General features: G+C 43.8%; 2 protein-coding genes, 2 long non-coding RNA genes and 1 pseudogene across 10 annotated transcripts; 2 read left to right on the forward strand and 3 right to left on the reverse strand.

Moving 5' to 3' along the window:
* Nucleotides 1–656: 656 nt before the first annotated feature.
* On the forward strand, nucleotides 657–59796 carry LOC115203092 (unconventional myosin-Ie). 2 transcript variants are annotated; one of them, XM_029767454.1, is made up of 29 exons: nucleotides 657–992; nucleotides 22487–22630; nucleotides 23837–23926; nucleotides 24442–24536; nucleotides 28092–28179; nucleotides 32929–33018; nucleotides 33889–34020; nucleotides 37392–37526; nucleotides 39779–39911; nucleotides 41192–41388; nucleotides 41496–41576; nucleotides 42335–42421; nucleotides 42544–42630; nucleotides 43518–43685; nucleotides 44263–44348; nucleotides 45681–45762; nucleotides 46174–46280; nucleotides 46947–47045; nucleotides 50752–50896; nucleotides 53451–53565; nucleotides 53742–53911; nucleotides 54008–54153; nucleotides 55692–55838; nucleotides 56064–56221; nucleotides 56335–56424; nucleotides 56519–56732; nucleotides 56948–56983; nucleotides 58262–58431; nucleotides 58560–59796. In XM_029767454.1, exons 1-29 carry the CDS (start codon nucleotides 990–992, stop codon nucleotides 58634–58636), a joined length of 3372 nt encoding a protein of 1123 aa, XP_029623314.1. In that variant the 5' UTR covers nucleotides 657–989; the 3' UTR covers nucleotides 58637–59796. The 2 variants fall into 2 exon arrangements, with proteins under 2 accessions (XP_029623314.1, XP_029623315.1); XM_029767455.1 differs by lacking the exon at nucleotides 56948–56983.
* LOC115203094 (uncharacterized) lies at nucleotides 8278–9372 on the forward strand. The gene is made up of 2 exons (XR_003880114.1): nucleotides 8278–8450; nucleotides 8554–9372. It is a non-coding gene; the product is annotated as an uncharacterized LOC115203094 (long non-coding RNA).
* A 485-nt stretch (nucleotides 59797–60281) lies between the features above and the next one.
* Nucleotides 60282–61406, reverse strand: LOC115204729 (G2/mitotic-specific cyclin-B2-like; annotated as a pseudogene).
* Nucleotides 61407–61459: 53 nt separating this feature from the next.
* LOC115203093 (uncharacterized) lies at nucleotides 61460–63482 on the reverse strand. The gene is made up of 2 exons (XR_003880113.1): nucleotides 62308–63482; nucleotides 61460–61953 (listed from the first exon to the last, which is right to left on the reverse strand). It is a non-coding gene; the product is annotated as an uncharacterized LOC115203093 (long non-coding RNA).
* Nucleotides 63483–65591: 2109 nt separating this feature from the next.
* On the reverse strand, nucleotides 65592–112440 carry LOC115203095 (E3 ubiquitin-protein ligase Arkadia). Of its 6 annotated transcripts, XM_029767462.1 has the most exons (16): nucleotides 112031–112439; nucleotides 101808–102790; nucleotides 89108–89234; nucleotides 79529–79686; nucleotides 73173–73367; nucleotides 72695–73041; nucleotides 71109–71364; nucleotides 70282–70377; nucleotides 70017–70164; nucleotides 69741–69866; nucleotides 69410–69527; nucleotides 68853–68933; nucleotides 68565–68660; nucleotides 68164–68256; nucleotides 67551–67654; nucleotides 65592–67143 (listed from the first exon to the last, which is right to left on the reverse strand). In XM_029767462.1, exons 2-16 carry the CDS (start codon nucleotides 102703–102705, stop codon nucleotides 67023–67025), a joined length of 2964 nt encoding a protein of 987 aa, XP_029623322.1. In that variant the 5' UTR covers nucleotides 102706–102790; nucleotides 112031–112439; the 3' UTR covers nucleotides 65592–67022. The 6 variants fall into 6 exon arrangements, with proteins under 6 accessions (XP_029623322.1, XP_029623317.1, XP_029623318.1 ...); XM_029767457.1 differs by having other exon boundaries at nucleotides 70017–70377; nucleotides 112031–112440; XM_029767458.1 differs by having other exon boundaries at nucleotides 70017–70377; nucleotides 112300–112439.
* Between the last annotated feature and the right edge of the window lie 718 nt (nucleotides 112441–113158).

Below are 113158 nucleotides of genomic sequence, written 5' to 3' on the forward strand. Positions count from 1 at the left end.
CCAATGGTGACTTTAAAACAGTTACAGAGTTAATGGCTGTGATAGGAGAAAACTGAGGATGGCTCAACAACATTGTAGTTACTTCACAATACTAACCTAATAGACAGTGACAAGAAGGAAGCTTGTTATATTCCAAAACATGCATCCTGTTTGCAACAAGGCTCTAAAGTAATACTGCAAAAAATTTGGCCAAGCAAATAACTTTTTGTCCTCAATTGTACCACTCTCCACATTTTCAAGCATAGTGGTGGCTACATGATGTTATGAGTATGCTTTTAATCGTTAAAGAATGGGGAGTTTTTCAGGATTAAAAATAAACAGAATGGCAATATCAAAGGAACATGAAACATTTTCTGCTCAATTTAGAAGGAAAGAAAAACTTGTAAAAGCTATCCCATGAGTGATCTAAATGTATCATACCGTGTATAATGCTTGTACAATATGGTCCTCTTTCAGAATAAATTCTTATTAAATTCAAAACTCTTCTTTGTCTGATTTGATTGCGCTATAATTTTTAGCCACAGCAAATGCGTTCTCCAACGTACCCAAAATTATCTGGTGTGATTCCCTCTGGAGTGACGATTCCAGACCCCTCTCCTATTGGCTGAGGGCTAAAGACGAATTTTCCATTTATGGATTGTTTGGTAAGGCTGTTCAGTCAGCTACCAGCCTCGAAGTTTAACTTCACCGCTCAAACATACAACAGCAGCATTCGGGAGCCCGAGTTCAATTCCTATGTCGATTTATGTTTAGACTATAGCTACAGAATGGACAGAGGAAGCTGGTCCTGAGGAGAATCTGTGCGTTCTTGCTTGGAAGGCGTCTGCGATCCTATTGTTTATTTTGACTTTGTCTTGTTTGTTTTCTTAGCTGGCCAACTGCAAAAACAACAACGTTTTACATTTTTTAGTAATAGACGACTACTGAGATAGCCCCTGTTCAATACGGAATACAAGGATACATTGTAACTGTCTGGGGAAGGAGAGAGAATGGTAAGATAACTTAGCTTTTACAGACCATTTTTTTCTGGATAACATGTTATATGGATATGAAGGAACACGATAATGTCTCTTCTTGAAAGGGACGTGGAAGTTATTTATAGATTTTTAAATATATGGAGGTCTGATGGATTCGTGACACTATGACGTTAAATATCATGTCAACATTTTTATAAATCGCAAAATCAGCATATTCCTATTTCACAGATTAAATGTTAAATGCAAGGGGACAGTGTATATCATTTGTCTAAATTGTAAAATAAGGTTGAAATTGCATCCTGTAAATTGTCACCAGAATATTTTAAGAAATGTTTAACTAGTCGTTCAACAAGGTAATCTCGTCATGAGTCATAGTCTACTGAGGTGCTGCAAGGATCATTTTTACAGGCTAATGTGAAGTTGCCTATTTTTGCAACCAAAAGCCTTTATGGTATTTATTGTCATAGAGAATAATAACATAGCGAGATGTATGAGTGCCTATTTCACGGAGTTATATATTTAAGTAGACAGGAATTGAAATCATGAGGTTTTGTTTTACTACAGTGTAAAGTTAAATTCAAAGAACAACGTGGTCTAAATGCCGAAGTCTTCTAGTCTCAATCCGATCTAGCAGGTTGTATGGAATGTTGATAAGAATGCAACAACAATCCAATCCACTATTTTCCCTCTCCTATTTGAGTAGTAACCTACCTACCATATGTTTGTGAGAAAAGTTCTCTCTCACACTCTCTCTTGCCCTCCCTCTCTAACTGAGCAGAATTGTGTGTAATATATATATATATATATATATATATATATATATATATATATATATATATATATATATATATATATATATATATATATATATATATATATATATATTAGTAAAACATTAAACCAATAAAATGTTTTGGACAACAGTGTGTATCTGATACCAAAGCCTTAGTGAGACATGCTAAAGATGAAAATTGGATCTCTTGAGATCTAGAGGGCCCTGTGGAAACAGTCTGCCCTGTTTGTTGTTAAACTTGTTTGTTTACTCTCTCTGATACAGCTGGGTCACACTGCTCACAACTAAGCCAATATTGCATAATGGGAAAAAAACTTTTCATTTTTAATTGTTGTCTACAAAAGTATACATCTGGGGGGGGGGGGGGGGTGTTGTGAAAGAAAAGTGGCCTTAAGATACAGTCCCTATAGCAACCACCTATACTGACGGACAGTCACATGCAGCTCCCACTTCCTAGGTACAGTGTTGGCACGGCCCTACTTTGAATAAAACAGGTTGGTCATGGAAGAGGAAACAGAGAGCAGCCTGTGTGTTATCCACATGGAGACCGGTTTCTCCTGCTTACTGAATGTCATCCCAGCAGTTTAAGCGTACCGGTGAGAGTTATGGAGAAAGTTGTCCCTGTTGCGTGGCCTCTTCCTTTGTGTTTAGATCACAGTTCATGAGGCCATTGCCATTGTGGCAGATATCCCACTGTGAAAGTACTGTTTATTGAATCCAACAAGTCAACTGCAGTATTTTGATTTAATTAAAGGTGAAATCTTCTTTTTTTTAATCATTTGTTCTGCTTGAATTGCCCAAATCCACTGAATGACTTTGCTTGACTTGTAATGTCATGTACTGTACACTGAGTGTACAAAACATTAGGAACACCTGCTCTTTCCATGACATAGACTAACCATTCGAATCCAGGTGAAAGCTATGATCCCTTATTGATGTCACTTGTTAAATCCACTTAAATCAGTTTATATGAAGGTGAGAAGACAGGTTAAAGAAGGATTTTTAAGCCTTGAGACAACTTAGACATGGATTGTGTATGTGTGCAATTCAGAGAGTGAATGGGAAAGACAAAAGATTTAAGTGCCTTTGAACGGAGTATGTCAGTAGGTGCCAGGCGCACCGGTTTGAGTGTGTCAAGAACTGCAACGCTGCTGGGTTCTTCACAATCAACAGTTTCCCGTGTGTATCAAGAATGGTCCACCACCAAAAGGACATCCAGCCAACTCGACACAACTGTGGGAAATATTGGAGTCAATATGGGCCAGCATCCCTGTGGAATGCTTTCGACACCTTGTGAAGTCCATGCCCCGGTAAATTGAGGCTGTTCTGAGGGCAAAACGGGACGGGGGGAGGGGTACAGAACTCAGTTACGTGGTACTGAGGGTTTTTTCCTTGTGGGAAACCAGATCTACAGGCTCCATACACTGAGCACTGGGAGCAGAGCAGACTGCATAACAGGGTTGACCTGCTCTAGAGAGACAACACGTGGGATATGTACATAGGGCAGGGTTGGTAATGACAGTATATACACAGTGTACAAAACATTAGGAAGGTGTTAGGAAGGTCCATATTGCACGTGTTGTCTCTAGAACAGGTCAACCCTGTTATGCAGTCTGCTCTGCTCCCAGTGCTCAGTGTATGGAGCCTGCAGATCTGGTTTCCCACAAGGAACAAACCCTCAGTACCACGTAACTGAGCTCTGTACCTTGGCTAACAGTCGAGCTGAAAACGTAAAGTTATACAGTGCATTCGGGAAAGTATTCAGACCCATTGACTTTTTCCACATTTTGTTACGTTACAGGCTTATTCTAAAATTGATTAAATTGTTTTCTTTCCCTCAACAATCTACACACAATACCCCACAATGACAAAGCAAAAACAGGTTTTTAGAACATTTTGAAAATGTATACAAAAAAAAATAGATCACATTTACATAAGTATTCAGACCCTTTACTCAGGACTTTGTTGAAGCATCACTGGCAACGATTACAGATTCGAGTCTTCTTGGGTATGACGCTACAAGCTTGGCACACCTGTTTTTGGGGAGTTCCTCACATTCTTTTCTGCAGATCCTCTCAAGCTCTGTCAGGTTGGATGGGGAGTGTCGCTGCACAGCCTTTATCAGGTCTCTCCAGAGATGTTCAAGTCCGAGCTCTGGCTGGGCCACTCGAGGACATTGAGACCTTTAGCCACTCCTGTGTTGTTTTGGCTGTGTGCTTAGGGTTGTTGTCCTGTTGGAAGGTGAACCTCCGCCCCAGTCTGAGGTCCTTAGCGCTCTGGAGCAGGTTTTCATCAAGGATCTCTCTGTACTTTGATCCATTCATCTTTCCCTCGATCCTGACTAGTTTCCCAGGCCCTGTCGCTGAGAAACATCCCCACAGCATGATGCTGCCACCACCATGCTTCACCATTGGGATGGTGCCAGGTTTCCTCCAGACGTGACGCTTGGCATTAAGGCCAAAGAGTTCAATCTTGGTTTCATCAGACAAGAGAATCTTATTTCTCATGGTCTGAGAGTCTTTAGGTGCCTTTTGGCAAACTCCAGGTGGCCTTCATGTGCTTTTTACTGAGGAGTGGTTTCCGTCTGGCCACTCTACCATAAAGGCCTGGTTGGTGGAGTGCTGCAGAGATGGTTGTCCTTCTGGAAGGTTCTCCCATCTCCACAGAGGAACTCTGGAGCTCTGTCAAATTGACCATCGAGTTCTTGGTCACCTCCCTGACCAAGGCCCTTCTCCCCCGATTGCTCAGTTTGGCCGGGCGGTCAGCTCTAGGAAGAGACTTGGTGGTTCCAAACATCTTCCATTTAAGAATGATATAGGCCACTGTGTTCTTGGGGACATCCAATGCTGCAGACATTTTTTGGTACCCTTCCCCAGATCTTTGCCTCAACACAATCCTATTTCGGAGCTCTAAGGACAATTCCTTCGACCTCATGGCTTGGTTTTTGCTCAGACATGCACTGTCAACTGTGGGACCTTTATATAGACAGGAGTGTGCCTTTTTATAAATCATGTCCAATCAATTGAATTTACCACAGGTGGACTCCAATCAAGTTGTAGAAACATCTCAAGGAAGATCAATGGAAACAGGATGCACCTGAGGTCAACTTCGAGTCTCATAGCAAATGGTCTGAATACTTATGTAAATGAGGTATTTCTGTTTTTTAATAAATTTGCCAAAATGTCTAAATCTGTTTTCGCTTTGTCTTTATGGGGTGTTGTGTGTAGATTGATGAGAAAAAAATGGAATCCATTTTAGTATAAAGGCTGTAATGTAACAAAGTGGAAAAAGTCAAGGGGTCTGAATACTTTCCGAATGCACTGTATTAGAACAATGTTACAATTACAGGAGTTCCAAAATAACTATTTTACGTGATCTTCCATTGGGGTAAATCCATATGAATTCAATCACTTTTTGACAGTATCCCTTTTGATTTAAACAAAACTTTCCATACATGTTTGCCCATGGAAGAAGTGGTCAGAAAGTTACTTTTTGTACCTGAATGACAAAACATTCGGGTGATAGAGGTGCTCAGATTTGACCCATTTTCCATACCCCACCATACCATGTGACATCCATGTCTTCATCACTGGAAAAGATAAACGGTTTAGTTTGATATAATTTAAAACGTACGAACGGGGTTGTCAAACTATTTGATAATTTCTTAGACCCTACATCATCTGATATTTTTTGTGTTGTGCCCGATCATGGAAATCATGGAAATATCAATCTTATCCCTTAAGACAATTGCAATTTAACTGGTACACCGTTGAAATTTGAATTGAAATGTTTACTTCTAATTACTACCACAAAGAGGACCGCCGATCCATGCACCATCCAATGTCAACTTAAATGGTAATCTCTATTCTATGATTTCAAATTTCAATAGGTTTCCTATGGAGGATTGATAGTACAATTTAAAACAGATGTTACCATTTTAAGTCAACGTAGTCTGATTTGTGGACCTCCGACCATCTTTGTGATACCATTTGAAAGTCATTTTTTTTTTCATTGTTTTCCCATTTTAGTATGTTTATTAGCCAAAACATGACACCCACCCTGTATTCAAGAGCATGTTGTGTGTCTCAACCGATGGCGGGCACAACCCATAAAAAATGAAATTATTAAACAGTTTGACAACCCTGTTTGCAAGCTTTTAAATGATATACATTTCAACTGTATAATTTCCAGTGATGAAGACATGGATATCTAATAGTATGGTGGGGTATGCAAAAAATATCAACTTTGAGCACCTTTATCTTTTGAAGCACTCTTTCTCTTTCTGACCATTTCTATAATGGGAAAATATGTATGGAAGGTTAAGTTCAAATCAAAAGAGGTCCTGTCAAAATTGATTGAATTCAAATGGTTTACCCATTGTCCTCCTGTATGAGGTACCATAAAATGCATGCATTTACATTGCTTGATGACTGGACGACCCCCTCTCTGTAGGCTCATGATGGTTTTAAAAACATTATCTTCATCCTTCTGTAGTAGATTCCAACGAATAAACCCAAATATGAGGATAGATAGATTTAGCATGCTGTGCACACATCTAGATGAGCCAGCATTCGACAACTTTTAGCCTTGAGGCACAATCTGACTCACTAAAGAGGTAATATGCTGCGGTGAACCCAAGTCCCCTAGATCTGCTGAAGTTGGAGATATTCTTATTTACACTAGCGCTTGTGGGCGGTTCCCTGGCATGGGTGCTGAATTGCATGCTGAATGACCAGAAGGAAATGGACTGGTTTCCTTCTGGTGAGGTAGCTTTAATGACAGTAGAACATATGTGCTCTATATACAGATCCCTTCATCAGCGACAGGTTTATTGAGCATAATATTCAGTAAGCAGAGAATGGAAAGGTTGAATTCAAAACAATATGAAACTGTTGGACACAACTGAATGTATCCTTTCATTGAACCAGGTGGAATACATTTAATACATCTTGCATCTTAACATTTTGCAGCACTGGAACAATTGGACATGAAAGGAGCAATTGTTTTTCCAGGTTTGCTCCAAAAGTAGGTAGCTGTTTTGCGTACAACGTCATCTGGATGTGTCAGAAGCTGGCTCGTCATAAAGACTTTCTGTCAAATAATAAACCTTCCCCAGATATTCTCCTCTCTTTAGTCTGATGTCAGAGATAAAGAATGAATGTAATGCACCAATGTGAAACACACTGCAGTTACTCAGTGCAAAACTCTACCTTTTTTAAAGGCTTTTTGGGGCCACATTGAGGGAACTGTAATATTTGGCTTGTGTGGAGAGAAGCAGTCTGTCACTCTGACTGTCTGGAGCACCAGACGGTAGCATCACTCACAGGCCCCACTCTGCCAGATGCTGAATACTAGGTCAGTATGACAGCACATGGTTTTTATCAGCTTTTCCTGCAGGGAGGTGAATGCTCATTAACATCGCTCCATTTCAAAGCCTGTGCTCCATTTTCCCACCCTGCAATACTGAAAAGATTTTTGCAGGAATTCGAGCCCCTCTTCTGGGGAACTTGTTCAATTTGTTCACAGAGATCCAGTTAACCTACACTCTCCTCTTTATCAATCCCACGCATATTGGTCTTTGTTACAAAGCTCCATCTTCATGTTCGTGGCGTTCCGTAAGCCATCACACAGGTTCTAAGTTCCGACTCACTGACTTTCAGAACAGATGGCAGAATCAGACTGGATCAAGAATCAGATTTATTAATATATGTTAAACGCTTGTCTTAGCCTTACTATTCTGACAATGTTCTCACAGAAGCTCCTCTGAATGATATTTACTCATTGGTTGTAACCCCTTGTGGTTTGTTTGTGCAAAATGAAAAGTTAAAAGGAACGAATTAAAAACATAAAACTGACTAAAATGAGCATTTCTTTAATTGAGCTTTTTATTGAAAGTTTAACATTTTCATTAGTTTTATAAAGAGCTGCTGTTGACCTGTCTTCAAACAGATATGCTGTCTGATGTGATGCCACATCCTGCCATGTCTTTTAAAGTGCGTCACATTAGAGGATACCGCTTCATGGTGACCATTCATGATGCCATTAACACAGCAACTTCCTCTGTTTGGCACTTACTTAGTATTCCTCAGTAGTTGATCATGGTGGCAGTTTGTTCTCCAAACCAAAACCCCATTGTTCTTCACTGACAAGTAAATGTTACCTTTGTGCAAACTAATACCACCTGCTAACTGGCCATTGACACCTGTTTATAATGTCAATCTATTGGTTTTGGAGCAAGCAAAAATATAGAGTATTCTCCTTTTAGATCCAATTGTATACACATTTTCTGCCTCACCTTTTTGTAGTGAACGTTTCCATAAATCATTATTTTATTTTCTGCTTTCCTCAGTCGGTTCAGTGATGGCAGTGGGCCAGTAACTGGAAGGTTGCTGGATCGAATCCCCGAGCTGACAAGGTAAAAATCTGTCGTTCTGCCCCTGAGCAAGGCAATTAACCCACTGTTTCATGGGCGCCGAAGACGTGGATGTCGATTTAAGGCAGCCCCCCGCACTTCTCTGATTCACAGGGGTTGGGTTAAATGTGGAATACGCATTTTAGTTGAACACATTGTTGGAGAACTGACTAGGTATTTCCCTTTCCCTAATGCAGGCCTTTGATATTCTTTGAAATTTGAAACACATCCCTCAGCAACCTGGGCCAGCTGTGAATGTGGTGGTCAGGTGAGGAACAGCCAGCTGCATTTTCCCCTCTGTAAAGTGATCTGAGTCTGTGTGTCCCGGCCAGCTCACTGTCAGCTCCCCTCTTCTCTTTTGGCTCGCCCAGGTTTCCTGCTGCCCAGCTCTTGGTACAGCACACCATTTGTGAGCCTGGCTCTCGCACCACTACCCACAGGACTGGGAGCCCAGCAGGCTACCCTCACTGGGGCTGCAGCCCAATGGAGAGCACAGTCTGTTCTCACAAGGAATGTCTCCCATTACCCCAGTGAGGGATGGGGAGGATTGTGCCAGGCAGCTCTTTGGTCCCACGCAGAGGAGGCCACTTGATCAGACTTCTAGGCTGATGTGATATCTTCTCTCTCACAGACAATACCCACCTGTTCTAGTCTGGGCCACAAATAAACAGCTACTATGTTTTATAGGTGTCATGTGTAGTAAATGGAAACTCATGTTTTTCCTTGAAGTATGTAGGTTTGACATATATTTTAGGCAATTTCATGCTGTGAGACAAAGATTTCACAACATTTGTCACTAATTTTCATATTTTCCAAAAGTAGTTACCGCGATATCAGCCCCATTGAGCACAGCTGGAGTCTTCTGTCTGCCTCTGGATATTTTCTGTCTTGTCTGTGGATCTGAGCTGAATTGACAGGGTTCTGTTTGCTCACTAGCATACAGACAAACATGCCCTGAATTCCATGGGGGATGCCTGCGTTCCAGTAAAAGGATAGCTCATCTCCCAGGTCTATCCATCTCTTTCCTGGGTGCACATATTAACCATCAGTTGCATGTTAATGTCACTTTAGGGTTACAGGTGCATAACTAATAATTCTTATTAAAAAATGGGTGGTTCGAGCCCTGAATGCTGATTGGCTGACAGATGTGGTATATTAGGCCGTATACTACAGGTATTACAAAAAAATAATTTACTGCGTTGGTAACCAGTTTCTAATAGCAGTAAGGTACCTCGGAGGTATGTGGTATTTGGCCAACTAACCACGGCTAAGGTCTGTATCCAGGCACTCCGAGTTCCTTAGTGGGTAAGAACAGCCCTTAGCCATGGTATATTGGCCATATACCACACCCCCTCGGGCCTTATTGCTTAATAATAAACAAGTAGCACCATAGTGAGAGACAAGTAGATGCTCTAGATGTCCTAATTTGCATGATCTGTTTTCCCTTATTTTGTGGTTGGTTGCTTTACCTTTGTAATTTTCAACAGATATCCACTGTCTACAGTCTCCCACACTAAGGAGGTGGAACTCTGTTCAGCGAGCTTTGACCTAACAAAATAGTAAACTAAGTCCTATCAGAAACTTCTATTTGCATGTGTTTTCTCACCCGTTAGGACAGCTGTGGAAATGGAAAAATGTCACGCTCTGTCAGAGCTGAGTTCCCTTTATCTGTTCAGCTTGTTTCCTTCCCACTGTCGCATTATGTCAAAGGATCATAGGCCTCTGATTCAGTGTTTGGGCTCCAGCAGTGCCCCATGGAGACGTTATCAACCCCCTCAGTCTGTCACTGTGCCCTAGGTCACCATTGTTTTCACCCTGCATCACTTCTCAGATTAAGTCTAATGGCTCATTATGTCTTTCCTATAATCATAAATTGTATACTATTGTGCCACACAGTTTCCCACTGTATTGTGCCAGTAATACCCATCATCTCATTAGCTACAGTACCAGTCAAAAATGTGGACACGCCTACTCATTCCAGAGTTTTTCTTTATTTTTGCTATTTTCTACATTGTAGAATAATAGTGAAGACATCAAAACCTATGAAATAACACATGGAATCATGTAGTAACCAAAAAAGTGTTAAACAATTCAAAATATTTTATATTTGAGATTTTGGCCTTGATGACAGCTTTGCACACTCTTGGCATTCTCTCAACGAACTTCATGAGGTAATCACCTGGAATGCATTTAAATTAACAGGTGTGCCTTGTTAATTTGTGGAATTTCTTTCCTTCTTAATGCGTTTTGAGCCAATCAGTTGTGTTGTGACATGGTAGGGGGTAATATACAGAAGATAGCCATATTTGGTAAAATACCAAGTCCATATTATGGCAAGAACGACAGAGAAACGACAGTCCATCTTTGACTGACCTTCATGTCTTAAAGTAATCTGGGAAATTTCAAGAACTTTTAAAGTTTCTTCAAGTGCAGTTGCAAAAACCATCAAGTGCTTTGATGAAACTGGCTCTCATGAGGACCACCACAGTAAAGGAAGACCCAGAGTTACCTCTGCTGCAGAGTTCATTAGTGTTACCAGCCTCAGAAATTGTAGTCCAAATAAATGCTTCAGAGTTAACAGACACATCTCAACATCCACTGTTCAGAGGAGACATGGTTGAATTGCTATAAAGAAACCACTACTAAAGGACACTAATAATAATAATAATAATAATAATAATAATAAGAGACTTGCTTAGGCCAAGAAACACGAGCAATGGACATTAGACCGGTGGAAATCTGTCCTTTGGACTGATGAGTCCAAATGTGATAATTTTGGTTACAACCGCCGTGTCTTTGTGAGACACAGAGTAGGTGAACGGATTATCTCGGCATGTGTGGTTCCCACCGTGAAGCATGGAGGAGGAGTTGTGATGGTGTGGGGGTGCTTTGCTGGTGACACTGTCTGTGATTTATTTAGAATTAACCAGCGTGGCTACCACAGCATTCTGCAGCGATACGCCATCCCATCTGGTTTGCACTTAGTCCCACTATAATTTCTTTTTCAACAGGACAATGACCCAAAACACATCTCCAGGCTGTTTTAAGGGCTATTTGACCAAGGAGAGTGATGGAGTGCTGCATCAGATGACCTGGCCTCCACAATCACCTGATCTCAACCCAATTGAGATCGTTTGGGATGAGTTGGACCACAGAGTGAAGGAAAAGCAGCCAACAAGTGCTCAGCATATTTGGGAACTCCGTTGGAAAAGCAATCCTCATGAAGCTGGTTGAGAGAATGCCAAGAGTGTGCAAAGCTGTCATCAAGGCAAAGGGGGGCTACTTTGAAGAATCTAAAATATATTTTGATTTGTTTAACACTTTTTTTGGTTACTACATGATTCCATATGTGTTTTCATATTTTTGATGTCTTCACAATTATTTTACAACGTAGAAAATAGTACAAATAAAGAAACCCTTTTAATGAGTAGATGTGTCCAAACTTTTGACTGGTACTGTATGTGTGTGCATGTATTTATGTATGTATGTCTTAACTGTCCATATCACTGAACCAAACATCAACTGTAACCCTCAATGAAAATATCTAAAGGGTGTGATTTAATATCAGAGAATCAAGAGATCGTCAGCTGGAAATAATTGAAACTGTACTATATTGTTCCCTTCAAAGCTGGAGAGGACTACAGACAGCCTACTGGAACATCTATCATTTTTATTCTTTTCACATATTTACTGCACAAACCCTTTGAAAGAACATTTTATGAGAAATGTGTCTAAAGGATTGCAGCGAAATCTGGTATGTGATTTTGTCACAGTGAAGCTGATTGTGATTCATTAAGATTTGTCTTTGTGGAATGTAAATGTTTGTTATTGGATTCATTGTGTATATTCAGAACAGTAAGTCATGAAGCTGTATTTGGGATCACTATTCTGTGTGTCTGTGTCTGTAGCAGTGACTGAGTTTGAGCTCTTTTCCATTTCTTTTTTAGACCTGGTCAGCTGCTTGGGCTGTTCAGACACAAAGTAAGTCGATGACGAAACAAAGTATTCCAAAATTAAGTATTTTATATTAGCTCTCTCTGGGCATGTGGTGTGGAAACACAGTGATAGACAGCAGCCTCATACCCAGTTCCAGACAGACTGTAAATGGATGGGTGTGTAAAGTAAAGGTCTGTGCCGGTGTTCTGTTGGGTGAGCCAGGTTATTAGGCCATACTTGGGGAGAGTGGAATGCTTTCTGGGGCGAGGCCGTTGTTGATGACTTCCTGAGTGTTTAACGTCAGCTCAGATGGGAGTTGTGCTGCTCTTGGTCGTCAGCCAGCACCCACTTCCCGGAGCGGCTGGGAGTAAGATGCTCTAGCCAGCATCGTTAGTCTGCCTGTTTTCTATGCCATCAGGAGTACACACAGCCCTTCATCTCTCTGACGCTACCTTCCTGGGAGCCATGCTAGATGTTATCATTTAGGATAAATGATCACCCAATCTGCCTCTACTGTTCCCAGGACATCCCTGTTTTTTTTCATGCACCCAGTTGAATTTGAGTTTGACTATGGTGAATAATCCCTTTTTAATTTTTTAGATGGCAGAAAGAGGTTGAGTTCTTGCTAGTATTTAATAAAGCTCCCACATGTCTGGCTTTGATTAACTTCTCAGTTATGCTTCCCTTTTGTGGGCTGCTAATATCTCTTAAAAGCTGTTGTGTATCTGTATGAATCTGTCAAACTTTGTTTAAGCAGGGCAGTTTTATGGCAGGCTGTAATTTATGCACTCTAGTAGTGGACTTACTGTACATTTGGCACCTAGTGTGGCTTGCTCTCTGTATACGTACACAGCAGCAGCAGCAGCAGGGCCCAAAAAACAAATATTGACTTGTATAGAAGTCACTTTGTCTTAGTTCACCTCTGTCGGACAGCTTATCACACAGCTGAAGTTATTGACACAGGCGGTTTATGTGTCTTTGTGTCCTCTTACTGAAATGAATGCGTTCTCTGCTGTTGCCTTGTTGGACTGATCACTACGTCAGGTAGAGGTCGACCGAATTAATCGGCATGGCCGATTGTCAAGTTTTCATAACAATCGGTAATCGCCATTTTTGGACGCTGATTATGGCCGATTACATTGCAATCCACGAGGAGCCTGCGTGGCAGGCTGACCACCTGTTTCGCGAGTGCAGCAAGGAGCCAAGGTAAGTTGCTAGCTAGCATTAAACTTATCTTATAAAAAAACAATCAATCTTCACTAGTTAACTACACATGGTTGATGATATTACTAGTTTATCTAGCTTGTCCTGCGTTGCATATAATCAATGCGGTGCCTGTTAATTTATCATCGAATCACAGCCTACTTCGCCAAACGGGTGATGATTTAACAAAAGCATATTTGCGAAAAAAGCACAATCGTTGCACGAATGTACCTAACCATAAACATCAATTCCTTTCTTAAAATCAATACACAGAAGTATATTGTTTAATACCTGCATATTTAGTTAATATTGCCTGCTAACAGGAATTTCTTTTAACTAGGGAAATTGTGTCACTTCTCTTACGTTCAGTGCAAGCAGAGTCAGGGTATATGCAACAGTTTGGGTTCTCTGGCTCGTTGCGATTTAATTTTCCAGAATTCTACATAGTTATGACATAACATTGAATGTTGTGAAATATAACAGCAATATTTAGACTTAGGGATGCAACCTGTTCTATAAATACGTAACGGTTCCGTATTTCACTGAAAGAATAAACGTTTTGTTTTCGAAAATGATAGTTTCGGATTTGACCATATTAATGACCTAAGGCTCTTATTTCTGTGTGTTTATTATATTATAATTAAGTCTATGATTTAATATTTGATAGAGCAGTCTGACTGAGCAGTGGTAGGCAGCAGCAGGCTCGTAAGCATTCATTCAAACTTTACTGTGTTTGCCAGCAGCTCTTAGCAATGCTTGAAGCACAGCGCTGTTTATGACTTCAAGCCTATCAACTCCTGAGATTAGGCTGGCAATACTAAAGTGTCTATTAGAACATAAAATAGTCAAAGGTATATGAAATGCAAATGGTATAGAGAGAGATAGTCGACGCGTCATAATTCCTATAACAACTACAACCTAAAACTTCTTAACTGGGAATATTGAACCACCAGCTTTCATATGTTCTGAGCAAGGATCTTACACGTTAGCTTTTTTACATGGCACATATTGCACTTTTACTTTCTTCTCCAACACTATGTTTTTGCATTATTTAAACCAAATTGAGCATGTTTCATTATTTATTTGAGACTAAATAGATTTTATTTATGTATTTATATTAAGTTAAAATAAGTTCATTCAGTATTGTTGTAATTGTCATTATTACTATCTATCTAAATCGGCCGATTTTAATCGGTATCGGCTTTTTTGGGTCCTCCAATAATCGGTATCGGCGTTGAAAAATCATAATCGGTCAGCCTCTATTGTCAGGCATCTATTTGCCTCCTGAAAGGACTGGTTCATAAGCGGAGGAATGAACTTGGTGGAGCCAAAGGAGGAAAATGAACCATACATCCAATATATATTAACTGGGCCCTTATTCTATTTATACCATGAACAAGCACAAGGCATGCTTTTCTACACACCCAGCCAGCCACACCCCTTATGACGAGGTTCTCTTTCACATTTCTTTCTGACGTGTCACACCACCGCCTGTATCCCTCCTGTTCTGTCTCTGTCAAAGATATCTCTCTCACTCTCCGTTGCGGTGATAAAAATCCAGGCGCTGAAAGCACTCAAAGTGTCTTAGAGAATATACATCTGCCTATCTTTGCTCCAGCCACACCATTTAACAGTGTTTGACCTTCACAGACCTATCCCACAGTAACTTGCGGCATCTGGGCTCATTTCAGCCGTATTATGCCACAGCAGTACTGGGCCCAGGACCCAGACAGTTTTGGTACACATAGTAAAAACAACTACTGCTGCATTGATGTGTTTTCCAGTGAGTGGCCCTCCCTCTTCCCCTTCTCCCATTCAGGAGTTCTCCTGTCTAGGCCTGGGAGGTCCTTTGTCATATCTGTTTCAATGGGCCAATTAGTCCAGACCATAACCCATCACTGCTTCTGGGCTGAAGCCTCACTAATTCAGAGGAGGGTTTTTCTGTTTATAAGTCAATTGACTCTCCTCCTGGCAACAGTCTTATCACAAGAGGAGATACCTCCTGCATCAGGAAGAAGTTTGGTGACTCAGACCCTGAGGGTGGAGTCTTTACCATGTCATGAAAGACTTCTAAAGGTCTATCTTCAAGATACCCAGTGGATATTTAAGGGTGTATTGTATTTATGAGAAGTGGTTGGCTCCTGACTAGCAGGTGATTTCACAGCTGAGAAGCAGTATTTGGTATAATCCTTCAGTCATAGGGGTTTTCTTTGAGAAAACATAATTTTAGAGTGGTAATTTATGCTCTAAAAACACGTTGCTAACTGGCAGTGTTGTAGCTTGATGTTTTATTCCAATACTGACTCCTAGAGAGTGCTACCCATATCCCTTATGAATGAGAATGAATGTCAGAACACCGAGATGTGTCCCACAGTAAAGGGATATTGAATGACCATATAGCAGGGGTCCCCAATTACATTCAGCCGCGGGCCGATTTATCCTTGAGTGGATGGTCGGGGGGGCCGGAACACCGCAAGAATTCCAAACAGATAGTATTTGACAAAAACAGAAAGATTTCAAACCTTGATTACATTGGGATAAAATCATATATGCCTCTCTATTTATGCGTAGGAAAACTTAAAATGACTTCCAGCTGATTTCCTGGTAATTAAAAAAAAAAAAGTACAGTCTTATGTCCAACAACAAATGTTTTTTTGGGGGGGGACAAATAAAATCACTCAGGGGCCGAATTTGGCCCACGGGGTGCGTATTGGGGAACTCTGTAGTATGGTATTACTTGTTGGGAATGGGAGGGTATCCCTGCAGGTGTCACACCTCACACAATGGCATTTTCTTATCAGCCATGTTTACAGGAGCTAATTGAGGTCTACCTGATTTTAGAGAGTGAATGTTGTTGCCACAGCAATGTTAAGCAGTGCCTTGGGACCCACTTAGGAGATCTAGTTCAGGGAAATCTGTGTGGCAAGCATCTACCCGGTAATGTATGGAAAGCTGAAAAAGAAGGACGGAAGGTTCTCTTTGACAGAGAGCAAACCGCCATACAAAAACTGAGACCAAGAAGATATTGTCTTTGCAAAAATATATAATTTCTATTTTAGGTGCTGAACATTTGCAAAAATTCTCTTCCTATAGGAGGGCTCCTAGCTGGAAGCTGTGTGACTGAAACCTGAGACTGGTCTGGACAAATAGCAGCCACTGTGTGGCACAGAAAATCATTGGTATGAATGAGAGCCTACAGCGTTCAAGCTGCAAGAAAAATAGTGTGGCTGTTCTTAAAAGAGTAGGCCTACCCACGGCGACATCTAGCTTTTTTTTTGTCTTTCTAAGTTCCACCATATACCATAGCATGTGATATTACATTTAATTATTATTTTTGTGTGGCTAGAAGTGGATCTTATCATAAACATTGTCATGTATTTAAGGGGGACTTATAAACCGTAGATGTATTCTCATGAAATATGACATTTCACATGAGTTTCCATGGATTCAGTACATAGGAGGAATCTCTCTTTTGAAACCTCTCCTCCTGTCTCAGCTTACATCTCTCCTTATCTCTCTGTTCTCCCTGGGGAGGACACAGGCACCCAGCTACCTAGTCCAACCTAGCCCTGTCCAACCTAGCCCTGTCCAACCTAGCCCTGTCCAACCTAGCCCTGTCCAACCTAGCCCTGCCCTACCTAGCCCTGCCCTACCCTACCTAGCCCTGCCCTACCCTACCTAGCCCTGCCCTGCCCTACCTAGCCCTGCCCTACCTAGCCCTGCCCTACCTAGTCCTGCCCTACCTAGCCCTGCCCTACCTAGCCCTGCCTGCCCTACCTAGCCCTGCCTGCCCTACCTAGCCCTGCCCTACCTAGCCCTGCCCTACCCTACCTAGCCCTGCCCTACCTACCCTGCCCTACCTAGCCCTGCCCTGCAGGCTACAGCTCTCTCCAGTTCACACTACCTTCAGCTACTATCTAGAGTTGATTTAGTACAATTGTGTAACAAACTCTTTGAAAATAGGGCCTCTTTTCACTTGTCTTATGTAAAAGCTTATTCAATGTGTACGTCAGCCCTGGCCCAGATAAACAGGATAAGAACTTAGACAGATAAGGAGTAGTGGTGGTTTTCTCTGCATTATTGATGTTGGTATATCTTTTCTAAGCAGGTGAGTTCAGGGTAAGCTGCACAGCAGAATGAGAGAAGCACTGCAGCCTGGATTCTCATGTCTACCACCTACACCTAATAGATATAGACCGAACTGCATGTTTACAGGTGTTAATGTCTCTCAGACAAACACTGAATTGACTAATCGGTGTAAGTCATATTTTCATGCCCATGAGCTTTGGTAGCGGGGACTGTTTCCACTGGCATTGGGCTCTGGGTATTTTTATTAATGGGGAGTTACAGGTGCCAGGCTAAGAGACTCAGACAGGGTCAGAAAAGTTTTTACTTATTGATGTGAGACAACTATTAGTCCAAGTCTGGGTAGTGTTCTTAGGCTTGGCATGGATGTCTCCTCTACTGGCATGGTGCTGAGCAGTGGTGAAGCAGGCTCCCCGTTGGCTGTACCCTGGGTCTTGCTGCCATGATGACCATGGTCCAATCTGGGTCCAGATCCAGCTGAGGAAGAGGCTGCTGTCTAGGGTGCACTGTGACCCTAATGAATATCCCATCCCATGGAGAAGCTGTGCATGGCAACAGTCCCACACTGCTGCTTATTGTTACTTCTCTTTTCTCATCTTGAAATACCCAGGATGATGATTCACTGTTCAGACTACTGTCTCTAATATTAGAGACACCACAGTATTCTCAATCATCATCCAGGGTTTTTCAACCTCTCTCTTTGATTGCTTTGTTTTCTCCTCTTGACTTGTGGAAGGTTTACTCTCTGTCAGCACTCTGTTCCTGGCACTGCTCTGAAATGAGTGGTTTTTAAAAGTGCAGATTCAGCAGTTAATCCAGAGAAGTGATAGAGTCCAGGTGGAAGCACTGCTTAGTGTTGGGCTTGATTTAGTTCTATTTAGTTTATGTCTGTTAAAGGGGCAATCCACAGTTGAAATAATAACAATGCGCCCCTGTTTCGGTAAAAACTTGAGAGATGGCTGAAGAAACCACTCTGAAATATAATGTTGACATCCATGATATCAACATTATAGTTTTAACCATGTTTTGAGGCTATACAGTGTTTGTTTACATTTACTTTGTTTACAAACATTGAAGTAAAACGAGCTGATATCTTGGGTTCTGAAGGGGTACGACAGTTGAACTAAGCTCATGAGGCATTTATAAGTTATAGTCTTCAAGAATCAATTAGTACGCACCAAAGATGGATGTTACAACTACAAAGGTCATAGCTGATGTATGGCTGTGTGACCTGGCTGTGACCCGGGGTCATGGGGACAGGAAGTACTAACTGATATCATGCCTTCCAGTGCTAGATATAGTGTGGTTGGTGTGGAGGATCGCAGAGTATTTTCTTCAAGGTTTGGGGTGGTGGGAGGGGTTGGAATTTTTTTATCAACAAAATGCATGATGGCATTTCATACTGTAAGACTTAGTATATGTGCATCTGTCCAAAGCTTCTCAAATCTGTTTAAATTAAATCAAAAATCATTTCTAAAATCCTAATCCTTCTTTGGGAAGGGAAACCTGACTGCTTTCAGAAATCAGGTCAACTGAACTGCTACATGGTAGCACATGTATGCACTTATCCAACACTGAGTAAAACCTTTTGCATGAACAAAATACATTTGTAGCCTGATCCTGGCCACATCCCAAGCAATATCCACCAAGATTGTTACTGGAAAGAGATCCAGTTCTGTAGTAGAGTGCAGCACCCAGAAAGTGGTCTTCTTAACCCATGGTGGGCTCTGTCAAATCCAAGGTTAGAAAAGAAGGACAGAGTAAAAGTGGGGAATGGGGGGGAAGTGCCGCCTGTTGTACTGAATCAAACCCAGCCATTTCCCGAACTCAGCTCTGCTCAGCACTCTCCATATATGGTAATGGTATTTGCATGAAAAAAAGCCTGACATTATGAATCTGGGGCTGATGCAGAAATTCCTCAACTGCTGTCGGGTTAACCTTAAGGAAAAGGTCTGGTCCCAAACCTGGGAGACTTTAAGGAGTTGATTGTTATTTCAGAGAGAGAATGAGATCAAGTAATGAATCGGGTTAATCCTAGATCTCTTTGGACAGAGGTCCCAATCATACTTCCTGGGATCAAGGTTGTTTTGACATCTGTGAAACACATAATATGTGACTGGAACTGTACAGAAGCAAAGATCATTAGTTATGACTGATGCTCTGTAGTATGCTGTTACTAAGGGCGGTCTTTGTGTAGAAGGTGGTTGTTAAGATGTGCTCAAAGTGAAGTCATATTATTGGTAGCTCCCAGTCCCATCTGTCCCCCAAAGGGACAGTATGCTCTCCGACCTCCAGCACTGACTGACTCACCTCAACTTTTCCACTAACCTGGGGAATCACTTACCAGAGAGAACAGCATCCTGCTCTAGGCTAGATCTCAGTCAAAACACATAGGTAGGTTTCAACCAGAGCCATACATTAGCAGTTTATGGCACAGCATCCAACAAGCAGTCAATGATTGGCTTTATAACCACTGTCATCAATAAGCTATTATACATTCTTATCAATATTTATTAACAATTTTATTGGTGTTTTAGCAAATTATTGTAAACATCTCAAAGTACTCAATGTTCTCCTCTATCCCCCATGGAAAATACTCTGAACTTTTGGCTCCTGTGTTTCTGGCTTACATCCTCTCCCTCTTCAAATAGAACATTATCATTCCCAACAAAGCAGCAACAGGATAAATATAGCACTCTAAATAGCCTAGTGTGGTACTTCATTTTCATCTGTGGACGTCGGGTTGTGTCCTACAGCATACATGGTGTAGGATTTGCCTGGGGTTGTGCTATAGATCTGGACTGTTTTATGCATATTCGTGGTGGGCTCAACTGCGACATCTGTAGTAGATTCCAAGCATAATGCAGTTAATGTCATTGCTACTGCGTTAGAGCATAACAATGAGATGAAGCTGATGTGTTGGATTTCAGATGAAATATAACAGAGAAGCTCAGTATAATATGACATTATTACATGTTATTGATCAACTAGTCCTTTCTTTCTGAATATATATGATCGCTGCCTGGAAGACTGGACTGTTTATCTTGTGTAAAGGGCTCTGTGATCCTCTGACTTGGCTCATGCTTTATCGTTGATTGTGATGTAGTCAAACATGGAAATGCAGTATAACAAATCAGCTGTCTGTGACCTAGGTGAAGAAATCTTTCTAAGCCAAACCTTCATATCATAATCGCTACACACAGCCTACATCGTTGTCACCATATTAGCTAACGTCATAGTCAACATAGCTACTAGAACTAACATGTTAATAAACCTGCTACAATCATGCTGTACAGTCAGCAAGCAGTTTAGCAGTTACACCGGTGGGCCTTGTGGTAATAAATTCATAAAACCAAAAGTTTACCTTGACTTGGAAGCAGGGCCTAAAATTAACACCTGCCACGTCCCAATGCGGGTAGATTTAGGCATTGGCGGGTAAGATGTCTATTTCACCTATTAAAAAATGATTTAATCTATTTTAGAATAAGGCTGTAACATAATGTGGGGTAGGGGTCTGAATACTTTCCAAATGCACTGTATATCTTCAAATTCCTGAGACACCAATTTCCCAGTGTCCCATCAATATTCTCTTCATTCACACATCTCCATCGAGGTGTTTATGAGCTCCCAGTGTATGGAATCACATGTAATGCACCCTGTTTAGCGCACCAATGAGAAGAGAAAGCAGCCTTTTCTTCTTCTGTTTTAAAAAAAAGTAGTAAAACATGATAATGGGAACCGTCTGGAAAATGAATGGAGCAGTAATTTATGTCTTGGCTCCTGAGGAAAATGCACATAGAAATAGTCTGAGAAGCTATTAACATTACTCACTATGTTCCATGCTAAGAGTGAGTCTGTAAAGAGAGGTTGTGGTATTTATTTTGTTGGTGTAAGAAAATTGAGCCACCCCTGAGAACGTTGAGGGTTCATTTGAGCAGTCTCTCTGCTTGACTTTGTACAAGTCAATTACTGAAAGTTACCATGGCTTTCCATTGGTGTATTAAATCTACTGTGCGTTACTTTATTTTACTGTAATTTCACCATGGTTTTGCTCTGTGTTGCTTTGGTAGAGAAAGTACATGTTAGTGCAACTGTACTTTTTGTCTTCAACCACAAATTGCCATTTAACAAGTGATTGTCACATTGTACCATTCAGTCTGTTGTAGCCTATGGAATCTGAAATATGGAAGTATTACTGCCATCTAATCTATGCACCAGCCCTTTCCAATCTGAACCACTTCAAAAGTTGAAACATAGCATTCCAGAACCAGGAAGAAAAAACAGGCGTAGAAATACAAATCGTTCAGCCGTATGTAAAGCTGCCCTTCAGTTCAAAGGTAAACTAAAACAGAATAGGAGCGATTTTAAAATGCTCTTTCTCAGTGGAATCAGCAGGCAAACAATGCGTTAAATGGCATTGAGATGTGTCCAGTGTTGACTAATGTTCTGGTCTGTGGCTTTGATTGGTTCTCCATCCAGGAGAATAAGACTCACTCCTCACAGCACATTGTAATCCTTTCCTCAGTAGCCAGATGACATTGACTCACAGCACATGATGAATACCCTAAGCTTTCTGGAGACCCGCTCTCAGCAACAAAAAAACAACTGGAACGGAGGAAGAGAGGGGGAGGGAGGTAAAGGGAAAGGTCTGACAGCAGTCAGAACACAACATCAAAGAGCCAAAAACACACTGAAAGCACTTTTGGGAATCTTGACCTTGCACCTATTAGAAGTGTAATTTTTTTTATTTATAATAATCTAAACTCTGCATGGGTGAAAATGAGTTACTCAGGGGAAAGCCCAAGTTCATTTCAGTTGTTGGACAGTTTTCTGCTAAAAGTTTTGGCTGCCTACTCCAGTACTCTCACCAAATGTGATGATTTCAGTCCTAGGTAAAGGTAAGCTTCTGCTAATTAAGTTTCTATGAGATTATAGGGCCATGATTTTTGTCCTGGTCAGGTCACGCGGTCAGGAAAACTCCTAGCCTAGATATTATTCTGTCCTTTATAGTTTGATGTGGCTGCAAGCAGTCTGAAGGCATCAGTCTGAAGGCACTAACAGATGTGTATTGTGTTCCAGGGGAGCCGGGGCCACTACCGGTACCACTGGCAGAGCCACAATGTCAAGCAGAGTGGAGTGGACGACATGGTGCTCCTCTCCAAGATCAACGAGGACGCCATTGTGGACAACCTCAAGAAGAGATACATGGACGACTACATCTTTGTATCCTTCACATTCACACACCGGTGAAGAATGGCTAAGCCCTGCCATAGACACACTCCCACTGTTCCCAGAATAGCTGAGTGACCATTCACAGTGCTGTAATAACTCAGATTAATGATCTAGTGTTTGAGGCTCCAGACACTGGGCTACTCCCACCATGTATCGCCAGTGGCGAGGGGGAGACGGGCCTCTTTGCGCCCCTATCTGGACCCCTGACTTCAGCTTCCTTCTCCTCCAGGCTGGAATGGATCTTAATCAGGTTTACTCTGTTTTAATCTCACCATGCAGCAATGTGGAAAGAGGTTGGGGGGGAAGGGTTGCTGAGAAATGCACAGTGAATGTGAGCAGTGCAGCTACTTTCCTACAACAGTAATGGTTTTGTGTGGCTGTGCTGAGAGCATTCAGGGCCAGATCTGTAAATGCCCCAGGCCCGTAGGCCTATACAATCCCTAAGAAGAGTATTCAGCTTCACTCTTACAGACCTCAAGAATATATTGAGGTTTAAAGTTTTGTTCTTGTGCCCATATAATGTATCCAAGTAGTGTTGAAATGTTTGGGTCTCTGAATGACCCTTTTTATGGAAGATGTTGAAAGTTCTCGAAGGAGCTCATTAATTAAAACCTCATCTGTGTCCTGGCAGTCTTTAGGATTATAGAGTTGAGCGGATGTTAGCCGTTTTAGATTGAAAACTCTGAGTCAATCCTCTGATTGTGGTCAGAAAATAACATCAACACAGAGTGTTTCAGCCAGTGACGTACTGGGGCTGGGGTCACTGCAGGGCGCCCTCAATACTAGCTTTATGTGCCGGGAGCTGCTTTGGGCTACAGGGCCAAAACCTCACATCACTACACTGCTGGGCTGTTCACTCTGATGTGTGAACACTGTCTTTACAGGGCTTGGGTCCAATCACCACACACTCCAGTGCTACCACACAGATGCACATCGCAATGATGTCATGGGCTCAATTACTCACAGTTAGTCCCTCTTGGAGAAAAATGACCTATGTCAAGATTTATAAATATGTTCTGAAACTGCATTGTCTTAAAGAGTAAAATGAGTGGAGGGTTGTCATTGGTGCTCAATGCAGATGACTAGTGAGCTCTGGGAATTCTTAGTTGTTTTTTTTCCTTTGACTATGTGAGTCACTGGGACCTGAACGGTTGACATTACTGGTACATATGTTAGTATGACCCTTAACCTCTACAGACTTACATTGGCCCTGTTCTCATCTCTGTTAACCCGTTCAAGCAGATGCCATACTTTGGGGACAAGGAAGTGGAGATGTATCAGGGCGCGGTGAGCAGCCTTTTCTCTTTAGACAGGAGTATGAAAAATCAATGTATTCAACTTGTATCCTAATTGTTTGCACAACATCACCTCATACTTGGAAAAGTTAAGATAAGTCATGTTTTTAAGATGTTATCAGTAGAAAGAACAATGTTTTAAATGAACTGGGTTAGGTGTGGTTCAGATATCTTTTCCAGCAGCACCCCTCAGTTGGAGCAGATTTAGAAACTTGCCTTACCCATTGAAAAGGCCTGGCAATACCTTCAGTACAGCCTGTTCAAGTCGGTATTATTTAAAGTGTTCTTGGCTGGCCTACTGAAAGCTGCCTTGGCTGCCAAATCAGACGTTAACTATGCTTGATAAAAACAGTTAGCCCTCTAACTTTATTACTTCATTACGTGAATTACTCTTACTTCTTTACAGTCTTGCCTTTACAGTCAGTTTTCCACTTAGGACCACAAAAATGGACCCACCCAGTTTTTTAACGAGATATTCTTATATCATGATCTCTGTTGAACTCCCAGGCCCAGTATGAGAACCCTCCTCACATCTACGCCCTGGCAGACAACATGTACAGAAACATGATGATCGACAGGGAGAACCAGTGTGTCATCATCAGGTGAGTCAGCCTGCCTGCTTTTCTCGTTATTATGTCTCAGGCACCTCCCCTCCCTTTTTCAGAAAGGGTGACAACTGACAACCATAACAACAGAGCTGGTATGTGGGAAATGCCTGTGAATGCGGCAGAAGTCGGGAGGCAGAAGTCGGGAGGCAGAAGTCGGGAGGCAGAAGTCGGGAGGAAGGGAGGGATAGGAGGAGACTGCATGGTGACAGGTGGAATGTGATGATAATAGATGGGAAGGGAACCAACAGGATACACCACCTGACTGGGAGGAATGCTGCTGACTGACAGTGCCCTGCTCAGTCTGGGTTTTTCAACCAGTCTTAATCCACCCTCCTCATATCACAGCCTGCTGGGAAAGGCACACTGGGAAATACACCTTCTAAATATATGGCCTCAAGACTCTTTTCTTGTGGCAGCTGGTTGATTTTTAGAAACGTTTCTCAGGATGTAGAATGAAAACAAAACACAGCATCTATTTATGCATTAGCTTCCTGCTTTTATAAAACAGGAATTGCACCTGCATAGTACTTTGTTGCCCATGCATAAGTCCTCTCTTACGATACAGGAAGGGGAGGGACTGTTCCTCTGCTGTTATAGATTGAGAGCGGATGAGTAGTGACAATTAACACATTTGGGAGTATGCTGTATATTACACTCGGATACGGATTATTCGCCTCAGACAGAGAAAATGTTATGGACTCTTTGGCCATGCCCCAAATACAGCTTCCTTTCCTCTTTAGACCACTCAGCTGAAAATACTTGACATTTGAAAGCAATATGATTGAACCAAACCAAAGTCGGTCTTACCAAGCAGTGGTCAAGAAGGAAATGTAAAATGGCCTAACTGGCCATTAAAATGTGTTTGGTCACAGCCTGGATTCCTGGAAGCTAGTGGTAGTCCAGAGATCCTTCCCTAGTGTTGTGAAGCCTATAGTGGGTAACATGACTGTACAATGGGTTCCCATGGGAGGAGGCCTCCCAAGGGAAAAGTGTTGGGGCTTTATGTTGTGGGCCAGTCACCTGAGGCCCGGGGCCTGGACGGTTACTGTAGTGCTTACCTCATGGCGAATGGCCCCTGGTTCAGCACTTTCCTCCCGTTGTTTAGACAGCTGCCAGTACAGATTCCCACATAAAAGGAATGGAAGTGGATTTGTGATGCACCAGATCAGCAAACAAAGCCCTTCATGAAATTGCTGTCCAGGCAGTGTGGTCAGCACTGTACTGTGTTGGACCTTTTTCTTTCCCACTTATTAAAGAAGTCATTCAACATGACATGAGTCATCTGACGTGGTCAAGTGGTGTTGACTGGGATTTCTGTCAATGTCTTGACTTCACAGATTTTTCTGCACTCAAATTTTTGGGAGAGGAAAGCTAAGTTACAAAGGGCAATAAAGATGTAGAGTATTATTATAAAATAGTTAATACATTTTTTTTTTATCTATCTCCCTGAGTGGTTAAAACACAAATGATGCCATATGAAATATAGAAGTGCTTGCGCTTCTACAAACACTGACGCTGCAATATTTCAAATCCCATAGCACCATTTGTGTTGTGCAAAGTTTTTACCGTCCTTTTTTACCAAGGCTCTGGCCAGTAAGTTTACAGTTTTATCCCGCAAAGTGTGGCCTGAAATGTAGTGTCTAATGACACACTATATTCTACCCTCTGCTCATATAACAGTTTTCTTCTGCTTATTAGTTCTGTAGGGAAGTGTCTTTTCTCCCCCATTGATATGAAAGGCTTGGTAATGGGTCATTGTTTCCATGAAACAATGACATGGGAAATGGAGAATCCATCTAAGTTTTTTGTCACTGTTAATGGAAGGACCCTTCAGTTGCAGGAAATTATGCTATCTAACAAGTCGAAATGAAGCCAGACTTCAGTCACACCTCGTGTGTGTGTGTGTGTGTGTGTGTGTGTGTGTGTGTGTGTGTGTGTGTCATACAGTAGTGGCTTGGGAACACAATGTGCCTAATCATACAAATCTGCCGTAACTGGTATCCATCGTTCCAGATTATACTCGGCATGCATTCTGTTTCACTCATAGCTGATGTCTGTAATGATCACTTCAGGTGCTTTCTTTGTCAAGCTGAGCTGAGTGACATCAGTGAGCCCAGTGATTCAGCGCTGAATGTAGTACTTTACAGTCTGTAACGACATGACTCTCCTTCTGTCCTTGTTTGGCCAATAAATGGGAGAGGCAGTCAACAATGTGTTAAGCATCTACGTGCTGTGTAATTACAACAATGGGCGCACCCCTCAGGAGGGTAAAAATAGGATGTGATTCAAACTCCAGCCCCTAGCCTGCTCCAGCTGAAAAGAACATGCTCATAAGTCCACGTGTGCAGATGGGTTCTCTTAAGGGTGAAGGTCCTACAAATGCTTATTGGCAAAGATTAGAGGGAACATTGGATCACATTTGGTCGCTAGTCAGTGTACTGACTGTATTTTGAGTGCATTGTAGGGACCACTATAGCTAGAACTGTTATCGTTGTTTTGAATAGCTGTGTAACAAGCTAGACTGAATACTATAGAGGAGCAGAGTCCAGTATCGGCCTTAGTGAGATGAATAAGCATATAGAGTTGCTTTGATGACTTCTTATGGCTTCCTCTAACGGTCTGCAGCTGGGTCGTCTCAGAAGGGCATTACCGACATGACTCCCCTTCAAAAAATGAAATAAAAAAACAGACTCCTCTGTCATCCACTGCCAAACCACATATGTCTAAATAAGTATGACCCTGGTGAAGTGAGAGGACAGGAGGAAAAATACAAGGAGAGGTTGAGGAAAGAGAAGGAAGAAAAGAAACTGGGCAAATGTGACAAAACAGGATTAGTGTTAATAGCCCCTTCTAGGGTGGGAGGTTTACTGCTGAGATGAGTCTGATTTTGGTTGGCATAAACCACGGAGAAGGAGAGCTGAGTGAACATAGGAAGTGGAGTCTCAGTGGACAGGAAGTCAAGAGATGGTGTTTCACCTGGTCATTCTGGATGTTTGAAAAAAGTTGCTTTGAAGTAAAGGGTTTGGCTCAGTTGGGAAAATTCGAGGAAGAGCATTTTGACTGGCTCAACTTCTGTTCCTACATCGCACATTGAAGAGAAAAGAGCCGTGTGTCAAATTGAGAAATACCCTCCTTCAATAGTAGGCCACCTTCATGCTAATTGGGGATAAGAAGAGACAATAAAGCATCATTTTGGTAAACCCCTACTGACCCTCTTAAAACCAGGCTTAGAGGAGATTTTCATGGAGTGTTATTTAACATGCAACTGTCTGGTATCATAAATCTACAACTGCTTTTTCAGCTTCGCAGTTCAGTTAAATTTCCACAGAGAAAGTGTATACTCTCATTTACTTGTTATTTCCAGAACTGTGTGTTGCCAAGTGTGCTAAGAGGGACATCCTCTTGAATAGCAAGGCAGGCAGAGTAATTACAGCATCTGGTTACTGACAGCCTTTAACTAACAACGTGGGCATCCTTGAATTGTACATTGTGTTTCAGAGGACTGCCCTGTTATATGGACCATTCTGACCTCTCTACTCTGTGTTTCAGTGGAGAGAGTGGTGCAGGGAAGACTGTAGCAGCCAAATACATAATGGGCTACATCTCCAGAGTATCTGGAGGAGGACCCAAAGTGCAGGTGAGTCCAGAGAAGCTACTTCCATTTTACACCGTGAAACACAGCTCAACTACAGTTGTGAAAATGTAATTAATCTCAGACGATCACACATATCCACTGTCATTTACAATGTACCTTATGAGGTCAGTCCATCCTAATGACCGCTTGCTGTTTCCTGTCTAAACCTCCCTTTTCCGCACCACCCAAACCGTCTCCTGCCATCCCTCCCTCCTATCTCCCATTATCATTATCAGCCCATCCAACCCCCAAATACCCTCGTTCCCAACCCCCCAGCAGCCATCTGTCCCCCACACTACTCAGCAGATGTCCTGTCCACAAGCCACCCCGCTCCACCAGCCTCCCTGGTATTAATGGACCACTCAAAAGGGCTTTGAATTTCCAGTCTGTGTGAATATAAGCTGGATCACAAGATGTCATTTTTCTGTCTGATTAGTATAGTGCTTTTTCCACCCTGGAATTATTGTACTTTAGTCAAGGTTTCAAGTTCAAAGCTAATATTAGCTATCACGCACTCAGTCATGTGGAAAAGGGTATATGACTATTTACTCTACATTTTCCATGTACAGTCCATTCCGAAAATGTATTCAGAGAAAATGTTGTTACGTTACAGCCTTTTTCTGAAATAGATTAAATTGTCAGTTTTTTTCTCATCAATCTACATACAATACCCCATAATGACAAAGCAAAAACAGGTTTCTTGATTTTTTTTTTTCCCAAATGTATTACAAATAAAAAAACGGATTACATTTGCATAAGTATTCAGAACCTTTCCTCAGTACTTTGTTGAAGCACCTTTGACAGCGAGTATGACGCTACAAGCTTGGTACACCTGTTTTCGCTTGGGAGTTTCTCCCATTCTTCTCTGCAGATCCTCTAAAGCTCTGTCAAGTTGGAAGGGGAGCGTCGCTGCATGGCTATTTTCAGGTCTCTCCAGAGATGTTCGATCGGGCTCAGGCTGAGCCACTCAAGGACATTCAGAGACTTGTCCCGAAGGCACTGCTGCATTGTCTTGGCTGTGTACTTAGGGTCGTTGTCCTGTTGGAAGGTGAACCTTCGCCTTCAGTCTGAGGTCCTGAGCGCTCTGGAGCAGGTTTTCATCAAGGATCTCTCAGCACTTTGCTCCGTTAATCTTTCCCTCGACCCTGACTAGTCTCCCAGTCCCGGCTGCTGAAAAACATCTCCACAGCATGATGTTGCCACCACCATGCTTCACCGTAGGGATTGTAGTGGCCAGGTGATGAGCGATGCCTGGTTTCCTCCAGAAGTGACGCTTGGCATTCAGGCCAAAGAGTTCAATCTTGGTTTCATCAGACCAGAGAATCTTGTTTCTCATGGTCTGAGAGTCCTTTAGGTGCCTTTTACCAAACTCCAAGTGGGCTGTCGTGCTTTTTACTGAGGAGTGGCTTCCGTCTGGCCACTCTACCATAAAAGCCTGATTGGTGGAGTGCTGCAGAGATGGTTGTCCTTCTGTAAGGTTCTCCCATCTCCACAGAGGCGCTCTGGAGCTCTGTCAGATTGACCATCGAGTTCTTGGTCACCTCCCTGACCAAGGCCCTTCTCCCCTGGTAGCTCAGTTTGGCAGGGCGGCCAGCTCTGGGAAGAGTCTTGGTGGGTCCAAACTTCTTTCATTTAAGAATGATGGAGGTCACGGTGTTCTTGGAGCTTCAATGCTGCAGAATTTTTTTTAGGTAACCTTCCCCAGATCTGTCGCGTCTCGGAGCTCTACAGGCAATTATTTTGTGACCCCATGGCTTGGTTTTTGCTCTGACATGCACTGTCAACTGTGGGACCTTATATAGACAGGTGTGTCTTTCCAAATCATGTCCAATCATTTGAATTTACCACAGGTGGACTCCAAGTTGTAGAAACATCTCAAGGATGATCAGTGAAAACAGGATGCACTTGAACTCAATTTCGAGTCTCATAACAAAGGATCTGAATACTTATGTAAATAAGGTATTTCTGTTTTTTAATTTTGTAAATATTTCTAAAAACGTGTTTTCTCTTTGTCATTATGGGGTATTGTGTGTAGATTGATGGGGGGGATGATTTAAACCAGTTTAGAATAACGTAACAAAATGGGGAAAAAGTAAAGGGTTGTGAATACTTTTTGAATGTCCTGTACATGGTTCTGCATTGTTACTGGCTATGAGTCTTCTGTGCCTTGCATCTTTTAAATCATTTTAAGATGTATTGAAAAGTGTGCTTGTAACTTTTGTTGAAGAGTGTATTTAAAATAAATATGTGCGGTCTATGTAGTATATTACAGAAATTGCCCTTGGAATTTCTATTGTTTTATTGAATAATGTCTCCATTGTGTTGGAAACCCCCTACCTCTCTCAATACCCTTCCTGCCTAATTTGGTTTTGTCAATCCCTCTGTCCACATGTCTCATTCACATGGTCTCCCCAAGTCCTGTGTGCATGTGGTATGTATGTGTGTGTGTGTGTGGTGTAATGTTTTGTGAGTGACTGTCACTTCACTCCCCGTCTACTCAGACAGACAGACTGAACACTAGAGTTGTTGTATGTGATTATCATCACCCTGTATCGCTTTCTGACTGAAGAATGCATATCAGATTACCATGCCCCTGAATCATATGCATGCAAATCGATGTGAGTGACAGATATAGCATGTGTTTTTAAACTGGGAATTGTATGTGTTTTGAAGTCTCTCAGGTGGCTCTCACAGAGCATTTTGATTAGTTACATACAGCTGAAGTCGGAAGTTTACATACACTTTAGTCAAATACATTTAAACTCTGTTTTTCACAAATCCTGACATTTAATCCTAGTAAAATTTCCCTGTCTTAGGTCAGTTAGGATCACCACTTTATTTTAAGAATGTGAAATGTCAGAATAATAGTAGAGAGAATTATTTATTTCAGCTTTTATTTCTTTCATCACATTCCCTGTGGGTCAGAAGTTTACATACACTCAATTAGTGTTTGGTAGCTTTGCCTTTAAATTGTTTAACTTGGGTCAAACGTTTCAGGTAGCCTTCCACAAGCTTCCCACATTAAGTTGGGTGAATTTTGGCCCATTCCTTCTGACAGAGCTGGTGTAACTGAGTCAGGTTTGTATGCCTCCTTGCTCGCACATGCTTTTTCCGTTCTGCCCACAAATTTACTATGGGATTGAGGTCAGGGCTTTGTGATGGCCACTCCAATACCTTGACTTTGTTGTCCTTAAGCCATTTTGCCACAACTTTGGAAATATGCTTGGGGTTATTGTCCATTTGGAAGACCCATTTGCGACCAAGCTTTAACTTCCTGACTGATGTCTTGAGATGTTGCGTCAATATATTCACATAATTTTCCTTCCTCATGGTGCCATCTATTTTGTGAAGTGCACCAGTCCCGCCTGCAGCAAAGCACCCCCACAACATGGTGCTGCCACCCCCGTGCTTCACGGCTGGGATGGTGTTATTCGGCTTGCAAGCCTCCCCCTTTTTCCTCCAAACATAACAATGGTCATTATGGCCAAACAGTTCTATTTTTGTTTCATCAGACCAGAGGACATTTCTCCAAAAAGTACGATCTTTGTCCCCATGTGCAGTTGCAAACCAAAGTCTGGCTTTTCTTATGGCGGTTTTGGAGCAGTGGCTTCTTCCTTGCTGAGCGGCCTTTCAGGTTATGTCGATATAGGACTCATTTTACTGTGGATATAGATACTTTTGTACCCGTTTCCTCAAGCATCTTCACAAGATCCTTTGCTGTTCTGGGATTTATTTGCACTTTTTGCACCAAAGTACATTCATCTCTAGGAGACAGAACATGTCTCCTTCCTGAGCGGTTTGATGGCTGCATGGTCCCATGGTGTTTATACTTGCGTATTATTGTTTGTACAGATGAACGTGGTACCTTCAGGCGTTTGAAAATTGCTCCCAAGGATGAACCAGACTTGTGGAGGTCTACCATTTTGTGGAGGTCTTGGCTGATTTCTTTTGATTTTCCCATGAGGTCAAGCAAAGAGGCACTGAGTTTGAAGGCAGGCCTTGAAATACATCCACAGGTACACCTCCAATTGACTCAAATAATGTCAATTAGCCTATCAGAACCTTCTAAAGCCATGACATCCTTTTCTGGAATTTTCCAAGCTGTTTAAAGGCACAGTCAACTTAATGTATGTAAACTTCTGACCCACTGGAATTGTGATACAGTGAAATAATCTGTCTGTAAACAATTGTTGGAAAAATTACTTGTCATGCACAAAGTAGATGTCCTAACCAACTTGCCAAAACTATAGTTTGTTAACAAGACATTTGTGGAGTGGTTGAAAAATGAGTTTTAATGACCCCAACCAAAGTGTATGTAAACTTCCGACTTCAACTGTATGTACGGTTTAACTGAGCCCTGGGGTTAAGTACAAAAAGCTGTTACACTCGAACCGCCATGCCACTAAAGTTGTTTTTCTTCATAGAGGACAATAGTTCAGGGACGCCAAAGGATTCAAAGAAATGCTACCATTCCACATTGAATAATAGAGAGGTTAATAGTTCGGTCTCCACGACGCTGTGCTGATTTAAAACTCATGGGCTCCTGATATGCAGATGTCTCATGGGAAAGATAATGTGCTCCAGACGCTATGAGAGCGGAGCGACGTTGGAAAGTTCCAGAGACAGTGCATGTTGAACTGCCAGCAGGGATGTGGATCACTGCAGAGTGTAGTAGTGTCTCCCTACCCACCGTCTCTATACCCTACCTGTCAGTCACTAAAATGAGCCTACTGTCTGTCTGCTCCCTCACAGCACGTCAAAGACATCATCCTCCAGTCCAACCCCCTCCTGGAGGCCTTTGGGAACGCCAAGACAGTGAGGAACAACAACTCCAGCAGATTTGTAAGGGTCCCACATCTTTCCAAATCTCTCTTTTTGTTATTAGCGGAATGGGGGCGCCTAACATCATATGGTTGGCACTGTGTTCTGCCCTGGAATGATTTGAAGGTGCTTTGCGGATCGTTTCCGGAACCAAAGCAAACAAGGACATCCAGTGCAAATAGAGAAGAGAAAAAATGGAGATTAGTGAATTACAGTGTGCTCCTCCTTTTATAAGCTGTGTTACTGCCTTCTCCCGTCTCCCCTTGGCTGGGGCTGCTAGCCTCGTGTGGCCTGGTTAACCAGGGCTGTGGGGACACACTGTCCAGAAAGAGTGGGGCACTCCACTGCCAGTAAAGATGCACATAGAAAAAAAATACTATACTTTAAAGACAGCTTGGAAAGAGGTTTTAAAGGCAGACTTTAGTGCCCTCTAAAGCCAGTTTACCCACTTACAGCATTCACAACAGAGCCTAGTGTTAAGTATTGTATTCATGTTGACAGACAAGGCAGTATTGTCTCTGTTCTTAGTTTTCCTGGTTTAGTTTGGGGAAAGTAAATTAGGTTTGACTCATGGTCTGAGAAATGGTTGAGGAAATCTCCCTGTATGAATAGTGTCTCAGTGTCTCAGTGTCTCAGTGCACTCTGGGGCTTCAGACCGGCTGGGAATGGGATAGACATTACAGAGGACAGACCTGTCTGGAGGAAAGAAGGAGAGGGCGGGAGAGAGAGAGAAAGGGTTCAAGCCTTAGTACACACACACACCACTGGGCTGCAGGTGTGCACCCGAAGTACAACTCATGTGATGGTTGTTATTTCCTGCTCGGATAAGTCTGGGTTTTAGCTTTTGCAAGGCCTGCGCTGATACTAAAGCGCCACACTCTCCTCCTTCAGGGTAAATACTTTGAGATCCAGTTCAGCTCCGGCGGCGAGCCAGATGGAGGGAAAATCTCCAACTTCCTGTTGGAGAAATCGCGCGTCGTCATGAGGAATCCTGGAGAGAGGAGCTTCCATATATTCTATCAGGTGAGGGACTCCAGTAACAGGGTGTGTTTTTATCATTTTCCTGTTTAATAAGAGTGTTTATGCACATTTTAGAACTGGGGAAATGTGTACAGGAATTGTCTCGCAGTGTCCATGAGTGAAATTCAGCTTTCAGGTAACAAGTACACTCCGGTAAGACGAGGGAGGGCGGTCTGTGCATATTTGTAAACAACAGCTGGTGCACGAAATCTAAGGAAGTCTCTAGATTTTGCTCGCCTGAAGTAGAATATATTGTGAAAAATTGCAGGGCACACTACTTGCCTAGAGAGTTTTCAGCTATACTTTTTGTGGCTGTTTATTTACCACCACAGACAGATAATGGCATTAAGACCGCACACAGTCAGCTGTATAAGGAAATAAGCAAACAGGAAACCACTCACCCAGAGGCAGCACTCCTAGTGGCCGGAGACTTTAATGCAGGGAAACTTAAATCAGTTTTACCAAATTTCCATCAGCATGTTAAATGTGCAACCAGAGGGGAAAACATTCTAGATCACCTGTACTCCACACACAGAGACGCGTACAAAGCTGTCCCTCACCCTCCATTTGGTAAATCCGACCACAACTCTATCCTCCTGATTCCCGCTTACAAGCAAATATTTAAGCAGGAAGCACCAGTGACTCGGTCTATAAAAAAGTGGTCAGATGAAGCAGATGCTAAACTACAGGACTGTTTTGCTATCACAGACTGGAACATGTTCCGGGATTCTTACGATGGCATTGAGGAGCACACCACATCAGTCACCAGTTTTATCAATAATTGCATCGAGGACGTCGTCTCCACAGTGACTGTACGTACATACCCCAACCAGAAGCCATGGAATACAGGCAACATTCGCACTGAGCTAAAGGGTAGAGCTGCCGCTTTCAAGGTGCGGGACTTTAACCCGGAAGCTTATAAGAAATCCTGCTGTGCCCTTCGACGAACCATCAAACAGGCAAAGCGGCAATACAGGGCTAAGATTGAATCATACTACACCGGCTCCGATGCTTGTCTTATGTGGCAAGGCTTGAAAACTATTACGGACTACAAAGGGAAGCACAGCCGCGAGCTGCCCAGTGACACGATCCTACCAGATGAGCTAAATCACTTCTATGCTGGCTTCGAGGCAAGCAACACTGAGGCATGCATGAGAGCATCAGCTGTTCTGGACGACTGTGTGATCACGCTCTGCGTAGCCGACGTAAGACCTTTCAACAGGTCAACATACACAAGGCTGCGGGGCCAGACGGATTACCAGGATGTGTGCTCCAGGCATGTGCTGACCAACTGGCAGGTGTCTTCACTGACATTTTCAACATGTCCCTGATTGAGTCTGTAATACCAACATGTTTCAAGCAGACCACCATAGTCCCTGTGCCCAAGAACACAAAGGCAACCTGCCTAAATGACTACAGACCCGTAGCACTCACGTCCGTGGCCATGAAGTGCTTTGAAAGGTTGGTAATGGCTCACATCAACGCCATTATCCCAGAAACCCTAGACTCACCCCAATTTGCATACCGCCCAAACAGATCCACAGATGATCCAATCTCTATTGCACTCCACACTGCCCTTTCCCACCTGGACAAAAGGAACACTTGTGTTAGAATGCTATTCATTGACTACAGCTCAGCGTTCAACACCATAGTACCCTCAAAGCTCATCACTAAGCTAAGGATCCTGGGACTAAACACCTCCCTCTGCAACTGGATCCTGGACTTCCTGACTGGGCCGCCCCCTGGTGGTGAGGTTAGGTAGCAACACATCTGCCACGCTGATCCTCAACACTGGAGCTCCCCAGGGGTGCGTGCTCAGTCCCCTCCTGTACTCCCTGTTCACCCACGACTGCATGGCCAGGCATGACTCCAACACCATCCTTAATTTTTCAGACAACACAACAGTTGTAGGCCTGATCACCGACAACGACGAGACAACCTATAGGGAGGAGGTCAGAGACCTGGCTGGGTGGTGCCAGAAGAACAACCTATCCCTCAACGTAACCAAGACTAAGGAGATGATTGTGGACTACAGGAAAAGGAGGACCGAGCACGCCCCCATTCTCATCGACAGGGCTGTAGTGGAGCAAGTTGAGAGCTTCAAGTTCCTTGGTGTCCACATCAACAACAAACTAGAATGGTCCAAACGCACCAAGACAGTCGTGAAGAGGGCACAACAAAGCCTATTCCCCCTCTGGAAACTAAAAAGATTTGGCATGGGTCCTGAGATCCTCAAAAGGTTCTACAGCTACAACATCGAGAGCATCCTGACTGGTTGCATCACTGCCTGGTACGGAAATTGCTTGACCTCTGACCGCAAGGCACTACAGAGAGTAGTGCGTACGGCCCAGTACATCACTGGGGCAAAACTGCCTGCCATCCAGGACCTCTACACCAGGCGGTGTCAGAGGAAGGCCCTAAAAATTGTCAAAGACCCCAGCCCACCCCAGTCATAGACTGTTCTCTCTGCTACCGCATGGCCAAGTCTAGGACAAAAAGGCTTCTCAACAGTTTTTACCCCGAAGCCATAAGACTCCTGAACAGGTAATCAAATGGCTACCCGGACTATTTGCATTGTGTGCCCAACCCCTCTTTTTACGCTGCTGCTACTCTCTGTTTATCATATATGCATAGTCACTTTAACTATACATTCATGTACATACTACCTCAATTGGGCCGACCAACCAGTGCTCCTGCACATTGGCTAACCGGGCTATCTGCATTGGGTCCCACCCGCCAACCCCTCTTTTACGCTACTGCTACTCTCTGTTCATCATATATGCATAGTCACTTTAATCATAACTACATGTACATGCTACCTCAATCAGCTTGACTAACTGGTGTCTGTATGTAGCCTCGCTACTTTTATAGCCTCACTACTGTATATAGCCTGTCTTTTTACTGTTTTATTTCTTTACCTACCTATTGTTCACCTAATACCTTTTTTGCACTCTTGGTTAGAGCCTGTAAGTAAGGTCTACACCTGTTGTATTCAGTGCACGTGACAAATACACTTTGATTTGATGTGCTATTTGGCTCCTGAAAGCTGGTCGAGTTGTTCTCACTGTGTACCACTTGAGGTCTCTGGAAGAGAGGTGGCGGTCAAACTCCCATAATGCAACTTTCTTGACACGTGAAAGGAGAATAAAGCATATAACTCTAAATTGGGTGTAAAATGTGTGGTGCTATCACTTAATGAACATGTGCGTATGGTGCTGCCTGTCTAAAAGACTTCTGTCACGTAGAAATGTGAGGAAAGACAATGTGAGTTTACAGGTTGAAAGCTCCTGTAGACCTTTGAGTCTAGAATTACTGTATACAGGTTGTTACTTGACAGAAATGTAATCATCTAACACTGTCTTCTGTTTGTGCAGTTGATAGAGGGAGCCACTGGTGAACAGAAGAGCAGCCTTGGAATCACAAGCCTAGATTACTACAATTACCTCAATCAGTCTGGATCCTACAAAGTGGATGACATCAACGACAAAAGTGATTTTCAGGAAACTATGGTACGTTTACTTGGTGTCTTTCCATTGTTATTGTCCTCTCTCTCTCTCCCTCTGCCTTTCTTTCTCTTCTTCTCAGCCTCTCTTCCATTCTCCTCTGTTGTTTTCATTCTGTACCCTGTACGGCACCTGTTTTTGTTTTACCAGTGAAACCACAACAGGAGTAATTAGAGGACATGGTTTAGGTACCACAGCACACATTTTAATACTTACAGTGTCTTGCAAAAGTATTAGCCCTCCTTGCCACTTTTCCTATTTTGTTCCATTACAAACTGTAATTTAAATAGATTTTTATTTGGATTTCATGTAATGGACATACACAAAATAGTCCAAATTGGTGAAGTGAAATTTAAAAAAAAACTTGTTTCTAAAGAAAAAATGAAAGGAAAAAAAAGAGAAATGTATTCACCCCCTTTGCTATGAAGCCCCTAAACAAGATCTGGTGCAACCAATTACCTTCAGAAGTCACATAATTAGTTAGATTGCACACAGGTGGACTTTATTTAAGTGTCACATGATCTCAGTATATATACACCTGTTCTGAAAGGCCCCAGAGTCTGCAACGCCACTAAGCAAGGGGCACCACCACTAAGCAAGGGGCACCACCACTAAGCAAGGGGCACCACCACTAAGCAAGGGGCACCACCACTAAGCAAGGGGCACCACCACTAAGCAAGGGGCACCACCACTAAGCAAGGGGCACCACCACTAAGCAAGGGGCACCACCACTAAGCAAGGGGCACCACCACTAAGCAAGGGGCACCACCACTAAGCAAGGGGCACCACCACTAAGCAAGGGGCACCACCACTAAGCAAGGGGCACCACCACTAAGCAAGGGGCACCACCACTAAGCAAGGGGCACCACCACTAAGCAAGGGGCACCACCACTAAGCAAGGGGCACCACCACTAAGCAAGGGGCACCACCACTAAGCAAGGGGCACCACCACTAAGCAAGGGGCACCACCACTAAGCAAGGGGCACCACCACTAAGCAAGGGGCACCACCACTAAGCAAGGGGCACCATGAAGACCAAGGAGCTCTCCAAACAGGTCAGAGACAAAGTTGTGGAGAAGTACCGATCAAGGTTGGGTTATAAAAAATATCCAGAACTTTGAACATCCCACAGAGCACCATTAAATCCATTATTAAAAAATTGAAAGAATATGGAACCACAACAAACCTGCCAAGAGAGTGCCGCCCACCAAAACTCACGGACCAGGCAAGGAGGGCATTAATCAGAGAGGCAACAAAGAGACCTAAGATAACCCCGAAGGAGCTGCAAAGCTCCACAGTGGAGATTGGAGTATCTGTCCATAGGATCACTTTAAGCCGTACACTCCACAGAGCTGGGCTTTACGGAAGAGTGTCAAGAAAAAATCCATTGCTTAAAGAAAAAAATAAGCAAACACGTTTCGTGTTCGCCACAAAGCACGTGGGAGAATCTCCAAACATATGGAAGAAAGTACTCGGGTCAGATGAGACTAAAATGAGGCTTTTTGGCCATCAAGGAAAACGTTATGTCTGGTGCAAACCCAACACCTCTCATCACCCCGAGAATACCATCCCCACAGTGAAGCATGGTGGTGGCAGCATCATGCCGGGGGGGGGGATGTTTTTCATCGGCAGCTGACTGGGAAACTGGTCAGAATTGAAGGAATGATGGATGGTGCTAAATACAGGGAAATTCTTGAGGGAAACCTGTTTCAGTCTTCCAGAGATTTGAGACTGGGACGGAGGTTCACCTTCCAGCAGGACAATGACACTAAGCATACTGATAAAGCAACTCTCGAGTGGTTTAAGGGGAAACATTTAAATGTCTTGGAATGGCCTAGTCAAAGCCCAGACCTCCATCCAATTGAGAATCTGTGGTATGACTTAAAGATTGCTGTATACCAGCAGAACTCATCCAACTTGAAGGAGCTGGAGCAGTTTTTCCTTGAAGAATCGGCAAAAATCTCAGTGGCTAGATGTGCCAAGCTTATGGAGACATAAGTGACTTGCAGCTGTAATTGCTGCAAAAGGTGGCTCTACAAAGTATTGACTTTGGGGGGGTGAATAGTTATGCATCTTCAAAGTGGTAGGCATGTTGTGTAAATCAAATGATACAAACCCCCAAAAAATCTATTTTAATTCCAGGTTGTAAGGCAACAAAATAGGAGAAATGCCAAAGGGGTGAATACTTTTGCAAGCCACTGTAAACCTGCATTTCAACCCTGGGTTCATGTCTCCTGTTCGGTCTCTGTCCTCTACCAGCATGCCATGGAGGTGATTGGCATCTCAGGGGAGGACCGTGGCCTGGTGCTGCAGATCGTAGCCGGAGTCCTGCACCTTGGGAACATCAACTTCAGGGAAGCAGGGAACTACGCCGCAGTTGAGAGCGAGGAGTGTACGTACCAACCCATGTAACTTTGTTTATGTAGAGGGCTAGGTAGAGCTTGTTGCTTGCACCAATCCAGTTCTTTCACATCTGAGGGGAGTCAACAGGGTGTGGGAAGGGAGAAAGGGGTCAGACTCTCTCTGTGTCTCCAACCTCCAGACTGGCATGTCCCCCTAGCGTTCCTCTCCAGTGTCTTGGGCTGCCCTTTATGGGACGGGTTAGGCTAGGAAGCACATTTCTCAGCACGCTGCGCTGACTGTTTTCACTCCCTAAAGCTTCATTGTGTTAATGCAGGGCTGCAGCCAAGCTCCAGGCCACGCTGAATTACCAGAGAAAATAAAAAACTATTTTCAATGTCTGAGCAAATTACATCACAGACTAAAATTACTCAGAGAAATGCAGCCTCTTCCTGCCCCACTCCTACTCTCCCCCCACCCCTCTCTTCCCCTTCCTCCCTTCTTCTCTACTTCCTTGCCTGCCTCACAGCCACCCATCCAGGCTGAATTATGCTATGTAGCACCTCTGGTTAGCCAGGGTACAAAGCAGCGTTGTGTAGTCTCTGCGTTTCCTCTCCCCCCCTCTCCCCCCTATCTCACGTCCTGTCTGACTGCAATGTGTTTCACATATCAAGACCCCCGTTGCCCCATATAAAACCACACCAACACAAGTCGACAAACAGCTGCTCACACTCAGCCAAACAAATCCCTGCCTCAAATCCACTAGAAAAAACCCTCCCTTGTACTGTACATATAAACCTCTAACCATCCATCAGACCGGTATGGATCATTATTTTGGGTAAAGATGAACTGGCTGCTCGTCATTGATACTATCTATATCCTCTTTGAGGGAGAGTGCATTGGCAGGCTACAGTAGGAGATGCAGCATGGTCCTGAGGATAGACTTGGCCTGTGCTGTGGTATGGAGTACAGTCGGTCACACCCTCATTTCCCAAACGGGGGCTATTTGATCCGTCTGATGCATTCTCAGACACCGTCAGACCCAGAGACTGAGAGCAGTTTCCTTCTGGGGGAAGTGACTCAGTGTAATGAGGCAGGGAGGGGCTCTCAGGAGAGTCCTAATGGCCCTCCACATGCTCAGGCCTCTGCTAGGAGAACCCAGTTGTTGTGGCTATGGCAGGGAGGAGGGAGCATTTTTGTTGTTGAACCCTTTGTTTCATTGTATCCAACATATTCAGAATGTACTGGTGTTTTGTTTCATGAGGAGGGTGTGTGCCACACATCTGTAGAATGTCTCTTTCTTCATTCTCTCTTGTCTCTCTCTCTCTGCAGTCCTGGCCTTCCCTGCGTTTCTGCTGGGGATTGACCAGAAGCGGCTGAAGGAGAAGTTGACCAGCAGGAAGATGGACAGCAAGTGGGGCAGTTCCATGGAGTCCATCGATGTGACACTGAATGTGGAGCAGGCGTGTTACACACGGGACGCCCTGTCCAAGGCCCTGCACTCACGTGTTTTTGACTTCCTAGTAGAGGTATGAATGGACACTCCTTCTCCATGACCTGTTGACCTTTAGAATAATACCCGGTCCTCTCCCCTCTTAAATGGCTAAATGTAACAAAGCATTTTTTTCTGTTTCAGTCCATCAACAAAGCCATCGTGAAGGTTCATCAAGAGTTTAATATTGGCGTGTTGGATATCTATGGATTTGAAATATTCCAAGTAAGTTTTCTGTAGATTTGCCCTTTTATGTTTTGTGATTTACATATAGAAATCATAGCATAAGGTGATACATGGTCACTACATCTCAATAATCATAGTAAAGTTTGGGTAGTTAAACAGCTTAAAGATACAGGATCAGACTGATTTTGTAAAGTGTCCGGATTATGTCCCATCTCTTGATTGGGACAGCATTCTTTAATGGACTTTTCTAATCTGATTAGCTGTTTGTTTAGGTTGCATTATTGGGGGTCTCACTGATGCCCCCTGAAAAGGACTGGCCTTGATTAAATAATGAAACAGGACAGCTTCAGTGTCGTAGCGTGGCTACAGTCTCAAACCATGATGTACCTGTCCTCTGATACCTAACATGAGCTAATGTTAAGCTGTATGTTTAGATGGCATACAATTGTTATCTAAACAGTGGTTGGGTCCGTCCACAGTTCTTGTGTTTATAGACAGGCCTATTACTAACGAAGCACAGAGAAAATAAACCTCAGTGCTCAGAGGGCCTGAGAAGGGAAATATTGGGTTTCTTTAGATCAAACATTTGTCTCAGGTCCCAGGTCTATTGTGGTGTGAAGTATTGCATGGATGTTTTCCTCTATCCACGCCAGGCTGACTGGTAGATAACCTCACCTCATAAACAGGGCCCATTCAGGAAGCCCAGAGGAGTTCCCCAGCTCTCTGTGTCTGTACGGATGACTTCACTCTCATAGCCTCTCTGGTTTATCACTAATGCATCATCTCTTTCTGTGTAGAAAAATGGCTTTGAGCAGTTCTGCATCAACTTTGTAAATGAGAAACTGCAACAGATCTTCATTGAGCTCACGCTGAAAGCTGAGCAGGTAATGTTTTGGGCTTTTCAATCATTGTTCTCACACCTTTTCACCAGCAGAAGCTACTTGTCTCATGTTTAAGTGGAGAATCATCATCTGACCAATCACTCTCCTCCCCCCACTCTCTCTAGGAGGAGTATATACAAGAAGGCATCCGGTGGACTCCTATCGAATACTTTAACAACAAGATTGTCTGCGATCTCATTGAGAGCAAACTGGTAAGCAGAGTCCCCAGTGCCCACTATTAATTTAATGCACACCTTGAAGTCACACATAAATGGGATAACAGGAAACATTTGTGAAACTGCTTTAGATAGATCTGTAGTTTGTTATGCCTGTCGTCTAAATGCTCCAAATAAGAGCGAACACTCTGCCAATTGAGTTACAGTAGGGCCACTGAAGCCTCCCCACTCTTCCCATGACCGGCAGTCTAACATCCTCAAACGTGCCGACATGCCTCTTAATTTGATTTATCCGTCCCGCTGAGAGGCTTAATCCATGAAATCCACAACAAGGGCGACATTTAAACAAGCTGAGATCTGAGGCAGCCAAGCAGGGAGTCTGTGTCCAGTCTCTGACTCCTCTGTTTTAGACCAAGCCCAGTTGGCTACATCTGTGACTGTGGTAACTTTACCAGAGCTGCATTTCCACTAGTGACAAAAACCTGTGTTCTCTGTTTGTGACTTTGCCACAACTAAAGAGCCAGACACTGCAATGACTGTCACCAGTGAAGGCCACTGGCCACCGTGTCCATGGACACCGTGTGGAGCCAGATAGGGCAGCAGCTGTGTGTGTTGTGATGACATCATTCAGTGTGGGTGTGTGATGTTCTGGGATGCAACGCGGTAGCTAATTGTGAATTGGATCTGCTGTTATGCTTTGAGCTGGTGGAGTACACAACGAATACTGTAACCCGTGTTTATCACTTTAGTCTATCCCTGACATTGATGTATTTATGTGGAATTCAGAAAGAGTGTCTAGTGTGTGGAGAAAGTTGGCATTGTCAGTTATAATCAAGATGGTCATGGGGGATATGTTCATGTTTTAGATCTGATGTCGTGGCTGAGGTTATTCTCTGTGTTCATCTCTTTGGTTCTCCTCCCAGAACCCCCCTGGCATCATGAGTATCCTGGATGACGTGTGTGCCACCATGCACGCGGTGGGCGAGGGGGCAGACCAGACCATGCTGCAGAAGCTGAGGGTGGCCATCAACTCCCATGAACACTTCAACAGCTGGAACCAAGGCTTCATCATCCACCACTACGCTGGCAAGGTCTGCAACACTGCAGTATACCTTTTCTCTTCTCCTCTCCTTATCCCTCTCTCCTCTCATCTCTCCCCTATCTTTCTCTCATTCTGTCTTTCATACTGTTGTGCTCTTCTTCTCATGTCATCTCTTTCTCTTTTTCCAGTCCTTTTCTCACTCCTTCTCCATTTCTCTCACCCTTTCATTCTCATGGTGAATGATGTGTTTGGGTCTCAGTCTGGTACACATGCCACAAGTCCTAATGAACCATGTCATAATGGCTTGGAGGGGTCCTGCATCATCATGGCTTAGAACATTCCTACAGTACCACCCCAGACTATAGTGGCTATACCAATGATCTATACACACTCTATGTATATGAAGCTGTAGTTGGGAAGCAAGCTTAAAAATGTAACATTGGTGGTCTTGCAGAGAACCTGTCATCAATCGATTCTCTTTTGTCAATTAATTCTTTGTTGTTGTTCTTAACATTCTCTGTTAATTTTGATAGGGCACCTGGATTGAGCTGACGGTACTAACTGCTATCTGAATGGGTTAACTTTGTGCTGTGATTGTCACTAACCCTCTAACATCTCTCCTCCAGGTGTCCTACGACGCAGAGGGCTTCTGTGAGAGGAACCGTGACGTCCTCTTCAGTGACCTCATCGAGTTGATGCAAAGCAGCGAAATGTAAGTCACTTATGCAAGCATTAGAGAGCATATGCAGCTAGCTGTTCTTTCTGAGACCGGGCTGAGCATTTTGTTTAGAAGTCCACAAAGAGAGATCTTCTATTATGATGTATATGAATTGATGCATCTGAGACTTGCAGATTACTAGTGCAGCTGGAAAAGGCAGTTCAATAGGAGTGTGCAGGGCTGGAGGTGCTCTCCCCTCTCTTGGGGGTTTGCTCAGGACTTCTAAGGTCTGGCGAGTGTCTCACTGTCTCCCTAGGGAGCTACATTGAGGAGTAGACTCCCCTGACCGTCTTGTGCGCTCCTGGGCCTCCTTTGAGCCGCCAGTGGCCATCTGTGCAAACAGCCACCACAGCCTCTAAAGCCCTTTTGTGTGTAGCCTGCAGGGTGGGCCATGCGAAGACCCCAAAACCCCATTCAGATCCCAACCCCCACTCCCCACACACACACACTTATAGACACACAGACACAAATGTGTGGAGGGAAAGGAGCCTCATTCCTTAGCGCAGCAGGTCTGCTCAGAGAAGAAAGAAAATATCATTATAGTCAGCTGGACATTGTTAGCGTGCTGCTGGTCCATCTGCACACACAAAGTCCACTGATCCTCCCTTATGTCCACATGGCCTAGATTAAAAAGTTTAAGACCAGACAAATACTCATGCAGGGAAAGATGGTAGCTCTCATGTGTAAACGTTTGCACATTCTGTGTCCTGACAGTCCCTGTATTTGTTTTACATGACTAATATGTTTGTCAACAACAAATAAATAATTCCTTAAGCAGTAGATTTCTTGAACTTGAACCTTTGTTAGTTGTTATTTACAACGGGTTTATTTGAGGACTGCAAAATAAGCACTTTGAGCACTTCAAGTGATAAACAGAAAGGTTGAGATCAGAACTATTGAGAGGTTCTGGAATCCTGGCAACTATGTGCTACATTCTGACCAGCACACATCCATCATGGGTTTAGAGACCATGTTGTGAGTGAGGACATTCTGACTGTAGCATGATTAAAAGGAATGAGTATAAAGAAAATACCATATTTGCTGGTATAACTTTCCAGTCACAGTGCAATAAAAATGCACATTTCGAGGAAGTGAAAGTCACAGTTTGGCAGGAGAGCAGCTAAAAACCACAGTTATTCAAACTTCAGCTCAGTTCCCTGAAGCTAAACAACAATGTGAGCTGAGCCACTGGCAGCCAGCTCAGAGATTCCACAGACCTGAGTTTGCTGCTTCTAAGAAAACTCAGCTCAAGTGGAGAACAGTCTTAGCCTGGTCTTCTATATACGTTGTCTATCAGTCCTTATTACACCTGGTTCTCCTCTACAGAGCTTTCATCAGGGCCCTGTTTCCAGATAACCTCAACGCCGAAAAGAAAGGCCGGCCGACGACAGCGGGCAGTAAAATCAAGGTGTGTTGAGCTGCTGTGAGACGTGTGTTTGTACGCCGTACATCAGTGACATGGGTGTATCTATGGGCCACGCGCCTACCTGACCTTATCACTCTCTGTCAGGTGCAAATCCAGAGCATGCAGATGAAAAGCTCATTCACTCCAGTGTTGTTTTAGTGTCGTCTCTGTGTTCCAGTGATGACAGTTTTAATCAGGGACGTGGTGCCATGTCCTCTAACACCCATCAGTATCTCTCAAGCACAAAGATACCACCTTGTAGTCAGTCGCGTCAGTGCTGTGTCCCTGAACACTACAGCTTGGAGTACAAACAGTTATTCAGCAACAACATGTCGATACAGTTTATATGTTTTAACCACAAACTATTCTTCATCCTCTCCCTCCTCCTCTTCTTCCTCCTACTTCTCCGTTCAGAAACAAGCGAATGACCTGGTCCAGACGCTGATGAAGTGCACCCCTCACTACATCCGCTGCATCAAACCCAACGAGACCAAGAAGCCCAAGGACTGGGAGGAGAGCCGGTGAGTGTCTGAACACTGAAATGTCAGGGAACTGCAAAACACAGTCTTTGAGATGTGTGTGAAATAATTTACAGTCTGTTCTGGAGATTGTCAATTGATATTGAGCAGGATATCACATTACTCAACTCAATGTTGTTAGGTCTGCTTGGTGAATCACTCACTGGTATTGTATTTCCCTGTTCTGGCCTCTTTAAGACTGTGTGATGGAGGAAGTCTCTGAGACACTCTTACTCTGACTCCCTCTGTTTTTCCTTCCCGCTCTTTCTTCCCTGGCTGGGTACGAGATGTACTGATGCAGGGTGCTGTGTTGTTGGGGCCTAATGGTCTTCCTGTTGTGAGCAGCAGTGAGCTGGGCTCAGGCTCAGGTCGGGCCGGCCTAATTAGCACCAGAACTGCTGTTTTCACAGGAAGCCTGGGTGCATTCTTTAGTTCCTTACAGTATCCTTAGTGTTGGAACATATCAATTATGTTATAGCCCCACCGTTAGGTTCAACATAAATCTAAATAGATCAATTCTATTTTATCTTAGAAATGGAGGTAGATGCTGATAGATGAACGTCTTCACTGCTATATCTTTGTGGTGAAGGGTTGGTTGAAGCATCTGACCAACCTTCTTCATACATCCCAGCCAGACTGACCCTGTATTCCCCTCTCTTCTTTCTTCAGGGTAAAGCACCAAGTGGAGTACCTGGGCCTGAAGGAGAACATCAGGGTGAGGCGTGCTGGCTATGCCTACCGCAGAGTCTTCAGGAAGTTCCTCAACAGGTAAGGCCCTTCCTTATGGGGAGAGTGGCATAAAGGAATGAATGAATTCTACACTTTAAGTGTAAATCTAATTTTAATGGTCACATACACGTGTTTAGCAGATGTTACTGCAGGTGTAGCGAAATGCTTGTGCTTCTAGTTTCGACAGTGCAGCAATATCTAGAAAGTAATATCTAACAATTCCATAACATATACCCAATACACACAAATCTAAGTAAAGGAATGAAACTAAGAATATATATACTCAACAAAAAAAGAAACGTCCCTTTGTCAGGACCCTGTCTTTCAAAGATTATTTGTAAAAATCCAAATAACTTCACAGATCTTCATTGTAAAGGGTTTAAACACTGTTTCGCATGCTTGTTCAATGAACCATAAACAATTAATGAACATGCACCTGTGGAACGGTCGCTAAGACACTAACAGCTTACAGACGGTAGGCAATTAAGGTCACAGTAATGAAAACTTAGGACACTAAAGAGGCCGTTCTACTGACTCTGAAAAACACCAAAAGAAAGATGACCAGGGTCCCTGCTCATCTGCGTGAACTTGCCTTAGGCATGCTGCAAGGAGGCATGAGGACTGCAGATGTACTGTGAGACGCCTAAGACAGCGCTACAGGGAGACAGGATGGACAGCTGACTGTCCTCGCAGTGGCAGACCACGTGTAACAACACCTGCACAGGATCGGTACATCTGAACATCACACCTGCGGGACAGGTACAGGATGGCAACAACAACTGCCTGAGTTACACCAGGAACGCACAATCACTCCATCAGTGCTCAGTCTGTCCGCAAAAGGCTGAGAGAGGCTGGACTGAGGGCTTGTAGGCCTGTTGTAAGTCAAGTCCTCACCAGAAATCACTGGCAACAACGTCGCCTATGGGCACAAACCCACCGTCGCTGGACCAGGCAGGACTGTCATTAAGTACTCTCGACTGATGAGTTGCGGTTTTGTCTCACCAGGGGTGATGGTCGGATTCGCGTTTATCGTCGAAGGAATGAGCGTTACACCGAGGCCTGTGCTCTGGAGCGGGATCGATTTGGAGGTGGAGGGTCCGTCATGGTCTGGGTCGGTGTGTCACAGCATCATCGGACTGAGCTTGTTGTCATTGCAAGCAATCTCAACGCTGTGCGTTACAGGGAAGACCTCCTCCTCCCTCATGTGGTACCCTTCCTGCAGACTCATCCTGACATGACCCTCCAGCATGACAATGCCACTGCTCGTTCTGTGCGTGATTTTCTGCAAGACAGGAATGTCAGTGTTCTGCCATGGCCAGCGAAGAGCCCGGATCTCACGTCTGGGACCTGTTGGATCGGAGGGTGAGGGCTAAGGCTAGGCCCCCCCCCCCCCCCAGAAATGTCCAGGAACTTGCAGGTGCCTTGGTGGAGTGGGGTAACATCTCACAGCAAGAACTGGCAAATCTGGTGCAGCCCATGAGAAGGAGATGCACTGCAGTAATTAATGCAGCTGGTGGCAACACCAGATACTGACTGTAACTTTAGATTTTGACCCCCCCCCCCCCCTTTGTTCAGGGACACATTATTCAATTTCTGTTAGTCACATGTCTGTGGAACTTGTTCAGTTTATGTCTCGGTTGTTGAATCTTATGTTCATACAAATATTTACACATGTTAAGTTTGTTGAAAATAAACGCAGTTGACAGTGAGGGGACATTTCTTTTTCTGCTGAGTTTAAATGTACAGTTGAAGTCGGAAGTCTACATGCACTTAGGTTGGAGTCATTTAAAACTCGTTTTTCAACCACTCCACAAATTTCTTGTTAACAAACTATAGTTTTGGCAAGTCGGTTAGGACATCTACTTTGTGCATGACAAGTAATTTTTCCAACAATTGTTTATAGACAGATTATTTCACTTATAATTCACTGTATCACAATTCCAGTGGGTTAGAAGTTTACATACACTAAGTTGACTGTGCCTTTAAACAGCTTGGAAAATTCCAGAAATTGTCATGGCTTTAGAAGCTTCTGATAGGCTAATTGACATAATTTGAGTCAATTGGAGGTGTACCTGTGGATGTATTTTAAGGCCTACCTTCAAACTCAGTGCCTCTTTGTTTGACATCATGGGAAAATCAAAAGAAATTAGCCAAGACTTCAGAAAAAAAATTGTAGATCTCCAGAAGTATGGTTCATCCTTGAGAGCCATTTCCAAATGCCTGAAGGTACCATGTTCATCTGTACAAACAATTGTACACAAATATAAACACCATGGGACCACGCAGCCGTCATACCGCTCAGGAAGAAGACGCATTCTGTCTCCTAAAGATGAACGTACTTTGGTGCGAAAAGTGCAAATCAATCCCAAAACAGCAGCAAAGGACCTTGTGAAGATGCTGGAGGAAACGGGTACAAAAGTATCTATATCCACAGTAAAATGAGTCCTATATCGACATAACCTGAAAGGCCGCTCAGCAAGGAAGAAGCCACTGCTCCAAAACCGCCATAAAAAAAGCCAGACTACAGTTTGCAACTGCACATGAGGACAAAGATCGTACTATTTGGAGAAATGTCCTCTGGTCTGATGAAACAAAAATAGAACTGTTTGGCCATAATGACCATTGTTATGTTTGAAGGAAAAAGGGGGAGGCGTGCAAGCCGAAGAACACCATCCCAACCGTGAAGCACAGGGGTGGCAGCATCATGTTGTGCGAGTGGTTTGATGCAGGAGGGACTGGTGCACTTCTCAAAATAGATGGCATCATGAGGAAGGAAAATGATGTGGATATTTTGAAGCAACATCTCAAGACATCAGCCAGGAAGTTAAAGCTTGGTCGCAAATGGGTCTTCCAAATGGACAATGACCCCAAGCATACTTTGTGGCAAAATGGCTTAAGGACAATAAAGTCAAGGTATTGGAGTACAAACCTGACTCGGTTACACCAGCTCTGTGAGGAGGAATCGTCTGACCCACTGGGAATGTGATGAAAGAAATAAACGCTGAAATAAATCATTCTCTCTACTATTATTCTGACATTTCACATTCTGAAAATAAAGTGGTGATCCTAACTGACCTAAGGCAGGGAATTTTTACTATGATTAAATGTCAGGGATCGTGAAAAACTGAGTTTAAATGTCTTTGGCTAAGGTGTATGTAAACTTCCGACTTCAACTGTATGAGTCTTTTTCGTGTGACACTATCTGCCCTGCCCTCCCAGAATAAGGACAGAGGTTGGTTTTGTCCCTATCCCAGTCAGCAGCATAGTGTAGGGCGGTCTCTCTCTCATCTCTCTCAGGAAAAGGACACAGGGTCGGCATTTGCAGGCAATCGGGAAGTGCTCACTTTGCTAATGTTAGTGTTGGCAGGTTCGAAGGAACAGGCTGTGGGGTGTGCTGAGCCTGCTGATGAGAACCACTGCTATAGAACACAGGGAGAACTCAGGGCTTCTGTTGTCGGATTTATACACATACTGTGTAAGAGTCATCGTGAAAAAGCACTGCTGAGTTTAGAGTTTGGTTACTGTATTGTTAGACTTGTGGTGAATGTATTTTCTTAATGCGCCCCAGACCTCTTTCTTCTCCCTTGCATCATATAGGACAAGGATAGCAATAGTATACGCTTAATCTCTCGCAAATGCTGCAACAACAACGTCCACATTTTCTAAATGAGGGTTTAGTTGTGGATTTTTCTCTCAATCTTTCTCTTCATCTAATTATCTCTCTCTCCCTCATTATGTTCCTCAGGTATGCCATCCTGACTAAGGAGTCGTGGCCTACATGGCGTGGAGATGAGAAACAGGGTGTTCTTCATCTCCTACGTGCAGTCAACATGGACCAGGACCAGTTCCAGCTTGGATGCACAAAGGTCTTCATCAAAGCACCTGAGTCTGTAAGACCACCCCTCTCTGACCTGCCTACATATAGTTAGACCATTCCTCTCTCTGACCTGCCTACATACAGTTAGATTACTCCTCTCTCTGACCTGCCTACATACAGTTAAACCACTCCTCTCTGACCTGCCTACATATAGTTAGACCACCCCTCTCTGACCTGCCTACATACAGTTAGATTACTCCTCTCTCTGACCTGCCTACATATAGTTAGACCACCCCTCTCTGACCTGCCTACATATAGTTAAACCACTCCTCTCTCTGACCTGCCTACATACAGTTAAACCACTCCTCTCTCTGACCTGCCTACATATAGTTAAACCACTCCTCTCTCTGACCTGCCTACATGCAGTTAAACCACTCCTCTCTCTGACCTGCCTACATATAGTTAGACCACCCCTCTCTCTGACCTGCCTACATACAGTTAAACCACTCCTCTCTCTGACCTGCCTACATGCAGTTAGATTACTCCTCTCTCTGACCTGCCTACATGCAGTTAGATTACTCCTCTCTCTGACCTGCCTACATATAGTTAAACCACTCCTCTCTCTGACCTGCCTACATGCAGTTAGATTACTCCTCTCTCTGACCTGCCTACATATAGTTAAACCACTCCTCTCTCTGACCTGCCTACATAGTTAAACCGCTCCTCTCTGACCTGCCAACATACAGGGAATATGTACAGTGAATATGTACTGTAAACTGGCCTCTTCCAGTAAGTATACCCATTCAAGTAACCCATTCCATGAAACTGTACCACCAACCTGCCTTCGTCCAATGAAAATACCACCTACCTAACTTTCTTCTAATAGGTTAGAACAGGTGTAGAATTAGACCTCTCATAGGCTACAGGCTGCCATGGTGTTGTTGACATGTGCGTTGGCATGCAATAATTCTGTTGTCAGGGAGAGAAATCCAAGACTCAAGAGTTTTTAGACTGAACACCATAAAAGGTAGTAGTATGCAGGAACATGTCAGTATATCTGTGATTGGGGAGCAGGAAGGAGCGGGTTAGACACAGCTCTTGTGTCCACGTCAGAGCTGTTGAGTCAACACTACACTGGAACTCATACACAAGTGCGAGTCTGTGGTCAAGGGGGTGGTGGGACATTGGAGGGTGTTTTTTCCACCGTAACTGCACTTTTTCCCACTGCTACAATGAAAGCTGTGATTGTGGCTAGCCCTTGAGATCACTTATTGACATCTGTACACACATGCGTGAAGATACATTACATTACATTACATTACATTACATTACATTACATAGTCCTGAATCAGGCCTTGTGTGATTTCAGCAGCAGACTGCCAAGTTCCCCCTCCCCCCTCATTGCCCTACTGAGGTGTGCTTATGAAACACAAATATCACACAGGGGCGGACCCTGCGATTACCCAGCTGCCAGGCTTCTCAAAACAAACCTCCCTCTGATAAGACGCTGACACAAAGTCATTAGTTCATGGCAAAAGCATTTTTTTTTCTCTTCATACAATTAGATGACATAGTTTGAGTCCAGGCCAAGAGTAGAATCACTCTCTCTTCAGAGTAGACTGTCTCACAAGGTGCTAATGGATAACCCTGTGAGACACTGTCAGAGGTGTCACACTGTCAGGTGCTGCTCAGAGTTAAAGGTCTGGATGGCTTAAACACACTCCCAGCCCAGGTTAAACACCGGCTCCACATTCTCTTTAACAGTCATCTCCTTCCTTTCATAGTCATTTTTATCCTCACTATTGTTTTTTTCCCTTTTTTTGTTTTACATGTATAAAGCAGTCTTTATTTTTATAAATCAATCATACTTTATATTCTATTATGAACATACTACTCATACTTGTTTTTATTACTCTTTTCTTATACAATTTGTGATTGTTATTGTTATTTTACTGCATTGTTGAGCGTTAACAAGCAGGCATTTCATTGGATCGTGTGCATGTGACCAATAAACTTCGATTTGATTTGACATTCGGATCTAGTTTGAATTTGTTTAGTAACTATAGGGTAAATTGATAGGACAAGACCGAGCCTGTGTGGCCTGTGCCAGGGGTGTGGCAGTGCCAGGGCTGCATTGGGCGCGTGTGAGTGGGCATGATGTTTAGTCTGGGACAGGGCAGGGGGAGATTTGATGCTGGGTGTCTGGGGAGCCATCAGGAAATGAGAGGGAGGGAGCAGAGCCAGGGTGGGCTTAGGACTTGATGGCCCACCCACCCATAGTACTGTTACTACTGTATATGGGTCTGGACATTGGAGAAAATAGTGTATTAGGCAAGGCTCCTTTCAATGGATGGCTTATCTATCCATAACCCATTTAGTCAGTGTTTTCGCTTTGGAGAGAACATTATAGTGTTATGCTATTATATACTCATAGGAATCTGAAAAAACCTGACAACTTGGAATTGTTTGTCTATTCAGATTTCTTCAAGTATTAACAGTATGTCTGTTCAGTCATCCCTGTCATTGTATTTGGGTGTGTCTACTAATATATGAGGTATGCCCAGTATGTTTTGCTGTCACAGGTTGTTCAGGTATAAATGTTTTCATATCTGTGCCTCTTTCTACAGCTCTTCCTGTTGGAGGAGACGAGGGACCGTAAGTTTGACAGCCACGCCAGGGCCATCCAGAAAGCCTGGCGCAAGTATGTGGCCCGCAAGAAGTACGTTCAGATGAGGGAGGAAGGTGAGTGACGATCACTTTTTGAAAAAAACGAACTAGTCTAATCATCATGACTAATATTCAAACTTAGATTTTAAACAGTGTCAAGGTTCTGGTCTAATGCTTCTAAAAATGAACTGAATTGAGACTGCATGTATGCATTCTTGTCTGACTGCCTGTCCCTGTGTGTCCATCCCCAGCCTCTGACCTGCTGGTGAACAGGAAGGAGAGGAGGAGACACAGCCTCAACAGGAACTTTGTGGGGGACTACCTCGGTATGGACGACAGGCCTGAGCTACGACAGTTCCTGGCCAAGAGGGAAAAGATTGACTTCGCTGACAAAGTCACAAAATACGACCGTCGCTTCAAAGTAGGTGTCTTGAACAGCAGAATTCTCTGTTTGTTTGTTTCTGATATTGTTAGTCCAATGACCATTTGTCTCCTCTCTGTCCCTATGTGTTTCCAGGGCATTAAGAGAGACTTGATCCTGACCCCGAAGTGTATGTACCTGATTGGGAGAGAAAAAGTGAAGCAGGGCCCTGAGAAAGGTCAGGTGACCGAGGTGCTGAAGAGGCGGATTGATGTGGAGAAGATCCTGGCTGTGTCTCTCAGGTAAGACCCAGATATTATGACCCAGGTCCTAGGCGCCAGGAGGGGCTGGCAGGGTCTGCTTAGCCCCATACTGACTGTTTAGTGTTTATTCCCCTTAGGCAGTAAGAACACACAGGACCAGCAGACTCAAGGCCTCGCAAAGTCAGCTAGTTAAAGTGTAACTGTTTTCACCAGCGGTCACAAATAGATAGTTGCACAATGTACTGTACATAGAGACTATTGGTCTTGTCAGTGACGTCATCCAAACGGTTGTACATTCATGGTATCCGGGTTTCGGTATTTTCAAGTACAAACGATACTATTCACTGGGTCTCAGTAGGAAAGTTGATAAACAGCTCAGGAATCAGCCCCCCATTACACATGAGATTGTTCTGTCAGCTCACAGAAACCCACCATGTTAAGCTACAGCTAGCTGCAGAAATGTAAAAGCTACAAAGTCTGGATGTACGATCACTCAAGTCCCCATGTTCCTTTACATGTCACACATGGGGTATTACAAACATGGAAGAGATTCAAACCTCTTGTATATGTCTGCTCTTGTGGGTGTGTAAAGGCTATATGAATACATGTTCTCAACACAACTACAAAGTACGCTTCAGAGTAATTATTTTATTCTACCTTTATTTTACCAGGCAGGTCAATTAAGAGCAAATTCTTATTTACAATGACGGCCATTTTGTTTTGTTGAAGTCACCAGTGAAGACAAATAATACTGACAGCATCAGCCCAGAGGTCAGGTCAATTATTACGACCCACATTACTCTGTGACCCACTAAGCTCGACATTTGCATATAACCAGCGAGGGGGGAAAAAGGAAAAAAAACTTGACTGGTCAAAGCCGTGTTGAACACTCAACTAGATTATGAGTGTAACTATGGGACTTGTATGATCATATAGCTTGTTGAATGTTGCACATGAATTGGATGGGGCTTTGTTTTTGGTGGGGACATTATAGAAGACTTTGTAGAGGCTTTTGAGTCTGTGTGAGTGATTGTGGGGTTGTGGGTAATATGAACCAGGTGGTGCTTGGAGGGAAAGCAGGCATTGTAAAAAGCTCATTGGGGGGAAACAGTGCATCGCTGTGTGAGTTGCAGGAACAGGTTTCCCTCTCTCCTTAGTTACCTGCTGCTTTGTCTCTCGCTGGTTATATGCAAATTTCAAGCTTAGTGGGTCATGAAGTAATGCGGGTCATAATAATTTAGCTAACCTGACCTCTGGGCTGATGCTGTCAGTATTATTTGTCTTTGCTGGTGACTTCAACAAAACAAATGGCTGGCATTGTAAATAATTTGTTCTTAATTGACCTGCCTGGTAAAATAAAATAATTCATCTGGGCCTTTTACATGCAAATGTACTATATTTACCTGACGATAGAATCTGTGTTATGACGATAGAATTGAATGTCGAATTCACAATCACTCTCCTCCAACATATCAGTTCAAACTTCAAATCAAACTTTATTCATATCTGTCACATTACAGTGCATGTCACAAAGTTTCTCCCCAGTCCCAACTGATTGGTCTGTCCCTGTCCCTCAGCACGATGCAGGACGACCTGCTGATCCTGCATGAGCAGGAGTATGACAGCCTGCTGGAGTGCACCTTTAAGACCGAGTTCATCAGCCTGCTGGCCCGCAGGTTCGAGGAGAGGACCCAGAGGAAGCTGCCGCTCAAGTTTGGCACCACGTACGTGCTGTAAACACAAACATGCATTTAAACAGACAGTGTTATATATCGGTGGAGCGAATGTAGACAAAGCTTTGGTCAACATGATTTACAATACTCTAGGGTAGTTCTGGAAATACTACATTTGATTTGGTACTGAGATAACGGATTACATTTCTCTGGCAGTTTCCAGTGGATGGTTTGAGTCAGTGGTTGTAAGGGAGATCTCTCTGCTCTGTCTCTCAGACTGGAGCTGAAGCTGAAGAAGGAGAACTGGGGTTTCCTGAGTGGAGGCGGCTCCAGGCAGGTGATGTTTGTCCAGGGCCAGGGGGACGTGGCTGTCACAAAGCCCTCCAGTAAGACGCTGCAGGTCAGCATTGGAGCCGGGCTGTCCAAGAACACACGTGAGTATTACAGGAGTAGTGTGTACCATCCCTCCACATCAGGATTCAATAGACATGGTGTTTTCTTAGTGTTGTCTGAAACATGCTGTTTACTGACTTAGTCCCCTTTGTAGGTCCCACCAAGAAAAGCTTCACTCAGAGTCGCTCCAACGTGTCCAGAACCCATCAGAACACTCCCACACGGGCTGCCCCTGGGCCTCCAGGTAGAATAATCATTAGCTGGTGTAGGCCTTCACCCCTGTACATAATAAAGCAGTTAGCAACACTTGATGACAACCATCTTCCTCTTTGTCACAGTTGCCCATCAGAATGGTGGTCCGAAAAACACCAACCACATAGCCAATCAGAGGAACGCCTCACAGTATTCCAATCAGAGGCTTCCGTCAACAGGCAATGGGTCCCGCCCCTTCCTGCCCAACAACGTCATTCTGAAGGAGAGAGGCAGCAGCCATCCTAAGCCCAACCAGCCAAACCTGGATTGTCTGAAGGTCCCTGACCAGGGGGCGGCAGGGTGAGTACTGGCAGCAATAACCCTGATTACCTCCCAATACAGAGCCCTTAGAACTGATAACTATAATGACTTACTATACAGGTACGTTTGCTCTTACATAAACATGTAAATACTGAGGATGAGTATGCTGTGAAACATGGTGCAGTGCTGTTTGTGTGTGAGCCCACGCACACACACGTGTCCTGCTGTAACTTGGATGATGTATTCCTTTTTAGTAACGGAGGCGCCCGGACAGCTTCGAATGGAGGAATGTGAGTCTGAGTGTTTGCGGTGTGTTGGGTGATGGTTCAGGCCTTAGCCAAGCCAGGCGCAGCTCACTGGCATGATGTGTATCTCTCCTGTAGCTAGATGCTCTCCTTCTTGCTTGTAGACATCTCTCTAACAGCTGATGTTGAATCAGAAGAAGGCAAAACCTATCATCTGATTGGACGAAACTACAGAACAAAGTCTGAGCCCAGTAACATGCTATCAATCATTCTGTTGTTGAAGAGTAATTTTGCTCCAGAATTATACCTTCAAAGGCATGATATGGATTCCTGATATGGAATCTATTCTCATATAATATCGCTAGATCCCACTGCTTGCAAATTACTGGGCTTACTTTTTTCTCCCAGAATTGGGTCTGGTGTCAGCTAACACGGAAAACCTTGATTGGGTACGTCTCAATGGTTTTGAGATATCCTGGATACAAATCTTGGGGAAGCAAGATATAACTTTTTTTATTAGTGATTAATTTGGTGTGATAGTTTGCTTATTGGTTGACTTCGTGAAGGGGTTGTGTGTGTATTTTTCATCTCTAGCCTTCTCAAGTTAATTAATTGTATTTACAAACTACTTTCCAGTGTTTTACACCCCATAATACCATGTGGTGATTTCCAATGAGACTTACCCCCACACCATGGGGTTACCAGTGTGTTATGCTAATGTAAGCTCTAATGTTGTGTTTCCACAATAACAAGTCTTTAGTATGACACTAAAGACTTGTGGTGCGCATAATCAACCACCTCTGCGAGAAGGTGTTAAAGTTCACTGTTAGCCATTGTTATGTACCAGCTGAAAAGTACCCAGGGCCTTGCCTTGGCTCCAATGCAGAGCAGGTCCACCGGAGCCATGGGTGCCGGCCTGCGTAGATGGAAACAGAAAAGTCTGAGCCTTCTGGGTAAAACACTGGGATAAATCCTAATTAGAATGGCATCAATAGTGTTGTACTGAGACAAATCTATGGGATGGCTCGCCATCTTGTGGTAAAACTGTGCATATCAACTTCTATTTAGTCAGGTGTCTTTGAAAGAAACAATGGAGTAAGCACAAACCAATACTAACTACCACACAAACTCACATGGTATGTTCTTTCATCCCAATATCAATAACTTCACATCCTTTGCTAAAGCCACACAATAATCAAAGCTTTCCTAATGACTGACTAGTGTTCGTGGGCCAGTAGAATGGTGTCACACTAATGAAGGATAGGAGACTATTTTCTTTGATAACTAAGGCTCGCTCCTGTTGTCTTTCTCTTTATTCCTCAGTGTCCAAAGACAGTCGGTCAGTAGACCACCCCCAGGAGGGGGGCGACCCAAACCTGCCCCCAAACCCAAGCCCCAGGTGCCCCAGTGCAAAGCCCTTTATGCCTATGATGCTCAGGACACAGATGAGCTCAGCTTCAATGCAGACGACGTCATCGACATCATCAAGGAAGGTAATATACAGGAGGCAGAAATCATACCGTCATTGCACAAAGGGAAAATTATTGGATTTTGTTTGGTGCGGGGTGCACAAACGTAACACTTTAGTCCCACTGTAAACTAAGTCTTCTTTCTTGATCAGATGCTTCTGGCTGGTGGACGGGGAGGCTACGGGCAAAGCAAGGCCTGTTCCCCAACAACTACGTCAGCAAGATCTAGGAGCTGCATGAAGAACAGCTGACTGTCAATCACCAGAAGAGAAGTACACACCTCTACAGACCGGAGGGTGGAGATGGAGCTACCAAACAAAAGAGATTTTGTGAGACCGAGAAGAGAGAAACTGACATTTTCTCCACTCCTGCATTGTAGCGTTATTCTGGACAGACAAGAGGAGCGTCAGGCTTGCAATGAAGTTCTATTTTTATGGGGATCTGAGGACAATACTTTTTTGTCCAGGGGCAAATCGCTACTCAATCCCTGTGAGCACTGAACAAAACTATTTATTGTATTTATATAGCCTTCTACATTCTCCCTTCCCTTTTTCACTTCGCTATGGTTTTATGGTGATATTTTGGATGCATAATATGTGGAACCAGGTTGCAATTACATTTTTCATATCTCATTTTGGAAATGAAAGGGTTTTAACATGAATTCGGGGTTGTTTCCAAGAAGCCACTGTCTCTGTTTCAGTTCAATATAGTTTTCAATGGGGATTTGTGCTGCTAAAATGAATTTAGATGGTATTGGCTATAGAAATCTATATGTAGACAAATTTTTACTTTATGGACATTTATATAGTTCATTGCACTGTGATTTTATAAACTTCGGCAATGCATTTCCCTAGAAAAAGTGATCGAATGTGTTTGATAACCAATTCTTATTGGTCAACTAAACGGATGCAATCACTTTCGGGAAAAGGAAATGCAGTGTGACAAAGGTAAATGTCTTCAGGAATCCCCCCGCTCTTATTTCCAAAGTCCAAGTGATAACTCTAGGACCACACTGTACTGTACTCTGTGTATTGTCTGGTTTATAAGCACTTTATCAGTAGCTACAGGTACTAACTTGGACAGACTGGTAACTACTGCCACAGCTAGTAATCCTTGATGTTTTGAAAGATTGCCAAACTAGTGATGGGCCAAGTTACTGGAAGATTATTTGTTTACATAGATCTAAAACGCCTGTATGCGCATCTGACATTTAGGAATTAAGTCAATATTCTTTGTTACAATTTAAAAATTAAGTGTGTCACTGCAGGATTTAATTTTTATTCAAAGTGCTCTGCTTTCCATTCCATGTAGCTTTAAGTGCACAGTATGGGTCATTACAGTGAATGGCGTTTGTTCTTTCAGGTGAAAGTAAAAATTCCACTGACCACACGCTTATGGCACTGAATGATCTTTTCCTGGTTTCCACAGCTTTTGAATATCGCTTACTTTATGCATCTAATCATTTAGGTCTGGACTCAATCCCGATTGAGCTGACATGATGCATTTACCAATCACATCTTCAGCACTGGATTGAACTGTGGCAGTTGTGCAATAAACAGTCAAGCATGTACTAATGTAGTTAATGCGCTAACTGGCCTCTCCTGTTCTGCCCTAGCTGGTCAGAACACTCCTTTCCCTACTAATTACCATTGCTGTGTCAGCAAGACTGTACATGCAAACAGATCTGGGACTATGCTACATTACAAGCTGTTCATACTAATGAACTTCATTATGCTGTACTAAACTTAAGAGTTGATGTTAAGTAGCAGGCCCATATTGGAACAAACTATTAGTTATGTTCTAGTCATACTTCTGTAGGTTGGTTGAATAAGACTTGGTACTTTGACTACAGGTGGCGTTTAACCCTCGATACTTTAAGATTGAAACCGGCTGTGGCTTTTAATGACCATTTAACAGCAACTAAAACAGAAAATAATTGCTACACAGCCATGTTTAAAAACATCTTGATTATTGGTCAACAAAGTTTATTTGCATGTACTTAAGGCCATCTCACAATGGATTTTCTTAAAGATAAAGTGCAGCAGACTGTCTGCATTCATGTCATGACATTAGTGTTTAGGTTCTGGGAGCAGAGCAGCAGCCATGTAATTTACAAATGTAGACTTCAGCTGCTTGCACACTTGTTCTTGACAGCCTGGAACACAATTACTCAATGTTTCTTCCAAGCTCTGACATGTAGCAATTTACCCAAACATAAGATTAGATCACTACAGCAGGGTCAAGCCAGAGGACCACTTACCTGAAGGCTTGTTCGCCCTTCATTGACAATATTTTTGGCGATGTGCTCCATGATCGGCTTGAGGTGGTTCTCATAGGTAGAGTAATGCTCCTGTGTTGTCTGCACAGGGAGTGGAAACAATGACCATATGTTGCTAGCACCAAATCAGTTAAACAAACCAGGTTGAGTTTTGTAATTTATTTCTGATACACTGAGTGGACCATCCCAATAATTGCCACAAAACCGTACATTACCCAGTTGAGCTCATCAAGCAGCAACAGCAATCTCAGAAGGGTGGTAGTGCACTGTCATAGTCAAGGAGGGTCAGTCCCATGAGGTACTTGGCTAATGTGTGCTTCTCAACAGCCTGAAAAGACAACCACTGGTATTACTAACCTTCTGGTAACCTGTCAATGGTTGGCTTTTCCACCTAACAAATAATTGCAGTTAATGTTGATGGGGTGATTTGAATAACGACACCCATAAAGAAATTTGTATGAAAACATGCATGTCATTGAGTAGCCTACATTGCCAGCCTTGGAGGCTCTCCTGAGGAAGTGTAGGGGTAGAGGCCATCCAAGCTCAAAGTTCAGACTTCGCAGAATCAGCTGCTCCATCTCCCGAATATGGGCCTTGGTAATGCATTGTCTGTGATGTAAACGAAATCCCTAGTCTCCGGGGAATACATCTCTTCATACTTGGATGCCAACATGGCAGTCACACCAACCAGCTGGAGCTTCTTGCGGCCAATAGTTTGCACCTAGATAGTAGAGTAGTTAAAAAAAAAAAAAGAAAACACCCCATGGATCCGGATTTTTTTTTACAAGGCTTACCTTGAGAAAACGATCCAGGACCGCCACCATCAGAGTCTCCTGCAATAGCTGGAACCTGGAGTGCACCTGAATCAGCCAGTCAAATCAGGCGAGCAGGCGTCCATTGATCTCATAGCCATTCATGTATTTGGGCCAGACAGACTGCTGGGTCTGTTAAGACATTTCAAGATTAACTTAGAGACCAGTACAAAATATTTAACGAGTCATCACCATGTTAGCCTAGAGAAAGCACAAGTTACCTCAAGGCACTGCAGATATCCATATATATTCAGAGCACAGTTGTGGCAAGTCTGACTCCCATTAGTCAATGTCTGCTACTGAGAACGCCTGGCACAATGCCTCTTTCATGGACACGTTAGCATACACTGCAGGCTGAGGAACTTGAGGCGCTGGGGAACGTTTAGGCCAAACAGTTGCTGGCTGGTCTTGTTGGTTTATAGATTGTTCCTGCCAAGGTCTCAACCAAACAGTCTTCTGTAGAGTATAGAGAAGTATGTTTAATTTTTTTAATTTCATCTTTAACCAGGTAGGCCAGTTGAGAACACGTTCTCATTTACAACTGCGACCTGGCCAAGATAAAGCAAAGCAGTGTGACAAAGTGTTACACATGGGATAAACGAACGTACAGTCAACACAATAGAAAGAGTATATACTATGTGTACAAATAGCGTGAGGTAAGGCAATAAATAGGCTATAGTAGCGAAGTAATTACATTTCAGCAAAATAACAGTGGAGTCATAGATGTGCAAGTAGAAATACTAGTGCGCAAGAGAGTATCTAGTGAAATCACAGACAATGGACCAAACAACGCCGGGTAAGACAACATACCTTGAACGGCACCGCTTTGCTGGCATTGGGAAAGTTGGACAGCTCCCCCAAACACAGCCCTTCTTGCTGCAGCTACGTTTGCTTGATCCCCATTAAATGTTGAATGATCCCCCCCTCCTCAAAAAAGGGAACACAAAACATCTAATTAACTGAAAGGTCGGCAGTTTTTGCCATGTTAGCTAGCAAGCGAAGGCTAACGTCGTCAGCTAATGACAAATTATTTAGCCATGCGCAATTACTGTTATCTTAGCTAGCTAAATGTTTTGGCCGGTTAAGTAACTTTATTTTAGGCAAAGCATACGCTCGTTTGCCAGCGTGTATTTCCTAGTTGCTTAACGTTACCTACTGACTTAAATAGCACATTGGCTAGCTAACTATAGTAACGTTAGCTGTGAGTAACATGCAGACAAACACATTAGCTAGTCCAAATTGTAAAAACTTAACGCAGAGCGAACTTCTAATAACATCTTCACGCTTGGTTAAAAACAAGGCTATAATCGGCAAAAATATGCTTTTAGTGCCTGCAGGCTTTTGCTGCAGGTTTGCTGTTTACACAAGGCCCAAGTAAAGAAGTGTTAAAGTACCCTTCCACAGTCATTCAAATACCGCTCTGTTGATTCTAATTGGATACCGCATCATAGAATGCATCTCTGTCATTGGTTACCTAAGAGGAATCACGAATGACGTCACACAGTCACAATCAGAACGGATATCTATGATAAGAACCAAACAAAAATTACACATATTTTTGATTGAATTTAACTATCTTATTAAAACATTATCCCTAGTGAACAACAACAATAATAACATTTTCATGAATCATTATAATGATATTTTTTCAGTGATTACAATTGCACGAGAATTGTTATTTTTTGTATTATTTCACAGATATTTTTGGGATGTTTTAGTATTTTCTTGGTCATACCTGCGTTCTGTTTTGTATGCTGTAGCAATGTAAGTTGTTGATCTGTATTATGAATAAAAATAAATAAATAGAAATCTATGATACGAACCCCCACCCGATTAGAAAACGATCACCCCAATCAAAAGGTTTCCACTAGTTACCACAGCTACAAGGTCACAATTGGCTATACAGTCAAAATGTATGAATACAATTAATGATTAGGTTTAGGCATACGGTTAGCAGTGTGTTTAAAGTTAGGGTTAAGGTTATGTTTCAAATGACATTTTAAGAAGATCAATTGTAGAAATAGGCGGGTTTTGTGACTTTGTGGCTGGGGTAGCTAGCTAGTGACGACCCAATCAAAGAGAAATTGACACTACTCATCCAAAAACGACACTTTCCTTTTAAAATACAAAAAGCAATGCATATTGTCATTTGAAGAAAAGAGAGAAAATAGTTGCATTAATGTTTGCAACACACACCATACCATTTACACAACCTTTGGCCCCAAGTGTCCTAGAGCGTTGGGTCAGTAACTGAAAGGTTGCTAGATCGAATCCCCGAGCTGACAAGGTACAAATCTGTCGTTCTGCCCCTGAACAAGGCAGTTAACCCACTGTTCCGAGGCCGTCATTGTAAATAAGAATTTGTTCTTAACTGCCTTGCCTAGTTAAATAAAGGAAAAAATTAAAAAAATGTCTGCAGCATGGATTTATTGCTCAGCAGAGGACACGTCAATATTGTTGATAAATCCACTTGGCCAAAATAACGTTCTATGAATTGACCAAAATGCTCATCTTTGCTACTCTAATTAAGAAACATTACACATGGTCTTCCCTGATTGATGAGTAGTAATAAGGGGAATATTCATAAAATCTACATAAAATGCATAAAATAAGTTGTATTCTTGCTGCAGACTCTTTGGATACATGGATGGATACTTCAGTTAATCTTTACTTGATGATTCGCCATAAGGCTTATAAACAGATTATAAACCGTTTCTATTTATTTTACTGTCATGGCACAAACCATTTTTTTTTGGGGGGGGGGGGGTTGAATAGGCATTTTTAGTACTGCTATATTACATCCACAGTACCTTCAGAAAGTATTCATACCGCTTGACTAATTCAACATTTTGTTGTGTTACAGACTGATTTCCAAATGGATAAAATGTTTTTCTCTCACCCATCTAGTGAAAACATGTTTTTATCATTTTTTGCTAGTTTACTGTAAACAAAATACATAAATATCTAATTTACAGAAGTATTCACACCCTATCAATACATGTTACAATCACTTTTGGCAGCCTTTAAGGCAGCAATTACAGAGTATTTCTGGGTAAGTGTCTAAAAGCTTTGCACAACTGGATTGTTCAATATTTGCTCATGATTTTTTTCTAAATTCTTCCAGCTCTGTCAAATTGGTTGTTGACCAATGCTAGACAACCATTTTCAAATCTTGCCATAGATTTTCAAGCAGAATTAAGTCAAAACTGACTCGGCCACTCAGAAACATGTACTGTCTTCTTTGTAAGCAACTGTGTTTTAGGTTATTGTCCTGCTGAAAGGTGAATTAATCCGTGTCTGGTGGAAAGCAGACTGAACCATGTTTTCCTCTAGGATTTTGCCTGTGCTTAGCTCCATTCCGTTTCTTTTTTATCCTGAAAAACTCCCCAGTCCTTAATGATTACAAGCATACCCATAACATGATGCAGCCACCACTATTCTTGAAACTATGGAGAGTGGTATTCAGTAATGTGTTGTATTGGATTTGCCCCAAACATAACACTTTGTATTCAGGACAAGTAGTTCATTACTTTGTCACATCTTTTGCAATATTAATTTAGTGCCTTGTTGCAAACAGGATGCATGTTTTGGAATATTTTTATTCTGTACAGACTTCTTTTCACTCGGTCAACCTCCCTGGTCTTTGTGGTTGAAATTCACTGCTCAACTAAGGGACCTTACAGATAATGGTATGTGTAGTACAGAGATGCGGTAGTCATTCAAAAATCACAATAACACTAGAATTGCACAGAGTCCATGCAACTTAAGCACATTTTTACTCCTGAAATGTAGGCTTTCCATAACAAAAGGGTTGAATACTTAGACTCAAGACATTTCAGCTTTTAATTTTTAATTCATTAGTAAAAAAAAAAATGTAAAACTTAATTCATTCCACTTTAACATTATGGGGTATTGTGTGGAGGCCAATGAGAAACATTTTAAATTCAAGCTATAGCACATTTGGAAAAAGTCTAGGGGTGTGATTACCAAGTGTTAACATTTTTTGTCAGTAGTAGATCCCTCAATGTGCAGTTGTGAAATATGGACAAACATGCATAGGTGAACGGTAAGGCACAAATAAAACAGACACAGGAAAGAGTTCTAACTTTATTAATATTATTTTAAAACTAATATAAATCCCATGGAATATCATCCTGGTGCCATTAAGTCTATGAATGCATGGATACCTGCCATAAGTACTGCATTCCAACACTCCATTCAAAAAAAAAAATTTCTCCAAAACTCAGCAATCAGAGTGGAAATACATGGCCTCAGCGCACTCTCTTCACAACACTCCTGTCTGTTCTCTCCTGTGCAAGTATATGCAAGTTAGCAAGTTGAGAATAATATTAGTGTTATCTTTTCAATGGCAGCAAAGAGAGATTGCTGCTGCACTGCTAAAGAGAGAGGGAGAGAGAGAAAGTGTGGGTAAGAACAATGATCTGGGACGTAAGAATAATCAGCTACTTTTTTATTATTCTGAGCTGAGCGCTGTGTATTTCCCTCTCTGAAAAAAGAAACGGAGGATAAACGAAAAGCAAGGATAAACCAACGCCATTCCCAGTTTCCAAACAACAGATATCCCCAGGTTGTAGGCTCATGTGAAACTGGTTGCATCTGTGGGCCTGAGATCCCCTTATAGAACCCAGTTTTCCATCTGGGGCCTGTCTGAGTGAGAAATCCAAACAGAACACAGACTGTATCCTCAGCAGACCTCAACAATCATTCCATTGAAAAAGAACAGTCAAGAACAGATGTGACATTCATTTTCTTTTTCTCTAAAATACATTAGATGACGTGTGAATGGTGTTTAGTCAAATCAAGGTGGTGCAGGAGAGGTGTAAGACACGCATGTGCATTTTCTGGGAGGTGAGGTGAAGTTTGAGTTTATTCCCACTCTAGAAATACTGTGTGAACATGAATACAGCAGCTGATCAGTTTAACATGATATTTTCCTAATTAAGGAATGTCTTGATTTACCTTCTTAGAAATAAAACGTCTTCCACTAGCAAACCACATTGTCTAAACAGAAACTAATCAATACAATGATCGGTAAAATGAGTCCTGCAATGTTTTTAAATGGAGGTTAACATTCTACTCCAGTAAAGCAAGGCATTAGGTATATAGAAATGCTTCTTTACTAGAGCAGCTATCCTCACCTGCAAGTTGTTAGGCCATGAGAAGCCCACAATATATGTGCAAAGAAATGCATTGCGAGGAGCCATGCAAAAAATAAAACAAATAAAAATAAAATATGACACGAGGAAACAATCAAAAGCTACATAAAAGCTTTATAAATACAATAACATTTTAAATCCTTAATGGAGATGTCAATTCGAGCAGTATTGTACTGTGTGATAGCTGGCACTCTAGGCTCAAAGCTTTTTTAGCCTGATGTTTTTATTTTCTCATAGTGGATCTGCGCAGGTAATTCATGCCCTCTTTGGTTGACTGCAGTACTGAAGAAAAATTCAAACAAAACAACAAATAAAGAAAATTCCAACAGAGTCGTTAGAAAAACAGCATCAACTCTCAACGGCAGACAACTGCGCCTCGATGTCCACTCTGCAGATGGGGCACTTCTTATTGGTGAGGAGCCATTGGTCCACACACAGTTGATGGAAAAGATGCATACAAGGTAGGCGTCTGTGGAAGAGAGAATATATTGTTAGACATAGACTTTGAATTCCATCTTCGTAATGAAAAGATCCTGTAAAGTTGGAATGAAATGACAATGAATAAAATGTTTAATTTGGTTTGCTGAAAGATGGAAAATTATCATTTATACATTACAGTTCTTACATTACACCAACAGAGGGCAGAAACTCTTAAACTCACTTGATCACATGAGCACATATGTTGAGCTCCAGAAATGTCCTCTGAGACCAGTCATTTTCAGGCACTCAAAGGATTGGCTTATCTGCTGATTACTATACTTTTGGGTGTTGAGAAAATCTCCAAGGCATATCAAGAGAAAATGTGGAAAAAGAAGTGGTAGTTCTCACACAAAAACAGCCCCGCATTAAAACACACACGCTACAGTATAACTGTACCTGACGTCCTCCCCTTCCTCCAGTATTGACAGACAGATGGTGCATTTCTCCTCTGTGTCTTCGTCCGCCCCCTCATCTTCTTCTTGCTTACCATGCAGCTTTCTCTGTTAATGGAAACATTGGAAAACACCATTATAGATACACAGCACCACAGTTTCCACAAAGACAACTTTTATTCATATTATAAAGACGTATTACAAACAGGGAAGGCTGAGACCATTTTATGAGGGTTACCGTCAAACACAATAAATTCAGGGTTCACAGGGTGTAAACATTACAGGTACAAACCAACTTGCGAATTAACTATCCTTTATGACTGATAGAGGGCTTACTGTATACAGTACAAGCATTATGAGGGTGAACACATATCCCTACGAGGACAGAGAGAATGGTCATTTTGTCCTGGCTACAAAACATGTCATGTCATCCCTATGGATCAAGGTAATATGGATTTTAAAATATATATTTAAATAAATATTTTTAAAAAACAACAAAAAAAATCTATAAAATGTTTCTACTGCCGAATCCCCGTGCCCCCAACACTACTTCCATTAACAACTATAAATGAGCAGAGACATGTTTCCAAATTGAATTTGTTCATTTTTTTTCTCACCGAGTCTGAGGTTGCGTGCATATTTTTCCCAATAGTTGCCCATGCTTCAGGGGTTAACTGTTCGTCAATGTCTCGCTCAGTCTCCAACACCTTCTGTATTGGGCAGCAGGTTATTAGGTTACTTATTTAAATACATTTGGAAAACTAGGTGGAATCTTTCCCTACAATGTTTTCTAAGGCTGCAACTTTGGTTGAAAGGGACACCTTCTAGTTTCTACAGCATCTGGCTTAACGATAGCAATACATTCATATTTTTAAAGGAACACAAAATAACCACTGTGAGTGTGCACTCTGTACCAGAATAAAATCTTGTGCAGACATGCACAAAATGCATCACAGCAAACTACATTAAACAGGATGTGTTCTGAAACACACACACAGTTTTATAGGAGTGCTCTCACCTTTTTGTACTTGTGTGGGTAAGTGCACCTCTCTATAGTTCCCTGAGAGGCCCCTCGGTTCACAGTCCCCAATCTCTCCTCTAAATGCAGCAGATCCTGAGGAAATAGGGCAGGAAAACAACCCAACATGAGACTGAGCCAACTCAGTTCCACACAGCTCATAAGCCACAGCACTCTCTCAGCTCCTTCATAACTAATTACCAGGGCCAGGAGAGTTGCCTCACCACCTGGCGTGTGCAGGAAAAACTCCAGGCCCTAGTTAGTATATCTTTACTAATCGAGTGTTACCTCATAAGTTCGTCCAAATCCAGTCATTCTGGATGAGATGTAGCGAATGTGCGGGTAGGTTACTTCAGACATGCCAGTGTGCTGTGAGGGAGGCAAAACAATTCCATGGAAATATGTTCACTTCAGTGGAGTACAGTCATTTGTTTCTGTGGGCTACAGTTCATGAAGCACATATAGGGATATATAGCATTATCAACTAAATCTGCTGACACTGCTTGACTTGGGTATAAATTCCGGTTAGCATTACCGAAAACTGCATTTTTGATAACCACAGAAGTATCACAATTTCATATCTTCTGACATTGTGCATTAACTTTTAACATCATTTCAAAGGGGCATCCATTGATTTCAGGCTGCTGGTTATGTTGAATATGCACTTGAAATGCCTTACGGGCCACCATTAATTGCCAATGCATTATTCATGTGGCCCAACAAACCATCCTTGAAATAACAGATGTTATAAATAGAGGGCTAGCATCATTAATCTAAGCCATACTTCAAAATTATTCTAATGTAGGCACGTGTGCTTAGAGTGAGGGTGCCAGTCATGCACCCACCATGAAGGGGATGGGGAAGTGGTGCAGTCTTGGGGGAGGGTGGTAATGGGGCAGGTGAGGGTGCAGGTGTCCTGAAGGATATGGCGCCACGGTCACTCCAGCCTCGATACCCAGCTCCCTACAGAAGAAAACCAGACCAACAACAGTCCTCATCAACTCATAGACATTGACATCACAGGTGCCATTTTAACAGTGAAGGTGAGGGCATACATGACTGACTATATCCTTTGCGCACAGCAGGCCACACATACGTCGGTATTATTATTATTTTTTAATACTCTTGGCCCTACACGCAAGGCACTGGCCCTCCACTGCTCTAAATGGTACTAACCATGCAGTCCTCTGCTCAGATTGGCGTGGGTGGGACGACATGGTCTGGGGCACGTGGATGTGGTGGCCATGGCCGTAGTTGGGGTGCATTCTGTGGGGGTGTGGAGGGGGGCGCTCATGTGCTCGTCTGGAGAAGAAAGAGAGGTGTATCAGAAACATGAGATGGAAAATACCATAATATTTTCCCTGTAATCAGACAATTGGAAGCTACTGTCTGTGCTTCCAATTATGTTGCTGCCATCAGACGGGTTGGACCGGGGCCAGAGGCTACACTCACGTGGGGTGTTGCATCATCCTGCGTCTCTGGACCTCCATCCTCTGCAGCATCTCGTGCTGGTGCAGCCTCTGCACGGAGGTCCCCAGCGCAGGCATGTGGTGCTGCAGGGCCTGGTGTTCCGCAGGCAGGTGTTGGGGAGCACTGGAGCCTGTGTGGTGGTGGGCAGGCAGAGGGGCAGGGGGGGGTGGGGGCACGGCGTGGCCAGGGGGGTGAGAAGGCAGGGGCGTGTGGAAGGGATGGACGGGGTGGGGGATGACGTACTCACCCTGTGGAGCGGGCTGAGGAGGGGGAGGAGGGTTACCATGGGAATGGGGGCAGGTGTTAGAGGGCTGGTGGTGCAGGGAGCGTGCCAGGGGGGCGTCTGGGAGACAGAGAGACAGAGAGAGTGAGAATGGTGGGAAAAAGTTGAGAAGTAGTTAGTAACACCTTACCAGACAACCTTTAAGTCTCCTTCCTTATGATGACACCTGATCATCATCATCAGTTATGACTCTCCACACTGAAACATGCTGCCTGGCTGTTCCCTGTGCTGAGCAGGTCTCCCACCTGAGACCCCAGACAGACCCAGCCTCTGCCTGTCTGTCTGTCTCCCTCCCTACTGCAGAGAGAAGGGGGCCGGAGCAGGAATGACTGTCTGACGTGACTGAGTGTAGGCATTAGACAGGTGCGACAAACAGTTCCTGTAAATATGGCCCCACCAGGGAGCCCCGCCACACTCCTTCTCATTCCACACAGAGATATTCTGAGGAGAATCAGCAATTAACAAGGCCTGTTTGGTAGCACACCCGCAGCACTTAGCATATTAAACATCAGGTGTTTCTCTTAATTACTATTAGCACTGGCTTTCAAGAGTGCCGTTGTCGGCATAATCTTTCAAGGTCTGGTGGTAATAGTTACTGTATATATCCCAAAGGCTCACGTGTTTAGTACAGTAGTATGCAGGCTCTGCATGGGAATAACACACTATAGTTACTACTGCAGCATTTCATTTTCCTATCAAATCAACACTTATACAAAAGAAACCACAAAATAATATCACCTCCCAAAATAAAAAGGCCATCTCCCATTTGGTGCAGATGTAGCTCTACTCACAGGAGGGGTGCATGAAGTGCCTGCAGGTGGATAGCTGTGGCTGTGGCTGAGGCTGGGCCACCATGGCTGAGCTGAAGGAGTCCACCACTGCGCTGGGCTGGCTGGGCCCTGTTGCATTCTGGGAGTTGTAGGCAGCAGGCCGCGATGTGGAGCCTGGGCAGCACGGGTCAAAGGCTGAGGTGCCATGGAAACTACCGGCCCCGCTGCCCCCGCCGCTCCGCAAGCCACTGTTGCTCAGGTCGACCGGCAGAGTCTGCTTGGGAGGGGAGAGACAGAGATAGGAGGGTTGGAGAGGAGAGGGGAATGGAAAAGGAAAGAATAGGGGAAAGAGATACAGGGAAGGGACATATGGAGAGAGTAGAACCAGAATATGATGTTATGGTGCTACTGTCTGACTTTGATCTCTGTAGTGACAGAATATATAACTAAACAGTAAAACACTAAACTAAAACCACAGGGCTTCATGGTCCAGCCAGCACAAGATACAGGTACAAGACAATGGGCTTTACAGATTAGACTACAGTAAACCGTCTGAGATAATGAAATCTAAGTGATGGAGTTTCAAATCATAGTAGCAGCCCTCCCTCGTTGAATTATTCAAATAAATAATAATATTTAGACTGATGCATAAAACATGACTTATTCACCTTATGCAGGCAGCATGTCTCCTTTCTCTGAGCTGTAGCTGAGGGTGGTATCTACATGTAGGCCAAGCCCATCAAAGGGCACATCATTTTGCCTCACCCATGCAACTACTTCCTCCTTTTCATGGTAGAGACCTGATGGCCCAGTTTTGAATACTTTCCCCAGCCCTGCATGAATTATGTAGGAATCAGAGAGTATCCAGACAGAGACGGAGGTCTATGGAGGGAGCCTCAAACCTGACCTGCAGACACAGCCCTCTCAACCCCACTACACTCATTACACTTTAACCACACACTCCTCCACTTTGATGGTAAATAATACAATTCAGCAGCTCCTAACAAATTAGCACAATTTTAACTATTCAGCAGTGAATCTGGCTTCAAGGGAGGCTGCCAGCTAGATCCTTTGTAACGTATATGTTAAGATACTAGTTATTTGTCTGTATCAGTTCCTATTCTGTTTTTTCCTTCTTAATCCTTTTTAATCACCTTGAATCTGATTCATTGGCTAGTGCAGATATTAACGGAGCCTTTTGTTTAGATACACAAAGACTTGGTCAAAGATACATTTGAATGCGATGGTGCCATCTGCCAGGGAGAACATGGCTTGCATAGTTTACTAAAACTATAAATTATTTCTAATTTATCTCCAGCTATTGTCGGAGGAAAAGGCAGCCTTTTATCTCCTCAGATACTATTCATTTCGCCTACTTTTATAGATTTGGGGCAAAAAATAAAATGATAAAATACTTTCAAGATTTAAGAAATCCAATTTTTAATATGGACTATATTTATAAAATGTTACTGCTATAAGAAATGCATAAATTCTCTGGTCGATATATTAAAGTTGGGGAAACCAAAACAGGAAGCAGAAGTAACAGCCAAACCTCCAACAATACTACAATGTAAAAAACATAACAGGGTGTTGATGCTCAGGCCTACCTGGTCGTGGTATTGGGTGGAGCTGCTAATCCCTCCCCCTCTGCATGGTGCAGGCAGGGCAGTGGGCCTCTCTAGGGGGCAGCTGGGCTCAGGAAAGGGCAGAGTGGGTGGAGGTGGGTGCTGAGGCACATGGTGATGGTGGTGGTGGAAGTGGTGGGCGTGGCTGTGCTGCTGGGAGCCCGGCTGCTGGGAGGGCTGGGCCTGCAGGCAGCTGGAATGGCCCAGGGTCATGTGACCAGGGGAGGGCCCTCCGCAGGGGGAGTGCTGCGGGCAGCAGGAGGGTAACCTGGGCATGGCCGCGCCCCCACTCTCTCCTCCCACGCCGGATGAACCTCTTCTGCTCTCATCTGATAGAGATGGAAAACACCTTTAAGCTCCAATCATTATTCATAGATTACCCATAGGAAAAATTACTAAACTTATAAAGGCACACAAGGTTGACATCATGGCTTTCTGGAGAGTCTATGGTCTGTCTTACCCTCCGTGCCTGTGGTACCCCTTGGTCCCTGTGCCAGCGTGCTGTCTGGGGCTGGGCCTTGACCAGGGCAGCTAGTGGAGGGGCCCGGAGCATCGTGGGGCTCTGAGGTAGAGTTATGATGAGAGGAGGAGGAAGAGGAGGAGCTGACAGTCTGAGGGTGAATGCTGTCAGAGGTGGATGGTACAACAGAGAGATCTGAGGTAGGGAAGAGAGACAGGTAAACAGAGTAAATATGTGGGAATTTATTATGTAGCAAACATATCCATCTGTGTATGTGTGTGTGTAGCAGGGTTTCCGTCAGGAAAATGTGGCACCGGACATTTGACCGGCAGCATTTTAATTTACCGGACCCATACGCATTGGGTACATAACCTATTAGGGCGGCCACCCAAAGTGCTCAGAGTGACAAAAATCACATGTATATTATGGTAATTCATACAAACAGAACATGCAAATCAAGGACGCAATGATGTGCAGTCCTTCTTACCAAATTCTGATGTGCACTTTAAAGAGGTTAAAATAACTGTCCACATTTACTTTTCCTCAGCTAACAAGACAAGTAAAGAACAGCAAAATCACTAGCCTATGTCAATGTACTATCCCCCATAGTAGAACAGTGACCTATTCTATTGGTCAGCTTGTCGAGAAAGAAATAGCCTATTCCAAAAACTCTGGGACAATTGCGGGATGATAGATCCCAAATTCATACAACCAGTATGCCTAGGCTACATTTCATTGTCCGGCCTTTGGACACCGGACAATGAAAGAAAGTTTATATCAAATGACTGCCTTCACGGATATGGTCTGAGTTTGGATAGGCTACTTTGAAGCAAATTAAGACATGCCTCGTACAATGGCTTGCAAAAGTATTCACCCCCCATGGCATTTTTGCTATTTTGTTGCCTTACAACCTGGAATTAAAATAGATTTTTGGGGGGATTGTATCATTTGATTTACACAACATGCCTACCATTTTGAAGATGCAACATATTTTTTTATTGTGAAACAAAAAATAAGAAAAAAAAACAGAAAACCTCAGCGAAAAATACCTATTCACCCCCCCCAAAGTCAATACTTTGTAGAGCCACCTCTTGCAGCAATTACAGCTGCAAGACTCTTGGGGAATGTCTCCATAAGCTTGGCACATCTAGCCACTAGGATTTTTTTCCCATTCTTCAAGGAAAAACTGCTACAGCTCCTTCAAGTTGGATGGGTTCCGCTGGTGTACAGCAATCTTTAAGTCATACCACAGATTCTCAATTGGATTGAGGTCTGGGCTTTGACTAGGCCATTCCAAGACATTTAAATGTTTCCCCTTAAACCACTCGAGAGTTGCTTTAGCAGTATGCTTAGGGTCATTGTCCTGCTGGAAGGTGAACCTCCGTCCCAGTCTCAAATCTCTGGAAGACTGAAACAGGTTTCCCACAAGAATTTCCCTGTATTTAGCACCATCATTCCTTCAATTCTGACCAGTTTCCCAGTCAGCTGCCGATTAAAAACACCCCCCCCCCCGGCATGATGCTGCCACCACCATGCTTCACTGTGGGGATGGTATTCTCGGGGTGATGAGAGGTGTTGGGTTTGCACCAGACATAACGTTTTCCCTGATGGCCAAAAAGCTACATTTTAGTCTCATCGGACCAGAGTACCTTCTTCCATATGTCTGGGGAGTCTCCCACATGCTTTTTGGCGAACACGAAACGTGTTTGCTTATTTATTTTCTTTAAGCAATGGCTTTTTTCTGGCCACTCTTCCGTAAAGCCCAGCTCTGTGGAGTGTACAGCTTAAAGTGGTCCTATGGACAGATACGCCGATGTTCAAAGTTTCAGATATTTTTAATAACCCAACCCTGATCTGTACTTCTCCACAACTTTGACCCTGACCTGTTTCGAGAGCTCCTTGGTCTTCATGGCGCCACTTGTTTGGTGGTGCCCCTTGCTTAGTGGTGTTGCACTCTGGGGCCTTTCAGAACAGGTGTAAATATACTGAGATCACGTGACCGATCATGTGACACTTAGTTAAATAAAGTCCACCTGTGTGCAATCTAATTATGTTACTTCTGGGGGTAATTGGTTGCGCCAGATCTTATTTAGGGGCTTCATAGCAAAGGGGGTGAATACATATACACACACCATTTTTTTCATTTCACCAATTTTGACTATTTTGTATATGTCTATTACAGGAAATCCAAATATAAATCAATTTAAATTTCAGGTTGTAATGCAACAAAATAGGAAAAACGCTAGGGGGATGAATTATTTTGCAAGCCACTGTATGTATTAAAATGTTCAGGTTTCAAACAATTAAGTATATATTTTCAAAATGCATACTACCTCCAGCTAATTGCAAAGTGGTGTGTGATGCGCTGATGAAGCGTGTCTTCCGTTGCCTATGCTTTTGCTGTTTGAGATGCTGTAGCAGCAGCTCTCGCGCTCCGACAGATTTTCCACTCAAAGGCTCTGTATCTGTATGCTGTAGGCGTGTGATAAATAAGATATCCCTACATAACGAATATACACAGAGTGAACAAAACATGCTCCTTCCATGACAGACTGGCCAGGTGAATACTATGATGTCACTTGTTAAATCCACTTCAAATCAGTGTAGATGAAGGGGAGGAGACACGTTAAAGAAGGATTTTTAAGACTTGAGACAAGGATTGTGTATGTGTGCCATTCAGAGGGTGAATGGGCAAGACAAAATATTTAAGAGCCTTTGAACGGGGTATAGTAGTAGGAGCCAGCCGCACCGGTTTGTGTCAAGAACCGCAGCGCTGATGGGTTTTTCATGATCAACAGTTACCTGTGTGTATCAAAAATGGTCCACCACCCAAAAGACATCCGGCCAACTTGACAACTGTGGGAAGCATTGGAGTGAACATGGGCCAGCATCACTGTGGAACGCTTGACACTTTCTAGAGTCCATGCCCCGAAGAATTGAGGCTGTTCTGATGGCAAAAGCGGTTGCAACTGAATATTAAGAAGGTGTTGCTAACGTTTTGGACACTCAGTGTAAGCCTACTATACACATGGCAATTTTATCTGCTTTCTATTTATTTATTTTTAAAATCGGCCAAAAGCTGGCTATTACCGGCAAACAGAAACCCTGGTGTGTAGACTGGCTGCAGTGGCTTGGCAGCCAGGGAGAAGAAGAGACCTCATTAGCATTCCACAGTGTGCGCTCCATCTGCTTTTCATAGTCACAAATTAATTTCTCCTCCTCAAAAGAAATGCAAATAGGCTCATATCTCACACTGCTCTATTATTCTGTTATCAGTCACACGGTGTGAGACCATAAAGAAAATGCACCAAATTGGAGTTAAGTCACATTAATGCTTTGGTCTGGTTTGCTAATGCCTCAGGTTAAAGGGCAAACTGGTCTGGGAAAACATAGCCATTAGCCAGAGATATGTAGGATGTTGGAATGGTAAAGCCATTACAAAAACAGTCAGTCGTCACATGATATATAATAACAAATTGAATGTATAATTTGCTTTTCATTGAAATAAATAAAAACAAAACAACTAGACAGAAACTGAAACCAAGAACCCAGATGACACTAAAAGGAACATATATATATCTAATGGAGGACCTTCCTAAAGAGGAGGGATTTCAGGTCATTTTTAAAAGGTGTATATGCAATGGCTTGGGGCTGTCATGAATGTATGAACTGAACTGGAGTAAGCCTATACATCTGGTGAGAATAATGTATGTACAGTTGAAGTCGGAAGTTTACATACACCTTAGCCAACTGCATTTAAACTCAGTTTTTCACAATTCCTGACATTTAATCCTAGTAAGAATTCCCTGTCTTAGGTCAGTTAGGATCACCACTTTATTTTAAGAATGTGAAATGTCAGAATAATAGTAAAGATAATGATTGATGTCAGCTTTTATCACATTCCCAGTGGGTCAGAAGTTTACATACACTCAATTAGTATTTGGTTGCATTGCCTTTAAATTGTTTAACTTGGGTCAAATGTTTTGGGTAGCCTTCCACAAGCTTCCCACAATAAGTTGGGTGAATTTTGGCCCATTCCTCCTGACAGAGCTGATATAACTGAGTCAGGTTTGTAGGCCTCCTTGCTCACACGCAGTTTTTCAGTTCTCCCTACATATTTTCTATGGGATTGAGGTCAGGGCTTTGTGATGGCCACTCCAATACCTTGACTTTGTTGTCCTTAAGCCATTTTGCCACAACTTTGGAAGTATGCTTGAGGTCATTGTCCATTTGGAAGACCCATTTGCGACCAAGCTTTAACTTCCTGACTGATGTCTTGAGATGTCGCTTCAATATGTCCACATAATTTTCCTTTCTCATGATGCCATCTATTTTGTGAAGTGCACCAGTCACTCCTGCAGCAAAGCACCCCCACAACATGATGCTGCCACCCCTGTGCTTCACGGTTGGGATGGTGTTCTTCGGGTTGCAAGCCTCCCCCTTTTTCCTCCAAACATAACGATGGTTATTATGGCCAAACAGTTCTATATTTGTTTCATCAAACCAGAGGACATTTCTCCAAAAAGTACGATCTTTGCCCCCATGTGCAGTTGCAAACCGTAGTCTGGCTTTTTTATGGCAGTTTTGGAGCAGTGGCTTCTTCCTTGCTGAGCGGCCTTTCAGGTTATGTCGATATAGGACTCGTTTTACTGTGGATATAGATACTTTTGTAACCGTTTCCTCCTGCATCTTCACAAGGTCCTTTGCTGCTGTTTTGGGATTGATTTGCACAGAACATGCGTGGTCCCATGGTGTTTATACTTGCGTACTATTGTTTGTACAGATGAACGTGGTACCTTCAAGCGTTTGGAAATTGCTCCCAAGGATGAACCAGACTTGGAGGTCTACAATTTTCTTTCTGAGGTCTTGGCTGACTTCTTTTGATTTTCCCATGATGTCAAGCAAAGAGGCACTGCGTTTGAAGGTAGGCCTTGAAATACATCCACAGGTACACCTCCAATTGACTCAAATGATGTCAATTAGCCTATCAGAAGCTTCTAAAGCCATGACATCCTTTTCTGGAATTTTCCAAGCTGTTTAAATGCACAGTCAATTTAGTGTATGTAAACTTCTGACCCACTGGAATAGTGACAGTGAAATAATCTATCTGTAAACAATTGTTGGAAAAATTACTTGTGTCATGCACAAAGTAGATGTCCTAACCGACTTGCCAAAACTATAGTTTGTTAAAAAGAAAATTTGTGGAGTGGTTGAAAAACAAGTTTTAATGACTCCAACCTAAGTGTAAACTTCCAACTTCAACTGTATATGAATTGGGGATGAATAAATACACAGCTCTTCAATGGACTTTGTAATTCAATGTAGGCTACACTCATCAGGAGTCGGCTGTATGTCCCCTAAATCCAGAGTGAAACCCTTTACCCACATAAGCTTTAATACTGCCAGGTGTATTTCATTCCTTGTGCCTAATGCCTCCACATTTACAATGAAGAGCATGCTTCTGGCTACTGCTCCAGTGGCTGGCATCACTGTGACATTTTATCATGTTACAAACATGATAACATTGACAGTATGAAACAACATGCATCAGAAATGCATTGGGTTGATGAGTAAAAGCCAACCAATGAAAGAGCAGTCGCTCTCAGGGGCACGGTCGCTATTAATATCCCTCCATTTGATGAAAAGATACAGATGAATCATTATTAAACAGTGCTCGATGACGGGAACATTTCAAATTGAATTGTGATGACAGGACAATTCTTATTTCAAGTTAGCGACACCCACTCGCTCCCAGGTTTGGAGAGTTGTGTGGAAGAAGCTAGCTAATCCTATTAAACAATAGAGTGTAAATGAGAGTATTTAATTTGACATGTAATATTTCCCAACCCCCTATGCAGTGTTGAGCTGGATCATGTAAGAAAGCATTAAACTCATCTAAATCCTAGTATTGGACGCCCACATTCATATGCTGTGCGACAGTCCGGCTATCGTATGCAGCATCTATGAAAAAGCTGTTCCCCAATGTAATTGATTTTTACACATATAATCACCAGATCTATTTTCTTCCTGCCTCGAGAGTAAACTTGCTTCTCTGTATCTGTGTGGGTGAGAGTGACACACACACACACACACACACACACACACAGACAGAGAGAGACAGAGACAGAGACAGAGAGAGAACGTGCAACCATTTGTATGTTGCTCATATAAAAATTACTGTCCCAGGGGACTACTGTAAACTCGCCTTTGTGTTGAAAGACGAATGAGCCTAGCTTTGAAAGAAAAGACAGTGGAAAAACAGAGGCCTGAGTATAAGTCTAGGACGTCTATGTGACTGTTACATCATATAGTTCATCTCAGAGTGGTATTGGGGGTCGGCACGTCCTCATGCTCACCATCCTCGTCCACTGTGAGGTCCACCACCTCCCCGGCACTCTGGCGCAGCGGCTGGATGACAGTAGAGAGGCGGTGGCGGCTGCGCAGCTCCTGGGGTCGGTTCTGGGAGCAGCTGGGGCCCCAGTACATCCTGCCGTGGCCCCCCACCGAGCGAGGCCTGTGGACACAAACACACAGCCAGTTAGAGAGGAAGGAGAGGAGAGGGGGGGGGGGTGTAAACAATCAGATTAAACAAGGCTTCAGTTGTCAGACTGACTGGGACCACGCTGATAATGCCAGGTTATCTGGACCCCGGGCCTGGGCTACGGTATTGTAACATTGTAACAATTCTATGAGATTGCTGACCACACAGCCCTCTCAATGGAGACCAGTGGTCAGTGGATGAGACCCAGTCCATAGGACTTCATGGAGAAGTGAGAAATTCCAGACAATTCAGCCCATTTTTCCTCCCAAAGCAAATCTCTTGCTTTTCCCTGCCTGATTGTCCTTTAAAGCAAATATATAAACAAAAGTTCATTTTATGATGTAATTTATCATGTAGTAAAAGGGAAAGTTGAAACGTTGTCATTTGGAGGCAGGGTATGGTCCCCACAGCTTTTTCTGTGTGGTGAGCACAAATCAGGCTCACTTTGGGCGCTGCTGGAACGCCTGGCTGGAATGTAAATAAGAGCCAGCTGACATGAGTGCTAGCGCTGCAGCTAATTCATAAAGACAGTCTACACACAGCCGTGCGCATGAGAGAGACACACAGCTGTGCAAACCTTTGAGAACCACACAGAAAGATCATGTTTGTTTCACACACATGGTTTTTTCCACCACACCCACTAACAAACTCCAAAACAACCTTGTGGAAAACACAATTCAACATACAACACACAGAAACACCTCTACCTCATCAAGCCTCAGCTACCACACACACATTGGCTCAAGTCACAACCATTGTGCATCATTGACTGTGCTCTCTCCTCTCCCTTTTGCAGTCTTCCTCTCTCCCCATCTCACTGCCTCAGTCTTTCCTCCGGCCTTCCGCTATCTTGTGTGATGTGGGAGTCCAGAGAGTATCAGTGTGCCGTAAAGCAGGATGAGAGGGGGGAGCATAGGGGATAGAGTGCCTGCCGTAAAGCAGCCTGTCATGGAGAGATGAGGCTGGGGAAGAGAAAGAGAGCAGTGAACCAGGCTGAGGGAAGGGGAGAGCCAGGAGCAGAGAGACTCCTGCTCCTCTCAACACAGGGCTGCTGCTGAAACCTCTAAACCACAGGTTGCATCATAAAAACAATAAGATTACAGACAAGCATGGTGGGCTGCTGCTATTCCAGTGAGACCAGTGTGTGTGTGCACAACAATAGCAACGCCACACACACACACAGCCATGTAGGCCAAAGAAGTCCTTCTAATAAGCAGGCGTGTGAGAGAGTGTCCACTCACACAATTCAGCAGAGGAAATGCCATTCTAACTGCTGTGGGCTGCATTGGTGTTGTGATGTGGGGATGTGGGGTCCAATTAGCTCATACTGCAGTCCATTCCATTTCCTGTCAGACGGACATACTTCACGACAAACGAAAAAGGCAACAAAAACCTATTAGTGCAACTTCTGATGTTGGCAATGCAGAAAAGAATAAGAAAAGCCTCCATGGCATGTCCCATGGGGCAGTTCACCTCACCCCCCCATGTGGAGCAGTGAAGGTGGTACACACAGAGAGCCAGTACAGGAGGTGTGGCTTGATTGCACTGTAATTGGCACCTGCTCCTCCTCTCTCCCACCTCGGGGCCCAGGGAGCAGGCTAGCCGACCTCGAGGCTCAGGGAACAGGCTAGCCCACCAGGGACAAGCACCTAATTACCCACAACGTAGACCTGGGATTATTTTGTAAATACCTGTTTACCACAGTGGCCTCTGAGGGGTGGAGGCGAGGGGAAAACAGAACACAGTAAACATGAACACTGTGGGAACTGGGGGCTTGGCAGGACCAGGGTTTTGCCATCTCCACGCACACTCTGCCAAATGCCGGAGGGCTTAGAGAGGGCCCGACAGTGGGGCTAACTGCAGGGACGGGATCTATGGACTGTGTATAAAGGCTGGGGGGAGGAGGGAGGGGACGACACAATTAAGGGACTAAATGGACTGTGTGTGGAAACAAACAATATGAAGCATCTGGTACTACATCACAGCAAGACAGAAGCGCAAGCTGCATGTTCTGCACCAAAATCCAAAGCCTTCACTGATACTGAATATGGCACTTACGCATACTCACACCCTCTATCCCAACCATTATCCTCTCTGCACTGTAAACAAATGATCTTTCAGCGGAAAACCGGTATTGCTCATCCTGCTGCCCTTTGACCTCCACATCCAGTACTCCTCGCTACACCTCCCCCTTCAGAAACAGCCCTTCTCTGCATTCTCCTGCAAGCCAGGGCAGCTCTGGGAGGTGCAGGCAGAGATAGGGAAACACACACACACACACCCACCCACCCTCCCGTAACTAACTACACTCTGCTCATTCACTTCCCGGAAATACCTAGGGAGAATTTGGTCAACCAAGCATGAAGAGAGAGGGAAAGAAGGAAGATAGAGGAGGGAGAGAGATAAGGGGAGAGGAGGGAGAGAGATAAGGGGAGAGAGAGCGAAGGGAGTGAGGGATATAGGGAGAGAGAGGGAGTGATACAGTAAGAGAGCGGAGGGAGGGAGATTAAGGAAGAGAGCGAGGGGGAGGCAGGAAGAGTGATAGAGCAAGTGAGGGAGTGCCAGAGAGGGAGGAGGGAGATGGAGAGCAAGGGCTGGGGTGAGGGAGAGAGAGAGAGAGCAATGCTTATGTAAACCCATCTGTATCACACTCCAAATATTTACAAGCTCTCTGAAAAAGACAGCCCTTTTCAATTTCTTAGAGGGCCCTTACTGATCCCCCCCCCCCCCCACTTAGTGATCTCTTCCCCCCACACTTACTAATCCCCCCCCCTTACTGATCTCTCCCCCCTCCCTTTACTGATCTCCCCCCCCTTTACTGATCTCCCCCCCTTTACTGATCTCCCCCCCCCCTTTACTGATCTCCCCCCCCCCTTTACTGATCTCTCCCCCCCTTTACTGATCTCTCCCCCCCTTTACTGATCTCTCCCCCCCTTTACTGATCTCTCCCCCCTTTACTGATCTCTCTCCCTGAATATTTCTGAAAAGGCACGTTTAGCCTTATCAACTCCTGGATAACACAGTTTAAAATAAGTCACACTGCACAACCTGAATAAATCTACAGAGGAGCACTGTCAGGGAACAATCAATCACGGGCAAGCTAATCGCGTGTCTGTGGGACAGAGGGAACATGGGAGAAATTAACAGGGCCACTAAAGCTCCAGTCAGTCAAGCCAAGTGGGTGAAATTCTCCATTGGGGTTCCAGACCTGCAGAATGGGCTCACTGAGATGGTGAGCCCAGAGAGAGTGGTCAGATGAGCTGGCCTCTGGAAGGGGGGCTTGGCTTTACTGCTAAAAACAACCGGAGGCATGTGGCCTGATCCCCAGTGCAGCTCTTCTCTGGGTACGCTATGCACTATGCAGAGCTATAGAGAGACCCTGCCTGCCCCCCTGCTATTCCACTCCACAGCAGCCTGAACTGGTCTCTAAACCTGTTCTTTAACTGCTCATCCACACTACTAATCAACTATGTTATTACTCTTCTTGTTCCTGCTCTGGTTCCTCTTCGCACACACACACACACACACACTTTCCTGAGATGTGAAGACTTGATGCTATTACACACCGGTTCCCCCCCACTCCCTGCATTCCACTCATAGCACACAGCACATACACACAGAGAACTGGGAGCCTGGAGATGAGTCACGTCAACGGTCAGAGCCTGAGAGAGGGAGCGCCACCAACTGACCTTCGGTTTCACACAGGGTCCAATTCTGGGAACAGCAAGACACTACTCAACATTTAATTGCACTGCCCTACATACAGAACAAATATCCTACATCTAAAAACCTACCCTTGAAAACAACATGATCACATTCCTTGCAGGCACTAAATGTATTATACGATAGATACTGTAGGTCAATAACATAGGACTAACTGGGCAGATATGGAGTTGCCCATTTTAGTGTTGTTTGTAGAATGTGGAGGGGGCTCCTCTCATCCTGAAAATAATGGGAAGTAATGTAATGGAAGTAAAATCTCTCTGGTATGACTGGTCATACCAGAGAGACAGAAGGCTTCTAGAACCTTCTCTGGCCCCAACGGGCCTGTTTAAACAGAACACTCCATGACATGGCTGTGCTGTGTACCTCCTCTCTAGCCTTCATAGAGGCGACCATATTTGGCTGATTATCTTCCTGAAAGCATAATGACCGGGTTTAACAAAACATAAACTTATTGAAACAATGCTAGCATGCTATGCTAAGGATTACATTAGTAAGGAGCATAATTACACAAGGTGGATTAGCTAGCTAGTTAACACACTATACAGCGACAGGAACCAACCAATCCACTAACATGCACGTGAATGACACGGCCTCATTAAGTTTGCATTTATGTAGCTAGCTGAGCATTTACTGAAGCAAATTAGTGGCTCATTCAAGGACACAGCAGCTGGGAGGCTCACCTGGGATTACTAGCAAACTATCTCGTCTCCAGTCAGCCATCCATTCCCCTGATCAATAGGCCTTACTTACTGCCACCCTGAACATCTGCATGTCATTCAGATGAAATGGAAAAAACATGAAAATGCACTGGGCTCATTGGGCTGGCCACTCCTGATATCTTTAGACCTATGGTATGCTTTGTGCACATCTAGAGATTGGTGACAGACACAGGGTTGAGAAAATTTGCCTATTCAGAAAACCTTGAAGTATTTTTTAGTGTCAGAACAGTGTTTTGACCTGCAATGGGATAAAAGGATACATAAAATCACCTATGTAGGTTTATTTTGTTTACTTTACTCCCCAGATACATAGCCATTACCTACAAGCAGGGGCGACCAGTCATTCAGGGCTGTTTGAGCCCCAACTGTTTAGCTTTTTTGTTGCCTGTTTTGCATGTTGTTTTGGCATTCATTTGTGTCACATATCAGTTTGCAAACAATGTTAAAAAAAATGTCATATCACTGAGTTAATAAAGCCGCATACCAAGTTAGTCTCTTTTTTGCTTTCTTGAGAAGGGCAGCGCCAAAATGCAGGGGTTTCAGCCTAGCTCAGTGCTTTCGTGGGGGTGGGGCAGCCAAGAGAAAATACGGAGCGTAGGGGTTGGTAGTGTTCTTGAGTTGCGCCGTGATTGGCTCAGTTTTCTGTCACGCATGGGGACATTATATATTTAAAAAAATGTAACCTTTATTTACCTAAGCAAGTCAGTTAAGAACAAATTCTTAATTACAATGACAGTGTCAGAACAGTGTCAGCTGTGAACTACATCACTGCAAAATCTACGGGTAGAGCTCGAAAATTCAAGCCCCTTGGGTGCTGCCATAAAATGGCATTAGAAGTGTCCATCCAAGAAGGCTTAAGGTCATTGGCCACAGATAAAATGACATGAAATCACGTTAGATCTACAGTAGATTTGATTGGAATGAAAATCTTAGCTAGCAGTCATCATGAATCAAGTCGACAATCTACTGGTAAATCCTATTCAATCCCTGTCATATGAAGATAAATAATAATGAGAAATTATAGATAAAACGTATCGGTGCTCATCGGCCATTGGACATAAACATTACACAACAAGTTGGAAATCGTAAATTCAACAATGAGTGGTTTGAAAGGGATCAGTGGCTAACTGCAAGCATTGCAAAGCAATCACTAGCCTGCTATTCAGTGGAGTGGGTGTGTAGTCCAACTCTGGGTTTAAGGGTCTCTTTTCCAAGCTTAAAAGGATAAACATTCAACATTGGCCATGCTGTCAATCCAGCATGACCTCTGCCGTGCTCAAAACTGGGAACTTTTAACTGGGAAATCTCAGACTTCAGTGAGTTCAAGACAACTGGGAACTCGGAAGAAAACAAGCTCCAAATGGGAAAATACATTCTCAATGGTAATCCAACACACAATTGCAAGTTGGGAACTCGGGCCTATTTCTAGAGCTCCGACCTCAAGATCACGGATGTCATCATGATTCGCCACGGTTTGAAAAACATCTATATTTTTTCAGTTCCCAGTTGTCTTGAAAGCACCATAAATCCAGAGAATGCCAGACTTTGATGACAAAGTTTGATGACAAAATTTGCCCACGAAGGACCACCGCACCACCTTTCTGTTCAAGTGAGCACAGCATAACACGGAGTCCCAAAATATCTTGTATGCTGCTGCATAAATGTAATATGCCAGGTAGATATGTATACTGTAGCTAAGAAAGTAATACTAAATGTATGTTGTGTAGTAAGCTGTTAGTAGCCCATGTGCCTCACTAATAATTTAATCTATTGTCACCTCTTAATTTCACCTACTGTTCTGACTTGGTGGTGCCTATAACCTGTTTTAGAGAAATGCAATCATTGAATATTGTAAGAGCTTTCATTGTCTGCCTATATGCCGCCTTTATTTATCCTACGGTTCTGAATTGGTGTACAGGGAGAATACTGTAAGAACAGCCCATTTCAAAAGTGCTAAACAAATAGTTATATTGAAAACATCTGTCCTAACTCGCTCATTAATGTCTTAATCAAAATAACAGATTGCCTCATCCTCACGTCGTCCCCTTACGCCATAGTTTGAACATCTCAATTGTCAGTAGAAACCATATTTCTTTAAGCAGTCAGCCATATCAGCTGTTTTTTAAAGTCAGTAAATTAGGCTGACTGAACTGTTTCGCTGCCAGACAAGGCTCCGCTGATAGCCAGGAGTAGCAGTGGTAAGGTGTTGGGACTGCTGTTGGGACTCTGCTATTGGGAAAGCTTTATGCATAGTGCATTTGTAAAGTTTTCAGACCCCTACATTTTTCCCACATTTTGTTACGTTTATTCTAAAATAGATTAAAAAAACACTCATCACAATACCCCATAATGACAAAGCAAAAACTGTTTTTTAGAAATTATTGCAAATGTATTCTAACTAAAAAAAACTAATATCACATTTACAATAGTATTCAGACCCTTTACTCAGTACTTTGCTGAAGCACCTTTGGCAAAGATTACAGCCTCTAGAGTATAAAGCTACTTGGCACATCTGTATTTGGGGAGTTTCTCCCATTCTTCTCTGCAGATCCTCTCAAGCTCTGTCAGATTGGATGGGGAGCGTCGCTGCGCAGCTAATTTCAGGTCTCTCCAGAGAAGTTCGATCAGGTTCAAGTCCGGGCTCTGGCTGGGCCACTCAAGGACATTCAGAAACTTGTCCCGAAGCCACTGCTGCATTGTCTTGGCTGTGAGCTTAGGGTTGTTGTCCTGTTGGAAGGTAAACCTTCGGCCCAGTCTGAGGTCCCGAATGCTCTGGAGCAGGTTTTCAACATCCCCACAGCATGATGCTGACACCACCATGCTTCACCGTATGGGATCGTGCCAGGTTTCCTCCAGAAGTGCCGCTTGGCATTCAGGCCAAAGAGTTTGATCATGGTTTCATCAGTCCAGAGAATCTTGTTTCTCATGTTCTGAGTCCTTTTGGTGCCTTTTGGCAAATTCCAAGTGGGCGGTCATGTGCCTTTTACTGAGGAGTGGCTTCCGTCTGGCCACTCTACCATAAAGGCCTGATTGGTGGAGTGCTGCAGAGATGGTTGTCCTTCTGGAAGGTTCTCCCATCTCCACAAAGGAACTCAGGAGCTATGTCAGAGTGACCAAGTTTTTGGTCACCTCCCTGACCAAGGCCCTTCTCCAATCAATTGAATTTACCACAGGTGGAATCCAATCAAGTTGTAGAAACATCTCAATGATGATCAATGATAATAGGATGCACCTGAGCTCAATTTCAGCTCTCATAGTAATGTATTTTTAATACATTTCAAAAAATTAAACCTAATCGCTAAAAACCTGTTTTCGCTTTGTCATTATGGGGTATTGTGTGTAGATTAATAAAAAAAAAAAAATGGTTTTAGCGATTTTAAAATGAGGCTCTAATGTAACATTTGGAAAAAGTCAAGGGGTCTGAACACTTTCCGAAAGCACTGTAGGCCCTAACAGTTTGTGGGCACCGTTTGTCACCGTTATAGTGCAATAAATGTATTGTTTAGTGTTGTGTTGTGGCTTTGCTGGCATGTATAAAGGTTTTCTACAAGATAAATGCTACAGTAACTGAAACCGACCATTTGATTTCCGGAGCAGAATTTCTGCTGGAATTCTGCTCATTTGTCTCACAAGAGACAACGCATATCACAAACAGAGAGCAATTCATTTGGGTTGACAGAGTGACTTTGCTGGCAGGAGTGAAATTCACAGGCTTGCTATTTCTGGCAGCAGAGGGTGGGATAATGAAATCAAGCTGGTGGAAATGATTCTCAGCGCTATGCACCAAGACACCTCAATAACAATTAAAGAGAGGAGAGGGGTTCAAGGAGAGAAAGACGAGGGGAGACAACTAGAAACAAATCCGAGAGGAACACCACTATAACAGTACCAATATACTGTAGCATAGCGCTCTCACACTGGCACTACTGTAAAATCCCAATGCATGAGTTCAACTCTCCTCAGGTCATGGCAAAGAGCATTTTCAGAAGACATCCCACATGAGTCAGAGAAATCATGTAGGCCTAGGTCTATGTAGAAAGACTACACTCTGGGTACCCACTTCACAAAGCCTGCCAAAAGCCCTGGTAACCTGTAACCAGCTGGCATTTACCATGTTTTAGTAACCATATCGGTTAAGGAGAGCGTGCCGCGAGAAGAAAAGCAAATCCACCTGGATCTAATGTCCTGGTTCTTTAGATCAGAGACTGTACCAGAGAGACCCTCGAACTAGACCTGGAGTTCCCTGACAGGGGGATCAGAGGTAACTGGACCTGGATCAGAGTGAACTGAGGGTCAGATGAGAGTGCCCTGGGGGGAGAGAGGGTCTCTCGTTAGATTGTTCATAGAGGATGGGGAGAGAGCTTGTGTATTACTGTATGGAAGCCTTGCCCTTGAAGAAGACAGCGATAGCAACAGCTGGGAGAGCTGTGGAATGCCAGTGCAATGCTGCAGCCTGCCAGCTTCACGGCCAATCCCAGATGTGCATTATCTCCCCTGCCATAGCGATAGCAGCAACTTCTCCATAGGGGCCAAATAGCACTCCAAGAGCCTACACTGAATTTCTGAGGTATCCTGGAAAAATACTACCCCAGCCCAATGTGGCAGTCTCAGCAAATGTTATGACACTTGATGAGAAGCCAGTGCTCAGCGAGCCTCTATTAGACGCACCACAGTTGACTGTGATTATATCGACAGAGCCACGTGGATAAAGTACTGTCAGTACTGCAGGGCCAGGCTGTCTCAGGACACAAATGAAGGCCGGTGCCATTTAGATTACTGTCACAGCTTAAAGATGGGGGGAAATATTGAGATGGATGTTTTTTCTCCTGAGAGAGAGAATTTCACAGCCAAAGTACTTTACCATGTCACTTCATTCGATTTTCCACTGTGGTTCATTAGCTCTGTACAGCGTTGATCTCCTCAGAGAGGAGACAGGGGAAGGTGCTCACCTGAAGCCATCTCCCACGTTGACTATCTCCACCTCGCTGTCGGTGGAGGTGACGTTGATCTCCTCGCTGGCTGGGACAGGGGGTGCAGGGGTCGCCTCGATCACCACCACGTCTTCATCCAGAGAACCTGGAACACAACACAGTCAAATCGAAGTTATTCATCACATACGCCGAATCAAATCCATTTTTATGTTACAGTGAAATGCTTACTTACAAGCCCTTAACCAATGATGCAGTTAAGAAAATAACTGAAAAATTTAAATTAAGAAAAAAGTAAGAGATAAGAAAAACAAATAATTAAAGAGCAGCAGTGAATAACAATAGTGGGGCTATAAACAGTGGGTACCGGTACAGAGTAAATGTGTCAATGCGCGGAGGCACTGGTGTCGAGGTAATTGAGATAATTATGTACATGCAGGAAGGGTTGTTAAATGAATACAACTAGTATAGACTATATAGTGAAATGCTTGCTTACGAGCCTTTCCAATTGATGCACAGTAAAAAAAAAAAAAATGAACACAAGAGGAATAAAATAAAATACACAAGAATGGAGCTATATACAGGAAGTACCAGTACCAGATCAATGTGGAGCTATATACAGGGAGTACCAGTACCAGATCAATGTGGAGCTATATACAGGGAGTACCAGTACCAGATCAATGTGGAGCTATATACAGGGAGTATCAGTACCAGATCAATGTGGAGCTATATACAGGAAGTACCAGATCAATGTGGAGCTATATACAGGGAGTACCAGTACCAGATCAATGTGGAGCTATATACAGGGTGTACCAGATCAATGTGGAGCTATATACAGGGAGTACCAGTACCAGATCAATGTGGAGCTATATACAGGAAGTACCAGTACCAGATCAATGTGGAGCTATATACAGGGAGTACCAGTACCAGATCAATGTGGAGCTATATACAGGGAGTATCAGTACCAGATCAATGTGGAGCTATATACAGGAAGTACCAGTACCAGATCAATGTGGAGCTATATACAGGGAGTACCAGTACCAGATCAATGTGGAGCTATATACAGGAAGTACCAGATCAATGTGGAGCTATATACAGGGAGTACCAGTACCAGATCACTGTGGATCTATATACAGGAAGTACCAGTACCAGATCACTGTGGAGCTATATACAGGGAGTACCAGTACCAGATCAATGTGGAAATATATACAGGAAGTACCAGTACCAGATCAATGTGGAGCTATATACAGGGAGTACCAGTACCAGATCACTGTGGAGCTATATACAGGGTGTACCAGATCACTGTGGAGCTATATACAGGGAGTACCAGTACCAGATCAATGTGGAGCTATATACAGGGAGTACCAGTACCAGATCAATGTGGAGCTATATACAGGGAGTACCAGTACCAGATCAATGTGGAGCTATATACAGGAAGTACCAGTACCAGATCAATGTGGAGCTATATACAGGAAGTACCAGTACCAGATCAATGTGGAGCTATATACAGGGAGTACCAGTACCAGATCACTGTGGATCTATATACAGGAAGTACCAGTACCAGATCACTGTGGAGCTATATACAGGGAGTACCAGTACCAGATCAATGTGGAAATATATACAGGAAGTACCAGTACCAGATCACTGTGGAGCTATATACAGGGTGTACCAGATCACTGTGGAGCTATATACAGGGAGTACCAGTACCAGATCAATGTGGAGCTATATACAGGGAGTACCAGTACCAGATCAATGTGGAGCTATATACAGGGAGTACCAGTACCAGATCAATGTGGAGCTATATACAGGGAGTACCAGTACCAGATCAATGTGGAGCTATATACAGGGAGTACCAGTACCAGATCAATGTGGAGCTATATACAGGGAGTACCAGTACCAGATCAATGTGGAGCTATATACAGGGAGTACCAGTACCAGATCAATGTGGAGCTATATACAGGGAGTACCAGTACCAGATCAATGTGGAGCTATATACAGGGAGTACCAGTACCAGATCAATGTGGAGCTATATACAGGGAGTACCAGATCACTGTGGAGCTATATACAGGGAGTACCAGATCACTGTGGATCTATATACAGGGAGTACCAGTACCAGATCACTGTGGATCTATATACAGGGAGTACCAGTACCAGATCAATGTGGAGCTATATACAGGGAGTACCAGATCAACGTGGAGCTATATACAAGGAGTACCTTGTACCAGATCAATGTGGAGCTATATACAGGGAGTACCAGTACCAGATCACTGTGGATCTATATACAAGGAGTACCAGTACCAGATCAATGTGGAGCTATATACAAGGAGTACCAGTACCAGATCACTGTGGATCTATATACAGGGAGTACCAGTACCATATATACAGGGAGTACCAGTAGGCATCCGACTAGATAAGAATATACTGGGGAGAGAGACATCCAGCAATTTGACCTGTAAATCCTGATGTAAACATTGTTGAACTGATAATGATCAAATGAGACTCTTTGCTACGTGAGAACCTTGGACTGTATTCATATAAAGTGGCCAGAAATTCTCTTTACGTAAATAAAATTGCAGCCGTTGTAGTACACAGTTAATTCCATAGAGGTTATACTGTACATGTCTGTTCTGTATATAGCAGGCTCTGTTGCTAAGATGGCTGGTTGACAACACATCAGCTCATGTGTGTTACGCAGCAACAAACAACCTCCACCAGCATCTTCTGGTGGTTCTTCCTCACCAGGGGAGAAACACACCCAAAGCTAAATAGGAGTATCAGTATCAGTATAAATGAATAGTGATTGTGGTGTGGGTGTGCAGGCTAACAGTCTGTGTACTGGGCCTGTGTGAAATGTAGGTCAGTAAATGCTGCTCTGCTCTCAACTGTCTGCAGGATTTGCAGTGCAATCTCTGCATCTGCACTCTGATTGGTCCCCTGTCCACTGTCTCTCATTCCAGTTCTCATTTCAGCCATGCCTGACCTGGCCTCACTGTCAGGAAGAGGCCTGGAGTGTGTTCAATACACTTAACATTTCTTAACATCGCAACCAGGAAGGCAAGAGGCTTGTTGTTTTTGTCACACCACCCCAAACAGCTAGTCCTAAATGTGGCCCTTAAACTCACTGTCTGTTAAATCTACAGACATAACTTACAAGATTAAAATGTACAGTTCAAAAACTAAATTCATTCTAGTCCAGTGTATTATTACTATACTGAAATGATTTTCTAACATTAGGTTCAACTGTGCCATGTGTTGCCTCATAGCTGCTGTGTTGTTTGTGTGTTTCAGTGCAGTGGCTTGTTGCTCTAGTGAACATCAGCACTCCCGAGTGAGTTCTATTGCAGTGGTCCACTGGGTGCTTTTGCTTAGCACCCTCTCCTAGCCTAGCTACCTCTCTCCTACCACTCTCCTAGCCTAGCTACCTCTCTCCCTCATGAAACATACTGCTCTACACAAACACTTCCTGGTTTAGGGAATGTAAATAAGAAGACTATATTACCTCACATCTAAACTGTGAACAATGGCCGATGTGACAATTGACATGGACAAATAAGAGAAATGTCCTGGCTGCTAGCTTTGAATAGAGATCTATTTCAGTGTGTAGTGTCTGCATTCTCAATTTTGCAGTTGAGAGAAGGCAGATTGTGACCTGAGGGGTGTATGCAGCTTGGTCTAACACACAGTATGGTCAGTTGCAGATAGAAATGTAATATATAGAACTGTCATGATTTCCATAGCCTACTGCATGGCATATGTCTATATTGTGACATGAATACAGGAATTAAAGTACTAAAACACTCCTGTCATGTCCATGTATTTAAAGTCTTGTGAATAGGCAGCTTTGTGATTGGGCCTTTTTATGTCCATTACATTCATCCCCTCCTCTGGCCAATAGAGATCCATCTCTACTGACTGCCTCCCCCCCTCCTCTCATCTGCTGAACAATGGCATAGTTTCTCCTCAGAGCCCTTGTTGTTAGCAGGCTACAGTGGGGATTAGAGCTCAGTGCTTGAGTCAGTCCTCTCCACCCACCTACTTCCCATAGCAAAAGACACAGAGAGAGGCAGCCTTGCCCCATGACCCCCTCAATCCTTCCCCAGGGCCACAGTGGAAACACTATTACAGCTTAGCTACATGAAGACATAAAACTGAGAGAGGTGAAAGAGGGTCAGGCAGGAACGGAAAATGAAGAGTTCCTTGAAGAATTGCGTTCTTTGGCTTGTGTTGTAGCGGTGCAGCTCAGGAAACAGCGGGTGGTTGTCAGAAGCGTGCTGTGCTGCTCTACTGTGGTGTGTTGTGGGAGGAAAAGCTGGGTGCATAAACCCAGACACCTGCAGCTCAGACCGAGGAAGAGGCCTGGTTTCTGGGCTACCAGGTTTGGAGCTCCGGGTAGCAGAGCGGAGACACATGCCCTTTTGGTGCGAGGTTGGTTAGTCCCCGATCAGCAGTACCTACCCACCTTGCGTGCAAAGTCTATTTTTCACACATATTCACAGGTCAGGGTGACTCAGGGGTGTGATAGAGAGAACCAGTGAGTGACCTCGGTAGAACAAAGAGAATGTGCTACATAATAATGACTGTGTGCAAGACTGAGATAAGTGGGAGGGAAGGTGCTATTGCATTTACATTTTAGTCATTTAGCAGACGCTCTTATCCAGAGCGACTTACATACATTTCATACATTTTTTTTTTCTTTCTGTGCTGGTCCCACGTGGGAATCGAACCCACAACCCTGGCGTTGCAAACACCATGCTCTACCAACTGAGCTACAGGGAAATGCTACTCAACAGGCTACTCAACAGGAAATTCAAATGTGCATATATAGTCGAACTTGAAATGTGTGTGTACAGCACCGGGCCATTCTATAGCACCTTTTATAGCGAGCGACGCACGCCCTCATTTGTATGTCTCAAAGTGAAACACATACATTAGAGCTCCATCAAAGCATGTATATTCATGGTAACTGCTGAAGAGCTAGCCTCAGAGGTTCCTAAAGAGGCGTATGAATATGAGAGGGAAAAAAACTAATGTCTTTTGAACATAGGCTGAAAATGCCTGAAACAAAGAGGGCTATGTAAATGTATAAAAATCCTAACAGGCTTGGCCATGCCCAGGGGTCATATTCCAGAAACCCTTGGGCTTAACTTCGCTGTGTGTATTCCACTGCACAAGAGCTATGTCAAAAGAATGGAAATTGCTGGACTTCTCACTGCATCTACCCCTGGCACCTACAAAGATGCATAGAGCTCAAACACTGGACAGAATCTTTTTTAAAACAACTGATTCTTCAATACCCACAGATACATCCACAGAGATGGTCGCCTCGCTTCGAGTCCTTAGGAAACTATGCAGTATTGTCTTTAAATTACTATCCCCACCTGTAGCAATCACTTGTCATAATGAAGTGCTTTGAGAGACTAGCCTCCAGTATTTATGCTGCAGTAGTTTGTGTCAGGGGGCTAGGGTCAGTCTGTTATATCTGGAGTATTTCTGCTGTCTTATCCGGTGTCCTGTGTGAATTTAAGTATGCACTCTCTAATTCTCTCTCTCGGAGGACGTGAGCCCTAGGACCATGCCTCAGGACTACCTGGCCTGATGACTCCTTGCTATCCCCAGTCCACCTGGTCGTGCTGTTGCTTCAGTTTCAATTGTTCTGCCTGCGGCTATGGAACCCTAACCTGTTCACCGGATGTTCTACCTGTCCCAGACCTGCTGTATTCAACTCTAGAGAAACAGCAGGAGCGGTAGATACTCTGAATGATCGGCTATGAAAAGCCAACTGACATTTACTCCTGAGGTGCTGACCTGTTGCACCCTCGACAACCATTGTGATTATTATTATTTGAGCCTGCTGGTCATTTATGAACATTTGAACATCTTGGCCATGTTCTGTTATAATCTCCACCCGGCACAGCCAGAAGAGGACTGCCCACCCCTCATAGCCTGGTTCCTGTCTAGGTTTCTTCCGAGGTTCTGGCTGTGGGAGTTTTTCCGAGCCGCCATGCTTCTACACCTGCATTGCTTACTGTTTGGGGTTTTAGGCTGGATTTCTGTACAGCACTGTGACATCAGCTGATGTAAGAAGGGCTTTATAAATGCATTTGATTGATTGACGAAACAGCCTACTGGGAGGAGGTGAGGGCACTCGGAGTGTGGTGTCAGGATAACTACCTCTCACTCAACATCAACAAAACAAAGGAGATGATCATGGACTTCAGGAAACAGTAGAGGGAGCACCCCCCTATCCACATCGAAGGGACAGTAGTGGAGAAGCTAGAAAGTTAGGTTCCTCTGCGTACGCGCCTCTTCAACCTCAGGAGGCTGAAGAAATGTGGCTTGTCACCCAAAACCCTGACAAACTTTTACAGATGCACAATCGAGAGAATCCTGTCAGGCTGTATTACAGCCTGGTACAGCAACTGCACCACCCACAACCACTAAGCTCTCCAGAGAGTGGTGCGGTCTGCACAACGCATCACCGGGGGCAAACTACCTGCCCTCCAGGACACATACAGCACCCGATGTCACAGGAAAGCCAAAAATATTGCTAAGGACAACAACCACTGCTTGTTCACCCCACTACCATCCAGAAGACGAGGTCAGTACTGGTGCATCAAAGCTGGGACCGAGAGATTGAAGAACAGCTTCTATTTCAAGGCCATCAGACTGTTAAACAGCCATCACTAACACAGAGAGGCTGCTGCCAACATACAGACTCAAATCAGTAGCCACTTTAATAAATGGATCACTAGTCACTTTATACAATGCCACTTTAATAATGTTTACATGGGCCTCCCGGTTGGCACAGTGGTCTAAGGCACTGTATCGCAGTGCTAGCTGTGCCACCAGAGATTCTGGGTTCAAGCCCAGGCTCTGCCACAGCCGGCCGCGACCGGGAGGCTCATGGGGTGACGCACAATTGGCCCAGCGTCGTCCGGGTTAGGGAGGGTTTGGCCGGCAGGGATATCCTTGTCTCATCGCGCACTAGCGACTCCTGTGGCGGGCCGGGGGCAGTGCCCGCTGACCAGGTCGCTAGGTGTATGGTGTTTCCTCCGACACATTGGTGCGGCTGGCTTGATGTGCGTTGTGTCAAAAAGCAGTGCGGCTTGGTTGGGTTGTGTTTCGGAGGACGCTTGGCGCTCGACCTTCGCCTCTCCCGAGTCTGTACGGGAGTTGCAGCAATGAGACAAGACTACCAATTGGATACCACGAAATTGGGGAGAAAAAGGCAGACATATATTTTTTTACATATCTTGCATTACTCATCTCATATGTACAGGTGAAGTCGGAAGTTTATTAAAACACGTTCTTCAACCACTCCACAAATTTCTTGTTAACAAACTTTAGTTTTGGCAAGTCGGTTAGGACATCTACTTTGTGCATGACAAGTAATTTTTCCATCAATTGTTTACAGATTATTTCACTGCATCACTATTCCAGTGGGTCAAAAGTTTACATACACTAAGTTGCCTGTGCCTTTAAACAGCTTGGAAAATTCCAGAAAATGATGTCATGGCTTTAGAAGCTTCTGATAGGCTAATTGACATAATTTGAGTCAATTGGAGGTGTACCTGTGGATGTATTTCAAGGACTACCTTCAAACTCATTGCCTCTTTGCTTGACATCATGGGGAAATCAGCCAAGAAATTGTAGACCTCCACAAGTCTGGTTCATCCTTGCGAGCAATTTCCAAACGCCTGAAAGTACCATGTTCATCTGTACAAACAATAGCACGCAAATATAAACACCATGGGACCACGCAGCCGTCATACCGCTCATGAAGGAGACGCGTTCTGTCTCCTAGAGATGAACGTACTTTGGTGCGAAAAGTGAAAATCAATCCCAGAACAGCAGCAAGGACGTTGTTAAGATGCTGGCGGTAACAAATACAAAAGTATCTATATCCACAGTAAAACGAGTCCTATGTCGACATAACCTGAAAGGCCGCTCAGCAAGGAAGAAGCCAATGCTTCAAAACCGGCATAAAAAAGCCAGACTACGGTTTGCAACTGCACATGGGGACAAAGATCGTACTTTTTGGAGAAATGTCTTCTGGTCTGATGAAACAAAAATAGAACTGTTTGGTCATAATGACCATCGTTATGTTTGGAGGAAAAAAAGAGGGAGGCTTGCAAGCCAAAGAACACCATCCCAACTGTGAAGCACGGGGGTGGCAGCATCATGTTGTGGGGGTGCTTTGCTGCAGGAGGGACTGGTGCACTTCACAAAATAGATGGCATCATGAGGAATAGAAATTATGTGGATATATTGAAGCAGCATCTCAAGACATCAGTCAAGAAGTTAAAGCTTGGTCGCAAATGGGTCTTCCAAAAGGACAATGACCCCAAGCATACTTCCAAAGTTGTGGCAAAATGGCTTAAGGACAACAAAGTCAAGGTATTGGAGTGGCCATCACGAAGCCCTAACCTCAATCCTATAGAAAGTTTGTGGGCAGAACTGAAAAAGCATGTGCGAGCAAGGAGGCCTACAAACCTGACTCAGTTACACCAGCTCTGTCAGGAGGAATGGGCCAAAATTGTGGGAAGCTTGTGGATGGCTACCCGAAACATTTGACCCAAGTTAAACAATTTAAAGGCAATGCAACCAAATACTAATTGAGTGTATGTAAACTTCTGACCCACTGGGAATGTGATGAAAGAAATTAAAGCTGAAATAAATCACTACTCTACTATTATTCTGACATTTCACATTCTTAAAATAAAGTGGTGATCCTAACTGACCTAAAACAGGGATTTTTTACTAGGATTAAATGTCAGGAATTGTGAAAAACTGAGTTTAAATGCATTTGGCTAAGGTGTATGTAAACTTGCGAATTCAACTGTGTTTTCTACCATCCCTTGCATCTTGCCTATGCCATCCAGCCATCGCTCATCCATCCATACATACTGCTCAAAAAAATAAAGGAAACACTAAAATAACACATCCTAGATCTTAATGAATGAAAAAATCTTAAATAATTTTTTCTTTACATAGTTGAATGTGCTGACAACAAAATCACACAAAAAAAATCAATGGAAATCCAATTTATCAACCCATGGAGGTCTGGATTTGGAGTCACACTCAAAATTAAAGTGGAAAACCACACTACAGGCTGATCCAACTTTGATGTAATGTCCTAAAACAAGTCAAAATGAGGCTCAGTAGTGTGTGTGGCCTCCACGTGCCTGTATGACCTCCCTACAACACCTGGGCATGCTCCTGATGAGGTGGCGGATGGTCTCCTGAGGGATCTCCTCCCAGACCTGGACTAAAGCATCCGCCAACTCCTGGACAGTCTGTGGTGCAACGTGGCGTTGGTGGATGGAGCGAGACATGATGTCCCAGATGTGCTCAATTGGATTCAGGTCTGGGGAACGGGCGGGCCAGTCCATAGCATCAATGCCTTTCTCTTGCAGGAACTGCTGACACACTCCAGCCACATGAGGTCTAGCATTGTCTTGCATTAGGAGGAACCCAGGGCCAACCGCACCAGCATATGGTCTCACAAGGGGTCTGAGGATCTCATCTCGGTAGCTAATGGCAGTCAGGCTACCTCTGGCAAGCACATGGAGGGCTGTGCGGCCCCTCAAAGAAATGCCACCCCACAACATTACTGACCCCCCGCCAAACTGGTCATGCTGGAGGATGTTGCAGGCAGCAGAACGTTCTCCACAGCGTCTCCAGACTCTGTCACGTCTGTCACATGTGCTCAGTGTGAACGTGCTTTCATCTGTGAAGAGCACAGGGCGCCAGTGGCGAATTTGCCAATCTTGGTGTTCTCTGGCAAATGCCAAACGTCCTGCACGGTGTTGGGCTGTAAGCACAACCCCCACCTGTGGACGTCGGGCCCTCATACCACCCTCATGGAGTCTGTTTCTGACCGTTTGAGCAGACACATGCACATTTGTGGCCTGCTGGAGGTCATTTTGCAGGGCTCTGGCAGTGCTCCTCCTGCTCCTCCTTGCACAAAGGCGGAGGTAGCGGTCCTGCTGCTGGGTTGTTGCCCTCCTACGGCCTCCTCCACGTCTCCTGATGTACTGGCCTGTCTCCTGGTAGCGCCTCCATGCTCTGGACACTACGCTGACAGACAACAAACCTTCTTGCCACAGCTCGCATTGATGTGCCATCCTGGATGAGCTGCACTACCTGATCCACTTGTGTGGGTTGTAGACTCCGTCTCATGCTACCACTAGAGTGAAAGCACCGCCAGCATTTAAAAGTGACCAAAACATCAGCCAGGAAGCATAGGAACTGAGAAGTGGTCTGTGGTCCCCACCTGCAGAACCACTCCTTTATTGGGGGTGTCTTGCTAATTGCCTATAATTTCCACCTGTTGTCTATTCCATTTGCACAACAGCATGTGAAATGTATTGTCAATCAGTGTTGCTTCCTAAGTGGACAGTTTGATTTCACAGAAGTGTGATTGACTTGAAGTTACATTGTGTTGTTTAAGGGTTCCCTTTATTTTTTTGAGCAGTGTATATATATATATATATATATATATATATTTTTTACCTTTTATTTATTTATATATATATATATATAGATGAGCGATGGCTGGGTGGCATAGGCAAGATGCAAGAGATGGTAGAAAACACAGTTGAATTCGGCCAAATATATATATTATATATTTTTTACCTTTATTTAACTAGGCAAGTCAGTTAAGAACAAATTCTTATTTTCAATCATGTTCTAGAAACAGTGGGTTAACTGCCTTGTTCAGGGGTAGAACGACAGAGTTTTACCTTGTCAGCTCGGGGATTTGATCTTGCAACCTTTCGGTTACTAGTTCAACTCTCTAACCACTAGGCTACCTGCCGCCCCATATATTTATGTACATATTCTTATTCCATCCCTTTACGTGTGTGTATTAGGTAGCTGTGAAATTGTTAAATTACTTACTAGATATTACTATTACTGCACTGTTAGAAATAGAAGCACAAGCATTTCGCTACACTCGCATTAACATCTGGTAACCATGTATATGTGACCAATAAAATTTGATACACCCACAGACACACCCACACCCATCCTAGTCCTGTGATATTGTGCTTTGTTCATAAAATAGCCTAGCTCTGACTGTGAGCTAATTCATCAATCAATATATAGGCAGCTTTTCTCATTGCTGTTGAGCACACAGAGCAGGCAAGGTCTGACACAAAACAAACTTGGCTCAGGGATTAAAATGTTCTCTTCCATGATCAGAGGAGTAATGCATCTTTTACTAGAGCTTTATTTGGATAATTTTCTCTGAATAAAATAACATTTTACTGGAGTCATGTGTTTGAGAGTGTAACGCGCATTTGGTTGATGTTCACTTCCAAATAAAGGGGGAGGGAGACAGTAAACAAAACACAGTTCTGGCTAGAGTGAGAGAGAAAGAGCAAAAGTGCTGCTGGCCTGGTGAAAGAAATCCCAATTCTGAGTGTCTTCAAATAGCCCTGGTAGGACATCTTTCAGCAAGATGGAACAAAAACAGTAATGGTTGCTTGGCCTCTAGGCTACACATCTCATTTCCAGAGAATAACACCACAAAGGCCAAATATATTCCCCCCAATACAGTTACAGTGAGACTAAATAAAACTGTAGGAATAGGCTGTGTACACACTGTAAATGTACATTCTGAAGGCCATTCATGCATTCCTTCGCTCAGTCTTTTCTCAGAGGCAAAAAATTTCAATTGCTCTCAATTCTGAGCAAAGCGGATTCACAGAAATTAGCTTGCATTACATTCATTTCACAACATATTTCTGGTGTGATGCAACACAGACTTTGACTAATGTGGACAAAAGTATGACATGTTTGGCTCTGCAACATCATGAAGTCCATGACCCCCCCCCATACTAACAAGGCCTGCAAAGCAGACAGCTGGGAAACAGAGCAGTTGGACACGAGTGAACGGTGCTACGGATGGAGTCTCTGTGATTTAACACTGGCTGGCTATTTAACAGTGAGCGACTCCTTTGCCTCTGGTCTGACTTGTGGGGTGGCAGGCAGACTAGTGGTTAAGAGCATTGTGCTAGTAACCGAAAGATCGCTGGTTCAAATCCCCAAGCCGACTAAGTGAAAAATCTGTCAGTGTCCTTGAGCAAGGAACTTAACCCTAATTGCTCCTGTAAGTCGCTCTGAATAAAAGAGTCTGCTAAATTACTAAAATGTAAGGACCAGTACAATTTACCCTGGTCAGAGCAGCTTCATGTCATACGTCATTGCAAGCTCAGTGTCAGAGGAGTGAGGAAGATGTTCCCCTCTATGGGGATTGTGTGTGTGTGTTTTTTTCTCACAAAATGCCAGCTACTGTTGTTGTTGTGTGTGTGTGTGTGTGTGGGGGGGGGGGGGGGTGCTCATTCTGGAAGTGGGTTACTCATTTGACTTGTGTCACGTCTGAACAGCCTTGGCTATCAGTGCAAACTTTGTAGTGCTGATATTTTGGAGCCTCGGTCATGTACATAGGCTGACAGTAAGTGGCCTTCAGATTGCAGACCTGCGTAGGACAAAGGCAAAGCAGCTAGCAAGGTACTGCTCTGTGTCAGCGGTCATGGGCAGCTTAGCTGTATGGAGAAGAATGTGTTTTCTGTATCCATATATCCATGACCTATGAAATGTTTGAATCCTTCAACTGTAATGTGTAATTCAAAAAAAGTTTGTAAAATGTGTGTGCGCACGCGCAAGAGAAAAGGTCTGAAGCACGCACCAGAGTGCATAAGGAGGGTGAGTTTACCTGTGGCCACAGCTGTGCTGCTTGGCTGGCTGCTACTGCTGCTGACGTCTACATACAGCTCGTCCTCTGCCTCTGTGGACGAGGGTGAGGATGACTCGCTGGTCAGCTCCTCACTGGAGCTGCTGGTGCTGTGGAGCAGCGCGTACTTCCTGCGAGCGATTACCTCCCGCTTCTTCCTCTGGAGAAGTAGGCGCTCTTTCTGCTTCTGAGTCCGCTGGATGCCGCCGGGCCCAGGCTTCACAAACCTCTTCCTATGCAGTGAACGTCGCCCGCTCAGACACGGCCGCTTCAGCAGCACCGGCTCCACCTCCAACCGTGCCCACTTATGTGAGCGGCTTCCCCGAGTCCGACCCAGAATGGTGCGCAGACCCACCCCGGTCCCGCCCCCTGTGGTGGAGCCCGGCGTCTGCTGTGGGGGCTGCGGTCCCCCTGCTGCTCCCGTCCCTCCAGCCTCCACCTCTTCCTCTGAGCTCAGAGTGTCCGAGTCCCCGAAGCGCAGGCTGGAGGAGGGAGAGGAGGCACAGTCACTGAACGAGGACTCTGGGTTGCGTTCGTCCTCGCTGCGACGCTCCAAGAGATCTGGCTGGTGGCGCTGAAGGGGAAGAGAGCCCTCACTGACACGACCCTCCTTCAGGGAGCAGTCCGAAGGCCCTGGCTGTTGGCTCTTGCGCTTTTTGCGTCCGGGCAGGCCCCTGTCTGGGTCTCTACGGGCCCCTGTGTGACTCAGGGGCCGGTGCCTAGTCTCGGCACACAGCTGTGCAAACTCGCTGCCTGCCTTGCCAATCACCTCCATGTTGGCAGGGAAGCTCTTGGCTGTCTCCATGGGCTCTGGATTGGCCAGCGGACCCTTCAGGTGCTCCTGTCTACCCTGGGCCTCAGAGGGCACCTCGCTCTTCATGCTGCCTGGTCCACGCAGAAGCAACGCCAAGTACACTTCCACCAGCTCCTATAGGTCCATTGGCGGCACCGCAACTAACCTAGTTCTGTGAAACAAGAGAAGATAAACGTTAGACACACTAACAATGTGCGATCATTATTTTTCAATGGAGTTTATGAACAGAAATATGGGCTAAATGTATTATGATAATAATTACATGTGGTGGTAATATAGGGGCACTCGCTATCTCGTTGTTTAGGCAAAAACAGTGCACCATGATTTGTTTTTTGAGAGCAAATTAATTGAGGCCTTGGGCTGAGTCAGTTGTGTAGCATTTGTTTTATTATCCATTCCTGGCAGTGCATGACTCAGACTGGGTGGTAATCTGGGACTAATCTTAGTATGCTGGCTAGGCTTGATGCTGTAATGAAGGAAACTGATGAGCAAAGTAAGGTCATGCAGCCTGGTAATATGGAAAAGGTGGAAACAAACACTGGAGCATCTCTTTTACCAGTTTAATGTCTCCAGCTAAATTCTCTACTGTAGAGTGATAAAACCATGGAAAGGCTGCGTGGGGAGATTAGGAGACATTTTCATAATGGCATTACCGGAACAGAATGGACTGGAGAACTCGCTTATCGATATCTTCAGAAGGTACCAGGCTACAAGCAACCAATGCTAAGCATGCATCCCTTTGATATAGATCTTGTAAATAAAAACAAGCATGCTGCCATCAAAACACTAGCCTAGCAGAAACTCTTACCAAAATGGAAGCTTCTTGGCCTTCATATAGGCCTAATCTCACCGCTTTCCTCCTATCCATCCACCCTCACCATTTATCACACTTCCTCTCTCCATCCCTCACCATTTATCACGCTTCCTCTCTCCATCCCTCACCATTTATCACGCTTCCCCTCTCCCCCCCTCACCATTTATCCCGCTTCCCCTCTCCCCCCCTCACCATTTATCCCGCTTCCCCTCTCCACCCCTCTCCATTTATCCCGCTTCCCCTCTCCATTTATCCCGCTTCCCCTCTCCATTTATCCCGCTTCCCCTCTCCATTTATCCCGCTTCCCCTCTCCATCCCTCACCATTTATCCCGCTTCCCCATCCCTCACCATTTATCCCGCTTCCCCTCTCCATTTATCCCGCTTCCCCTCTCCATTTATCCCGCTTCCCCTCTCCATTTATCCCGCTTCCCCTCTCCATTTATCCCGCTTCCCCTCTCCATTTATCCCGCTTCCCCTCTCCATTTATCCCGCTTCCCCTCTCCATTTATCACGCTTCCCCTCTCCATTTATCACGCTTCCCCTCTCCATTCCTCACCATTTATCACGCTTCCCCTCTCCATCCCTCACCATTTATCACGCTTCCCCTCTCCATCCCTCACGCTTCCTCTCTCCATCCCTCACCATTTATCACGCTTCCGCTCTCCATCCCTCACCATTTATCACGCTTCCCCTCTCCATCCCTCACCATTTATCACGCTTCCCCTCTCCATCCCTCACGCTTCCTCTCTCCATCCCTCACCATTTATCACGCTTCCCCTCTCCATCCCTCACCATTTACCACGCTTCCCCTCTCCATTTACCACGCTTCCCCTCTCCATCCCTCACGCTTCCTCTCTCCATCCCTCACCATTTATCACGCTTCCCCTCTCCATCCCTCACCATTTACCACGCTTCCCCTCTCCATTTATCACGCTTCCTCTCTCCATCCCTCACCATTTACCACGCTTCCTCTCTCATCCCTCCTCATTTAACACGCTTCCACTCTCCACCCCTCTCCATTTATCCCGCTTCCCCTCTCCATCCCGCTTCCCCTCTCCATTTATCCCGCTTCCCCTCTCCATTTATCACGCTTCCCCTCTCCATCCCTCACCATTTATCACGCTTCCCCTCTCCATCCCTCACCATTTATCACGCTTCCCCTCTCCATCCCTCACGCTTCCTCTCTCCATCCCTCACCATTTATCACGCTTCCCCTCTCCATCCCTCACCATTTACCACGCTTCCTCTCTCCATCCCTCACCATTTATCACGCTTCCCCTCTCCATCCCTCACCATTTACCACGCTTCCCCTCTCCATTTACCACGCTTCCCCTCTCCATCCCTCACGCTTCCTCTCTCCATCCCTCACCATTTACCACGCTTCCCCTCTCCATTTATCACGCTTCCCCTCTCCATCCCTCACCATTTACCACACTTCCTCTCTCATCCCTCTTCATTTACCACGCTTCCTCTCTCCATCCCTCACCATTTATCACGCTTCCCCTCTCCATCCCTCACCATTTACCACGCTTCCCCTCTCCATTTACCACGCTTCCCCTCTCCATCCCTCACGCTTCCTCTCTCCATCCCTCACCATTTACCACGCTTCCCCTCTCCATTTATCACGCTTCCCCTCTCCATCCCTCACCATTTACCACACTTCCTCTCTCATCCCTCTTCATTTAACATGCTTCCCCTCTCCATCCCTCACCATTTATCACGCTTCCCCTCTCCATCCCTCACCATTTACCACGCTTCCCCTCTCCATTTATCACGCTTCCACTCTCCACCCCTCTCCATTTATCACGCTTCCACTCTCCACCCCTCACCATTTATCACGCTTCCACTCTCCACCCCTCACCATTTATCACGCTTCCCCTCTCCATCCCGCTTCCCCTCTCCATTTATCACACTTCCCCTCTCCATCCCTCACCATTTATCACGCTTCCTCTCTCCATCTCTCACCATTTATCCTCCTTTCCTAAAATTGTCTAGTCTAATCACATAGTTTCTATTTAAAAAAAGAAGCCTTTCACCAAGGGGAGGACAGAGTAAAATGTCTTCTGCTTCAATGCAGTCACCTCAAGTCCTTTCCTTTGAATTATGAAAGCAGCCATCTGTTTAAAAAAGGCACGTTGGCTCCATTCATTGGCCTACTTCTTGGTGTGGTGGAGTGGTATAACGTGCACACACAGCTGGCAGGGTGGTGTTTTCCTATATTTGATCCACCAGTAAAACACCTCAAACTATGGTTCAGAATAAAATACCACTTTATGAGATGTGTCATTAAATAAAACACAAGTGAACTGGACATTGTAAACTATCCTTTAGAAGCCTTATAATGGTTGGCCTAATGAAGCAGTACTGATTAAACAGTAATGTGTAGAAGACATACTAATTGCCATTCTCCAGCCTGCAATATCCTGTGTATTGACAAGGCTCAGTTTGAAAACAATGAAGTCTATGGTATAATGCGTTGTTCACACTAGAGGCCTTAATGCTCAAATCAGTTTTGTTTTTCAAAACTGCTTTGGAATACTGACTGTCCAAACAGCAAGGTAGAAGTGACCAAATCGGATGTGTGGGAGTTCAGTCAAAATGATTTTGCTGACATGGCTACGCTAGTTGTCATTGTAACAGGTGTGTGCTCAGTAGTGTAGGCTGATAGGAAGCAGGAGCACCACCACCAATCACTTAGAAGTTATGTAGCATGCTGAGGTGACAATGGCTGCCATGGACATTTCCCAGTCGCTTTGAATGTTCAATATCCTCATGTAATAAGACTAAGCCTCAAACGATAAGATGAGTCAACTTTTAAATCGACTACTTTTTGGCTAGCCACAGCAGTCAACTAGCTAGCCGTTCAGCTTTCTAGCACATTCACTAATTTGTGTGTGTAGTCAAACTAGCATGTTCTATCTAGTCAAACTGTCAGAGTAGCTAGCAAGCAACAAGATATACCAAATAGCAGTCTAAAAACCAGTAGAGGGCAAATAAACCAGATTTGACCATTTAGACAAGCTGCAAGGCCAATAATTAGATTTGTATCTGCTTTCAAACCACATAGGGTGGTTTCAAATGTGGCTTGTAATATCAGATTCCATGTCCTTTTTGGCTGTTCAGACTGCAGGAAAAGGACATATGCATCAGATATGAAAAAAAAGAAAAAGGATTTGAGTCACTTCAAACTGCCAATGTGAACAAGGCTTTAGTGGCATAGGCTATAACAATGCATCCACAAGACACAAGCACACATTATAGTAAGTGAAGGTTCTGTTCTGTCTAAGCATCAAACACATGTATTTACTGTTAGTCGGGCCCTATAAAATCCGCGATGTGGAGAATGATGGCGTAATCACCGAATCCTGACATTAAAACGGAATTCAACAATATTCAAAAACATATTGAACTTAGTAGGGAATCAAGTAAATGTATTGAAAAGTAATACATTTGCCAAAGTTTATCATAAGATAACAGAACGCGTCAGTCATTTGTATTTCCTGCAACTTTCTGAAGAGGCAATGAGAATGCCCGTCTGTGTGAGGTGCGAGCGTCTACCACTTTGTGTAGCTGTTAGCGATGACGCTAACTCAAACCTGTCCTCTGATAGATGGAAAAGCTCTCCCAAACTTTCTCAATTAATGTTAACTACTAAGTAGCCTATGCTTACCTGGCAGAATGATATCATGAGTATTTGTTTAGCAAACTCTACCATCATGTCTGCTACAAAAACAGCATTCTCTTGCTAGGTGCTCACTTCAATTAAAAGGGTAACTACATTCCAAAATATAAATATCTTAGATTTTTCCCAGACCCAAAGAATTGTCTCCTAGTGTGGTTTAAGCATTTTTGTGTTCTTAAAACATCAAATTTTGTTATTTTTCTATTAAAACGTCTGGTTGAGAGCAAAAACCGGACAAAAATTGGAACATTTCAGAAACCTGGGAAAACTAAGAGAAAAGAATTTGAGAGAGAAAAAAAATTGGCCAAAAAATTATTAATTTTATAGGGCCCTATGTTAGCACATCTCAGGCAAAGAAAAAGAAAAGCACCCAGCAACTGTGGTCAGGTCACAGTGTTTTCACCGTAGCTATAGCAAATACTGCAATACTATCCAGTCTGTTGCATTCCATTCGCTGACCCTGAGATCTTGATGTTACACAACACATCAGCATGCAGCACTATTAGCTTATTTAATGATCATAAAGTGTTTGAAAACCTGCACCAGGAAAGTAGTGCAGAGTGTAATTTGGTGTGTTCATGCGCATACACTAGAATGCAAACTTACTGCAAAACCCATTCAGTCAGTGAGTGCCTGGGATGGAAGCCACTTCCCCCACCCATTATTTGGACAAGAGTAATTCCAGAGTTATGGATGTTACATTTGCATGCAAAACCACAACTTTAAATGTCTCACAGAATGGACAAACAAAATATAAATTAAAAGTTTGATGTGTTTGTCTATAGTACCCCTTGGGGGGAGTGTATACAATATTGCCATGTTGGTTTCACTTTAAAATGACAAAATTGCTTTCTCAAGGTTGACCTTCAACTGGAATTCTCCATATGCATATTAAACCCCAGTGACCCATAAGTAGATTGAGGCATGCAGGAAACATAAGGATTATGTGGGTGCTTGTCTTCAAACTACAACGAAACCCTGAGTGGGTCAACCACTAGGGATCATCGAATCACGAATCCTCCCCAACACAAGGATTTGTGTAGCCCTGAGTTGACTACCATTAAAACATGATATCCACCTCACAAACTAGACAACAGGAGATGGTATCTGGCCAGGAGCCCTCAATGTGTAGCCTAGCCTATTAAAGAAAACAAACATTGAGAGTAGCACTGAACAAATACCTGATACAGTATTCATGAAAACACTTGTGTATCATGACTGTGTATCCATCTCATGAGCAAAGAGAAGGAAGAGGATGCCGCAGGTGGAGACTTCTGGGAACTGGGGCTAGGGGGGAAGGTGGAGGTGGGGGCGTTCTGAGATGCCCCCTCCCTGGGTTTCAATGTATAACTGCTGCCAGGGAACCAAAGCCCCGACCCATGATCCTCTGAGGCTCAACCCTGTGAGCCACTGATGAGTCCCTGTGCCACAGAGCGAGCAGCGCCATGACACAGAGCAGGCTCAGAGGACAGCCACCTTGGCAATCAATCCCCCCTGGCACCAAGGTGGAGACATTTCAGAGGAGAGGGCGTTTATGGGAAACTGCTTTAATTCATTCCTTGAGGAGCACAATGCAGACCTATCTTGAGCTTCTCGGCACACAGTTTCAGCAATGGCTGCTGAAAAACCAACTATACCACCTAAGCAAGGACACAAATTATTAAACCTATCCCAAACCTTTACCTAACTTAGCTTTTTCTATTTTGAGTGCAGGTTTGTCAATGTGTTCTGTGCAAGGTGTGACTCAAATGGTGGGGTGAATCAGAACTCATTATGCAGTACTTCTACCAGTCAATAATTGTAGAAAACAGTGCAATGAACTGCAGAACAGGAAGTTACACATTCTTGTCTCTACAAAAAAGGTAACCAACATGTTAGCCAAAAAACAAAAAGCGAACAGCTTTGAGTAAGCAGGCACAGTGCTTCATACATTGCCGCTATGACAGGCCCTTCTGAGAAGCTAAGATGTCATCCTCATCCCAATCACAGGGATTCTTCTAATGCCGTATGAACCAAGCAGCACTGCTAACATTGACAGCATTACATACTGCAAATGGGATGAAAATCCCCTAATGTGCTGACAAGAATGGCCATTTGTATAAACAAATAAATAATAATTCAAAGAATGAACACCTAGACAACCTTTGAGTGATTAAGCATTGGTTTCCTATTCGCGCATGGTACTATATATACTACAAGGTTTTGACATCTCAAATACAGGCTTGAGAGAATAGTGCCATGATGTAGGCGTATTTCAATACTACTACAATTCTGTGGGCAGAACAGACGTGATTACTTCTGATGAGCAGTCATATCACTGTTTTTATCAAGTCAAACTAAAACTGACAAAAAAATAATAACCATGCTGATGTGCTGAGGGGAAATGCTGAAATAGGCCCCACTATTATCATTCTATAACTGTGCCACTGCTCTGCAATATGGCATCCTGTGGGTTTTAGAAGCTGCCATAGTAACAAGGGAATGTGTGTAGCTACAATTAAGTTTATTTCTAGCTCATATAATTTAAGGTGCTCTGCCATTTCCTAAAATTATAACAGTTTGACTAATTTCAGTTTGTGACAAAACAAGCAAGAATAGTGTAGAGAATCATTGTACCATCTAAACGGCTGTGAAATATATTTTCCATAACCAAAAATATTGTATTTTCAGCTGCTTGAAGCTGGTGTACAAACCCGAAAGTAAAATACGCAATAACTACATATAATTACATAAGCATAGAAATAGAACACCTAACAGAGCTACCGCTTCCAAAGCCCCGTTTCCACTGGCACTTAAAATGTTGGCCAAATTCGACCTGGGTCGAGGGAAACCCGGGCCAGCGCAGCCCAGTTTCACAACTGGCGCCAACTCGATTCGAATTCGGGTTGGTAACGCCATTACAATGCAACCACCAAGCGGATCACTGCTGGATGCTGATACGTTTAGCTAGCTTGTCTGGGGCTGTTGCTGTTAGCTAGCACATGGATAAGCGGTACTGCAGTAGCTAGACATAACACAAATTACCACCACAGCTGGATCCTTTATTCATTTGTACACTACACAATACACTTTTATGAGAACTATCAGCCCTCAAATGCAAGCTACCAAATCAGAGTTGAAACAAGCTAGCTAACGTAAGCTAGCATGAATTTTAGCTGGCCAGGTCGTATTTATAGCTAGCTACATCATATCAAACCAGTCGCCTGGTTTTCTAGCTAGTTAATAGCCAACACCATGGCAAGCAAGGTAGGAATTATTAGTTATGCTAACAACGACGCTAACGTTTAGTTAGCGAACGTCAGCAAGCTAAATACATGGTTGACTGGCAATTCAACATCTTGCTAGCTAGCAACATTAGCGAAGCCAGCTGCAGTCACATATTGGCTACCTAGCAACATGACATAATTTCTCATTTCTGGGGGAGTGGAAATGCAATTTGAGCTATCCCACCAAGGCCAGCTCAGCCTGGGTTGAATTCAAAGTGCCAATGGAAACGGGGCTTTGGTGTTGCTTTCAATGTGAATGGCAGATCTATACCTTACATTTCTATGTGAATTTGTTCGGGTCACGCAAAAAGTTACATATTGCAGCTTTAAATCAATCCAGTGATGTGTTATTGTTCTCCAAATCGTGACTATGAGATTAGGTGTCTTCTATCATAGATAAAGTGTAGCATCAACGCAAAAAGAATGGCATCAACATCGTGAACATAAACCAAAACATGTCATGAGGGAAGAAGTATAGGTGCTTCCTATACTGGAACAGTGCAGAGAATGTAGGGCAGGAAAATTATCGATTGACTGGTCCCAAGTGTACACATCAAGTTTTCTAATAATGAGTCATTCGGTTGACAATGTTCTCCTTTATGCAAAAAAACAACATTTAAACCATTGGGACAGTATTTTCCTAATGTTTTCTGGCGTGTACTAGGCCTGTCAGAGATATTTCCTAATTTGGTCTCTGGCTCTTTAGGTACATAACCCTACTAAATGTCCAAGCCTGTCTATTTATTTAATCTTTATAAAAAAAATATGCATATTTATTTTTAATTTTTTGTACCTTTATTAAACTAGGCAAGTCAGTTAAGAATAAATTCTTATTTTCAATGACGGTCTAGTAACAGTGGGTTAACTGCCTTGTTCAGGGGTTGAACGACAGATTTTTACCTTGTCAGCTCCGGGATTCGAGTCCAACGCTACCTGCCACATAAATATTACAACCAAAGCCATACCAAATTTGAAATAGACTACTGCAAGTGTCTTCAGCATTTTGTTTTCTCATCTAGCAATATTAAGTCAACAAACCTAACACGCTCCCAGGCTGATTTGACAGCGCAGTTTCATTACTTGTAAATAATGTGATGAACATTCGACATCCTCCTCCTCTGTCAGTCACAGATACAAAATATTTTGATGTTGCCCAACTTCAGCCAGCACTAGTAAGCTAATGTTTAATTAAGTCAGTTCTACATGGAATGGTCTTATTTGGTTAACTTAACGTTCGCTACTTGGGTTACGTCCGAGTTCATTGTAAAATGTAATAAAGAAATAGCTATAGCTACATGGCCTGGGCTAACTAGTTTACTTAGTTAGCAAGATGGCAGGGCTGCAAATCTTCACATTCAAAGGTTGGGTTTCTCATGAACTCGCTGATAATTTGCTAATAACCAATGTAGATAGCTACCTAGCTTGTTCGCTAGCCAACCTAAAAATGGCTCACAACAAGACATTAGCTACTACCACACTACCGTACCAAGCTAGCTAACGTTAACTACTGAATCTTCAGAGCAAACAATAGCTTGCTGGCTACTGCCTGGCCGTGTTAGCCAGCTAACGTTGAGAGAAAAACAAAGGCAGTTATCTAGCTAGCTAACGTATATTGACTCAACACATACCTGTACTCTCTTGAAATGGGCTTCTGTGTTATTTCGTGGCTCCCTTTGAATTGCATATGCCCTGAATGTACTTAAATAAGCGACACAAGTAAATCGCGATCGAACGACAGTCACCGGGTTGTGAAACTGACAACAGGAACAACATCGAAGTGGGCCCGTGGCAATACCAACGTCGTTACAAATCAGCGCCTGGATGAAGACCCGAGAGAAAAATACTTCATATTTTCCCTGGCTTTATGTGGCATATTAACACAGTACGCAATACATACGAAATTCCATTTGCCATCAGGGCCCTCGATGAAGTCCCCATTCCTGCCTCTTCGAGGCGTCCAGTGTTGTTTACCCAGCTCGACTCGTCCGTTTACTCTCGATGGCACATAAGGTTGGTTTGCTGGACTTGTGTGAAGCTAGCCACAATAAGGATTAGCCACAAAAGTGTCCGGAATTTGCAATTCGCCTTCAAAATAAAAGGCTCCCATTGAAACATGCAAACGGATACAAATAGTGGAATAATGCCATTTTTTGGAATAGATCCTGCTAAACAAGGTTGGAATGTTGATCATTAATTCAACAAAATACAATAAGTAGTTAATTTAACCAAAAAAATAATTTAAGTTGCACTGTGGATGTAGTCGATTTCAGAACTGTGTTGGGGACATACTTATATGCCCTGTACAGCCTTATCTATTGATGTTGGGTCCATGAAATGGGGTATCAGCCTACAGAACACAACTGTGAAGAGTCTACACAAATATGAGCATTTTAGCACGTATTGCAGGACTTTGACACCTGTGTGAACTGACACACATTAGCTCACCAGTCAACCTACTGTGTATTGACATTCATATTGCAATGTACAGCCTTACCCATGGCTCTTGGGTCCATGAAATTCTACATCGCTAATTTTTAGGAGAGGCAGAGAAAACTGTCTATGACTTGGGTGACTGGAGTCTCTGACACATTTATGGGCTTTCCTCTGACACCGCCTATTATATAGGTCCTGGATTGCAAGAAGCTTGGCCCCAGTGATGTACTGGGCCATACGCACTACCCTCTGTCATGCCTTGCCGTCGGAGGCCGAGCAGTTGCCATACCAGGCAGTGATGCAACCGGTCAGGATGCTCTCGA

This window comes from Salmo trutta, chromosome 12 (genome assembly GCF_901001165.1).
Source record: "Salmo trutta chromosome 12, fSalTru1.1, whole genome shotgun sequence".
Classification (NCBI taxonomy): domain Eukaryota; kingdom Metazoa; phylum Chordata; class Actinopteri; order Salmoniformes; family Salmonidae; genus Salmo; species Salmo trutta.

Bases quoted from the DNA above. Each gene is read 5' to 3' on its own strand.
- LOC115203092 (XM_029767454.1), top strand. The intron at 34,021-37,391 runs GTGAGGGACTCC...CTGTTTGTGCAG, and splicing joins GCTTCCATATATTCTATCAG to TTGATAGAGGGAGCCACTGG. The intron at 53,566-53,741 runs GTGAGTGACGAT...GTCCATCCCCAG, and splicing joins CGTTCAGATGAGGGAGGAAG to CCTCTGACCTGCTGGTGAAC.
- LOC115203095 (XM_029767457.1), bottom strand. From the start codon at position 102,705: ATGAAGAGCGAGGTGCCCTCTGAGGCCCAGGGTAGACAGGAGCACCTG. The intron at 73,368-79,528 runs GTGAGCATGAGG...TCCCTACCTCAG, and splicing joins CCTCACAGTGGACGAGGATG to ATCTCTCTGTTGTACCATCC. The intron at 73,042-73,172 runs GTAAGACAGACC...CATCTCTATCAG, and splicing joins GGGTACCACAGGCACGGAGG to ATGAGAGCAGAAGAGGTTCA.